Here is a 144,179-nt window from a genome sequence, read left to right as displayed (position 1 = left end):
AGCAGAAAATTCTGCAAAACTGAAGATGTAAGACACTCGATTCTCCAAGACTTTTTTCAAGTGAATTTAACACTCATAAAATAATAGTAATGAGCAACATCTTGCACTTCACCTCTGAAGATTAACATCAAGGTCAGACCCACCAGTTCCTGTGAGCCCAGATGCAAAAAGAGCCACCTCTGACCTAAGAGGTTTGGCTACAGCTCTAGGCTTCAACTGAGGCTGTCAGATTTGGGGCTAGCAAAGGTCATGGAGTTTGTAGTGTCAACATCCATCCACGTGGAAATGAACATCTTTCTTACAGAAGTCAAAATCCAAGCATTGTCTTGTGCCAGTTTTAAGTATTTCTAACAAGAACTGAGTGTGAAACGGTTATTGAGGGATAAAAGGTTTATTATATACATATCTAAATGTTTCAAGTGAAATAAAAATGCTTGTCTGATCTCTACCCTCTTTTGCCTGTCTTGAATTTCTCACATGGTGGTGTTGAAACAGAAAATTGCTGTCAATCCTTGTTAGAAGACTGCACCAGCTGGTACAAGGCAGACATAGTTTTCCAAAGGAGCACACTGGCTTCAACTCTTTCTCTGCAACCAGATTGCTAATGGACTTACTGCTTATCCAGTTACAGGGCTCTGCATGGAAAGCTGGGGAGGTGTTTATGACTCCAAGGGCTCATAAAGGAAAACAGTAAAATTATTCCTGCTGACCACACAGCAGGGAATTGAGAATACAACTAGCTCTAATACTACTGTCCAGACACTTCATGCTTCCAAATTAAAGGGCAAACTACCTAATTGCAACAATACACATGTCCAAGATAAAGCATAACATCCCTTACAGAGGATTTTCCAGTGCCTTGTGTACTCTGCAAGAAGCAATTTACATGCACTCATAATTTTACTATATTGGGTTTTTTTAAGCTGATTGCTGCTCTTTTAACAGCTTTAGTTCTGCTTGATGGTGTCATCTTTACTGTCCCAATTACAGTTTTTAGGAGAATGTGAGAGGATCTTTTGCTTGTTAAATTCCCCATGACTTTTAACTTTTCTGAAATGGAATGCACAATGGATCAAATTTGAATGAAAGCAACTTCCCTGACTGAGGGGTTTGCAAATCTGCTGACATAACCATACTGGTCATTTTGTCTTTAAAATTTAGGATTCTCATATTGAGCAATGATCCTGACTTAGACTATGTTTTCTTGAAGGAAGACAAATACAGTAGTAGTGTGGAAATGAAAACCACTCCCATTATACACTTCCAGAGATTGGAGGCCATTGACTGAAAATCATGCAGAGTTGATTAACATTTCACACCAGTGCAGCTGCTGCAATGTCAAAATAATCACCATATTTTTCAAACCTTTCTGTAGCTAAACAAAATCCATTACATTCTGAGGCAGCAAAATGTATTTAATACTCTAAACTGCCTAACACTTATTTATAACTACTCAAGGTTGGCATTAAATGATTCAGAAGGATGCCCAGAAGCCTCTGAATCACAAAAATCATAGAATAGTTTGGGTTGGACAGGAACTGTAAAAACCATTTAGTTCAACCCCTCTCTAATAAGCAGGGACATCTTCCACTAGAACAGGCTGTTCAGAGCCCAATTCAACCTGATCTGGAATGTTTCCAAGGATAGGATATCCACTTCCTCTCTGGGCAACCTGTTCCAGTATTTTAAGTACTTTAAGTAATGAAGGCTGCAATGAGGTTTTCCTGGAACCTTCTCCAGGGTGGACAGCTCCAGTTCTCTCAGACTTTCTTCCTAGGAGAGGTATTCCATCCCTGTAATCATTTTTGTGGCACTCTGGATCCACCCCAACAGGTCCATGTCTTTCCTGTACTGCGGATTCCAGGGCTGGACACAGTACTGCAGGTATGGCCTGACCAGAGCAGAGGGGCAAAATTCCCTCCCTCAACCTGCTGCCCATGCTGCTTTTGACGTAGCCTAGGATGCTGTTGGCTCATGTCCAGCTTTTCATCCACCAGTACTCCCAGGTCCTTCTCCTCAGGGCTTCTCTCAATCCCTTCATCCTCCAACCAGCATTGATACTGTGGATTGCTCTGATCTAAGTACAAGACCTTGCACTTGGCCTTTTTGAACCTCATAAGGTTCACATGGGCTCACTTCTCGAGCTTGTCCAGGTCCCTCTGGATGGCATCCCATCCCTCAGGTGTGTCAACTGCACCATTCAGCTTGGTGTCATCTACAAACTCGTTGAAGGTGCACTCAATCCCCCTATGACATTGATCAAGACATTAAACAGTGCTGGTCCCAATACTGTCCTCCTGCAGAACACAACTTGTCACAGACCTTCATCTGGACATTGAGCTGTTGTCCACTACCTTCTGGATGTGACCATCCAACCAATTCCATCATGTTAGTTTTCTCCATTAAGAAGTCCTTCAAACTGTTCCTCATGGAAGAGGTGATTCTGTACAGTCCCTCTTTAGCCCATTAACAAACCAGGTGATAGCTAGGAGCATGAGAGTACATTTGATGGGGAGGGAGTGAACAGAGTTATTTACTGTTTTTTTCTTTTTTTTAACATATCCTGTAATTTTGCAGTTGGCATTGAGATCTTTCACTTTGATGTTGCATTAATGTTGCCAAGGTCATGCTGACAATAAATTCAGTGGCTAGAGAGGATTCATATCTGCATGACTACTTCCATTGAAGGAAAACTGATTTCAGTCTGACTAATGAACTGTAATGTATTGTACATGTATGCATTGTGTATATATAATGATTTTAAAAGTCAGTTCTACTGCACCTAACATGTGGAACAGGGCTCAGGGCCCACCGATTCAGCTCAGTTCTTCATCCAGAGTGAAGTGACACATGAAACGTCCTGAAGAGACCCATTTACACAATGTTAGCCACCAAATAAAGAAATTTGAATAAAGGCTTTTTGCACTCTAAGCCTTTTTAAGAGCGTTAGAGACACTGGACTAACTCCCTGTTTCCCCAAGCAACTTGGGCAAAACTTTCAACTCCTGCATTCCAGGTCACATGACAGCACCTCAAGGACTTCCCTCAGTGCTTCATTCATCAATAGTATGCCTCAAAAATTTTGCTTTAGGACAGTCATATTTTCATGGCTTCAGAATGTGTAAAAGATTTGGGTTTTTTTCTCAGATCACAGAAGGATATTTTAATATAATAAATTAACTTCTGTTTCTAATCCTTTGCTGTAGTTAAAATACATGATATACACTCATATATAATATGTATATCATATATTTTAACTCTGCTGGAGTTAAAATATATGATATACACTGCTGGGCTTGACTGCTGTCACTGACTGTTGAATCATTTCCCTTGAAATTATCATTTTCACTTGACGTTACATGTAAAAGATTAACCAAATCCAGCTGTTACTGAATTACTTGCAATTAAAAAGAAACTCGGTAAAAGAATGATTGACATAACAACTGACGTAAAAGCAGCTGTGTACTGAAGACTTCTTACCTGTCTTTTGTATCTCATCCTTTGAGATGATCCTCCTAATCCAGTAAAGAATAACGCTGTCATGGTTTAATCCCAGCCAGCAATCAAGCATCACGCAGTCACTCACTCACTCCTTCCCCTCCTAGTAGGAAGGAGGAAGGAGAATAAAAAAAAAGGAAAACTCATGAGTTGAGGTGAGAATGGTTTAATAACAAAAATAATATAAAATACAATGATAATAACATTGCTGTCATTTATAATAATGATAATAATAAGAATTGTAATGAAAAGGAAGATAATACAGAGAAATAATTCCCCCTAAAAATGACAAGTGATGCTCCATGTAGTTGCTCATCACCCTCTGACAGATGCTCCAGCAGTGATAGACCCTCCTGATCACTTCCCCCCAGTTTATATACTAGGCATCATGTTCCCTAGCATGGAATAGCCTTTTGGCTAGTTTGAATCAATTGTCCTAGCCATGCTCCTTCCCACCTCCTTGTGCACTTTGTTGTTGGCAGAATATGCGAAAATGAAAAATCTTTAATTTAGGATAAGAGCTACTTAGTAACAACTAAAACATCAGTGTACTAGCAACATTATCATCACACTAAATCCAAAACACAGCACTGTACCAGCTACTAGGAAGAAAATTAACTCTGTCCCAAAAACCAGGAAAAATGCAAAAATAACACAAGGCTGCAAGTGTTCTCCTCACCACTGAGTCCTTCTTTTTTCCATTTCAGGTACCATGACACATGAACTCTTTACTACCCTGCTGAGATCTACATCTGCTCTTTTATACCATGGATGAGCATTAGGCACCATCTCACAGAGCTACCTTCTCTCCCTTGTTTAAACTTCATAAGGACAGAAAGACAATTATCCAGAAGACTAAGAAATTACAAGAACATTGCATATTAGCTACTTAAAAGCATCAATTTGCCAGGCTGACAAAGAAACCCAGCCCATTTATTCCTCCTCAAAACAAAAATGGAAAATATTAAGTCAAATATAAACAAGAAAGGAATAAGTGTATTAATGAAGCCAGAGATATCCCAGTACCCAGAGCAGGCGAAAACAAGGTGAAACTGTGGAACTGTTGAAGAGGAGGATTACATTTCCCACCAGAATAAGAGTATCAATTGGATGGGCATCTGCTTTTTGGAGAAACTACAGAGGACAGCTATGCTGGATCTGCTGTCCTCTGCAATAGCCCCAGCCAGTCCAGACCTAAAAGAGCATTTCCATCTGACTTCTGCTAGTTTCCTACACCAAGTACGCAGTAAAAAAGCATGTAGGTTCCAACAATTGCAGGTAGATTTAGACTCTCCATTCAAATTTCAGAGGAAATTTGTTTGCAAATCTGCTCTGCCAGATGCATCAAAAGTCTTTTGAGGTTTTTGATACTTAAAGTTATGCATTGAAAACAACCTGGAAATGTTTGCAGACACAGTCAAAGTGAGGCCTTTCATGTAACTTCCAGCAGTCCAGGAGCTGCTCGGAGCTGGGGACTTTGGAAGCTCTCCATTGGGGTGGTGGGGCAGGACCAGGCAGTCCAGACATGTTCCACCATCAAAGCCAGAGAGTAAGGCAGCTGGGGCTGTCTGAGATCCAGGCCATCAAACACCTCACTGGGGACAGAGAAGGGCACAGGCTAACACATCCTCCAGCAACATTTCGGAAGTTACCTCCAGACCAGTGGGGTTTGTGGGCTCAACCTTTACCCTTTCTTACCCTCTATTTATTTCTAAATAGTCAGGCCTGAGCTTGACTGCTGTTTCTCAAGCTGGGAAACTATGGGTTAGGGAATACTGCAGGAAATCCTTTGGATGAGAGGAGACAAGCAGGAAAACATCATTTAGTGTGTTCTACTATTAAGTCCCGCTTTCTCAGCATCTTCAGGCAGCTGAATCACTAAGGAGCAGCAGCTCACAGCCAGACTGGAAAAAATCCCAGAGGAATCCAGACAGGCAATGAGCCCTTCACAAAGCTGCTTTTTATGGACCTAACCTGAGGAGAGAGTGGAGTGAATGTCTAAAGTGCAGTAATGTGGGATCACAGAATCTTAAGGGTTGGAAGGGATCTCAAAAGATCATCTAGTCCAGTCCCCCTGCCAGATGCTCAGTGGTGAAGAGGAAAAATGCTAAATGGCTTATTTAAAAAATATTTCCTCTTGACTCACAAATGCTACTAACATTTGGGCATGTGTGGTATATTTCCCTAGTTCCCTTCAACTATGTTTGCTTTCTATGCCTTCATAAACAAATATTCTGCAACTAACAAGAACTAGAAGGGGAGTGATCTGCCTGTGCAGGGCACTGCTCCATGATTTGGGGTTAGACCCTGTTCGTCCACTTCTGAAGAGCTGTCTTGGATGTTTTAAACTTGACCCTTTTTGCTGTTATTGATTACCTGGTAGAGTTTACAATTATCCTAGCATATTTACCCTGGACAGGTTTGTTCCTGGGCACTCTGTAAGCTCTGGTGATTGAGTATTCAAAAAAAGCATCAAAGACATTAATTGATTTTTCTGTGGAGCTGTTCCAGTCTTTCCCTCTGCACTTAGATCAGCAGTAGTAAAACAAAGATCTGTTACAGACATAATAAGAATTTTTGTAGGCAGTCTTACTGAATCCTTTAAGGAAAGACAGAGTGGCAGAAGACAATTGAATGGCCTGATTAACCTCAGCATAGTACTATCAATTGGCAATATAGAAGGCAAATGCTAGAAGTTCCCCTTGTAAGAAAATCATTCAGTCTTCAATCTGGCATCAATACCCACATTTTAGAGATGATCAAAACTGTGATGTGGGCATCTCTTATCATCACTGTGGTTTAGGTGCCAATTTATGGAGTTTTTTCTGGCAAAATAACAGCTTCAGAAATAGTGCAATTTTAAAACTAACCCTTGGTCTAGGAGAAGTTTGACTTTTGGATATAAATAGCAGCAACACCTGCCTAACCTAAATGCTCATTTTACTTTAAACTAATTTAAGCAATAGAAGTTACACTCACTTTTAATGGGCAGCAGCTGTTCATTAAATTTATAATGACATTTAGATACCCTGGTGATAGACATTCAGAAATACATAGAGAGAAATTCATTAGTAGCACTACTGAGATGGAAGTTCACTTGGAAGTGAAATTAACTTAAAAAGAAACACTTGTTTCAGCTCTGCCTGCAGTTTGAAAATCCAAGCTGTTTTCTAAGGCATCAAAGGGCCCTGCAGAGTAGTATTAGCCAGAGCCCATCCTTCGAAAGTCTTGAGAATTTTCCTTGCACACATACACACTCTTAGACATTTTCTACTAAATGACCACAGTACTATTACCACTGAAATATATATTGTTTTCACTTTCACTTATATACAGAGACACGGAGATATACAAATATAGAACAGAGATGTATATTTTTTTCCACAGAGGCAGCAGTGAATGAGTTACTGCACACAACAGTATATACATGTCAGAGGAGCTGTTCACTTCTAATGTGCCCTGGCTGTGTCCTTCTAATGCCAGAAGGACATCGTTTTTATCAACCTCAATAGACAAAAGGTTTGACCCACACATGAGGGACTAATACAGAAAATAATTACAGAACTCTGGTAACTAAATGGCCTTAATCTTTTTTTTTTATTATGAATGCAGTCTCCTAGTCCATTAATTGTACATTAATATCCATCTCCAGCCTCTTAGCTTGGGCCTCTCCCATATGCCCATTTCTCTACTCTAAAAGCAGTCCTGCTAGGATCTACTTGTACCATCTTATCTAAGCAAGTAAGGTACATGTTTTACAGTGTGGAGAACTCAGTATGGGATTAGGACTAAGAATGTTATTCTTACTTGCATGTCACCAGTATTAATAAGGTAGCCAAGGTCAAACAAGCTCACTGTGTAAGAAGCCCGTGACATTTCAAGCAGTCCGAAGCGACACTTTTGTAGCCTTTTTTACTTCAATGGGATTGCCAGGTGTTACTCTTTGCCTTTCATTAAAGCAAATCTGTTGATTAAACATAACTAAATATTAGAACATGACTGGATTAGAAGAAAACATGTGAAGTGAGACACAAGAACAAACAGCAGCTTGCTAGCTTGGTTGAGCAAGGGTAGAAGCCATGCATCGTCATTTCCTTTAGTAGATATGGCCCTGGTGATATAGCCTACATCTATATAATCTAATAGTGTGAATCAATAGGAGCAGATCTATAAAGTGACAGAGCCGGAGAACCCGACGTACACACGTCACCCATCCCAGGGTTTTGTTTTGCCTTTTTCTTCAGAACAGCTCCAGTTCACTCCCACAGACTGAAGATATGTTTGTGGCTGCAGCGAGTTAGCTTCACTACTAGAAAGTAAATTCCTCTTCAGTTGCATGCAAAAGGAATCCAGTGCATGTCTTCAAAAACCATTCCATGATGGCAATCAGAGCACAGTAAGCATGAGTAAAGACATTTGTTTCAAAACATGCTTCTGATCAAAAATAAAGCCCTAAAGTAGATAAAACCATATAAAGCAGATTCCTTATGTACAAAGGACACAGCTTCACAACAGAGCTGCTCAGAGAAGGACTGCATTTTAATAGTTCTGATGAGTTAGAAGCATCCCGTCCTCACACCATTCTCTCTCATTTTTCTCTGTTGCGTAAGTCCTATTGTAGCAGGGCACTAGCAAGTTTTTTGCTGAAAGTAATGCTTATGTAAGTTAAAACAAACACCTTTTCAGAAAAATGGTTTGATTACTTTGCTGTTAATTAACTGTACACTTTGGTAACTGCATAGTAAATTCTCTTTTGAAGACAACCATGAAAAACTATACACAGCTGTAATTTTTGAGAATCTAGTGTTCTGTGAACTTTTAATTACCTCTAACAAATATTTTACATTTGTTTACATCAGATCCCCATTTAAACTCTATAGCACACACTTGCAGGAGGACTGGCAGTTTGAGGACCTTTCAAGAAAACTATCATTGCAGAGCCATAAGAAATCATCTTGTTGATAGAAAGTGGCCAGAGTTGTATGTCATGTCACTCAGAATCAGAGCTAGAGAACAAGCGCTTCCATAGAGAACATATGGGAATCACTTTTTCCAGTAGGTCAACTGGGATGCTTACTGTGATGAATCTTAATCTGGATCATGCTTGCTTAGCATCTGATGTCAATGCAACTCCAGAATTTTGACTCTACTTCCTTTAATGACATACGTCTTTTGCTGACCTTTATCAGAACACCTAGCCAGGTTGACTACCACACTGGAGATAACCTTCTTTTTATCCTATTAAAAAAAGGGGTTTACTGCAAGGAAAAAAGCAGCAAATGAGTGGCTCTACATGTTTTCCCATGGAAAAAAAGAATTTAAAAATATTTAAATGAGAGACTTCTATGTTTCATCTCTGTAGTCCTCCATTTTAAGAAGTATTGTGGTGAAGATATCATCAGTGTTTCGACTACATATACTAGCTACAAGTGCTGTATCACTTACAGCAAAAATAGCTGTACTAGTAGCAACATTAAGACAAGTTGGTACTAGGCAGTTAACATAAGCTGGTACTAGATGGAGCATTCTTCACTGCAGTGCAGCCATATATTGTCACAAGAAGGTCTTGTTCATTCACCTATTGTGTCTAAGGTGAAAATTAGAATTTTCTAATTGCAATGTTTCTAAAGAGCATTATGATACTTAGAACAAGAGCATTTCTATAAATATGAGTGGGTGCATTCTCATTTTCTCCATAGTTTGCCACCTGCTTAAGTTTTCAGTAGTTTACACAGAATATGGTTTTCCTTTCGCTTGGTTTCAGCTAAGCCTGGTCTGCTCAAAACAACCTGCTCACAAGTTTCACTCGGCTGCTGAAAAAAGATTGACTATGGTGACTTACCAGTTAATAATTGATGAAAAGACAATGGCTCTTCCTCCCATAGACCTCCTCACTTTGCCAATCTCTAACATCAGATAAGTGGGAGCTGCAGTGGTCACCTATCACTGCTTCTATTCTGGAGCAAAGAGGGCAGTGAGCACCAACCAGCAAAACGACATCAGAAACACAGCATGGTATTAACAGCTCTTGCCCATTAGGGAGAACAAAGAACTATATTTCAGGGTAACAGCACAACGTCTGCCAAAAGTCTGCACAGAGCAGTTATAAACACAAATGAGTACTTTGTGTGCACATGCAGGTAATGGCAAACTTCAATCAAATAACTCGAGTGAGTAGGTAGCTTTCTAAACACCTCCCTGGCTTTCATCCCAAGGCATATTGATGTGAACAAATCAAGCAGCTCAATAGCATTACCCTATGGAAATGTGTCCCCAGAGTCCAATGTTCCTTATTCTTTCTGCAGTACCTCCCAAAATTACTCCTGTTAAAACCACAACTTGTTACAGAGATAAAAAGAGCTTGAGGAGTGTTGTCCTTAAATCTTCACTAATTAAGAGGGAAAAAATTTAAAGGCACGTTGCATGGAGAAAGTCAATAGGAAAATCTTGGAGCTCTGTAAAACATTTCTTCCTGCCTTGCTGTTAAATCAAATTAAATATTTGTTTGGGGTTTTTTTTGCTATAGATGGACAAGATTTGAACATCTTCAGTCCTCTGATCTACAGCCCTGGGGAGGGAGCTTGTCTGGCTTACACAGGCTGGAAAAAGTTCCACATTTCTGAAAGAGACATGCAAAAACTGATACTCCAGGGAAAAGGCACCTAAGACAGCAAAGCAAAAAGTACCCCAAAACAGATGTCTTAAGATTCTCCCTATTTACAACTCTTAGCTCAAAATATCTTTCTATACTGAGAAGCACTGAGGTCTGCAGGGAAATGAAGGTGTCCTTTCAGGCATCTGTGCTGTACCAGGCAATGTTCTTCTGACTCCAGATATTTCACTGAACGCTGATTAATGCTGAGCTGGTGACACAATATTCCTGAACCTTGCTCCAAGTTTGTTTCTTTCCTAAACTGATCATGAAACAACCCTTTCACTGAAAGTTCCAATGGCAATCTGCTTCCCTTGTTGGTGTCTATAGCTATCTGAGATGTAGAGATCCACTTTTAGCTCCTGCTTTTATCCTAATGGGGTTGAACTCTCAGTATGAGCAGGTCCTGTCTATTCATCTATAGGCTCTTTTGTGAGCTGCAAAAAAGATATCTCCTCTTGGTCTTTAAAGCCATTCATTCCTGCATGGAAGAAGGAGACAAACACTTTCTCTGGCTAGTGGTTGAGGATGCACATCTAAGAGAGAAGACACCTGAGTGCTACTGAATATGTGGTTTATATCAAGTAATTTTTAATAAAAGAATACCACAGATAATTTGAGTAGTAGATGTTTATAACCATTTAGGAACTAAAATGGGTTGACGAAAGGGTTTCACATTTAGTGGCCACTGCAAATGAAACCACTTTGTCTCAGCAGAGATATGTCAGTGCAACACTCTACATTGGCTGGTATAGCTGGCCTGGCCTCTGTGGTCCCTGCCAGAGCAGCCAAACCTGTTCAGGTTTCTCCCTATGGCACTGAACTCTGTGGCACTGACACGTCTGTTACTTCTGCATAAAGGGGACTTGCTCTGAAGGGTTTTGTTTCCCACCTAAGCCATCTTGCTGACACTAAAGAAGTCCTACCATCTGACATCCTGTGGCCTTACAATTGAAAGCGGATGCACTTCTGCAGGAGTAGGACCTAAACTCAAACTGTTTTTCTTCTGGGCAAATATTGCAGGAATAGTCATAAGTATTTTAACTCTGCAGCCTGCATTTGGACAAGTAACTCCATTACCTTGAATGCATAAAATAATTTCCAGGAGAATGTAGTACAGTTTTCCAGTTGCTGCATAGTTTTGAAAACAGCATAACACACTTTCAAATCAGGTTTCTTGCAGCTTTTCATATACCAGTCAGACCTAGCTTAGGATGTCATTGATAAACAAGATGGACTTTTAACAAAAAAAGCCTTGTCAACCCTTCCCATTTTCCCACTACTTTTCTTTATAGCATTTGAAAGAGATTGGCCTTTTTTTCTTTTGTAATGGTCTTCTATTCTTACCATATTGCACAACTGAAAGACTTGACATCCTTAGCTTCTAAGATATTCATTTTCACCAAGCTACTCTAAGAAAGAAAATTCATGAGTGGGAAACTGAAGCACCAGAGCTCCAAAGAGCTCCCAGAGCCATTCAGGAAGTCAGTTCAGGGAGCACTGAGCCCAGACCTCCTAAGTCTAACAGCAAGACTCCAGCTATTCAATCATCCTTCTTTTCAATGGCACTACTTTACCTGTCAGGAGATCACTTTCACTATTTTTAATAGCAAAAATACTTGTATTCAGTGGATGTTAATTCATAACAAGAAAACCAGAATATTTTTACTGAATTATGTTCATTCTGTATTGGGTATTTATGAATACCAGAGCTGTAACTCCGTATTCAATAAAACAGATGTATATTCATTTGAACTAATGCAAATAAGGACCATTGATTCCTTTGACCCCTTGAATTCATTAGCCAGGCAGATTAGTTTTTTAGATAAAGCCAACGGGAAAAAATACACCCAAGGTGAATTTTGAAACAACTGTGTCAAACTGAAACTGATCCTGGACTGATCCTTATCAGCAAACTACGGGATATTTGTTCCATTGAACGTCAGAAGGATACAATCAGTCTAAAGTCTCATGTTAGCGATTGGCAGTCAGTTAAGAGCATTGCACCTGAGAACAGGCTTTACTTTATTGACCATAAAAGTAAACAATGTGTCTTATCATTCTGCTACTCAGGTAAATTTCTAATTTTTCCAGAATAAAATTTTTAATGGGCTAGTACTTTACTTAAAAACAGTCCTCAGTGCAGACCTTGTAAAAGCCAGCCATTACATCAGTAATTATTGTGGCTATGTATTCTGACCTTTGCTTCCAGAATTGGGAACTGCCCGAAAGGCAGGGACATGAGGTTCTTAACAACTGTAGTGGAAATTTTCCATGTGCTCAGTCTGGTGGGGACTACCCTGGTCCCAAGGGCTGTATATCACAGCCTCTAAAGGCTGGCTGTACAGTAAAACAATGGGGCACTTTAAAGTATTTCTCCTTGGAATATGTATGGCTCCTTTGGCAATATAAAGAAAACTTAAGAATGGGGCAACCACAGAACTGAGTTTTTCAAATACGCCTACAAATTTTGTCAAGGGTTGTTGTAACACAAGGCAAGTCAGACACTTGACTCCAGAAAAATGGAAGCTCCCACACACTGGTCATTAGCCATCACCTTGTGTAAAGTGTTCACTGGGGTGTGGGAGCTGGGATGACACTCTCCTGCTCTGCCCACAGGATTTGAATCCATGGTGCCTTGTACTTTTCAGGGGAGGAAAGCTCTCACTTTCAGGTTATCACGTATTATTGGGGATAGCAGGGAGGAAGAAAGCCTACTTGCAGTTTTTCCTATTGCAGCTGCTCAGTTTCTATAGGACAATTAAATATTCATTGTCCAGAAGATAAACTACTCTCTAGATGCTCCTTTGAGCAAGTGGACACCTGTGTTTCAGTCCTGCCTCCAGTTACTACCTGAACAGCACTGGAGTGGGGGCAGGACGGCAGGTCTCTTCTCCTGCTCTCTCCTCTCACTCTAATGAGTGCCTGACCACTGGGCCCATGCTCCTTCTTTTCAGCCACAGGAACATGCGGCTAAACAATGCAGCGTCAAATGGTGGCAGGAAGATTATGGAAGAGAGTCCCAGCCTGCAGGACTCACTGCCTTCTGCTAGAACACTCCTGCAACTGAGTACATGGGCAGAAAGGAGAGGACAAAGCTGTTATTTCCACTTTCAGAGATGCAGAAAGAGCACAGGTAAAGGTACAAATCCAGAACTAAGACAGATACTTTTCCAGGGCCCACAGCAATTGGACTTCACTGGAGTCCCTGAGCAACTGGAGCTTTTCTGGGAATTGTTCTCCTCTCCCCAGCTCAATGTACCCTTCACTAAACAAGAGAGACTTGAGGTAGACAGAAATAAGGAACACTGGCACTGGGCTGCACTAGTAGGTTTGCTGAGCCTGAGAGAGGCAGCACTAGGGTCTGAGATCTAGCATTCAGTAGAAGGCCTGACAGTCTCTGGAGACAGGGCAGAGGACCCATGCCCCAGCTTGATGATTGCCTTATGGTCCACTCTAAACATCAATAAAAAAATAGCTTTTCTTTCCTGGTTATTTAGCTCTGAATCACCCATGAAAATGGGAAAATATTCCTTGAAAAGTTTACCTGTGCTCTTTATAATCTTATTTTCAAATGTGAGTCATAGACCTCAGTGACTTCTAGATTCTTTGCTTATGTAGAAGAAATGAAAGACAAGAGATTCCTTTGGATAAAAAGAATTTGTCATATCTATGGCATAGCCAGCCATCACCCTGCAAGCTCTGGTAACTGGGTTATGAGCAGGCATAATCAGCATAGAAAGAGCTCCGGTGTCCTTCATCAGATGCAGATCACCAGCAAGAAGCCAAATTTAATTTGACTCTGTGTTAAACAAATATACTGCAACTATTTCTACCTGCTATGTAAATCATGAACTTTATATCATGTATCATAGAAGACTGTTTATTCCGTTCCTTTCATATTATCCAGGTGTATTAAGTATGGAATAGTGTTTAGGATGGCTTTATGAGATACATTTGGAAACACTGTGACAAAGCTGCAAACTACCATCTTCCATACAAATGTGTTTCAGGCTTTACTCAAAACCATCTGGAGAAAAGAGGAGTCTTTCCTTCCAGATCAGACTCTTGCTCTACGAGCAATATTTGTACTGACACATTTAGAAAAAAGTCTTTCCAAGTTCTGCCTACATACAAACAAGGAAACATGGAGTTTGTGGGAAAAAAAAAGACTGCATGTACTAATTTTGGAGTCGTATTTACCACATGTCAGAATCTTGAATAATGATCCTTCAGGTCTTGGATCTGTAAATATCAGGAAGTTACAAATAATAGCAATTAATGTACAAGTGATTCCCACTTATTTTTATTTCTAAATTCCTTTCCTTTATTAGATTATTACCTTTGCTCTGCCGGACCAATTCTCCCCTCTAAGATCCAGATTTTTTTAGTGCTGGTGGGAGCAAGAAACTGGCCAACCCAGTCATAAATGAGTTGGTCACTAACTCAACAGCAAACATGGACTACCATGCAATAAACAAATCTAGATTTCAAGGTATCAACACGAAAGTATAGCTTTAAGTTAGAGACCACCTGCTGCTGATTGCAACTTTAATGAGGGGCACTTGGGTGGCTTTTTTGTCTCCCTGACCTTCCTAGCCATGCCTCCCCACCTCAGCCCCCAAAATTGTCCTAGCAGTCATTCGAACTTCTGACAGATTTCTTTAATTACAGAAAGTCATTTCCTTCAGTCACCTTGATCCACAGAGGTACTATGGAAGTTGTCAAATTGATTTTGCTCAGGCCATGGATGTTCCCCAGATGGGGACCATCTGGCACCCAGTTAAGCTGTCTTTAGGGCTGCTTTATGTGGATGATTCAGAGCCAAGCTGGGGAAGTGTTAGAGCAATGGTATTTGGGACTCCCTCCAGTGGTGTGAGATTTCTTGGAACTGGTGACCTGGTACTGGCCACAAGTTGCCTTACTGAGGCAAGGCTGCAGGAGCTGAAAGAAGGGTATTTCCACTCCTTACCCTCCTCCTAATTAACAGTCTGAGCAAAAGCAAAATCCAGGGAGCAATTAATTTTCTGTTTTTCTGAAAACCACAGAATCAAGTTTTTTGTTGATTTTTATTTTGCTTTCACAAAGTAAAAAAAAAAAAAAAAAAAAAAAAAAAGTCTTCTTCCATATCCAGAATATTCTAAATTATACACAAATGTTTGCTTAGAAAAGGACCCAGGTCAAAAGTGAAATGAAAAAACCCACAAAACACCAAACCAGAAAAAAGCTGATAATGGATGTTGAAGCAGAGGTACATCTCCCTGACTAGCACTCCCTGGCAGCTAACAGCATTCCCCAATTGATGATTTAACTCATGTTTTTATAAATGCCACATATTTGAAGGCATTAGAAAGACTTTGGCATTGTCAAGGGGTGCTGCTGAAACAGTTGCACCAAATTCCCTTTGATGGTTTCAAATAGTTTTATTTACCAATGTAAAATATTAATAAGTGATCACACTCTAACTGCTCTGTCTCTGCTTTACTGCACTTGACTGTATAAAACCTTGTGTGCTACCAAGGGAAGGAATGAGAAATTTTACCTGGTAAGGATAACACCTGCCAACTAAAATAGAAACCTATATTTAGGTTCTGTTACTTCAATCCTGGTTAATCTGGAGAGCACGTCCGGGAGAGCAACTGGTGTTAACCAGTCTGATAGTAGGATGCCTGCAGCAATAAAAACTTGTTAATCTTAAAATAGATCTTCACAAGTAATTCAAGTTAACTACGTCTGATCTGACTAGTTTTATGTTAGACTATTCATTTCATCTACTCTCTTTTGGTGCTGGGAAAATTTGACCCAGTTTCTTATAACGTCTTGATCTTTGGGTAGCCTGCATTGAATTGCAGAGACAGGGGATTTGTAGATTTTCCAAAGTAATAGCTTGAGTTCAGTAGATTTAGATGAAGCATCAGACCACTACATTTAAAGACCCTTCAGGCCCACCTACGTGCATGTTTTGGTGGATTTTGCAGTTATAATCATATATTAGCTATGGTTGTGATCAAAAAAAAGTTTTATTCTACTCAGGAGGTTAGGAAGTTCACCTTCTCCCAACTTGAGCTACAGTACACTCCACAAACCATCCTAAAACTGATGATAATCTTTTCTGCCTGCAGGAAAAAGCCTTCAAGCAGTGATAGTGAATATCTGCAGCTTCCATTTCTTTAATAGGATTTGTGTGCACTTCAGTTTTGGAAAGGCATACAGTGTGTTCATAGGTACCTAGATAAAGACTTGGGAGTCTGATATACATCTCTAAATTGGAGAGTATTAGGTAATCTGACAAAACATAGATACTATTCTTTTGGCAGACTTAGGTGAAATAAAGACCCACTTAAAAAACCAAACTGCAAAGCAGTTCATTTTTACTTGTTTTCTAGCATTTTTAACACCTTCAGTATAAAGCCCAGAAGATCACATTGGGCAGTCGTTTAGCTTACATTGTTAATAAACTTACTCAGCCTCAGCAGACCCTCAAAGATTTCTATATCATGTCAGGACTCAGAAGCCCAAAACTTTTCCCCTGTAAAAAGTTTAAAACACCAAAGAGATGAGGTTTTATGTTTGCTGGAGTTTAAGCAGAAAACATAGCTCATCTGGATACAGTCTTAAGATAGTTCTTTATTAAACAAACAAGCTTTGACCCTTTTCTTCTTTAAAGAAGTTTTTAAAAATTAAATTCCATTCATTTTAATTTTTCTCAGGAGAGATGTTCCCAGTAGTGACCCTTCTCACTGGGATGAGAGGAAGTGGACATTATTTGGTTGGTTCATCTCCAGCTACCAGTGGCCCAGACAGCTCCTCCCCAGTACAGGACACAAATGGCCATGTGTAGGTTCCTGCACGCACCACTGGTGTGGGCTGCCTGTGTGTAAAACCAGCAAGCAGACCAGTTTTGCCAAATTGTCAATTTGTCATTTGGCCATCATATTGTTTCTCAAAAGCATGTTTTTTCCTTTTTTCACGTACAAAGTTTGTGAGCATTGTATCAGGGCAAGGATGAATAAGATTACAGGATTTATTGGTTTAGGCACATTACAAACATATTATTTAATGAAAAGACCTTTTATCAAGGTTTAAAGATTATGCATCATTCAACACTGACTGTAGACCCCTAGCAGATTGAAGCAGCTTTTTCCTATGAAAAAGCACTAAGCAGGGTTTTTACACTAAGGATAAGTGCAAAAACCCTGCTTGAACTTGGGGTCCTCTGCTGTGGTCACTTCTGGTGGGATTTCCTTGGCCACGTCTTCCACATGCAAGTCCCGGATACTTTCTGGTTGCTAACACTTTAGGATCACGCTGTTGCTGTTTGCTTGTACTTTACTGTCTTTTTAATACACAGAGAGGGGTCGTGAATCGTCATTACCAGTGATCTCCTCTCGAAGTCACCGTTAAGGAAGCTTCCGTCAACTTTGTGCCTAAAGAATCCAGCCTGCCCACCATGCCATCCTGTGAAATCAAAGCCTCCTCCCACTTTCTTGAATAGTATCTGCTTTGTAAATTAGTTTTGAGAACAGACGACCCTGAAGATTTATGGGTAGCAAAACGGAAGAATATGAGTCCTGTGTGAGAAACCAGAGAAGCCCTTTGTACTACAGCATTTATACTGAGTAAAGCATCAACAATCCAGACATAAATACATCCATTGTCACTCTGAGTTAAAAGAAGTCATGCCCTGGCATCTAGGGAAGAAATGTGGCTTGCAATATTTAACATTTAATTTTCAGTTTACCTGAAACATTAATTGTAAAGATTAAAGATTAATCCCACTCTACAAACTTGGCTTGTCAATGGAAAATGCAGAGGGAAAAAGATTGTAGTCAGTCATTAGAAAACTACCAGAAAGGGTTGCTGAAGTTAGGAAACTTTTCTCAAAGGTAAAGGCTCTAAATGTTTCAAAAACTTAAGTGCAGACATGTAAAACACTTCTACTTCCTCCACTTATCTGTTCTCCAGTTAATATCACAGAGAATAGAGGAAGAGTCAGCCCAAAAGGCTTGTAGGATATTCCTGAAATAAAGAGAATTATGCAATTTTGTAATGGAAAATCAGAATGAGTCTGGTCTAAAGTATGTGGGCTACCCACAGAGCAAGCCTGTGGTTAGTCACGCATAAGCTTCACAGGGCAAATGCAGGACTTGAATGGAGCTCAGTGCCAGCACAGATATTTACTTTCTCATATGTCTGTCCTTCAGTCTGCAGAATGACTTCAAGAGCAGTTAGTGGAGCTCTATTTGCACCAAAATGAGAGTAGTTTGTCTTTGTATGTATGGCTGGTGAAAGTCACCTCCATACAGATGGAGGGAGAAGGTTCATATCTCCCTGGGGCCTCTCTCCGGTCTAACACAGCCTCTGTCAGACTACAGTGTTCCTAGTGTTAAGCTTACACATTATCTCTCACTTGTCTTTTCAGTCCTTTTGTGGCTTCCTGGGAGATTTTCATCCTCACATTCTAGACACAAATTCACACATTGTTTCAGGCTGCAGAGGACCTCATTTTGAGGGAATGGGTTTTATCTGTCACTTTTGCCTTCCATGTTTTTCATGGCACAGAGCCAAGTTCTTCCTTACCCTCCTCCATGTTGTGGGAAGAATAGGGATGTGATGAGAAGCAGAGGGATAGACATTTCAAAACAGTCATGCTGAAACTGACTGACTGAATGTAGCCAGTGAGGCATTGCTGAGAAGTTGTGGGAAACCTCTGACTATTATTCCCAGCAAATCTGGGATAGGTTCACTGCAGACAAACCAGCACCCAAGAGTAGGCCCAGGCACTTGAATATGTGGGATTTTCATGCTCCAGGTGAAGAGCCTTGCAGCAGCTAATGGTGGATCAGAAGGAAAACCTGGGCAAAAACCTTGCTGGTGAGAGTATGGAAGACAAGAGGCTTTCTGGGAGTGCCCCTATGCTTCTCTCACAGACGGGGGACTAGAAACCTGGAGCTGAGGTCAGTCTTGTGTTGCAGTTAGGTGAGACTGAGAGAAAACCATCTGAGCAAGTAAGTTTATGCCCTAACAGGACAGAGGTCATTTGAAGTATTCATGACATATTTTTCCTGTATGGTTGAGTGTAAAACCTGACCGGTTGGTATGTCTGCAACATGTACTTTTTCGTGTCATTGTTTGCTTAGTTCATAGCTATTTAAATATAGTATGACTTATATTGCTTCCATTCTCTCAAATTGGTAGCCATGCTGGTGGCCACTTCTAGTCCTCAGCTGAGAAGAGAATGCAGGCTCCCCAAAATGTTTTCATGGCAGGTACTAAACGCTGTCACTCACTGATGAGAAAGAATGCAGCAGGTTGGACTCCACAGCCTTTCAGTTTCTCCTTGCTCCCACGTTTCTGGTATCACATGAGGCACAGTGAGAATAGCCTTGCAATCCAGGTCAATCTCAATTGAGAAGTAACAAAGAACTTTATGAGTTCGGAAAGAGGGCTGTGAGGCTCAAGTGGTAAACTGATAACAGGTTGGACACACTGCACTGTTGTGTTGTGAAAGCCTAATGTTTAGACTCTGTTTGCTTTAACTTGCAAACATTTTCCACTCTCTGGTTGTTGTAAATGTCACTTCTTTCCACGATCATGAGGCCAGGCCCTGATCTTTTCTCAGAAAAGGGTCCAGATCTTATATCAAACCTGCTCAACATAATTTTACTGCAAACCTCGGACAATTTTGATAAGTGGTTCTGTTGTGAATTGTTGGAAGGAAAGTTTCTAATCTTGAACACTAGTACAGGCAGGTAAAATGGATCGAAGTTCAAAATAAAACAAAATAAATGCTTTTTAATGTATCATTTACAAGCTTCCAAGAAGCTACTGTTCTTATCAGGTGATGAAATCATTTCCAGGAGCTACTTAGAGGTAGCTGTCAATTCTCTTCAGAAGTGATACGCCTTGGAGAATTAATACAGAGATTCCTTACTAAATTTCTCTTTTCTGATCTTGAACTCATCCACAAAGTAAATTATTTAAATTTTTAAAGAACATTAAACTTTTTTTTAATAGATCAGAGGATGGAAAATATGGTTAGCAAGTCTGCCTCCCCAGTGTGATGTCCTATCGTCTTTATAAAACTGCATTTCTTTTTTAATCTGGGGATAAGAAAGGAGATAAGCTGGTGGAAATATGGAAAGTTAAAAAAATAAGCAGAAAAACACAGCAGTCTATGTAAATAGAGCTCATACCATTTAAGACATATGGAAGAGTCTTTCTCCCTTCGATATGAAAGTTTACCAGCTACCGATCTTCAGTGAGAGACACATATAAGAATAGACCTTACAGCTGAGATACAGTTGTTGGTATTTTGCATAGAAAAAGTAAATAGATTTACATGTCTGCTTCTGTAGACTTCCAGTCACAGTGATCACCGATCACTCTGTCCATACCAAGAACTCACATTGCTGTGCAGCAGCACGGAATCACAGAATCATTTATGTTGGAAAAGACCTTCAAGATCATTGAGTCCAACTATAAACCTAACAGTGCCAAGCCCACCACTAAACCATGTCCCTAAGTGCAGTGACTGAGATCTTTATTACAACAGTATTAACGTCATTTTTGCTGAGCTAGTTTTGAGTTCAGCAGAGTTGAAAGATGAACCTGTTCACCTTATACTATTGTTTGCTTTATTTATTGTTTTTTCCATATTACACTTTGAGACTCTCCCCATGCAATTTTATGGCTTTGAAGTTGTGTGGGTTGACCTGTAAGTGTAATAAAAGAATTTGAAATGAGATAACACAAGTTTTTTCCATTGTTTACAAAAGGTTGAGGCTACTTATTAAACACCTTCATATTCCATAACTTCGCTAAAATGAACACTTTTTCAAGCAGCTATTATGTTGTGGTAGACCCTGGCGGCATACAGATTGGACAAGACAGGGCCATGCTGTGAGTTCAAACAGGAAAAACCTTCAGTGTAAATTTTTAATTCAGCCTTTCTGAACAATATAGCATATCCTAGTTACAAATTAACAGCATGTTTTTATCCCGTGTAACTCCTTCAGGACATAGGTTGCATTTCTTGTGATTGATGTTATTCTTAAAGAGCACTAGTGTAAGTTAAGGGAAAACATGATGGAAAAGTATGGGGAAGAGAGGGGATCGTTTTGCTCCCATTATGTTTGCAGAGACTGACACCTGACACTACTTCACTTGGATTCAGTCACGTCTAACATACCCCAAAACTGCACCTCCAAGTTTTGGTCACACAGTCAGTTTTTTCTCCAAGCAGAATAATGCCCCATGGAAGTTCCTGGGATGCAGAGCAGGCATGTCACAGGGTGCACCCTGGCCCCTCACTCACTTGGACTACAGCACCTGTGGGCGTACTCTGAAGTTTCCTTTCAGCTGTCAGCTCAAGATTCTTTCCAAAAAAAGTCAGTGCTCAGGAAGCGAGGGCTCTGGGAACACTGACCATTGACATATACACAGCTCTGCTCCTGTTGTGGAGCTAATGCTCAGCCAAAGCATGCATGCTGCCCTGTAAGCTACACAGAGTCTGAGTGGGTAGGATAAAGTGTCCTCAATACTCAAAAGCAACTGGAAAATCCTCCAAAGAGACCAACAGTTCTCCTCAATCAGGATCCTAAATTTCCAGCAGTCTTCCAGATCTTACAAGATGAGTCTCTGAAGGCTTTGGTAATCAACAACCAACACCATCAGGAGTACTAGCATTCCAGTTAACTTCTTGCTAGACTATTACACTGGGCTGAATTTGCTTGGAATTACATGCAAATAGACATTATTCAAACAGTAAAAAGACAATAAGAAGCTGGTCTGCCATGTATCAACATAAACCACTATAAATCTCACTGAAACTCACTGGAAAATAAGGACAAACACTGGTTTTGTCAAATACTGGATCCGACTCTTACAGAAAGCTGAAGTTCATCCTCACTCAGTCTGTGCCATGCAGAGAGCTCAGGGCAATAGCTGAAGATTTCCTCATGCCACTGATAGCTTTGATGGTAATGGAAATTGCACAGTGCCCCACATCCCACCAATGTGAAAGTATTGCAGGATCATGGCAGGTGGATGAGAGGAGTTGCTTTCTCCTGGCATGAGTTAGGTCATCCCCAAGCTGTTTTCTTCTAGTATGAATTAGGTCACCCCTTATAAGAGGCTCTTATAAATCTCATAGTTAGGCAGGTATTTGCCTGCAAAATACCTGAAAATAAAAAGACTGTTGAATATTATCTTGCAAAAGATGGAAATAAATACAAGAACGCTGCATGATTTCACTTTCTTTCTCCTTTCTCCTAGTTGATCTATAGTACTGTAGAGCATCAAACAGCTCCCATCAGCTTCAGGCACTTTCCTGGTGACACTGACACATCTCTCCAGTGCAGCCCTTCATGCATCTTGCACGCAAGCATGTTGTTCACAGAAATACAGAATCATTACAGTTGGAGAAGACATTTAACATCATCAAGTCCAACCACTAACCTAACACTGCCAGGCCCATCACTAAACTAAATCATATCCCTCAACAACTCATCTGAGTGTCTTTTGAATATCTCTAGGAATGTCGCATTCCTTCAGATAACAAAGCCATTGCCCCATGTCTGGAACCACAAGCTCTCATGCTCTTTGCCCTTGGCAATTGCTGGGCCGAAGGGAAGTGAAAGGGCAACACCACCCATGAGGCCTATGGTGAACATCTATGTGGTCTTTGAAGGAAGGGAGCTGCAATGTGAAATGCTCTGATGGCTCCAGAGATCATACAGGTAGGAAGATGTGGCCAAACATGGTTGCAGGGACTTCGGGACCAAGGAGTCTTGTTAAGCATTGACTTGTCATCCACATGCTGTTCCTTGGAAAGCTAAATATGAGACTGTAAGAGTACAAAATAGGTAAAACAAGGATGAATTAGGCCCTGGCTTCACCTGTCCAATTAAGGTTTGGTCTGTGCTGCAATCTGAATTTATGAGTGGCTAACCAATTTGTAGTTTTTTATTAAAATACATCTCAAGCTCTTAAAATTATTTTGGATAATTCTGTCTGGTATATGAAAGGTATATTTCTATATAATGTTGTCTTTCAAAAATAGTGAATGATCACGAAAATCACTGTTTACATAATGTATTTCCTGTGCAAATAGTGGTTTGTCATAACAACTATATCAGCCTAGGACAGCTTAAGATAGAGCAGGCACCTCAGTGCTACATTTTCTTTTTCATTTTTAAAGATGACAAATACTGAAAGGATTGTAGATAAGTGAAAAAAAAAACAAAAAAAAAACAACCCAGCAGCAGTTGCATGCAACTTGAAGCTGCCTTCTGGAGTTCAGTGCTACCTCTGCAAATCCTGCCACAGCCAAAACCAAGTACCAATAGTTCCAGTTTTTAAAACCTTAGCCTCCTTCCAGTTATGATGTTTCTCAGACACATGCTTAAATGTGAGAGCGTATAAAAGTGTAAGAGATACTTTTTCCATATCATAGAATTATAAAAAGGTTATCATCAAAATCTAGGGAATCACTTCTTTCAAAATGCTTCTTACTGTGATGGTTCTCTACAGGAAGGTAGGATTGTAGCAAGAAATAACAGACAAGGATCAGAACTTGCTTCTACATCTTTCAAGACTGACTGTGCTGCTAATCATCACTAAAGGCCAAGTGGGAAAGAACTTGATAAGGAAATCCAGCCACACCTCAAGATCACACATGAAATTGTCCTTTCAGAAGAGAGGTGACACAATGGTCCCTGTCTTTTACATATCTTCTGATGATGGAATAAGAATTACTGAGTAAATAACTTTTGTCCCTGCAGACCATTTATGCTATTCAAGTTTCTCATTTGAAAGTTCTTACATTTGGGTCTCTTTAGATCTCTTCTCATTGAAATCCAAGTTTGTGATGCATCACATGCTGAAATACTGGTGCTTTCTGAATGAGAATTACTTAGCTTGTTGTTTCTTGCTTTTATTTGAGGGATATTTAAAGTTGGATTGCTATTATTATTAGCATATTTGTTTTCCATGTATCTTGAGAAACTCTTGGGATGTTACAGCTAGACGCTCTCCAGAGACTGAAGACAGAAGTCTGGTATTCAGAACCAGGAAGTCTTAGAAAACCAATATACAAAAAAAATATTTGTGAAAAGCATTTGAAGAACAGCTATGAGCAACAAATATTTTCAAAGAAAATCACAGTCACTTACATTCTGGGTCAAGCTCCCAGCTGCCTTCAGTCTAGCATTTCTGACTTCTGCCAGATTTGAATCCTGCTCATTTTTTTTTTTTTTGCAAGGAGAATTTCAAGTAATTCTGAAATGAATGACAGACTTAGGCTTCTCAGTGAAGTAATTCATTAATCAATGTGTATATATGCACGTCACTATACATACATTTTCAGAAAATATGTCCTTGTGTTTAAAGCTCTCTAGAGTCACTGGAAAAATTTGCATGGACTTCATCGAATTATGGATCACATCCTATATATATCTGCATTTTGAAATCTTTTCTAGTGTTTCCTTTTTCAATGGAAACTAATAGCTTCTTGGAATGGAAATGACCAGTCTCCGAATTAGTTTTGCATAAGAAGCAGAGTCCACTGGGATTAAATATGAATGGTGGCTTAGTAATTCATTAATCATGAAAATATGGTGTGTTATTAGTTATGTAAGTGATTATTTCTGTATGGAAATGCCTGCTACTTTTATGCCCATGCAGGATCACTTCAAGTGCAGCAGCAAGAACACACAAACCCATTCACCTCAATACACCGTTTTACAAAGAATGCACAAAGATACGTAAGTGCACTGTAGACAATACTGATACTGTGGATGTTAGTATAATGAGAGGTCAGTGTGTCCAAATATGTTACCTGCACATGATCTGGGGAGAAGTAGCTTATTTTAAAGTTGCCTGTGAGACTCTCTTCAGGCCCTTCTGGCCACATATGACCTATGTAAAATATTTTATCCTGAGAACTTTTGAAAATGTAAAAATTACAGCTCCTGTTCATTTAAAAGTCAGAGCAGCCAGATGGGCAAAGTTGGGCTGGCCCCAGACAATGCTGAATTCTTCTCTGCCATTCAGCTACAGATTTTTGGGTCAGAGAAAAGTAACAAGTCCAAAACTTGATGTGTCATTGTAAAATGGTACCTAGCAAGAATCAAATCCATGTAAGGTGCAAGTCAGAGAACTGTTGAAATAGGTTCAGTGCTCAGTTTCCATTCCTGCAGGCTTGCTGGAGGCTGAAATTCTGCACTGAAAGGAGTAATTCAATATGCTTGGCAAATATAAGAACTTGCCTCACTGGCACAGACCTCTTCTATCTAAAAATGATGGAAATGCCAGTTCCACCTTTGTATCCTTCCAGTGCCCTTGCGTCACTGGCACCCCCTTGTCTTTTCCAAGCACAAAGGATAATCCTAGGCTCGTCTCACTGTGCTTTCACTTGTCAAGGCCAGAATTCTGCCATGTCCTTGTAAAAAGAACCCTCACGAATCCTCTCTTTTCTTGTCATCATTGCTACTTTATGGAAATGCATTAGTTTCAGATTTTTATTTTCAAGACAAGATGTAGGCAGCTTAAAGAAGTTTTGGGATCTGGCTATAACTGAAGTCTATTGCTCTGAGACATTCATGCCCAAAAACAGTTTCTAGATGGGAAATTAACCCAGACATGACTTATTAATTTATTTTTTTTCACAGCAAAACACAAAGCTTGATTGTAAGGAAATACTTTAAATTTCTTCACTCCTTTTGCAAGTGTATAATGTAATTTGTGCCTGTAAAACTATTCTGAATATTTTTCACTCTACAAATATTTGTAAGGGGTTATTGATCAGATTCTTGTGTCTTTTATTTTCGTTGCTGCTTTGTTCATCAGCCCACAAAACACAGACCAACATGATGTATCTCATGAACTCACAGACAAACAGCAACAGCAGAATGAAAGAAAGCTGCACATAACAGGTGGAGAAACAGGAGAATGGAAAAATGGGAGGGAATCAAGTATAAGGTCTCATGATTACTTAATCGCTATGCCCACATCATGTTCCATAATGCATACAAGATTTCAGCCACCCAATCTATTGAAATCCCTCTCAGGACACGTCAGCCTTTAACTAAGCATCCACCTCTCATCCTGTTGGGTTATCCATCCCCCTTGACATTCTGTGGTCTTCTGTTCTGGTGTCTTCTCATGCTATATGTGAGCCTTAACATGCTATTGTCTTACCGTTGTGCATCTCAATCACTTAACACATGGAGATTCCTGGATTTCCCAGCTGTTCTCATCTTCCATCCTTACTATACCACCTACTGTATTTATCAATCTCCTGTCAGACGATCATCTTGGCCATCAAACCATGATAACTCAGTGGAGCATTTGAGGCATAACACTGGAAGGAGAAAGGCAGCTTCCCTGCTTCACAGTACCCAGGTAATCCTATGAGTAAAAGGAGTCACCCCAAAAGGCTCTTAATCATTATTGCTAGTACAGTACCATATCACTCTGTGACAGAAGGAGGATATTTGGTAAGCTGCTCTGTCTCGTCAGCACCCCACTGCTATAGGAGGGCAAGTCTCTAAAGCTGGTCTAACAAAAAGCATTCCTTCCTAGTCCACAGTGACTGTGGTAGCATCCCTCACACCACACTAGGAAAGAAAGATCCTACAAATGAATTTTTACATATATACATACACAGATACACACACTTGGGATGAAACTACCTGCTAGGGCAGGCAGTATATTTACATTTATCATGCTTGTTCTCATGCTATCTCAACGTTCATATCTCAACTTCCCATGACATTTCGGTGTTAATATCAGTTGAAAGGGCTGAAGCACGTCAAAGATTAAGTCTGCGTGGAGCTATCTGCAGGTTTGCTTTGGGGATGGAACAGTGAAAAATGGCATAACTGACACTGATTCCTTCCACCCTACACAGCGTCCCACATGGCTTTTGTGTACTGGGACATCCTGCCTTGCTACCAGCCATGCTCAGACATCCAGGTCTCTTTCCCAGGTGGAAACGTGATGGCTAAACCGAGAGACCGCGCTCACTCTCTGTCCTCCCCATCTCATGGGCCCACCCTCCTGCAGCGTGGAACCCATCATAACTCTTAGGTCACCCAGCTCTTCTCCCTTTGCTGGGGGCCCTTCCACCCAGCACCAGCAGACCCCTAGCTCCAACCCACATGTAGAGGTGGCTGTCCCCAGAGGCCTCCGCCACAGAGGCCGCCGAGGGTGCCGCCGGGCTGGCCTCCGTGCCTGCCTCGGCTCCGCCGGCGGGCGACCCCGGCCCCTGCCGTGCAGGGCGGGGAGGCCGCGCCGGGGCCCGCGGAGAGGGAGGGCAGCACCGGGGGGAGTGGCCGGGCCGGGCCGGGCCCATAAATAGCCCTCGGCGGGGCGGCGGCGGGAGGAGCTGTCGCCGCAGTCGCCGCCGCTGTTGCCGCCGCCGTCGCCGGCCGCGGGCAGAGTCAGCACCGCGGACAGCACCTGCCGCGCCCCGGCCTCCGTACCCCTCGAGCCCCCCGCGCCCCCGGCCCCACCATGACGGCGGAGACCCACCTGCAGGGCGTGGAGATCTCGGCCACCCAGTTCTTCGAGATCTGGCATCACTACGACTCCGACGGTGACTCCTTCTCCCCCGGGGCGGCGGGGGTGCGGGGGGTGGGGGGGCAGATCCGCGGGAGGCCGGGGAGGGGACCCCACCGCTGCCCGCCCGACAGAAGCCCCGACCCCGGCCCTGCTCCGCGCCCGCCGCCCCGGAGCCGTCGGTCTGGGTTCGGGCAGGGAGCCGCTCCTCGCCGGAGGGAGCCGGGGGCTCCGAGACGTCCCTGCCGGCGCCGAAGAGCGGAGAGAGTTCGGAGGAAGCGGTGACCGCAACCGTAACTCTTTCTGTTGTAGGCAACGGGTACATGGATGGGAAGGAGCTACAAAACTTCATCCAGGAGCTGCAGCAGGCGCGGAAGAAGGCGGGATTGGTAGGTTAACATTTTGCCCCACTTTTCCGTCTTCTCCGGGAAAGAAGAGTTTTCTCGAGCAAACTCCTGTGCCCCGGTGCCTTCTCTCCTGCCGTCACGCGGTTCATACACTTTCCCCCATCAGGCAAAGGGAAGTAGCTCGGTTAGAAACCAGCAGGTCGCAAATTAAATAAATCGGCTGCTTTGGAAAGGTGAGGCCAGGGCCCACCTCCCTGGAGAGCGGGTCTTGCTCATATCTTATCAGGCTACGAGTTCATACTTCCGCCAGTGCAGAAAGGACAAGAAATGCATGGATGTTATCTTTTTGTCTTGGATGGGACCTTATCCCATTGCAATTACTTTTACCTGATCCAGATATGCACTGATACTAAAAACAACAAAACAAAAAAAGAAAGAAAAAGCACCACTTCAGTGTAGCCGGACTGTTTTAATTTCGTACTCGACGGGCAGTATGGGTTGAAATGCATTTCTGCCCCTTGGTGGTCAGTAAATAGATCTGCAGATGATCACTAACATCTTTTTGCCCTTCACCAGTGTTTTACAGCAGGAGAACAAATACTAAATTCTGGTAATTTAAGTTGCCCAAAGACAGTAAATTTTTTGACAATGTCATCAAAACAATTTAGTGTATGAGTTATGAAAGCACTAATTAGAGATTTCCTCCAAACTATACTTCCACGGGGAAAAAAAAACTGAGACAGAAAGAAATAAATTATGGGAAAAAAAAGAAATAAATGAAAGTTTCCATGTAAAAATTTCAATTCAAATAGAAATTAACTTTTTTAACAAATAATTTGCCTTTAAAATAATCGGTTTCAAAACCAGGCCACTTAGCATCAGACTCCAATATATAACCTAATGGAATCAATTTCAATGAAACCATGCTAAAAGACATCTGGAGTAATAGGAAGTAAAATCGTATTTAACTGAGTGACATGTGTGTATTAATACTGAATACATTAACTGAATGTGTGAAAACTTCACACATCTGCAAATCTATCTCCCAGCAATGCCTTTAATGTTACTGCAGTCCAGGTACCAGTTCATGCTTCTGAGAGACTTTGGTGTAGCCACTAATTTTCATGAATGTAAGTGTAAATTAGTTTTTTTAAAAAACCCCAAGACAACACAGAAAATTTGGAAAGGAATGTAGTTTTTAGAGGGGAAAAAGTCTAATTAAAAGATTAAACACAACTTCAATACCTTTCAAGTATTGCAACAGAGCAAATCTCTTTTCTATATCGAGGTGTAGGAAACTTAAGTATGTCCATTAGAGGGAAGATATTAAAAGTTGTGTACTTTTCATATGACTGGCATTCTTAGTAGAAATGTTGACATACAATTCAATAGTTAAAAAATTAATTAGAAGATCAAGTAAAATATGTCATTTTAAGATTAGATTCTTTTCTCTCCCATAGCAAGTGTGCAATTAAAAAAAAAAAGCCTGCTCAAAGTGACGTTTGCAGGATTATTCTTATCTGCTACAAATGTCATAGTTTATGGGTTTTTTTAAAGAATAACCTCTGGTTGTATCTCATACTATGTTTTTAAATGCACAAGTGTTTAATTAAGTTTTCCTTTCCCATTTGTGTGATTCGAATCTATCTTTGGAGTTTTCTGCTGAAAAGAGTAATCTCCAGTAGCAACATCAAATTCAGTCCTTGGTCTATTTGCTTTGGAGTATGGATATATGTTATCTCAGGTTTCAAATCTAAGCCAATTCTTGGATTCGAAGACTCATTTTCCAAACAAGCATCTCATAAGTTAGTGTCTTGTCTCACAGGATACTAATTCAGTAGCTTTGAATTTTTGTTCTTTTGCCAGAAGGGACACATTGAGAAACTAGTGTAGGTTATATGTCATTTCCTCATCTGTCCTTCTTTTAACATCCCAAAGGTTCTTTGTCATCATTAACTTCTGCATTTCAGGTCATTCTACTGCTCACTATTTTTGAAATATTCAATTATGCATTCTTCATAGTTGGATTTTACATCAGTCATGCCACATGCATTAAAGAATCACATTGATTCTGTCATTGAATAGGACGGTTTAACGTTTCCCAATATTCTTCCAACTACAGAACTGTTCTAATTATGTTCTAAATTCTAATCCTTTTATTAATCCACTCAGTAAGCCCGTACTTTCACAGTTGCTTTCTCTCAGATGGAGCAGTAGCACGCAGCCTGATTCATCCTAGCCCCAAAGGGTGAATGTGTACTTAGAGGTTTTAGGGCTTGGGCTTTTCTTTGGTAAGGCTCAGTCTTTTTTGCTTCATGCATTAGAGTAGGTAGTGAATCGATACTTTCAGACACATTGAAAGAACTGTCTCTTTTTTCAAGATAAAAGCTATATAAGCAGAGCTTGCATTTATTGTACCCCACATTTATGCAATATGTTCTCTATTCAGCTATGCCAATTGCCAAAAGAAACTGTGGGGTGTTAGTGACTAACATAGACACTACTAAAGGGTCAACAGGTGGATCTCAGCAGAGCTATTCCACATCTCTTTTTCACTTTCTCTGTGTATGTAGATGACAATATTTCTCCACAGAAGTATGTGATATAATAGACATTTATGAATACAGTTATAGTAGTGTTTCTGTAGTGACATCTTTCCTTATACTTTTTAATAATATTTTTTTAAATATTTTTTTGTTTCAGCTCCACTTAGTTGGATAATTGTCACAAGTTTTAAAATGGGAGACTGAAGTGTGAAGGAGCAGTTTCTTAATTTCAAATATTGAACACTGCATCTATATCAAGTTTAGGCCTAGATTCAGTTACAAATAGGCAAGTTTTTTTTTGACTGAAAACATTTATTTGAATAACATAACTTTAATAGCTCCTCAGGCATCTCAAAAGCAGGTGGAAGAATACCAAAAATAAAATTAAAAAAAACCTTGCTAAATAACATATTAGAGGACAAGCATCCCAATTTATTTAATCTATACTCAGCTGTACCTCCTCCAATGGCTGGAAACTGTCTGGCATTGTGGAGCTGCTATTTGAAAGATTAGTAAAATATTTAACCAGGACTAATTAAAATCCAGGTGTCTAAATTCTCCATTATATCTGCTAAGCAAACTTGTCCTCACTTTGGGATCATTAAATGAAAGGTGACATTGAAGTGCATTGTATTAATAACCACATCTCTAATTAAAGCATGGAAAATTACTAACCTGCCTTGTATGACTTTGACAGAAATAGGATACTAGGCCATGATTGTATTAGCTACGAGGAACTGACATTTTAGTTAGCTTTGGTAGTTAAAATTTGGGACAAACTATGACAGACTTTGTACAGCTGCGATTCACCGTGTCTCCTGTGAGAGAATCACTTAAGTTCTGTGTAATCAAATTTATTATAGCAACTAAACTTTCATTTTCCAAAAACTGTTGTATCTTCATCTATAACCACAGAATTGACAATTGTTTTAATATAACTATAGGCCTGATTCTTGATGCATGGTACTAGCTCACACTTAGAAGGAATACGAAGAAAGTTAAAAGTTTAATCCATATTGAAGGTTGATGGCAGCTCATACCATAGCAGGGCAAGTCAAATTGAAGTATGAAACCGAATATTTAGATATTCACCTCAAGGCTGACAACTTTCCCATAGCCTAGAGTGAGAATAGCCTTTAGAAAACAGATATATGGAGTGGACCATAATTGATACGAAGAGAAAATATTCTGGCTTTACTCTGTTGGATTTAAGGTACTGCTCAAAGTTTTCTCCTTCCTAAATCTGCCTCTCTACATTTCAGTAGTGACCCTTCAACCCTGTTTCTATGAAAACCAAATGCTAAGCAGCAAAAAATATGATATCATGATGACTTCTTTTAGGGCAGAAATAGCATCCATTGTTCAGGAAAAATCCACTCAAAGATGTGGAAAGGCTTTAGTGTTTTAGTGTTCAGATTTATTATACTGAAATTTTTCTTATTTTGTAAGATTTTGAACTGCCTTCAAGTTACTAATTTAAAAATGAAAATTGAGAAAATTGACTAATAATTGCCTGTGAACTTCACTCCTCACTGCCTGTGAATGCTCTTTAAACAAAGGAGCTGTTGTATGCATCCTCCAACACATCTGTCTTTATATTTTTTACATTCTGTAAACTAAAATAGAAGTTCTAAGTATTTAGATGCCAATCATTCCCACTGACTATAATATGATTCTTTAGGAAGTAAAATTTATGACAGTTTTCAGTGTGAAAATATACTAAATTTCATTTCCACTTGAGGAATCCTGCTACAATAAGTGTGAGTACTTCAAGTATATTATTTGGCAACTAATATAATATTAAAGTGAGTTTACATATGTTTCTCTATATCTTAAAGTAATGATTCTCTCAATGTAACTTTATAGGATTTAACACCAGAAATGAAAGCTTTTGTGGACCAATATGGGAAGACTACTGATGGAAAAATAGGAATAGTTGAGGTAAGACAAAAAGACTGATGTGTGTACATGTAGAAAATATATTTAGCACAGAATAATGTGAGCATAATATGTAAATATTATTTACTTTTAGTTACACAGAAAATGCCTTCCTCTGTCATAAGATCTTTAGGATTTTTTTCACTGATTAATTTTTTTTCATTAACAAAACGTAAGGTGTTCATCACTCCTCTCTAGACATTTCATTTAACTTTTCACTCTTTATTCAGTACAAATAAGCATCAGTGGCAATGTGGTTTTCCTGCAAAGTAGATAAGAGCTCTATTTTAGAAATTTAAATTGTGAAAGGTAATGTGATTTATTTCTACCTATGATTTTGAACCATTGTTATGTCACCTCCCTGTGAAGAAGATAACACATAAATTAATGCAATTGGGCAACCATTGTATGTATTCTATTCTAAAAAATGTATATACGGTAAGAAAGCACATTAATCCTGTTAAACGAAATTTTAATAGTAAATGTGATCTAGCTTGTGAAACGTGCACAGCTGCTCAGCAACTGTATAGACAACTTGCAAGGGGGGGAACCATTGTATTTTCCCTCTCTTGCAATGCTGCAGGTCAAAAAGGAGACTCGGCTGGGTTCATAAGTCACTTTTTCAAGCCTAAGTCTATGACTCATTTATGTTACCCTGAGTGCAGTGAGACTGCAGTTTTATTATTAAATGTAATATATTAATTTTTTTCATGATAATAAGAAATCTGACCTATAGAGCTAATTAAGAAACAGCTGGAAACAAGCCAGGCCTGCGAAATTTCTACAGTGACCAACTTTGGGTCAGTAGCTAATTTTAAAATAGAAGACTGAATAGAATCTGTAGAAGTCAATAGGAAGTATCACTGCTGAGAAAACAGATTATTTCAGGGTATCTTTTCTCCTCTGTCATGTGTCTGAATTGCATATACTTGTTTAAATTCATATGTAATTATGACTAAACTATTATGGAAATATGAGCAACTTGTTTTACTTACAGCTATAATTGATTTTTTTTAAAAGCATCTTTCAACAATACTTTGCATTAATCAAATAGTTCTGCATCTAAAAAGAGATGGTATTTATTTGGACTAATCAATTTTTTGGGTTTGGACCAAGAGACACTTATTAATTTGGTAGTGAAGAATTCTATTTCATTTTTGAATATGTGTAATAGCAAACACTGGATGCAAGTAGAATGTGTAGACAGTGCCTGAAAAGACTGTGTTTCCTCACTTAGGAAAGATAATTTAAAGTTTTATCTTTCAAATTCTATTTCTGATTCTGCTGTTGACTTAATGGATAAAAGTGAGCAAAGCTGATAGGGCCTGATATGGTGCCATGCTCACCACCTTCAGTGAAGTGCCAAGCATGCTCAGCATCCACAGAAGCCATTGAATAGTGACAGCACTCAGTTCAGTGACTGAAGGGACTTACTTCCTTAATATAGCAGTTTCCTAGCCCAATAGCTATATTTTGTTTCACTTCATCAGCATGAAGCTTGATTTGGAAAGTGCTGATGAGACTCAGAAGAAATGTGTCGTACATACAGAGCGGTACCATATTAAAGTTGGTGTTTGGCCTTCATTCTCCTTCCATATAAACAAAAATGTCCAGTAATTAAAGATTGCTCCCATTTACATAGTACATCAAATAGTTTTTTGTGAAAAAAGTGTATGAATGTTAAAAAAAAATGTTATATGAAGCCATTCAGACTCTGAGCCATCATACTGAATATCCCAATGCCCAATGGAGAGCATCCTAGCAGATAATTAATTTTTTAAAAAAATGTCTGTTGACTGAGATAAGGAGGACGCCTGGGTGGCTTCACAAAGGAAGGAGTGGGTTTTCAGCTCAGATTAAGTGTCGATGCTGTCTTTGCAAGCATGCAGCACTTAGTTCACTAGCTTTTATCCAGTGCCCTCCTGCTAAAGGCATAGTCTGACCTGTCCACTTGCTTGTCATTGTGTAAGGGACCTTTAATTCACCTTTCATGTTCATTCAGACCAACACTTTCACTAAACTGTGGATGTGAAACCCAAGGTTTTGAAATCCAGGACTGCAGCAATTTCACATTCAAATTATTTGAAGCTTACTGCTGCCATAAAAATAACTACTTATTAGCCTAAAATATTCTTTGTACTCCCATTCACTATTATAGGATTTTAAAAAGCAATTGAGTGAAAGGAATTTTAAATAGCATTATATATCAACATAATTTATTTAGATAATGATTTCTTGAAAATAGTTCTGATATTGTTTTCAGTACTGGGAGTGCTTTTTCTGCTGGGTAACCTATAAAGATGTATGTCAACCTGCAGCTGAGTAGAGAGGAGTCAAACCAGTCTCAGGCTTTGTGGTTGTCCTCTGTCACTCACGAAGCAGAAATAGCTAACATTCTCCACAGAAATGCTCGCTAAACTGCTATTGCTGCCTGACACAAACTCGTAGGGGTCTGCACTCTCAAACATGTTCACAGAGTCCCCCTATGCTTACCCTCACAAAGAAGTTTCATCAGGAATAGCACTAGGTTTACATCTTTCCTCTCTGTAGTGGTGTAAGTGGGACTGTGAAGATGAGCCAGTTTCCACATGATCTCCTCATCCCTTAATAATGCAGAGTTTTCCACAAAAAGCAATTTAATGCTATTTGGTGTGTGAGCTTAGAGAACTGGATTTCTCTTAAGCCTTGTTGTCTCTATTACACTAAAAGGGTACACAAGAAAGAAAAAGCCAAAAGACACTTTTTGGCAGAAGCCTGAGCTAATATCGTTATTGAGCTGCTATATATTTGTAACATAAGAGCCTGTGCTTTCCCCTAAGACTTACAAAGGGTGAGAATTATGGCTTTAAATAAGGTAATTTTCTTCCAGATGTAATATATTCTGTAATTCAAATACAGTTTGGTACTGCTGGTAAGCTGCTAATGAGTCTTTGGAAAGCTACTGGTTGCACCTTGTAATATTCGTAGTACCCTTGCAAAATTGACCAGAGTTAACCACAGAGTTGCTACGAATGACATCTTACTTATGATTTCCACCATGTAAACACTTTCCCATTGTCATAATCAGACTCTTCCCCCAAAATCTCCTTATTATTATAATCGTCTTTTACATTAAATGTTTGTTATTGAGTAGGAATGTCGATTTACTCTAAAGAACAAAGCTCCCCTATCATGGGAGAAATAAATAATTTTTTTCCCTGTATCAGTACAAAGTTACACACATTTAGCTATTGTGTACATATGAACATGTACTTTTCCACATGTGTATATGCTACTTATAATGGAACAGGCTTCAAATGCTGATGACAAAAACAAATTAAGTTGCTTGGGTCTAGTGTTCAGCCATTTAGCAAATGCTCTCAGAAAGCTCTGATGGGCCTGACAGCCTGTCATCAGCTGCACCATTTCTGTAAGCAGAGTGTTCTGATGTGTCTTTTCAGTTGTACCAACACATAAAGAATATATCTGATTCCTTGCAGATAATTTTAGAGAAACTAGAGATTTTTATCCATACTCTTCTGCCTGTATGGTGAGAGGGAGAGCTGAACTCACACTGGTGCTGCTGCAACACAACAAAAAAGCCTGAGCAATTAGACAATAGCACTGAAACAGACAGAACAAGGGATTTGAGGGCATGAAATAAATGCAGAAAAACAAAAATTTGAATCAAAATTTTGGGACGAGGCTCATGGAAATCTGCAGATGTAATGTGTCATAAAAGAATGCAGCTAAGAAATCTATCTTTCTACATTTTCTCTTCCTAGTAAGCACAGCTGGTCTATTCTTCAAGTAAAAAGTTTTCTGTAATCAAAATACATTTAATACATTTTGAGGACAGAAAAAATATTGGGCTTTTGTTAAAAACAAATCATGATTTTACATTAAATTATACAACATACTTTACATCTTCTACATTTGTCACTTGCCAAAATTGAGTTATACTAAATGAACATTTTCAATAATCACTACAATAATGTCTGATTTTTTAAAAAAGCCTTTTGTAGAGCAGAGGCATTGGAAAAACCAGCCCTGATTTTGCAGGGCTAAAAGCCTTTTTGTTTTCTTTCTGGTATTTATAGCTTCTTGAACACATCTCCGTGCTTGAAAATGATCACTGGTTGCCATCTCCTTACCCTCCATGCTTTTTTTTTCCTGTTTTTTTTGTCCATTTTTCTGTTTATCTTGCACACGTGCTTTTCATGTCAGTGTTCCTCCTCTCTCTTCTTCCTCAATATCTGTGAGTAGTCTATTCTCCCCATTTTCGTAATTCATATTTCTTCACAGTTATGCTCTAAACATCTTCGCATTATGCTTTCCCTTTGTGCCAATGCCAAAGCTTTCACCACAGATCCTAACTCTGTATGTATGAGTTATTTCCCTCGTCTCCCCAATTACCCCTTTCTTAAATTCTGTTACAGCTTGCTCAGATATTGCCAACAGAAGAGAATTTCCTGTTGTTCTTCAGATGCCAGCAGCTAAAGTCAAGTGAAGACTTCATGCAGGTACAGTACGAGAAACTGCCTTTTGCCAAATCATCCAAGACCTGCTTGCCATAAATGTATCATTAACGCTTTCGTGTTCTGATTGCAGACATGGAGAAAATATGACAGCGACCACAGTGGCTTCATTGATTCTGAGGAACTTAAGGTAAACCAATATCTGCTAGTTTACACATTACGAGAACAGGCATTGGATTACAGCTTGTGCTATCTCTTTCTCCAAATAACCACACATGCATGTTTTTGCATTTCAAACACGACTGAAAAGCAAAATGACTAGCTGATGTTTTTACTGCCAGTACATTATTTCAAGAGAAACTAATCTGACCAATGTTTTTTAAAGTGTGTTTTAGTTCAGATCAATGTTTGTCTCAAATGATTGTGGGTACTGTAGCTTAGAAATGAGAATGGTAAAGAAAGCAAGATAGGCATCTGGAAGCTATGTTGTTTTTTAGTGTGCTAGGGAGGAGGGCTGTTTCATTGGGTTTTTTCCTAATAAAGGCATCACTGCCATTAATTACTATACTGCTAGACAGATCACGCTGTCAAGTATCATGTAACCCTAGTTTCCACTGTAATCCTGTTAGGCTAACAGAACTGGAATTGCGTTGTCCCTGCTTGGTTAATTTGGTGGGATTTTGGTATCAGCTTTAATATGTGCAAATAAGAGTGGAATCAAGATTATTCCATTAGCCATCTCAGCCTTGCAGAGCTAACAAACCTTAAAACTAGAGTCATAAAACTAACAGAAATTTGGAGTTGTTGAATCACAGAGTCACAGAGTGGTTGTCAGGGACCTCTGGAGTGCATCTAGTTCAATCCCTGTGCTCAAGCAGGGCAACTGAGAGACAGTTGCACAGGAATAAATCTCCAAGGATTAAGGTTCCATAACATTTCTGGGCAACCTGTGCCAATGCTTAGGCATTCTCACAGTGAAACAGTGTTTCTTGATGTTCAGAGAGAACCTGTGTTCCAGTTTGTGCCCATTACCTCTTTTCTTGTGACTGGGCACCATCCTGGCTCCATCCTCTTTGCATCCTCCCTTGAAGTATTTATATACATTAATGAGGTCACTCCAAACTTTCTCCTCTCCAGGATGAACAGAATGCTTATATACAACAGTACAGGAAGGTGCCATTTCCACAGTTCAATTGCACATGATACCTTATTTTAGCTTTAAATTCAAAAGGGTCAAAACAGTTCACAGCAAGAGAAAGGCCTAGCAGTGCTTATCCATCTGATTTGGACTATGTTGGCCATATGTGGTATTCTAAAGAAGAATATAAGCTTTATTAACTAAAGCAATGAAACATTAAACTGTCTTACAGCTCTTCTGTTTAGAAGCGGAATCCACATTAGACAGTTCACATCTTTTTTCCTTTTGTTTTCCTCTTTGAGTTTGGTATCTGTGTGACGTTTGCAAAAGATCCTACAACCACCTCAGGCAGATAAGCCTGTTCTGCTGGCTGGTGCAGTAGGCTGGTAGTTGGTAGAATCAGGAGGCCACATATGTAGCACTTGAGAACTCTCCAGCTGTTAGAGAATGCCCTAAGGACTATTGCTGGCTGCTATAATTTAAAACAGACTTTAAAAGGTAGGGCTGATTGAAGACCAGCTGAAGAATGAAGACATTTTAACTGGGTCCCTAATAGTCTCATCTCTTCTGCTGTGAGGTTTTGCCTGCCTCAGAGAAACAGGACATTTTAACATGTTGAAAATAAGACATAGTGACCAGTTTTATTTTTAGGTAAGTATTTATTGACAAGCCCAAACATTTTAAGTATTTGTTATGTGAGGAGCACGCCCGCTTCAAGAGAAGTTTAAGCTGGAAATGAGGATAACTTTCTAACAGCAGTAGAATACATTGTCTAAGCAGGAAGCAGACTCTCCATCGCTGCCTGTATTTAGGAAAGGGCAGCCTTTCAATGTCCTTTCCAGTTCTATTTTCCATCAAAGCACACAAGATAAAACATGTCTCCATAATGTCCATTTACAGCCTTTCAGACGTGTTCTTTGTATACAAGCTACCAGGAAAGCCTTCCAGCATGGAGGGGTTCAGACTGGAATAACTATAGAAGATATTAGTCATACAACTATTGACATCGTTGCATTCAAGTTCAAGAATATCATCTATGTACAAATAAATTTTGTTATGAGCTACTCCACTTTCTATCTTGAAATGTGGACCAGATTTTTGTGAAGATAATGACATTTCAACTGATGACAGTAATGAGGGACTTCACGGAGCATTGACAGGCATACAGACATCTCAGACCATGTAATGCTCTCATCTGAAGGGAAAGATACCAATTTATTTGATGTCACAGATCCAGTACAGAAATTTAAATCACTAAATGGGTGGAAACAATCTTATATTTCAAAGTTAAAGTGTCTGATGTTTAAAGCCACGTGATACTGTATCATATTCTTATTTAAAAAAATGCAATGAAACTGGGTACACGCATTTAGAATACAAGGTAGGAAGGAGCAACACAGGTGAACATTCACTTCTAGCACCAGGTACTGCCATAGGCAAGGAGAAAGCTTGATTAATCATTGATCTTTCCTGCTAAATTGTTCCTATGTTGCAAGGAGTGATAAGGCATCCAAGTTTTCAAGGAGACTCAAGGTTAATTAGTTTAGTTTACTGATAGAGCTGATTAAGAAGCGGTATACTTGCAAGCCAACTATTTTTTCCAAATTCACAATACATCAAATGGCATACAATGCAGAAAGTTTCATGAGTCACTTTTTCCAAATAAAATTGTACAGTGTACTTGAATTGATCAAAATAAACTGTTATGTTCTTAGCTGTTAATTACTACTTCTTTTCATACTTATCTGGAACTTCAGCAGTAAATACTAAAGGAGGGTTAAACAGTATTTCCCGTTACTTTAATTTGAACATAGCAAGTAAAGCATTTCATACTGTAGGTAAAAATTCACCTATTACTCTTCCATTTATTTTAACAGAGTTTCTTGAAAGATTTATTACAGAAAGCAAATAAGCAGATTGAAGACTCAAAACTAACAGAATACACAGAAATAATGGTAAGATTTTTTTTACAGGCATATTTTGTCAAGATTAATGCAAACTCTGTTTGGTCATGGAAGGCTCTAACAACTTGGAGCCCTAGCAGGTCCTAATCAGGCTAATTATGTCACTGCCACACAGAAAAGACTATGGCATCTAGCACTGCAAGTATTTCTGCTACTACAGATCTCTGATGGGCCTTTTTCAGTTCTGCTTAGAAAAAAACCCCTCAGGAATTTTGAATATTTTTGGTATTTTGGTAATATTAGACCATACCATAGTATTTTCCCCTATTATGCTTCCCTGTGTCATCAACTGTAAAACTGAAGTCTTCACAGTTAATAGGAGAAAAATTTTACCTGTCATAATGACATGTTTAGATAAAATTCATTTGGGGTTACTTTCTATGTTTTGCCTTCTTACAGTGCTTCAGTGTTTGTTTCATCTTAAAAGCCATCACTGCACGTTGGCTCCTTATTGGATTTACAGATATCTCATTTTTAATTCTCCTCCTTTCCAAAAAAAAAAGAAACTGATGTTTTAGATAAACACCAGGAAAAAATCATTGCTTCTCTGACCTCAAATCAACCCATCCTTGGGGCACTCTTTCTATCCCACCATGATAGTGCTCCCTGGTAAGCACCAGTAAAAAAGACTGAATTATTTCCTTCAGGAAACCTATAATGTTACATTTTTTTGTTTTACTAGTTTGGTTTCATCCTAAAATATTTTTTTTGCATTGAGAAATGTGCTAGGTAAACACACTAGCCCTCACACTGGCCTGAGAATAGCTGATCAAAACTTATGATTCTCCTAGAAAAAGTCTGCTGATTTGCTGCACCGGTATAAACCACTTACCTAGAATTATCACTGCTTATTCACTGGTGAAGATAGTACATATCCTTTTCATCCAGGCAGCTTTTTGACCTTCATTTTAAAGTATGCTCTAAGTTCTGGCCTCTGCAGAGAGACACAATGGTAAAGAATTAACAGCAATAAGAAAAAAGCCCATAAAGTCATCTCTCCCGTCGTCTCTTTGGAAACTAGAAAAAGTTAATAGAAAACACACGATCCTGAGCATCTGCAGGCAGGCACAGATAGCCACTAGCAACCCATCAACATACAAAATATGTTGACTTTACAGCGGTAATCACCTCCCTGAAACGCAAACCTCCTTTCATGGGAAATGCATGCAAGGCAGATGCTCTTATACAAGGAAAGGAAATGTTAAAAGGAACCAGGGTGTTAGGTAGAAATAAATGTTTATAGAACTAGTCTCTCCTTTGGCATTTATTCTGTATTAGCCAAATGAAATTAGGTTTTTTCTCAAGGCATTAATTCTTTCCTTAAAAGGATATATACTCATCTCAGAACAGATAGCACTTTTCCTCTTATCTAAAAATTACACCTGAAATTACTGTGATTGAAAGTGATGGGATGGAGTATGGGTGGTGGTGTTTTCAGTACAAAGTCTAACAGTGTTTTGTACAGTTTGCTGCTTTTGTGACTCTTTAATGTGGAAAAGGCAAAACAACACTTGAAAGTAAAAACTTGAACTATACAGATATAAAAACTGGAAGTCCTGCACAGTTGCAATGTCTCCATCTGCTTCTAATAATGAATATAAGCTGTTTGTGCCTCTCAAGCAGTAGGAGCTCATCCTTTCAAGGCCTCAAACACTTTAATACAACAGGGTGAATAAAAACTATTAGCAATAGTATTCACTTATTTTGCCAAATTACATTATAATTCAATTCTAGCATCTGTTCACTCTTTTCTGAAATATATCTCCGAAACAGAATGTGATCTTTACTTAAATATTTAGACCTAGCAGCCAACTGAATGAAATGTCTAATATTTTCTGGCTAGAGAAATCAAACGCCTTGGATTCTATTGAACTTTACCTGACTTTTGTTTCACCTTTATGAATACAGAATAATGATGCTTTTATCAGATCATGACACAAATTGAAAAGTAAAATGTTACAATGTTAACAATCCTCTCGTTTATAAATAATTACATGTGTGTTTCTCATATGGGACATTCACTGCTGTAGGCAGGTTAAGACATACCTTATAGAAGGTAAATCAGAATTGTATCAGGATTTTGCAGCAGAATTCATTACTATAAATTATTTCCTCCGTATTTTAAATATTACACAGCAAATGTGACAGATTAAAACCATCCTTTCAGCATGAAATAAAGGCTAAATTTCATTCAATTTAAGTTTTCCCAAGAAGTTTTTTCTTCATTATGGTGATTAATTTTGACTAGTAATCTAAAATTACATATTCTTTCAGCTCAGGATGTTTGATGCAAACAATGATGGAAAGTTGGAGCTTACTGAGCTGGCCAGGTATGTCTTCTGTCACTTTTCTCAACAAATATCATGTACTAATTGCTATTATGGAAGCAGTTAAATACTTTGACCTTTGTTTTTTCTCTTCAAAGACTACTCCCCGTACAGGAAAATTTTCTTATCAAATTTCAGGTATGAATATTCACATTCTTAAGGTAGCCTGTTACCACCACACAGATGTGATGTCATTAATGGATATATTTTTTTTCCTTTTGGGCATTTAGGGTGTCAAAATGTGTGCAAAAGAATTCAATAAAGCCTTTGAGATGTATGATCAAGTAAGTCTTCAAAAAACCTTTTTATTAATTGCTTAGCTTGATGGCTTACTTTCTGAATTTATGGAAAATAATTCATAACCTCTGAAATGAAAATTAAATATTTTAAATGGTCTTTAATGTTATTTTGTAGGATGGCAATGGCTATATAGATGAAAATGAACTTGATGCACTACTGAAGGATCTCTGTGAAAAGAACAAAAAGGTAATCCTAGAGGACTTCTTTCCCCCATAGAGGGCTGTTTTTTTCTTTTTTTGCCCCTTAGAGATTAATTTGGATTATAAGGATATTTTAATAGAGCTTCTAAGTTGTAATTCCTGAAGTCAAGTTATAACTAAAAATCTTGGCAGAAGTCATAGCAGTGTAAAACCTGAAATAGGGTAGCTGTGACTACATAGTGAAACTGTCAAAAGATCGCTTCTGAGACATCAGCTACCAACAGTCTAACATATGGCTACAATACCGATAACACAGAAACAGATGAACAACATTTGCAATGTGTTGCTGTTGGACAGGCTGAGAATACTTCCTTCTTTTTTTTTTTTTTTCTCATTTTCTGCCAGTGGAAGCAAACTTGTTCATGCTGGTAACTAAACAGGATTATAAAGCATTATTTGTTCTTTAAATAGGAATTAGACATTAACAACCTCGCAACATACAAGAAAAGCATCATGGCCTTGTCTGATGGAGGAAAGCTTTACCGAGCAGAACTGGCTCTCATTCTCTGTGCTGAGGAAAACTAGAACTCTTCTATCATGTCCACTTAACTAGTGATGTACTCTATCTACACAATAACTGTGCACTATAAGGGAGTAGGCTGTATTTTTAAATTGCATATAGAAAATTAGCCAGGATGTGTGGCACATTCCTTTCTGTTTGTTTCTATACTGTTTGTAATGTACAGTTTTTGTAACAATAAGATTGATAAAGAGAATGTCTATGTTTGGGCCAGTCTGTATATTCAAAAAGAAACTAACATATATTGGGGTTGGTTTTGTTGGGTTATTTTTGCTTTCATAAACACAGCTGCAAAAACAATTTCCACCTGCTGACATTGCTGTGGTCATCATATGCTTTGACACTTGTAACATTTCTTGTAGAATTTCATAACAGAAAGGTCTAGAGATATTTTCCCCCATTACAACTAAATGTGTTTTTTAAATGCAAAACATGGATTCAGGTTAATATGATCTAGGTCTGAAGTAGCATGTTTGATTTCCGAAGTTTAACAAGGCACTAAAAAATAGTTCAGTTGTCAAACCACCCACTTACAAGTCTGTTCTCTGCAGTTTTTCAATTATTCTTCTCAATATGAACTCATAGCACATAGATAAAGCATTTATCTGGAATAGATCTCCATGCAGTAGTTGACAAAAATATAGTGTTTTTAATCTAGCTGTTTAACTTTACTGAATTTAAACATAGGCACTTCAGAAATAAATGCCTTTATCTGTCTTGGAATCCTGGCTAAATGACAGGTAGTATAGTTAATACACAGATTAACGTATGATATTGTAAGTGTACCTTTCATGACTATTGCTGTGTCAGAGAATATGACAATCCATTTTCTAAACTATTTTCACATTTTGCAGGTTATAATTATTCTAGTAAATTGCTGTTTTTACATCATATTCTGTGTAATCTATAATTAAATTTAATATCCTAAGATTGTTGGTGTCTAGTTTGTCTGTCTCCTGAATTCTTTTTCCTGTTCCATATAAACAACATTTTTTTTTAAAATGTGCCTCCTTGAATCTTACACTGAATTACTAACCTATAATAGTATTAAAATTTAACACTAAATGAAGCAAAAAAGCCTGGTAGAAATTTTATACCAATCTAGTAATTTAGTTTCCCTGGTTAGCTCTGCTTTTATTACGCTAGAGAGGTATTTTTTAAACGGGAAGTATACTATGGAAACAGCCCTGTCTTCTTGCAGCCTTAATTTTTTCGCCTGGCTCCCTTTTTACTTTACACCACTTTTATGTCAGACAACTCCATGAATGTCCAGGCCATTCATTGCTCCCAACGTGTACTGGTGTATGAAAGAAGTTGTGCTGTGTCTTAAAGCCAATAAACCTATGTTGCCTCTGTGTACAACTGCTTCCAAAGCAATTCCACTTTAGCTATATACAACTTCTCAGATGCATCTGTGTGTCGTATTTAACAAGCAGAAGAAAATGCATTTTATCAGAAATGTGTCTCAATCAATGAGGCTCAGATCTTGCAAGATTTTGGTCAGTGAACACCCACTGAAATAAATCCTCAAATTCCTTAGATGAACTCAGGCAATCAAATAACATTTCAGGAATGGTTTAATGGCCTTGGGGTCTCTCCAGTTTGAGCCTTGGAAAGGTAAGGAGTAGGTAGTACCGCACAAGGTCTTGCTGAAAGATTAAAACCACACACACAAAAAAGTAAGATTAAGCAAGCATATTCTCACTGCTTTACTCCCACTCCATGCACAGTGATTTAACTTCTCACCTGCTTGTTCTCTTTTCTCTATGCAATGTGAAATACAATTGTGTATGTTAAGTGAAGGAACAGTGAATCTGCCTATCAGTGCAATAAACGATTGATAATGTTCATACTGTGCAATTGAAACCCTGGACTCTGCCTTATTTTAACATTTTTAAAAGTGTAATGAAAAAAATCCACAAACTTGTATGTAAAAGTGTAATTCAATTGTTTGCTAAAAACATTACCATGTCTTGACAAAAAGTCATCACAGAAACTGGAATCAGTCTTCCCGACTGTGAGTAAAGTTACCTGTCACAAATCTGTTCTGAAGCCACCCTTCTACTGTCCACCATCTGGCTCTGCTGCAAAGCAGGACACAGAAAGCACGTCTCAGTCACCCACAGGCAGAATGTCTCCTGCAGTAATTTCTCATAAGGAAAACTTGGATTAAAATCCAGCAATTTAAAACCCCAGTTCTAGTGAGAGTGTCTACTATGTCAGTACAAAGCAAAGTGTAGAAAATATGGGTAAGTCAGTCAAAACTGCTGTAAAAAAAAAAATTCATCTTTTAAAACACTTCTAAAAATGTCAGGGTTGGGGCCAGAATGAAGCTTGGAATAATAAGAGAATAACAATGGGGAAGACAGCAAGCTTCTTTCTTCTGGTGACCAAAAAAAGACTGAAGTAAAATCATAGCACACACAGAAATTAGTTACATAAGGTATGCCATATTCCTTCTAAACAGAGAAACTGACTGACACATGGCTACCTTGGATCCACTTTACCAAAGCTACTAACCATTTTACTGTCTAAAAAGCTGTATTTTATTAGAATAAATATTCAAATAATCACTCAGGCTAATACTCAAAAACACCGTCCTACAAATTACAAAGTATGGTGTAAAAAATTTTATCCCATTCTAGTTTAAATATATACAGATTAAAATATAACACAGTGCTTGGTATTCAAATCAAAGAATTTGATCATCTATTAAAGTACAAAACAGCAAACTTTTATTAATACTGAAAGACAGAAAAAAGAGCAGTAACTAATAGGCCCTTAAAAACCTTTGGCACCATAAATGCAGTGCAGACATAAAGCTTAACAGTACTAGGTGAGGCAGAGCGAGTGCTTGCTTCAAACTGTGCCTATGGCAGTCCACTGGTGCACCTCAGGGGCCTCATCTGCATCAAAAGCAGAGTGGGCAGCAGGTCAAAGGAGGGGATTCTCCTCCTCTACTCCACTCATGAGACCCCCCCTAGAGTACTCCCGGGGTCCCCAACATAAGGACACGAAGCTGTTGGACACAAGGATTATTGGAGGGATGTAACCCCTGTCCTATGAGGACAGGTTGAGAGAGTTGAGGTTGTTCAGCCTGGAGAAGAGAAGGCTGTGGGGAGATCTTATAGCAGCTTTCCAGTGCCTTACAGGGGCCTAAGAGAAAGATAGAAAGGGACTTTATCCAAGGGCATGCAGCGAAAGAAAATATGGTTAATGGCTTTAAAATTAAAGAGGGTATATTTAGATTAGGTATTAGGAAGAAACTCTTCACCGTGACGGTGGTGAACAAGTTGCTCAGAGAGGTGGTGGATGCCCTACCCCTGGAGTGTTCAAAGCCAGGTGGGATGGGGCTTTGAGCAACTTGGTGTAGGGGAAAGCATCCCTGCCCGTAGCAGTGGAGTTGGAATTAGGTGGTCTTTAACCTCCCTTCCAACCCAAACCATTCTATGCTTGTATGATAATTTTCACCAATGACTTAATCAGGATTGAACACTGGCCTTGAAGCAGGTGACTTGGCTTTCATTCACCGCTGCATTGTTCTATCCTGAACAGTTCCTGCGTAGTATCATCGCACCACTCTAATCCTCCCTGGTTACAATTTAGCTGTGCATCTTTGAAAAGATTACCTACACAAGCTTATGAAATTTCTCAATGGCATATTCCATGTGCAAATGTCAAAGACAGATCAGGATGCTGACAATCAGCAGCGCTTTTACGTAAAATGAACGTTGCCTCACAAAACACGCACACACTGCTGCTCAACTCCACTTAAACTGGGATTACATCTTTGTTTCATTAGACAATGTTTGCTTTTTCTGATTAATTTCCATTTGGTATCTTGTGCATTTATACTAAGCTCTCATTGTAATCATGGTTATAATCACTGGCTGTGGGGGCATACTGAAATCCTTACCTTCTTCTTGTGCCTGTAAGGAAGCTCAGAATCCATATTCAGGCACCCAAATATGCATGGCCCCAAATCCCTCTGAAATCAACAGTTGTTCTGTACCAATTAAAAGCAAGCCAATGCACAAAAATCATAAAGATCATTTTATTTTACTGTGTATTAAGTGTGTTTAGCAGCTACTACAGATGTTCCATGGAGTTCGATAAAGACACAAATTCCTTTGCAATTCAGTGTCTTTACTTACTTGTTATCAGCACATGGAAAAAAAATGAAAGATAAATAGACAGTTCATGTGTCAATGAACTTGGAAGACAGTGTATAGCAATAGGAAACCACAGTTCCCTCAAACAGTCTCATCTTCTGGGTGTAAAGCAGATTCCCAATTTGGTAGATAATAGCAATACTCTTAAAGAGTAGTTGAAACAGTCAAGAGAAGGGAATTCCCAAAAACAAGAGAATCAAAGACTGACAGAAGTTCTCATATCATAGTGTAGAGGTAGTACAACTAATTTCTTTCATTTGCAATCTTAAATGATTTTTATCATTTGTTTATAAGCCTCTACTATAATACAATACCACTTTTACAGCATAGAATTATCTAAGAAATTTTAACAGACAGGTGACAGCAAATCATTAAGTGAAATTAAAAGGATAATTACAAGATTTAATCAAGCAGACAGGATGTACTTTTCAGTTGGAAACAGACAATGAATCCTCCTCTGTGTGTGTGTCTGTCAGATGAGTTCATGGAAGCGTTAACACCTTTGAGTGACAGGTCATGCCAAAGTCATTTTTAAAAAGATATTTAGACCCCATGAAGTTTTCCTTGTGATCTATGAAACTTATTCTGAAACCCTACTGACTCCTTTTATGATCTCCAATGTATACCATCGCTTTCTCTCATTCCTTCACTCCCTTGTCCCTCCAACTTGATAAAACTACTGTGCAACAAAGCAATACTATTTTTATGTCCACCTTTACCTTGTGCCTCTCTGCAAGATGAAGCAGGGTCAGGAAGGTAACAACTTCATGCAAATATGTCAGCATATGAGAACATGCCTGGTGCAGATGCTGTCTCCTACCACTTTTGCCATGTTTGGAATAAAGTAACTGTGAGGACCATGCTTTGTGTCAGCCTGTGGTATGTGTGTACAATACATAGCTGCAGAGCAAGCTTATGGATGGGGCACCACTTGGGATTCAGGGATATTTTATATCTCATTCAGGACAGTCTTACTCTTGTGGGTATTTACAACAAGTTCTCTGGGAATTGCTAAGCCAAGCTGGACACTGCCTGGGTGGCTACTTTCTCTTGTCCTTTTCCCAAGTTTGAAGTGGATGTCATTGGTGCATGTAAGACAAAACAGACTCCATTCTTATTAGAGATGCTAATTAAAAATGTGCTTCTTGGTTCTATTGTTGAATCATATATGTTTTTAAAATGTTTTATTGCCACTTTACAATTAATAATTAATTTAGCTATGGACCAGAAACAGGTAGAATACACTTCAGAAGCAATATCTGTTTCTGCAAGCGATACATGTTCTGTTCCTGAATAAATACCCAGTGTCTATTTACAAGACAAGACTTGAGAGGCCTCCCTTCAATATTCTGACCTTATCAAATAAAGCAAAAAACAATCCCACCCGTAAAGGACATGTTCCAATAACTCTGACAGTTCAGAAAATATCTTCAGTTCATGGAAGGTTCACAATGAATTAAAGTTTTTCCTAGATGCCTCAATCTCTCTGATGAGTAAAGTAATGAAGGAAAACCAAGGATCATTCCCTGTTTTCATTTTAAATCAAGAGAAATATTCATTTTAAACTTCAAAAGAACTTGAAATTCTTTAAGTACTTTGTCATTTGCTATGGAAGAGAAACATGCCTGAACTGAGCTCTGAAAAGTTTACTGTCTAAACAAAAGACATACGTAAGCAAAGTAGTATTATAGTGGTGATTGTGAAAAACAACAGCAGGTCTGCTTAAAGCCACATAATGGATTTCTGCCATTTACTATGTCAGCAGGCATTACATCTAAGCACCATGATACCTATTACTGAAATACTTCATAAAATCACAGAATCATAGAATGGTAGGGGTTGGAAGGGATCTTTAGAGGTCATCTAGTCCAACTCCCCTGCCAAAGCAGGGCCACCTAGATCAGGTCACACAGGAGGGCATACAGGTGGGTTTTGAAGACCTCCAAGGAAGGAGGCTCCACAACCTCCTCAGGCAGCCTGTGCCAGGGCTCTGTCACCCTTACAGTAAAATAGTTTCTCCTTCTGTTTAAAATGAACTTTTTGTGTTTCAGCTTATTCCCATTACCCCTTGGCTTGTCACTGGACAAAACAGAAAATAGATGCCTCAACCTCCTGACACCCACCATTTAGATATTTGTAAATATTAATGCAATCCCCACTCAGTCTCCTCTTCTCTAGACTAAACAGCCCCAGTTCCCGCAGCCTTTCCTCAGAAGGAAGACGCTCCAGTTCCCTTGGTGGCCCTGCACCAGGCCCTCTCCAGAAGTTCCCTGGGCTGGAGAGTGCAAAACTGGGCTTTTCCCCTACCTTTTCTCCTCTGCCCTTCCTTTTCCATCTCGTCATACTCCCACCAAAAAAAAAAAAAAAGCCTCTGCTTTCAGTATCTACGAAATACAATAGTACTTAGGGTTATTTTAAAAACGATGCAAGATTAAAACCAAAAATTATCGTTGGTATTACTATATAAGCAGGTAAGAGCAACAGATTAGAGTCTGCAGCACTCGAGTGCTTGCTAGCACCCAAAGCCAAGTACAGACTTGAACCTAACTAGGAGGCCTTTTCTTGATCTTTTCCACTGGTGTTCAACGAGGATATTCACTTTCTATCAGTCTGTCTGCTTCAGATGACCAGATCCTGAGAGAATGCTGCAAAGTGCACCTACAGAAGTAACTTAAAGCCACAGAAAGTTTGTGACAATGCTGGTAGCTGAACGTGGTTATCTTCAAGTCTCAGTCCAGTATTTCAACATGACAAACTACTCTATAGTAGACGTCTTACACACCCATAGCCCTACAGTTTTTCTGGACAGTTCATCTCCTACTAAATAACTACAGAGAAATTCTTGATTGTGCCACAGCTCACAAACATACCTTTTTTTCCTGAAATGGTGTGTTTTTCAAGTGTTTAAAGGCTTTTTCCAAGTGTTTTTTTCCAAGCCTTATATGCAATTGTCTCATACAGTTGAAAATGTAAGTATATGCAAAGGACAACAAACAAGAACAGTATACATGGGCCCAACTTCTCATATCACTTTTTAGGGAAAAGACATGGATACGATGTCAGAATTTTATCTTGACAGTAGACCTATCAAACACCAAGATGTTTTAAAAAAGCTTTACATTATGTTCATGAGACATCTTGAAGGCTCCTATGATAAACCCATTTGGTTTTTTTTATCAGAAGCACAGATGTTATTCAGTGCCCTAGAGAACCATCACTCTCACGAGAAAGTTGAAAGCGCAAAGAAGTCTGCATTAGTATAGTCTACTCTTTCAGCAGAATACTATGGGCCTGCTTCAGCTTAGTATTAAGACAACCAAATGATTTCAGACTCAGATGTTGACATACATAAGTATGGCCTAAAGTGTAGGAAAAGTGACAAGAATGCTGCCAGGATTTGAAAGAAGGTATTATTTAACTGCTTCTACATTCTTGACTCTTCAATCACTGTATCCATTTCCTAGCACAAACAGCTATGCTCATGCTTGTATGTGTGGAAAGTCTGGAGCTCAGGTTGAACAACTGAAAAAAAAAAAAGGCATGGATTTCAGGCTGTAAAGGCCAGAGCCTGTTAATTTCTTTGAAGAATTCCATCCATTGGTTTGCAGCCCAGAAGATATCTATTGTTTGCAGCACAGGGGTGCAGGGGTTCTTCTTCATTCTGGGGCCAGTCTTGTTCAACATCTTCATCAATGACCTGGATGAGGGGACAGAGTGTACCCTCAGCAAGTTCGCTCATGACACCAAACTGGGAGGACTGGCTGATTCCCCAGAAGGATGTGCTGCCATTCAGCAGGAACTTGACTGGCTTGAGAGTTGGGCAGAGAGGAACCTCATGAGGTTCAACAAGGACAAGTGCAGAGTCCTACATCTGGGAAGAACTCCACACACCAGTACAGGCTGGGGGTTGAACTGCTGGAGAGCAGCTCTGCAGAGAGAGACCTGGGAGTCCTGATTGATAATAAACTAAGCATGAGCCAGCAATATGCCCTCGTGGCCAAGAAGGCCAATGGCATCCTGGGGTGCATCAAGAAGAGTGTGGCCAGCAGGTCAAGGGAGGTTCTTCTCCCCCTCTACTTTGCCCTGGTGAGGCCTCATCTGGAGTCCTGTGTCCAGTTCTGGGCTCCTCAGCTCAAGAGGGACAGGGAACTTCTGGAGAGAGTCCAGTACAGGGCCACCAAGATGATCAGGGGAATGGAACATCTTTCATATGAGCAAAGGCTGCAGGAAATGGGGCTGTTTAGTCTGGAGGAGACTGAGAGATCTTATTAACATTTATAAATATCTAAAGGGTGGGTGTCAGGAGGGTAGGACATCCCTTTTTTCTATAGCAGCTAGCAACAGGACAAGGGGTAATGGGATGAAGCTGGAACACAAAAAGTTCCACTTACCTTACATTTTACTTAACTTTATACTATTGTTAGTTACATATGTTACACTTGTTAGTCACATACATGTGATCACACAATGCTTAATTGAATGCTCTATTCTGTCTTCTAACAATGCTTAGTTTAATGCTCTATCCTGTCTTCTTGCTTTGACCTTGTCTGTTAGAGTCTGTAGTTTCGGTTTCCTCCTTTCTCAAGCTTGCTGTCACGTAGGTATTATTTTCTGTTCTTTTTCAGCTGCCGAGGGCGATTCAAAGATGAACTGCTAACTTTCCTCATCTTTGTCTGACTCCATAACGTTCATTATAGCCCAGGCCCCAACACAGGGGGACAATCAACTGGCAACTCCCTGCTCTGAAAAATATAATACTACTAAAAAGGAAGCAGCAATAAACATTGTTTGGTTTTGATTGTGGGGTTTTTTTTAATCTGTGGTGAATAAAGTGACTAAATTCAGAGATAACACCCACCTTAAAAGTTTCTTTAGTACCAGTCCATGAATGCAAATGAAACCTAGGGATTTCCATGAACCTCAACTGATGAGGTCTCAATTTACCAATGTCCTCTACTAGTTTTAAGTAAACTATTTTTTATGGACAGATTCCCCTAGTCACACACATTGATAGCAAATGACTTCCTGTTCCTCATTTTCAAGAGCGTTAACTTAATCATGACAAAGAGCAAGCTCCTTAGAAAGCTATTGCTAGTCCTTAAATGCCATTCTAAAAGTTCAGCATAATTAACAGACTGGAAATGTCAGCAAAAGATGAGATCAAAATAGTTATTTATTCCAAGATTTTGTAAGTAACCATAGCAGTTACCTCTTATCTCAATGTTTGCAGTTCTGCTTAGTAACTTGAAATGGTGTTATTTGCAAGTTTAGGACTTGATTACTCAAGTGGGAAGATTAGGACTTAGTTTCTTAGTTTTTCCTCAGATTAACAATTATATTCAGTTCTGACAATCCTGAAATGCTACTGGAATTACAATCCTGAGACACTTACATATCTCTGAGAAACAAAAAATTCCTTGCAATAACTGTAGACCACAGCATGGCTGTAAAAGGCATAATCTAAAAAGAACAATAAAATTTCAGTGAGCAATTGTGCTCACTATTGGCAACAGATTAGACCGTAGGTGGGAAAAATACATGCTATATGGCAATTTCAAAACATTTTATTGAAATTAGCATACAAAAGATCTTGAAGGCTATGTCACAATTGGTTATTACTAAATATTCATGAAAAAGTAGGGGTTCACTTCCAAAAACCTCCACCATAAAGTTACATACTTTTAAGAGCCTTTTGTTTTTCTAATCATTGCTTCCATCACATCCCACTGATCCTTGGTAACCTAATAAAAGAAAAGAGTGTTTTATTGAAACTCCATGTAATGAATGTCCATCAAAGTATTTTTTTCATGTAAAATAGCAGGTAAGGAATTGAATACCTTCTTCAAATCATTGAATTCTCCTGCCATAGAAACGTATTCTCCACCGTCCATTCTAATAACCTAGAAAAAGCATAAGCAGTGTATTTGATAATAGTGGGTTTTCTGTAGCATTCCCTTGTTAATAACTGTTAATTTTTATTGATTTAGACCAGAAAAACCCACGCTCAAAATTAAGTCAATAACTTTCAGGTTCTTTTTAAAGGTATTAACTGCAATGCATTACAATTAAAAGGTTAGTAATGCTTGTAAAGAATTTCAAAGTAGCAGGTTTTGCTTCATTTCTGAAACCACAGCTTTAAAACACATCAGCAAAACTCAGACCATCAACAGGCTAACTGTATAAACAGTATCAATCAAAACTCACTGCTCCATTAATCCAGCTTGCATAGTCACTGCACAGATAGGCAGCAAGGTTTGCAATTTCTTCTACAGTTCCCAGGCGACCACAGGGAATCCTCTCAATCATTTTCTTCTCAAATGAGCCTGTTGGATCAAGGCGGCTAAAAGCACCCTGAGAATTAAGAGAATCATTTTTTAAAACTAAATAACTACACCAGAAATAAAGGTTGAAGGAAATTTGTCTCTTCATAATCAATACAGAATTTGACATTAGTGAGCAAACTGTCTACACTCTCTTTGTCAGCAGGATGAAAAGCAAGCAGGAAGCAGAAAACAACTTATCCAAGTTGCACTGATAAGCATCTGCTGAGGGTCACAAGCCAGAATTTAACATGCTTGGGATAGTCACCCGCCATGTATGGATGAAAAATAAAAGGGGTTAAGAATCTTTTGTTTCCCAAAAACTATTGATAAATACTTGAGGAAATAATTGCTGCTTGGACAAACAAGAGGAACAAGGGGAGAAGAGGAGAAGGAAAATTACAGAAATTAGTATTTGAATAGTTTACATTGGTGTGAGAAATAGAGCTTTTTTGAACCTCCTGGCTCCTCCACAAGGAAGCAACTTCCTCAGGCAAAACTAGTTCTGTGTTTATTGCACTGATGTTAAGTTACTGAGGTTCTGATTTAAAGCACACTGTAATTGACATAATTATGGCTGTACTCATACCATCTAAGTCTATTGCCATGTTTTTAAATGGCAGTTTAAGCACTTATCAGTATTGCAGATGCTTTTTTCTCTTCCTATGATGACTTACAACAGTGTTTTTTAAAGACCTGGATGTAGCCCCTAAGGCAGAAAGCCTCAATTTTGCAATGTGCTTTTTGAAGTAAAGCTAGTCTGCCTTTTTATGCTTTCATGGAAATTTTAACTTTGAACCAGTATGACAAACGGAGTACATAGTATCTCAAACGGAATATACACTATTAGTTTAAATCAGAAGCACTAATGGAAGGTAGCAATATTGAAATTAAAAGCATTTAACTTGCCAAAAAGTGATCTTGCCATGTGACACAGTGGATGCCAAAAGTTTATATGGATTCAAAACAGAACAGGACAAACTATTAGAAGATAAAATCCATCAGGATGAGTACAATATGAAGAGATACCAACTGTATCAAACAGGGGCCACAGACTGCCAGAGGATGGAGACATAAAGAAGAAATGTCATTAAATGTTCTTCTTCTACACTGGCCTAAAAATCCACCAGATACAACGTCTGCAAGACTTTTGGTCTGATCCTGTAATGTTGTTTCAACATTCTTGTGATCCTGCTTATACTGCCACTTAACTTATAGTCAAACAGAGTAGAACTGACCTGTCCAGTGTAGCATCTAATATTGACACAAGTTAAAAAAAGGAGAAAACAAAAAGCAACACCTGCACCTCTACTCCCCCCCCAAAATGCAAATCCAGTGTGAAGCATTTTCCGTGTAGTAGTAATATTACTGTTAGCTGTTACTGCTCATAATTGTACTATTTTGAGTCCATGTGAAACAGATCCTCCTCTCTCCTCTTGCAGGACTGCTTTATTTTTTCTTCTCATTCCAGCTGGTCTGGATAACTTCCTTCAAACCCTCCAGTCTTGCTTTCACTCATATCAAAGCTTCACATTTCCTTGCTGACTTAGTTTTCCTCTTTCTAGTTCTGTGATTTTCAAAAAAACTAATGAGATCCTGTTCTCACATATCTAAAAGAGATTCTGTCATTTTGGAACTTATGAGTTGTTTTCCTTAAAAATTAGGAGTTAGATACTTTTACTCCACCAAGTGTAAGAACTCCCTTCACTTAACAAACAAACTAGGTATGTACAGTTGATAAGAATGCACATTAAGGATTTTGTTAGTTCCTTTGAAACACTTTTTTTTAAAGTTTCATTTATATTAGTGCAGTAGGAGCAGTGGTAGGTTTCAAAAGTTCAAGACATTCTATTTTATAAAAGAATTGAGAGGTAGTCTTTTCAGTATCCCAGCACAGTATTGAATACCAAGGAAATCATACTTGAATTTAACAGTATAGAAAACATTAGACTATCTTTAAGTCTGCACTATCAAGCACATTTAAGGCTGTGTTTTATTTCATGCTATGTACCTTTGTTTTTATTGGACCTGGTTGAATCACATTGAATCTCATGCCATATCTACCCCATTCAGCAGCAAGAGACCTAAAAATTCATTAACAAAATGCATCAATATTTTAAACCCAGTATTTGAATAATGCTATTCAGCAAAACAAAATATTTAAAACTGAATCAAATGAGTAAATACTAGAATTTTCCTGAAACAGGCATTTCTACTTAAGGGGTTTTTTGTTCTTAAGAAATATTTCTGAGAAGAAAAAAAAATTACAAACAGGTATATTGATTTAATAGATGTATCATAAATAAAGTAATATTAAGGAGTAATTCTTTCTCCCTCATTAATCAAACAGATCATTTTGGCACCTAAACTCCTTAACAAACAATTGTTAGGCCACCATCTTTCTTTGGTGATTTAAGACTATCCCACATGTATACATTTCTAACATTTCCAACACAGCTCTCACATTAGATGTTTTGAAATAACACAAAACAGAGGTTACATTCTAAAATGGGACCAGTGGAATAATTTTGCTTTACGGCAACATTCTGTCTGTTTATGCAATACTTCAGATAGATCATCATCTACTTCTGCAAATGAATTAGCTGGGTCTGAAAAGGACACACTTCAGGTACTGTTCTACAGGACAGAAATCAAGACCATCACTCATTCCCTTAATTTTTTTCTAGACAACAAATACTAGCTACCAAAAAGCTGTCACAACTACTAAATTACTCCTACCAAATTGCATCAGAGCATCTATTTGCTATGAAGGGCTGTCCTATGCTTGTAATGATAGAAATCCTTTTCATTGGTGAGCAACATGGATACATCACACAATGCTGTTCAGAATTAAGTACAATTGCAGACCTTAATTTAAAATCGTAATGGGAAACACATTTATTTATGGAACGACATTGGTGAGGCAACAGTATATGCCACCTGAATACAAACACATCTTTTCCTGAGACAAAAGAAAGTGGAAAGCACTACAGCCCTCAAAGAAATCCCCTAATAACTGTCTTTGAGAGCTGGTTTGCCTAGGACCTAGAATCTGATTTGTTAAACTCTGTAATTGAAACTTCAGAACTTGCTACTGTCAAAAGAAGCAGTTCCACTTGTCCTTATCTTGTCCTTGTGATAAAAATCATCATAACAATAGCTGCTAATACTTCCTTCTGTAAAAAGCTGTCAGCATATTATTTTCTCGCTAGGATACTGGAGGCTGGAAGATTCTCTTACAATACAATGGACCCGGAGGACTATACAAACAAGCTCCGTTTTAATAGACACTATTTTAATAGACACATATTTTGCTGAATTACTCACTTGCTCATTGCTTCTACACCAGCTTTGGCAGAGGCACTTGGCAACACAAATCCTGAACCACTCTCTGCATAAATTGTTGTAATAGACAGGAATGCTGCTCCTGGAAGTTTTAAAACATTTAAGAAAAAATCCCACACCAACCAAACAAGAAATGCATGAAGATCAAACTCTGAAATGAAGGTAAAAGTAATCTCAGTGACATAGAAGTCTGCAGCTCAAGTGTTAGGGGTACCATTTCATGCTGTGTTGTAAATGTATTTTTTTAAAATCTCGTCTTGGAAGCCTTTCTTCTAAGCCTTTTTATTTCAATTCCCTGTTTTCCATGAATGTTTTAAGTTATTCCATATAAGTGTAAATATTTATTGATTGAGCTCCAAAAGTGTAAATTATGAGACTTCTACTGATAATAAATTTACCCATGCAAAGCCTAAGATCTCAGTATCGTCTCAGAAACTACCCTAGCCTAGTAGGGGCTAAACAGGTAATTTGCCTTAATTTCATCAATTCCTCTCTGAAAAGAATCCCAAAACAAAACCCCCCAAAAACCCCCAGCATTAACAATTACTCAAGTTTAGGGCTGGAGTTAAAGTTTATGCAGGAAAAAAAAGGTTCAAGTAATTTTCAGAAGCTTTTTCTGCAGTAGAGCTTATGACAAAGTTAACCTGCACAATTTTTTCCCATTATTAGCAAAAGAATATGCCTTATAAAAAGATCACTTTATTTTATATGTACTATTTTATAACATTTAGCAAAAACTAATGGAAACTGCAATTGCTTATTTAGTATTTCTTTTATATAAGCCTGCAAATTCTAATTGTCTGATCAATGACTAGTATGAACTTACTGTGAGAAATGGAGGACACGGGTGACAATTCACTTATGCCACAGTAACTAAAATAACTGTTCTACTTTCTGCATTTTAAAAATAATTTAATTAGAATATCTACTAGAGGGTACTTCTAAAACAATGTTACTCACAGAATGTATATGACAATGCAGTAGAGACTCGGTTAAAAAAAATACAGCAATGTTACACAAGAGAAACTAAAGAGAATCACAAACAAACAAAAAAACAGACTACAGTGAAAGATTTTGCAAAGAAAAATCAACATAGGCAAAAAACACACAACAACTTTGAAGTTATCTAGAGCTGATTGTTAGCTATACATTTTGCAGAATTAAACTGTAGGACACCTTAAAAAGAGGTTAAATAAAGGGAAGCTGGGTGAACCTAAGAAGCAAAAATTACTGATAAATTCACAGCTCTGAAGTTTGAAGTGCACTTCCTTTTATATATGATTGTTTATTTCTAAAGCCTACATAAGGGACAATACTTAACCAATTAACTCCTCACATTTTGTAAAACTTTAGTGCACAAATAAATAATGCATTAGCAGATTACAAATCCCTTTTACATACTAGTACAAACTTAGGAGTCTAAAAGCAGATAATTGTTATTATTTACTAAATTACGTTTCATGTAGGCCATGCTGCAGACTTAAAGGATGTACCAGTATTCTATCTGTCAGATGTATAGCATCCTCACAGTGTTCTAAAATACTTGCTTGGGTAGCAGCTCCATTATTTCAGAAACTAATGTCTTATTCAAACATTAAAAACCAAGCACGTTCAAAGAAAAAGGTGGAGAATGAGAGGACAAACAGGTACACCTGATTTTCTTTCAAAAACATGTCTTAAAGAAAGCCTTAAATATAAAATGTCACTTACAAATGGAATCCCCTAGAAAGAAGGTGTGTAAGCAACAGCAAAAGGAATTCACAGATTTTGGAAGCATAAAAGCAAAAGGAAGAAAGACAACATGAAGGTGAACGGCTTCTGGATTTTGCAGAATTTGAGGGTGGAACCAAGGGAAATAGTTTTTCATTCAACAGCAGCAGAGATAAAGGTATTTTAAAGCCATATTTCACATTACTATAGGGAGACACCACATTTACCTGCAAGGCCACAAAGCAAACTATTACAACAGTTTGCAATAATGATTTAGTGGGGCTGCGTTTTTAATGTGGGAATGCCAGGAGCAGAATGATGGAAATTATTTTGTCATGTGCTACTAAAATGTATGTGAGAAACACTTTGTCAACTGATCAAAACTGCTAGAGGCTTACTGAAACAACATTAACTTTGTGTCGTTACCATTAAATAGTATAAATCCACTGAATATGTTTTGGAGAGGAGTTTTGAAGCAATTCAACTAATTCAGGAGTACAGAAAAATACAATGCAAATACAAAAGGATTATTTCAACACAGAAAACAAGATTCAGAAGTGAGGGCACAGGGAAAACCCTAATATACTTCATTGCTTTGAAATGCTACTTGAAACAATGCTACTCTGATAAAAAAGCTCAGTATTTTTCAAGTCATATCTAGAAGACAATATAAAATGAAAGCAGTTGTTTGTGTATATAATCTATGCTATAACATGGAAGGGTATACATTATCTTTCCCTTAAAGACAATAATCTGGTTGAGTAAATCTTTGGCTAAATTGTGTATCAAAGAACTATCACATTTTTCAGGTAAATCCAAAATACTGGATTAAAATCCTACATAGTCTAGAACTAAGAGTTACACCTAGGGGATAAAACTCAACCTGACACTGATTTTAATTTTTAATTTCTTTTTCAAATTGCCTCAAAGGTAATTTAATCTAGTGCTATTAGTCAAATGGCACAACTGTGAGTCTTATTTATTTAAGTGTAGGAGGAAAATTCAAAGCGATATCCTGACTTGTTGTTCATCAAACTAAATGTCATATGTTCAGTTGGTCAGTGAAACCAACAGAGATGTAGAAGACTCAAAACAAGCAGCAGCATCCATTTTAAGTAAACCCTTATTTAAAACAGAAAAAAAATAAAAGCCTTTTACAACCAGTACAAATCCTCTAATCACATTTTTATATCAAATCTTGTGGCCTCTGGGTCCAACTTTAAGGGTAGATTCTAAAATGAAGTAATTGCTATCTAGTTCTACTGTGTAGTATTTAAATACAGTTTCATTGAAAATGAAGTTTCTTTCTAGCAAAGATGTAGAATATTAAAAAGTGTTTCTTTTCAAACTCTCAAAGATAGCTATAATAATAGTAAGGCAAGGAAAGCAAGTGATAACACATCTCAATGCTTAGTTACCATTTATCTTAAGATACCTTTTTGTACTTTGATGAGCTCCTTTCCAACTTCCAGAGTTACAAAAGCAGTACCGTTAAGCACAATATCAGTTATTGTTTTCCAAGCATTAGCAGAAAGCCTTTCAGAAGGGGAAATAAAGTTTCCAGCTGCATTGTTTATCACAACCTGAAATACATGAAGGAAAACATATGAGTTAACTAAAAATAATTCTTCCTGAGATAAAAGCAAAGAATTTACAAGGAACTTCTTAATGTTTCCAGGTAGAAAAGTAAATACATGCTCATCAGATATTGGAGGGGATGGGGAGAAGAGAGAAAATAATCCATCAGAAATGTTGATATCTGCAGCATGTATCACTAACAGAAAACAAGCTGTATTTCTAAACTGCTGTTGTAACTGGTCTAGTATTGAATAAGCCTAAATGTAGATGGTGACTTAAGCTACTACTTTCATAGTGTCTCAAGTGCTTTGTAACAGAAAAGTTTGTCCCCACCAAGTTCCAAGGTCATATATCATATTTAATGTAATGGATACATGGGAATAAAAGCAAAAGAAGTTCAGGTAACCTGATGACTAAAGTCTGGATTAGCTGACTGTTATAGGAAATCTAATCAGCTGGGACAGAGAACATTAGGATTCAGTGAACTGCAAGCAACTAGTACAAAATGTTTTTTGAATAGATATATATCCATCACTTATTGCCTTTCTAAAACAATAATTAGGCAGAGGACACCTTTGATAAACCATCTGCTCAGCCTTCAAGCTAGCAAGTCAGATATATTTTTTAAGGGGAATAAACATCACATAAGTATTTTTAAAATCAAAATTTATGTGGCCAGATCACCTGTACTTAATAATAACTTAATGTGCTGAAGCAATAAAATGGTGCATTACTTATGGAATGGCACTTAGATTCACATAGGTCTGCACATAAACCAAAGTTTTTGTCCTGAAGCAAATTAAGGCATTAGAACTTCCGGTAACAAAACAAAACACAGCACACACTGCATTAACATAAAACAACAGATGTAACTGATACATATATACGGCAAACTGAAGGGAAAAAAACAATCAACATCTCAAGATAACTGAGGAGGTTACTTGAATCACTGAAAAAATACAGTGAAGAACTAAGGATGGCATGATACAGTCTTTGAGGTATGCAGATCTATGTGACTACCAAAATAATCCATGTGTCAAAAGAATGATTGCTTTCCAACTGGGAGTAATACTCTTGGGATGGAATGAACAAAACAAAAGCTACAAGGAATATGATTTTGCCATTAACTTCTGTCTTTGAAATCTCACCTCACATGCACAGTGGCAGTGATACCCATGCTTGCAGTATTCATAAACTTATACGCCACATCTGTCACTAAGAGAAAAACCAGACAAAAAGAACTGAATAGTCAACTTACTCTGCAGTAAACACAAAAATACGTGAGATTAGAAGAAAGAAAATGTTTGTACAGAACAAGTCACGGGAAGTATTTATTCAGAACATTACTGACGTACTACAAACGTAATACATAGGAAGAAGTCTCCTCCCTCTCTCCACACCTTTCAAACTTGTCAATTGTGATGTGCTTTGGTCAAAAACTGTAGTAATCAGAAATCAAAATAATATCCAGAGTATCTTGTCTACAAATCAGCAGTGAGCTGTCTTATTTTACAGCAGTGTTACAGCATACAGCTGCGAGAAACAGTTTATCCACTTTTTGACACGTTTCAAATTCAGTAGGTTCTCTCCCATTACTATAAGAAGCTATTGCTGAATGCAGTGTCTACCATACACAGATGACAGTTTTAAATCTGAACAGTTTAAATCCCACTATCCTTTACATCAGTATTAACACCCTCAGCACACTTTCTGTCAGCTAGCAGAATCTGAGTTGTTTGTCTCACGACAGATCAAAGTTTGGTGCCTATCACTGTGCAGACTCCACCAGACCACCCTTCTCAAAGCAGCAGTTAGATGCAAAGAGCTCTGTATTTTGTGCCAAACTATTAAAAACCAAATTCTTAGCATGACTGAAGATTTCCTTCTTGATTTTCTAAGAACTTGGTTTTCAAGTTGGAATCTTTTTTGTGTATTTTAATAAGCTAAGCAAGGGCCAAAGAAGAGATTTATGATTACTTCCATTTCTAATTTGTAAAACACTCTGTCAATATGCGACCAGTCTAATTTGGTACCAACACAAGTAAGTCATCTCTTCAGGAGGACTGAAGGGCAATACTCTGTTTGCTCAATTAATTAAAAGTATCCTATTATAATTGTCACACCATTTATGTAGAAACTGTTAGAGTAAGGACAACAATGTTTTGTCTATTTGGCCACAAAGTATTTTAAGAACTACAGGAATATAGTGACCAATCTGAACTGAGAACATTAAGCTTTATCTTGAAGTGGAGCCTCTTTTTGTCTGGTATTTCTTCAGATTCCATTTTCTATTGTACTAATTTTCTTCATATCTACTACGCAGGGTACTTTCAGTAATGAAGACTGAAGTTCTTTCCTCTGGCTAGAACACTTACATCAGGATGTCCTGCCACTTGGAGTACTTCAGCAACAGCATTCTTAACTGAAACTGGATCTCTCACATCACACTGGATGGTATGAACCTATATAGTAATGGAAAGGCAGCTGTAAGACTTCAAAACTGTATCACTCATAAATTAAATAAACTCACAGAACTACATAAACACACCAAAATCCTATAAATATTTGAAATATAAGTAACTTGTTCACAATTCTGTAAAAATTTACCTTATTCCCTGTTTTAGAAGAAATTTCTTCTGCCGTTCCTTTCAAAACATCAAGTTTCCTAAAAGTAGTTATAAAATGTCAATAACTTTAAATTAAATGCACATAGAATTAAATTAATAAAATCCAGTGATTTTTTTTTTTCTGAGCAAATATGAGCTAAACCTTAAAATACCATTTAATAGGTCTTGCTGATTTTCGTGAAAATTGAGATTTAAGATAAAAACTGTATTTACTCACTAAGTTTCTGGAAGAAAACTATTTAAATCTAAGCAATTTCTGGTTACTGGTTCTTCAAAACAACTCAGCAGTGACTACAATAAGAGACTATGTTAAACTAATGAAAGACAAGAAGCTAGAAAAACTATTTTCATTCTGAACACATAACCATAACAAACTTCAGCTTTGGCTACTACTCTAGTAATATTTTAGAAGAAACACGCATATTCAGATTTAAAACTAAATTATCTAAAACACTATTTGGATAAATACCACAACATTTTTATTTATTCTGATTAAAAAACAGATTGTTTTTCTAGCCTTTACTGTAGTGCTACTTAAGACATCTGTATAAGGAACTTTGTTAAAGGAAAAACAGGATTGTTTTTTCAATCACAAGAATTAAGAGGAATGGCTTTACTGCGACTCAAATCAGTATCAAGAACACCTGCAATAATACTCAAAATGTTCAACAACAGCCATTTCAATTTTGTGTTCTCTGTAGCTGAATTTACATCTAGTACTCTGAGTTGTTCATTTTGCTGCCACATTTCATGGAAACACATTTTAGCTCATTTCTCACTACCACTGGTTACACCATTAGACACTTCTTGATGGATCAGGTATTTATAATATGACATTATAATTTAAAAGTGTACTCAGAGTAAGTGTATCAATTTTATGAAGAAGAAAACAAGATCCATTATGATGAAGAAAACAGATCTATTCAGCTTTCAACACTAAATGAAAAGTCTAAAATGTCTTCATTAGTATTTACCGGCTTGCTATAACACACTTGGCACCTAGACTGGACAAAGCTGTTGTCATCGCTTTACCAATCCCAGTACCTCCACCAGTTACAAAGGCCACTTTCCCTTGAAAGCTATTTGGCGGCAACATCACTTTCTGCAGAGGTGAAAAGAAGGCAGCTTGTGGTGCACTGCTGTCTTGATGTAGCACATTTGGCCCACGGCTGAAAAACTGAAAGAAAAGAAAGAGGAAAGTTAATTTTTTCTATTACACAAGATCAGATAGTCTTATGACAGTGGAGGTAACAATCCTAACTGCCTTATTATAAGCTGAACTTTAGAATTGTTAAATTGTATTATACAAAATACACAGACCTTCACGTAAATGCTAATACTGGACCAGGAGAGCGCCTGGGTTAAGACATCGACTCCAACTAGAGATCTACTGTAAAAACATTATAATCACAATTTGTGTTCTTCTGAAAGTTAGTTATTCTTATGTCTGTCACAATTACTAAGGTGTGTGGAAAAAACTGTTATCAACTACATGCAGACTCCCAGCAAGATCTGGGTTTCAAGTTTGTGCATGTACTGTACTTCATGCAAAAGGAGCTTAGCCCTAACAAATTCATATGATTTTGAGACTATATGTGTATATATCTACAAATTCAAAAGCTTCAGGACTAACTTCAAGGCTTTGATCCTTTACTACTGTAGCCAACAGAACATTCTCCCGTACCGGAGAATGGGGTAGAATCAAACTCCAGGAGACCTTTCCCAAACATTACTAGAGCTGCTAAGCAAGCCAATGCCATCTACCAGACAAAACTGTGCAAAATGTGGTTACTGGTACTACACTGTCACAGTAGAAATACCAGTTACAATAAATTAGTCCTTGGTGAGCTGGTCCTTGTAAAAAGACGCATGGTTGCTGCACATTTAAAAACACATATGAAAACAGAAGAAAATTCACTATTAAATGTCAATAAGATCCCATTAATACAATGAGGATGTCACCAAGAAACTCACAGAAGAAATAGACAAAGGGATATTCCTAGCATCCTAAAATACTAAACTAACTGAAGCCCCAACCTAAATAAATAGTGAATAAAATGCACCATTACACAGTAGCGTTACAGTAATACTTCAGAAATTGTCAAATTATTTAGAATACAAAAGTTACCATAATCTGAAGCTGCAAAAACTTTTAAGCATGAAAAAAATAGATTCTCTTTATTTTTTGTGAGGGAAAAAAGAGAAGAATGTAAGTCATCTATATTTTCTTTAATAGTAAATAATACTTGAGCCTTTAATGTGCTTATTTGAATACAAAAAATCTAGTCTAACTTTAGGGAAGAAGGCTGAATGGTCCTGTACGGTGGCATTAACATACAACTATTAAACATATTGGCATGAAAAAGAAAGGTTATTTTGAAATAATGAAAATCTTAGAACTTGTTGTTCTATTTGCTAACTCACATTTTTAACACTAAAATTAAGAGACAGCATTTTTAGTGGTAGATGAATAATCTACAGATGCCATAGCTATAATGGACAGAGACTGGGGTTTCACAGAGCTTAAAAGTCGGCCTGAGAAAGTGTGTACGTGAATCTTCTGTGGGATAATACATTTGCATGTAAGTAACATAGGTGAGAGAATAATCACGGGAGTTACACTGCCAACTGAACAGAGCTCATGTTCCAGAGAAACGATGAAACAAAAACTCTGCAAAGAGTGGAGATGTTAAGTACAAAACTGAAAAAAGTATATATCAAACTAAAGCTAGAATGATCACATCAGAAAGAAAGTAACACAGGGCAGCAGGTGCTACAGCATTTATATTAAATGCATTAATTCAGGGATTCTTTCTGGAACTTGGGGCTCCTCAGCTAAGTGCAATGGTTTCTCACAAAAGAAAAAATAACACAAAGATAGTTCTAAAGAGCACAAACAGACCAAATAGAAAATACAAAGAATGCCACAAAACCTTCCTGAAATAATTAAATGCTACAGACCCAATCTGCCACCAAATGTCTGTAAAATATTGATGATTCTAAAAAATTTTCAATTCTGAAAAAAACAGTATACTTTCATGGAGCACCAGAACACTATTAAGCCTCCAGGAAAGGAGACTGTGAAGAGTCTCTTTCCAGTCTTTTTTAGCAGTCCCCGACTTATTTCATCTCTCTTCAAATATGCAGGGAGAGAACAGCTCCCTCTGGAGAACTTCAACTCATGGCAGAGATTATAAGTCAAGACAACATTTGGATTCTCTCTTCCTCCTATATAAGGAGACAGAGATAATCCTTACACAGTGCTGAGTCTTCCTGATCAGGTGCTCTGTTACTGACAGACACAGCCCACACTTCTTGCTCTCCACTACATAAACCATGCAAGTAGCTTTGCTCCTGCTTAGGGTAGTAAGATGAGGAAGCAGGCTAGAGCAGGCAGAAAGACTACACCAAGACTAATCACAGAATCTCAAGGGCTGGAAGGGACCTCAAAAGATCACCCAGTGCAATCCCCCTGCTAGAGTAGGACCACCTATAGTAGGTAACACAGGAACTTGTCCAGGTGGGTTTTGAATGTCCCTAGAGGAGACTCCACAACCCATCTGGGCAGCCTGTTCCAGTGCTCCATCACCACCACAGTTAAGAAATTCTTCCTTGTATTTCTTTGTAACCTCTTATGTTCCAGCTTATATCCATTGCCCCTTGTCCTATCATTGAGAACATCATTGAGCTCCACCCTCCTGACACCCAGTAAAGTTGGTGTAACTCAGCAGGTTTTTTTCATGAGACTGTACTGGTTTTGTCTGGGACAGGTTTTGGTAGCTGGGGGGCTGCAGGGGTGGCTTCTCTAAACAAATATCTGCCAGAAGCTTCCCCTGTAACTGACAGAGCCATTACCAGTCAATTCTAAGATGGACCAAAGCTGAGTCAATTAGTGATTGAGGTAACACCTCTGTGAATAACATATTTCGGAAGGTGAAGAAGTTGCTGCACAGTTGCTAAACTGCAGCAGCAACAGGGAGTGAGAATGTGAAAACACCTCCAGTAACATCAAGGTCGGTGGATAAAGAGGGGGAGGAGGAGCTTAGGCCCTGGAAGAGAGACTCCCCTGTGACCTGTGGTGAGGACCATGGTGAGGTAGCTGTGCCCCTGCAGTCCACAGAGGCCACCAGGGAGCAGAGATCCACTCGCAGCCCGTGGAGGACCCTATGCCGGAGCAGGTGCATGCCTGAAGGAAGCTGTGACACCCTGCAGCAAGTTCCTTGCAGAACCTGGGAGCCTGTGAGGAGGGAGGAGCCCTTGCCAGAGCAGGTTTGCTGTCAGGACTTGTGATACTGTGAAGGTCACACTGGAGCAGTCTGTCCCTGAAGGACTGTTCTCCTGGTGGATGACCCATGCTGGGGCAGGGTGTAAAGAGCTACTCCTGTGGGAGGCCCTATGCCAGAGTGGTTGGTGAGGAACTGTAGCCCATAGGAAGGAGCCACGCTGGAGAAGTTCATGGAAGACTATCTACTGTGGAAGGGACCCCACAGCGTAGCAGTGGGATGGATGAGGAGGCCTCTCCCTGAGAAGCAGAAGTGGCAAAGTCACTGAAGTAATGAACTGACCGTAACCCTCATCCCCCACCCTCTGCACCCCTGGGGGAGAAGGAAGGAGAGTCCTAGGAAGATGGGGTGATTGAGGGAGACGTTTTAAGATTTGGTTTTATTTCTCATTTCCCTGCTCTGATTGTTTTAAGTCAAACCTTTTCTCCCCAAGCTGAGTTCGTTTTGCCCGTGATGCTAATTGCTGAGTGATGTCCCTGCCCTTATCTCGACTCAGAAATCTCTCATAATATTTCTCTCTCCCCTGTCCTGTTTTGGCTAGGGAGTGATAGAACAACTCTGTGGGCATCTGGCACCACACCACTATTGCCTCATTACTAGCTTGCACAAGATGATTCATTTCATTTAATCATTCCACTATGTAAGCTCAAGTTTTTAAATTAAACCTCAGGTGTAATTAAAAAAAAAAAACCAACTAAATAAACACAAAATCAAACAAAAAACATGGACAAACCAAGAAACAACCCCCTCCCAGAGAATGGAAGTCAAATCAAGAAATTACTGCATAAGTCCCTCTCAGTAGCACAGAGGCAGTCACTGGGAAGCAGCACTGTTCCTGGGCATAACTCGCTAGAAATGGCCTTCAGCAACACCTACACGAATCAGCCATAGCACTGCCTGGACGGCAACACTGAAGCCCTTTCACCTAAATAGCAATGCCTAACTCTGCTATCGGGATCAAAAGGCGATACCCATGCCTCCACAGGCTGTGCTGAAATAGGGAGAAGCGGGCACTGCCCTGCGGAGGGCCAGGGGAACATGTCCCGCGGAGCACTGGCCGCACATCTGTGAGGGCCCCACCGCGGGTCCGCCGGGAGGTGAGAACTGGGGGCCGTCCCCACCCTCAGGGGACGCCTTGGCCGCTTCCCCGAACCGCAGCAGCCGCAGCCCCACTGCTCAAGCCTACGTCGCCTCTCGACACCGCATCGGCGACAGCGAGAGGGCTTTTCCAGCAGCTGCGGAGAGGACCCCGTGAGACGGGCGGGCGGCCCCGTCCGCACAATCCTGCCGTGCCTTCTGACGGAACATGGGCGCCCGCACAGCCCCGGTGGAGCGCGGGCCGCGGAGCACCGCCGAGGCGCCATCCGACTGCCCTCGGCCCCGCCTGCGCGGACAGCGCCTTACCCGCCCGGTACCAGAGAAGTAGGCCACGGCACCGCCGCGGACTCTGCGCTGCCCCAGCCGCACGACCGCCGCCATCTTCCCCCGCTGCGGGCGGCGAGGCCGGGCAGCGCGCCTGATCCGGGGCCGGGGCCAGCGCCCGCCCCGCGGCGGGAGGCGGTACGGCTGTTGGACTACGCCGCGGTCCGCAGGCGGGCGGGCAGGTAGGCTGCACTGCGGGTCGCCGTCCTGTCGCTGCACCAGAAAATGAGGGCTCCGTCAGCCTCAGGGGCGCGGCCCTGCCGGCTGCCCCCGCCTCAGGGCCGCCTCGCCAGCCACCGCTACCACCCCGGGTACTCGAGTTCCAAGTTACAGAACTTGGCGTGAAAGACAACAAATCTATTGATGGGTCTATACCATCAACTTTTAAATTAAGAATTGAGGGGAAGCCGAGTACACACAGCTATGGGAGTTCAGAGGCAATAGAATTAAAATCCTACGGCTTAGTCACTTAGTTTAAGAATAGCTTAACTGAACTAGTAAAGCATCTAATCTCTGCATTCAAGTAAGTCATCAGGTTTAAAGCTCAGAAAATACGGGATTTTTTAAAAGAAAAATCTAGGTAACATGAGAAATTGTAACAGCTGTAGAGGTGACGCTAGGTTCCTGTATTTCCAGGGATTCCTAGAGACCCCTCCTCATTTAATACTGTTCTTCACATAAGCATGATTTGGACTTTGAGTGATCGATGATGAGAAAATCACAAGAAAAGGGTTAAAGGTATACCTGCTTGTGTGTTGCACAGACACCTGTGAATGGGAGCCATGAAAAGTAGCCAAGGGAAGGAGCCTTAAAAGTGGCATAAACCGTGAGACTGAGCAAACAGCAAGTGCCCAAAGTGAGATAATTGCTTAATTAACCACGAAATTAGTCTTAGAGTTAACACTCCTTTTGACACCCCTAAATATGATAATGAGTTAAAAGGAGGGCATGCTGAATATACATGACTATGTCCCTCAACTCTCCACCCAAATCCCGTTGAATGTCCCCTTGCACTGCATGCGTAACAGTGAGCTGGGTAGTTTTATTTTCCTGTAAAGTACATCAGGAGTGTTCCTTCATCCCCCATGCACCCGGCTCCGAATAAAGTCACACTGCTTTCTGATACTAAAGTAAGCGTTAGAGAGTTTCTTCTGAACTGGTTTTCGGTAACAGTTTCTGGTGACCCAGATGGGACCCTGCAGCTGATGTTCCATGGATTCACAAGAGGGCTTCAGCGTCCACTGAAGGTTCTTTTCTGGGAGAACCTCCAGTTCCTTGATCAGGTGAGTGCTGAGCACAATCCCCAGGATTTATTAGGGCATTACTGCATTACTAAAAGTGAGCTAACTCACATGAGATTGTGCACACTCACCTCCCTCATTTTTTTTTCCACCTCTTCTCTCTCTTTCTCATAACAGTGACTGATTTGGTTGTGTAAAATGTATATTTTGTGATGAGTTCTGGTCAATCATCCGAGCAGGGCTTTTAAGGGGATCACCTTTAGGGCGTATTCTGAGGCACTGGAAGGAGTTCGGAGGTTCAAGAGGCTCACTCAAAAGCAATTAGTTGAATATGGTAATAATTGGTGGCCACTGTGTAACTTGAGTGATCAAGAAAAGTGAATTACTGGTATGTAATGTATGTAATTGGAAATGGTCGAGAGCAAATATGAAAACTTTGAGCAGGAATTTTAGCTGCAGCAATTGTGAGTAATTTAACTGAAGGTGCCTACAGAGCCCATCTCTGCACCCTCCCTTCTGCTATCCTCACTGTTTTTGATACCCAGTGTGTGTGAGTGTGAAAGGTTGTACCCTCCCCTCTAGTGTTATATGTGTGAGGAAATCCCAAGTTAAGGAAAAATGTGGGTAGTGCATGTCATTATTTTCTAATATTTGTTCAAGATATAATTTTGAGTTGATATTAACATGTCATTGAGAGTTGTTCCATTCAGAGAGACAAAGAAGATAATTGACAGGATGTGGAATTAACCTTATAGACAGAAAAAGTACTAGTCTGGCCTCAAGTTAACTTTAATTTGGATTATAATAAATAGGTACACATAATTTGTCAAAAAAAAAAATGACTAGAAATCTGATACATGTGATTAAAGTTTGCAAAGAGATAAGAGTAAATTGAACTAAAGAACAGGAATGTAGACAGGGGAAGAAGTAATTAAACACCCTAACACGTAGAAATGCATGATCTGAGAGCATCTATCACAAGTCTTCTGCAAAGATAATTATGTCTCCATTATCTCTTACAGAAATGCCCAAGAGGTAATAAATATATAAGAACTGACAGGAATAATTTAGACTTTCAAAGGTTTGGCCAGGTTGCATAATACAGAGGTCAACAAAAACGCAAGGCCTCATTGTAAGCTTGCATGCCAATGCTGTTTCTGCCACTCAGACTACCTTGTTAAAAGAAACACATAGCACCTGATGAAAAAGTTTATAATTAGTCCAAGAGGCTTTTGACACAAAAGGCTATTCAGAAAAAAAAAAAAGTCTTAATTCAGGGGTAAAATATCAACATGGACATAACATCGGCCTACATTTCTGTTAAGGGCAAAAATTTAATGATTGAGCACCTTAACATTCTGTTCTGATACTGTTAGTCTACTGTGGTACTGTTTCACCAGTTACATGCAAGTTAAGCCTGCAGTTCATACAAATATCTGAAATGCCTCATAGTCTCTGAGTTTTGGACTCTGTTGAACCATTTATTTATGAAGTGAAAAAAGGAACCAGTAGAAAACCAACAAATATTAGAGGACAGTTCAGTCAATTAGGATCTGAGAGCAGCAAGAATTCTAGAAAGGTAAATGAATGGGAAAAATATGGAACCACAAAGTAAAATAAAATTGGACAAATGCAAGGAAATTGGAAGTATAAGCATTATAAAGGGCTTTACAGGATTCTTAGTTTCTCATGATGATTTGTTGTATGAGGTTGTAATCACAAAAGTCAAGACACTAGGATAAAAAAGACTTAGGATAATCACAACAATGCAGAGAGCATTTAAGTGCAGTTATATGAAGCTGACACTCATTTATGATACCCTCTAAATTTCAAAATTATGAGACTAAAAAAACCCAAAGAAGATGAAAAGTTGCAAGAAAAGATATTATGGAGACTGGGATAATTTGTTAGAAGGCCAGGAGGGAAAATATAAAAAGGTATCCAAGTGAAAAGTTGTAACATATAGATTAGACAGGTTATGATTCTACAAAACCACATCTCTGATTGATGCTCATAGTTACATTTCTATATGTTTTAGTCTTCTCCCATTAGGAAAATGTTATACTGAGTTCCCCCATTGCAGTTCAGCTTCATGGGGTTTCTGATACCAAAACTTAACTAACCGTGGACATACCTCCAAAAGCTTTTGCTGTTTTCAAAGATAAAGGGAAAACAATTACCAATATTCATCACCTGAGAAGCCAGCTGATTGCCCTGTAGGAAGTATTTTCTGTCTAACTGCTGGCTGTTATGATTATGGACATCAGGAATTTTGACACCCTGCCCCTTGTGAGCTGCATACCACAAAGAGAAATGGGTATTTTGAGCTGACCTCTGCTGTTCCTTTCCAGAGAATTTAGTTTATCAAGTAGCAAGTCTTTGGTAATCTACCAGATGGCCTTCAAACTTCAAGGCATTTTTCTTTTACTTACGATTCTACTGATTTTATTTCTCCTTTTTAATCAAAAGTTGTTTTCAGCTAAGAGAGTAATTCCTGTAGTATTTCCTGTTCACACGCTATGCAAGTCGTTAGGGATACTGGCGCAGAATGGAGGGTTGGACTTGAGGCACAGGGCTGTCGGGATGCGGGGCTCTCCTCTGACCGTGCCAGCCCTGACCAGCCGCTCCTGGGGCCTCCACCTGCATCGTGCTCCCAGGCCATCAGAAGGCACCTGGAACTCTGCGGACTGAACCGCGATCCCAGATCCCGAACAGCGCAACCGAGCAGTCGTTAAAAGGGACTAGGGACACACTAGGAGCCTCCCCCACGCCGGTCCGGGTCGGTGGGCCCGCCCTTCCTGCCACGCATGCGTGCCGCGGCTGCACCGGTTACCGCCCTCTCGGCGCTTTCCTGCCCGCCACTTTTCCTTCGTGCGTGGCCTTGGTCAGGGGTTCGCAGGGTCCCGCCAGTCCCGGCGGCAGCAGCGAGCGAAGAGTTTTCCCTCCCCGACCCGGGCTTGCTGGGGCCAGCTAGGGCGCGCTGGGCGGAGCCGCCCCCCTGCGCCGAGGCGGCCGCCGCCGCACTCCAGAATGTGGAAGCTGGTACCCGCCGCAGGAAAAGGTGAGGGGACGCCAGCCCCGCTGCCGCCCCGGTAGAAAGGGCGCGAGCAACAGTGGGCTGGGCACCTGTAGCGGTGGCCCTTCCCCGCCCCTGTCCGCGTCTGCGCGGATCCCCAGGGCCGGCACCACGGCTGGCCTCGGGCTCACGGACCTGCGGACGCTGAAATGCAGTCGCTCCGGCAGTTGGCATTTCGGCATCCCCTGGGGCTCCAGTCTGACCTGCTTGTCCATGCCCCTTGGGCAAAGCAGCACTGGGCTCGTGTGGACCAGTGGTGACAGAAGTCCTCGTCGCTCTGAGTGCTAGTCCACGGCCGAGCCTCCGTTTTCCTCGTGAGCACTGCAGATCATAGTGCCTGTAAATTTAATAGGGCTTTTCACTCTGCGAACCCATGTAGGAAGTCTTCAAGTGCCGCTGCAGCTAGCGAAGCTTTAAAATACTGCTTTAAAATACCTAAGGATTTGAGATCTGAGGTAGAGGTCAACTTCAGGATTCTCTCCTTTCAGAAAAGATGTCTAAATAAATACCGTATTGATGTTTCAGGGGCTGAGTGTCGAATTTAAAACATATTGTTTCTTGGATGCAGTCTCAAAAATGAATTATGACTGCATCTTTCCTCATCAATTCCCTTATTTATAGGGACTTTGATACATTGATGACTTTGATAATAAGTATCCTTCAATATACAAATTTATCCTTGACTTCAGTATTTTCTGTATAACAGGCAGTTTTGTCATACCTCATTTGCTTTTTATACACTAATGAATCAAGAGTGAGTTTTGGATGTTTGGTGTATCTCTTAAGTGGCAACAGTACCTAGTATTGAAATGATCTGAGTTATTTCTTGCTTTGTGGAAGACTCTTGAACAAGAGCCAAAACACTGGTAATGTCTTTGTATCCAAGTTATTGTATTTCTGCGCAGTTCATGTGTGGAAATTTACTTGTGCAGAGTAGATAACTAGAATTTAAACTGTAGTTATTAATTTTCATAAAGAAATATTTATGACTATTGAACAGCAGGTAACACCTTTTGGATATAGCCAAGCCATTCACTAAAAAGCCACTGTATGGTCTAGATGACAGATACCAAGAATGAGCATAGGTCAGAGACTGAATTTATGAAGTATTGGTTTGATTTACATTGCAGATCTTCTTAGATTCATTAGGAGGACATTTTCCTCTGAACCTCCAAAGAAGTTATGTAAATTAATTATGTACTCTCAAGAAATTATGTACCCTTAAAACTTGGCTGTCTTACATTGTTATGTTTTTTTCATTCTATATGTAACATTACATCATCGAGAATTAATATGAGAGACAAATTAAGAAGCAAAGTATTTGTAAAAATGTATTGTCCTTGGAAAAAAAAAGTGTGCTGTCACTTTTGTAACTGCTTTGTTTTATCATAAAATATATCTTCTTATTGCTACAAAGCAAGGCCGGGGGGAAGAAAGAGAATTTTTTCTGTAAACTAAATTGATGATTTTTGGTCAGTCTAATAAATGATACATGGCAAAGTTCAGTTTTGCATATACTCCAAACTTCTGAGTGCTTTGTAAGTGCTTTGGATATTTGAGAAGCTTTATTGTAAATTCATATTTTTCTATCTGCTGTTTATTTTCAGGAGAGCCATATCGACTTTTAAGTGGTACAGAGTACGTTGTTGGACGCAAAAACTGTCCAATTCTAATTCAGGATGATCAGTCCATCAGTCGAAGTCATGCTGTTCTGACAGTCAGCTGTCCTGACACAGCTTCTGTAAGTAGCCATCATTTTACTGCATTACCAATGTGCTGTGTAGGTAATTCAGTCTGGCATGACCAGATGTACTCTCATTTTGCTCTCGCTGATGTTTTGTGCTTGGGGTGGAGCCTTTGATCACCTCTCTGTTCTTAATCTTGATTTTTTTTTTTTTTTAAATTTTATCTTTTTGTCTTAGGGTTGCTTGCCTGTGTTGAGAAATTTAGTGGCATAATTCTACTGGTCCAAGCTCTCTTTGTATCCTAGAGTGAAGATGCACTAGGAATTTGTATTAAAGTAATCATACCATGAATTTTATGCAATTAAACTTCATTACATAGACAAGTTTTAGGTCTTGGTTCTGGAAAGTGCATCTGTTGTCTCACTGCAGGCTTGTTTCATTACAGGTCATTTACTGTGTATTTGCTTAGGGAACTGAAAATAGAAATGTCCCAAGGAGAATTAGCAAGCAGCAATTTACCATCACTTACATGATAGCAGGAATTTAGTTTATATAACTGTGTCTAGTGTTGGAAATGAAATGCATATACTTTATTTGTCCTTTTAATATTGCAAATAGTGTATAGCTACATGGCAAAATGTATCAAAAGCAATCTGAAAAGCATTCTTGTTGGGTTCTCATTTGGGAAATACAAGTGTCAAACTCAAGGCATGCTGGTGTTACTGTGCCCTGCAACTTGTGGAAAACTAGTAGTGCTTGTGGAAGGAAGTGAGGGCTGAATGGTAGGCAAAAGCATCAATAATAAATCTCAGAGCCCTGCTAAATCACAGTAGCAGAGTTTTGGACCAGTGAAGGATTGTCTTGCACAGGCTTCAGAAATGCTGAGTATAAGAAGCACAGAAGTTCTGAAGCAAAAAGTATGAATGTTTTCTCTCATTCTTTCACAGTGCAAAACAGAAGATGAATGACTACACATAGCCAGCCTCATTTTCCAATGTCTTTGGGTGGTATTTTATGGCCTTTTTCTCACTTATCTACTGCTTTGATCTGTAATGGTAGTAACCTGTTTCTGATAAAACTGTCTCATTTTTATAAACTGTAATGGATTGTTTATGTTTATTTTCAGAGCCAGTCTCTCTCAGTCCCTGTACTAACAGTAAGAGATACATCTAAGTATGGTACCTTTGTTAATGGATCCAAACTCAATGGCACTACAGTGTCTTTGCAGTCTGGTGACAGAATCAACTTTGGAGTCTTTGAGAGCAAGTTTAGGTAGGTGCTTTGATTATTTCAAGTAGAAAACTGTAATTTTGGAAGAGTCACATCATATAACTTGTCAAGTGATACAGCAATGACTTAGAAAACAAAAAATAAAGCAAAAGAGATAACTAGTATTTTGCCACTGCTCCATGCCTGCTTCTACCATAGTTTTCCATTACATGTTTTTATAATATAACGTATTTTGATGCTCAGAGATGAAACAGTAAAGCATAGACATTTTACTTGTGTCATGTACAATGAGTGTTTTCAGGCTCTAAAGAAGGGAGTAAAGTTTAGGGTAGGGAGAGAGCTTTTCTGAGCCCGTGTTAGCTGTTAATAATGTAATGAGAAAAGAACTGACATAGCTGGAGGATGCTTTGTGCAGCAATGCTCATTGCTGTGGTATATTTTTGTATACTCTTTAGTGAACCCAACTTGCTAACTTTTCAAATTTAACACAGTAGCCAGTGCTTTCTCCTTGAATATATGAAGTACTCCTTGAAGTAAAGTGGCAGGTAAACAGAACAAATTCTAATGACCTTTAAAAATCATCATTAAAGCAAGCAGAAGTTGGTGTTGTTCCTTAAAATTTCACTGAGTTTTGTCACTGTTGCTAGAACTATTTGATTTTATAAAAGGAATTATCTTTCATTATTGCAATGAATTTTTTTTGACATTTTAGATAAACATACCTGAAAAGTGGTACAGGAATCATTCCGTGAGACCAGGTACATGGACTGTTGTACCAAAAAGATTATTTAAATTAATTTAATTTAAATAAAATTAAATGAATTTCTGCTTTGTAGACTAAGCCAAATCAAATAATGGAATTTGATATACTGTAATTCCATAGAGATGTACAAACATAAACAAGCTTACGGTCATGGGTAACAGCAGCGTTAGGAAGAAGTTACTTTAACTTGTGTTCTCTGACATTTTTAATATACTGTTTGTGAATTGTTCTTACTTTTGGCTTTGGAGATGCACAAGAATACTGCAGTATTCTTGAAGCACTAATTCTGCGATGTCTGAAAGACTTAGGAGTACTTAAATATTGCAGAAATCAGGTAAAAATGTTAATTTTTTTGAATAAAAATCAGTACTTACTTTCTTCAGAAAATTTTAAAGCACAGTCCTTGATTTAGATAAGAGTATGTTGTTTGGGGTTTTTTTTCCTTCAGATTTTCCTGAGACACAAATATGACAGAGAAGTTGGCTTTGTTCATCATAATGATTGGCTGAAATAATGAAAGCAATTTTCTTCTACTTGTTCTTGGCAGAGTAGAATACGAACCTTTGGTTGTTTGCTCCTCATGTTTGGATGTAGCTCAGAAAGCTGCTTTAAATGAAGCCATCCAGCAGCTTGGAGGCCTTGTAGTGAGTGAATGGACAAAAGAGTGTACTCATCTTGTAATGGTATCAGTAAAAGTTACCGTTAAGGTATGTTGAACTTTTGCATATTGATGATGTTGCTTTGCAGTTTTCCCTAAACTTTGAATGAAATTCTAGACCTTCTCAAGATTTTCTTCTACAAAGCTATGAAGCTAACTTTTCGAAGTTCAGAAAGAGGTGTATGTTGATGGGACATTGTAGGGAAAGAAAATGGAAAAAAAAGCCAACTTTGAAGACTTACTGATTTTTATCAATTGCCTTGAACGTTTTCGTAACTATAGTCAAGGTGGCAATTAAAAGCTATGCTTCTAGAAACAAAACTATCTTGTTTTTAAGTAGCAAATTTCAGTTTTGTTCTGTTTATTTGTGTGATGATTTCCATGTCTAAGATCTTAAAAAGCAAATGGCAGCAGAACCATACTCTGACTGAATTTTTTCCATACAGTAAATATATGTATTTTCTGTCTCTTCAGACTATATGTGCTTTGATTTGTGGTCGGCCAATTATAAAACCAGAGTTTTTTGTTGAATTAGTCAAAGCTATTCAGTCCAGGCAACAGTTGCCAAATCATGGGAGGTAAGTATCATGTTTCCAATGTCATGGAAATAAATTTATGAGAATTAGATTACCAAATAACTACACATTTATCTGATTGTATTTGACAGAATATGTAATTTACAGTAAGTTTATTTGTGGAAGAATGCTTAATATGACACATTCTTTAATATTCAATCAGTGTTGTTGCTTTCATCCCTAGAGTCAATGAAATGAGGTCTTGGAATTACTTAGAGATGTTACTAGCTCTAAATAGGAACTTGTTTTGTTGATATGTTTGAAGCAACATTTAAACTCTTTTGGGAGCTGATACATTGAAATAAAGAAAATGGTATTTTTATACAATTTATACAATATAAAAGAGATTACATCAAGATGATGACTTTCCCAGTATGCAGTTAGTTACTGAATTCACAGTGAACTTTGGTCAAACAGAATTAGTCTGACTATTGAATTCCTTAAGTAGTGGGGGTTTTTAATTACCTGTTAAGAGATGAAGTGAGACTAATGCACATTAGTCTTCACTATATGTTTATTTTCATGGTTAAATTAGCTTGAAAAGGGAACCCTTACTTTGGAATAAGTGCTGCAGAATACCTGTTTTAGTTATTTTCTCTATGTAGAAAAGTATAACATAGTCCAGTTACTGTATGCACGAGTTTCACCTGAGCCTGGATTGCTACTGTTTTTATCTTGAAAAGGGAGGCAGTTGTGTTTTGTTTGGTTTTTGTATGAACATGTGATATATGCAGATCAGAATTTTCCTTTGTGCATTTTTAAAACGTAAACTGTGTGAGTACTTCTGGGTTTTTATCACTTATATTCCTTCCATGCTTTGGAAGATACTGTGAAATGAAATACACAGTGAATGGAATTTGTACCAGTACTTGGCATTTGAAAAGTGACGTGTTGAACTTTTTTATGTCAAGTAACAGGGAGAAAAAGTTGTGGAATTACTTTAAATGCATTCAAGATGTGATTTTTCTGGATGTATTGTTTTAACCAGGTGTATGCTGAACAGCAGACATTTCAGTTGGGGGAAATAAAGGGTGAAGAAGAATAGAAGTCACAGTTGGTTTTACATAGGTATAGATATACATACATACATCTGTGTTAGAACATAGCAAATTCACAGAATCGTAAGGGTTAGAAAGGACCTTGAAAGATCATCTAGTCCAAGCCCAATGTAATTTCTTTTCTTTACGGGATCTGCTGATAGCTATTAAAGAAGGGGGCTGGGGAGGGAGCTGGGGAAAGGGCAGGTAAACAAACCTCAGTGGTACAAAAATGGTAATGGATACAAAACTGCAGAGGATTCAAAATAAGCTGCACTTGCTATATGGTAAAATATCTTTCACATAATATGACAGTACCTTGTTAGAACGATACAGGTGCCAATCTGGGGCAATTGGTAGCAAATACTCTGTAGTTTCTGGAGGGTATTTTAGTTTGCAGAGGTTTGTGTAATATGTCAAGTCAATCATCTGTGAGTGGTTTAAAGCTCATTTAGTCTTCAGTTTAAGAAGAAATGGAGAATCTTCATGAATTGTAACTTTTCCATGTACTTCTACATTGCTCTGTAAGGACCTGAGAAAACTAGACAAACCATTTAGAGACCTCTCTGAAACACTGGATGTAAGATTTGCTGTAAAGTGTGGGCTTTTATTTGTTCTTTTTGTATGTGTGGGTAGTCCAAGCCATGAAGAGCTAGCAATTATGCCAACCTAGTATTTGCTTGGTCTAATGTTACCTAGCTGTAAGGTTGCTGTTACCGTTTGCTACAGCAATAAGCAAATAGTGGCTTGGGTTCTTGAAAGCAATGTTGTCTGTTCCTTTAATATGGGAGTGAAAGTATAATTGAGCTGTAAAGTGCCCTCTAAAATAGAACCAGATGGATATGTTCCCCCTTCTTAAATATTTTTGCTAACTATTAAGACCCTCAGAGGAATTGAGCTGACTAAATATCAGTGACACTAACAGTATATCCATTATGTAGCTTTGAAAGACAGAGTTCTGCATCACACTAAATAAGACAACTGGTGTGATACGCAGATCTATATTTAAGATAATTACAGTATTTTACATAGGTGGTATTTTTAAGATGTACCTTGTGGGAAGATATTGAAAATTTACTTAGTAGCTGTTTGCGTTCTGCTTCCAAAAATACGTGTAACTTTCACAGAGAATCTCTATGTTGTGCATTGTAGCTAGAGCTGACCTGAGCTGGTACATCCACAAGACACTAAACACCTTGGGGCAATACTAGTTTGGATATGAAATAAGAATAGTATATTCATATGGTAATACAAGGTGATACTATTAATTAAATCTTGATTGACACTGTAGATCTGATCTCAAAAAATATTGGGGAAATAAAATCTTAGTTCAAAAGAATTAAAAGTTCTTTCAATTTGCAGCTAATACTTCACAGAATTGCAAACCTGCAGTTTACCTGTGGATGTGTTGCTTTTTAAGGTGAAGTATGTAACCTATGCAAGGAAGAACAATAGCTAAAGGTTTTACTAATGGCTACATAGGTGCAGCCCTGTATTAAAAAAAAAATTGTTTATTACAGCAGGAAGTATAAATAGTGCAGGGTTTTGAAAATGTAGGAAAGTAACTGAGCCTTTAACAGAAACTTCTCCAGAATTAAAACGTGTTTATTCAAACTGTTCAAGGGTCTTTTCTGGATAATGGTGTTAGTGTTTAAAGCTTATGGGGACAGAGTACAAGAACCACTTAAGAATCCTAAGACAGGAAAAAACTATGCTACTTTTTTGAGGCTAGATCAGCATTGGGCAAGAGTTTCAAAGGAAAATCAAAGATTTCTTTGGGGACATGGTGATCAGTGTAAGTGTCCTGTGAAATAAAAAAAACCAAAGGTTTGAAAAGTATTTATAAAGAAAGTATAGTCCATTTTTTTTTCTCCCTTTAAAGATTACTTTGTCCCTTGTATTTTTATTAGTTTAATAACCGTCTCTATGGGAGTCAATTTTGGAAATCTTCTGACCTGATAACTAAATTTGAGTTGCTTTACTTGTACACTTAGTAGACTTTATTGTATCTTTCTCAATTTCAGTACAATAGTATTTTGTAAACAGACTTGAGCAGATTGCTGAAACTTGCCAAATAATCATTTTCAAAACCTGATGGTTTCAGGTTGATTAATTGACATTTCATAGATAAACATTTTAGCATTTCTTAGCATCTGTGTGTTGCTTAGAATGTGCTGATCTTTGCATAAATTGGAAAAAAAAGACATACCTGTGTGTGTACATGTAGGTATGTTATTTATTGTGCTATTAAACTAGATTTTGGGAGTATGTTTCAGCGTCTTTTTCTTGCATAGTAGTATGAGAAGTATGTATAATCACCACTCAGAATAAAGATAAGTAGTTCTATGATCAGTCAGAGTATGTACATGAACTGGTGTTCCAGTACAAATGTAGTATAGTATGATTGAAATTAGTCTATTGTTTCCTTTCTTTCTTGCATGTAGTAGTGAATATGTGTGCTCAGAGATCCTGTAAATACTATCCTGAAATTATCAGTTAGATACTTGTCTTAACTCTCCAGGCTTTTCATAGTGTGGACGTGCTATCAGTAACTGAAAGTAAGATCACACAGCTTGTGATGAAGATGAGAGCTTCAGGGTAGAATTTCCCTTCTGCCTAAGCTGTTTCCCAGCTGAACTCGCAGTCACTTTTCTTCTGTTGGACAAAATTGTGAAACTGCAGGGTGGATCAGTCCAGTTCTCCGTCCCACAAGCAAGAAAAGTGTACTTGTTTCCTGACACATTAGTAGGCTGTCGTCTAACATGACAGTACACAATGTCGTGATCCAGTAGAAGGAAGGGGGGAGGTGGGTGGGCAGGCCATTATCTCTGAAGGATAGGGGAAGCAAGATGACTAATTTTGTGTGGAATTTTAAACTAAGCTAGAGTAAATGCAGAATGAGGTTGCAGTCTCACTTGTCAGTATTGGTAGTTGAGAATGTGGATGTGTGTGTACAGCAGATGCTTAACTTTCCTAAAAGTGTTGTCCTCTTAGCTGCTGAGGTAGAAAGTCTTGGTGTTAGCTTAGATGTTGAGAAATTAGAGGCTCTGTTTCTCTTAATCTGTTAAAAAATATTTATATAAATAGTTGCAACAGAACAATGCAGTATTTTACCTTTATTCTAAACAAGAAAGGACTGTGAGTCAGTACTGATAGATGAATTTGAAATTTTTTATTTCAATTTCCTATTCTTCCAGCTTTTCTCCTCCAGTTGATGAGCCTTCCATTGGCACTGAAAAACTGGATTTATCAGAGCGTCATGAAAGGAAAAAAATATTCAGTGGAAAAACTTTTCTATTTCTAACGGCCAAGCAGGTAATCAGGCTTTACATTGCAAATATGTTGCAGGGGTAGCTAAGCACAGATTTTGTTCTGTGAATCCGTATTCATTCTGGGTTCTGTGTATTTATCTTCTTACAATACAGTATCCCCTAAACAGGATGAAATACAGGTGTAGAAACAGAATACATCACATTTGCATTAGTGTGTCAGTACTAAGCATTATGCTGACAGTTTGTTATGCTGATACTTTTAAACTGTGTTTTAAGATTATTTTTTTTCTTCTTCTTTATTTGCGTTCTCTTTTTAGCACAAGAAATTGAGTCCAGCAGTTACTCTTGGAGGAGGGGAAGCAAAGTTGATGACAGAAGGAAGAAAAGAAACATCTTCACTGATTTCTCCTGGAGTTTGTGTTGTTGATGTGGGGTTGACAAACTCTCAGATCCTGGGATCTGACTCCATGAGAAACTGGACCGATTCCATTCTGACTGTCTTGCAAAGGTGCAGCATTGTTCTCTTGTACAGTGGTAGGGTAATTTCAGAATTTATGTAGAGATTTAGTCATGAGTCTGCTTACATATTTAAGCAATAGGGTGCTTGTAAAGAGATTATTTTCTTCATTGCTCTAAGTATTCAACATAGCAACCAAAATTTCCTGAAGTAGGAAAGAAGGAACTTGTCAGTTCTAGGAGGATTTGATGGGGGTTCTGCTTTCTTTTGAGGGCTACAGTTCTACAAAAATTCATTATAATGAAGCTAATTTGAAGTTAACAGACAGCAAGTGCTTTTCCTTCTACTATTGAAAAGAATTAAAAATTAATATTTACTAAGAATGGAAAATAGATCATCTGTCAGTTTTTGATAAATATATATGTATTTATTTTCTGGAAAACAGATGAGATGGCACCTGGAGGTCATATGGTTTATTACTCTCAGTTATTTGATTATAGTGTTTCTGAAGAGCAACTTCTGTTTAATACAGAACAGATTTTGTTTTGGTGGTAGGTTGTGTTTGAGAGGGCCAGCTGCGTATTTTATAGATGTTAGGATTCTCATTAAGCCATTATATTGAAATAATGAAAGAAAATAAATTCTCAATCCTTAACCTAATACATAAACCTAGTTCCCTTGAGTTCTGCTAAATAGAGAAAATTGTACTCAGACTCTTCTCATGGCTGTGGTACAGAAGAGACTGGGATGTGCTTGACTTGTACGAAGTGCTCACTTCTTTCAAGTCACACACTTCTTTCAATCAGAAGTAAAGCACAGTTGGCTAAATGGCCAGAAATCAGTTAGATGTACTGCCCGGATTACTGGGACTAGACAGTGGCTACAGCAGCTGGAAAAGTGTAAGTTCATATGTACAGATCAGGGTTAAAATGATGGATAATTATGGTGACTTATTGTATTGTGAAAAATTGTAACGTGGCTGGTGTTTTTTGAAAGGAGGAACAGAACACTTTGTACTTGCTCATGTCTGTGCCCATTTGTCTATTCATCTTTGAGCCTGTACTTTTTTTGTCTTTATTTTATTTGTGTAACAACAGCAAGGATCTCAGGGCTATTCCCGAGGCAGAAATTGGATTGGCAGTAATCTTCATGAGTACAGAGAAGTACTGCAACCCCCAAAAGCAGCCCGGTAACAAAGGTAATTGGAAGAAGGGTAGCAGTAAGTTAACAGCATTAAAGAGGCAGTGTTTCTTTTTATACAGGACCATCAGCTGCTGATGTTCAAGTTCCTTTCTTTTGCAAGACCACTAAAATAGAATGACACTATGAAAAATGTATAGAAGTCTGAAGAAGTAATTGTTTTTTAATGATCTTGCAGTAAACTGCGATTAAAATTATATGACACTTAGATTCAAATAAAAAAGTAGCAGATCTAAAATTAGTGTAGAAAGCAGACACATAATATATTGATCTTCAAAGGACAGGTACTTGAAAACTCTTCTGCAGCTCATGTTTCTAGTGGCCACTGAATAAATGTCTGTGATAGTTTGAATTTCATACTATTATTTTATGAAAAGATTGGAGTAATAGAAAATAGATGAATGTTAGAAACTGAGAGAATAAGGATGGAATTAATTTGTAAAGACTTCCCTTCCTAAAAGAATTTGCTTTAAGGAAATTCAACCATCCTCCACCTAGTTCAAAACCAAACATAATCTTGACATAAGAAGTAAAACCGATGAGAAATGGTTGGCATATTTGCCAATAATAGTTTAAAAGTGGACATTTGAACTCTCAACTTGAAACTTTAACTTGTATTTGTTAATACAGTAGTAATAAAAATCTTTGAGAGACAGTTTCATGCCTCTTCCCAAACTGCTAGTCTGTTTTTGGTTTCTATAAAGTTATTGGTTACGTGTATAATTGTAGGTTCTATTCTGGTCCACAAAGGGTTGTATTGGGTAGAAAATCTTAGCCTTTTTACAAAATCAAAACTCTAATATGTTTGTCTTTGTAAGTACATCAGTTATTCAAAAATGTATTTTGAAGAGAGAAAGATAGATGTGCAGTACTGGCAGAGCTCTTAATTTTGATGGACTGGTGTTCTTGTGTTAATAACTTGTATATACTCTGTTTTCTATCCTTCTAGTTTAGAAAACAGTACAAAATCAATTTGTGGATTAAATTTGAAGATCCTGATGCTGCAGACATCTGAATACATCAGAAATGCTAATTCTTATTTCCAGTCTGAATGATTCAATTGGATAAAAATTAAGTTGTCTGATTGAATTGAATATACAGACTTTATATCAGCCTTTAAAAGGCAGCTATATTTACCATTTATTTGCTAAAAGGGAACAAGTGTTATTGTTTGGGAGTTCTAAAAAACTTCCTTCTGTGTGTTGCAAAACAAAGCAATTGTAAACAGGACTTATGTCAGAACGATGAGCAACAACATATGTAGTTGCTCAAGGAGGAGACCTGTGTCTACAGGTTACAGTGGTGGGAAAAAAATATTGAATGTTTAAAGAATGAGCTATCTGAAAAGAGAATACTGTCATCATAGTCTCAATATGAATGAGATGCAGAAAGAATGTAAAAGGATGAGAGATGAGTAATAATTAAAAAAAATGTATCTAGAAGCACAGGTGTTAAAACAGTAAATGTTAGTATCTTTTTTTCTTGGATAAGACGTAAATATATGAAGACAAGGACAAGTGAAAGGGCAGAGAAAAAGAAAAATATTGTAAGTGTTCTTCCTTCTGTTTTTACAAAGTAATAATGCAAGTAACTAACTAGAATGATGCAAATTATATTTTAAGGCAGTCCTCTATGGAGATTATTAGAAATTGGCTGTATAAGACATTTATTCAAAGGCTTTTTGATAGTAAATATTGGTTCCATATTAGTAGAAATAATCTCAAATACAGTAATCACATGTTATAGAAATTTTGTAATCTGACAGTTTTGCATGAAATGTATATTGAATGATTTATTGATTATGTTACACCTGTGATTCTGTGATTATACTTTGTTTTATTTAAGCAAAGTTACATTACCTCATTCAGTGGGATATTTAATTAAAACTGGATCCCAGAATACAATCCTTTAGAATTTTCTATTTCAGGGGTTTTTTTCATTAGTAAATCTACTTAGTTTTTGGATTAAAATTGCTTTAAAGCCATTTTACAAAAATCTCACCTGGTCATTTACCAGTGCATGATAATATAAAATCTATGTTTCTTTGCCTGTATTAACATTTGACTTCTTCTCTTTTGTTGACCTTGCAGCTGTAACTAAAAGTACTCCTGCTTCAGCTTTTGTAGGGCGAGCCATTTCTCAGAGTTTGGCTGTGGATGAAACCATAATGCCAGCTGCTGCAGATGATAGCACAGTATATGTAGCTGATACAGAAATACAAGAGCTGACATGGTAAGGTATTCATAGGAATGGTTTCTAAGCCAATTTTATTTGCAAATAAAGCAGTCTTTTGTGGCAGAGGAACTGTGTCATTGCCATGGACAAAGATATTACAGTGTTAGAAATGGCACTTACTGAATTGTTGACACTTGTCTACAGTGAGATAATTTCTGCTTTTGAGTGGTAGATAACAGAAAACATCAATAGGGCTTGTCATATGTGAGTCATGTGACTCAGATACAAATGTAGATGCTACATATCTGATTTGACTGTCTTTATTATAAATTTTTATATAAATATAAAAATGTGTATCAGATCTTAGAAACCTTTTTAGCACACCTACGTTTGTTTATAAATATGTTCATAGTACTCATACAGCTTTTTAAAAATGTTAGTCTACAATGTGTCTCCATGGTAATTGCTTGGCTATTCACTTATATATTTTTACTCTCTAATGTAGTATGGAGATAGAGAATACTCCTCAGATAGAGAGAGGAGGGAAGATGCCTGTCCAGGATATAACCTCTGTGAAGAGCAACCCTAGCACAAGTGGCAGTGTAAATTCAGGAACGTCAACATCTAGAGTGAGCAGAACATCAAGGTTAAGTCATCCCAACTTGCCATCTAAAATTTCAGAAGCTGGTAAACCTAGTGAGCGTGCTTCATGTCACCAGTCTAACTTAATTAAAAATTACTTCCAGCTTGCTAGAAAAAGGTATGTTGAAGTGTTCTTGATATGACTTCCCTTATTCTGGAAAATAATTTTAACTCAGGGCTGTATGTTTAATTTAAAACATACTTTAAAAGGTAGCTTTTAAATCAGCTTCCTAGAACGGCAAGTTTTTCCTCAAGGGTACTTACTTTCAGATTTCATGATATGTTCACTAAAACCCTACGAAGTTGTTCTGTTGCAGATGCAGTTAGTCATATTCAAAAACGGGTCTGTGATTTATTTCTTCTGTAATTGCTTTCTGACTAAGGGAAAGAGATGAAGATGGAGAAGAAACATCTGTACCCAAACTAACAAAACTAGAGGAAAGGTCACTGCCTGTTTCCAAGTGCACCGAACCCACAGCTTCATCAGTGTGCAACAGTAAAGCAGAACAGCATCAAAAAGAAAATAATATCCTGGACTCAAACCCAAATTTTGCATTAGACAAAACAGATAGAGAACTTATGAGGGAAAGTGGCAAACTAGCAAGTGCTGCTAAAACAGACACTAAAACTACTTCTAGTGAAAAGCATGCACCAAAGAAGAGAAAGGAATTAGATGATTTACCTGAAGATAAAGAGACACTAGAAATTGTGTTTGGAAGCGAAGACCTGGATTGGGAAGATCAAATGGCAGATCACAACCAGGAAGCTCATGGAAATAAACACAAAAGAAGGTGTTTAGAAGCCAAAGGAAGCAGGATTCAAGACATAAATGTAAAGCAGAGAGAGGAAAACAAAATATTGGTAAGTTACTTTCTTCTCACGTGCCTAATCTTGAAACTTACATCAGTGTTAGAACGATACAGATAGATCCTTTTAGGATGAGGTTGCCTGCCTATAGAAATTGGTTTGGTAAAGTTTGTTTAAACCTCTGAAATCACTCTGAAATAAAAATTGATGTGTTATTTATTATGTTGCAGTGTTACACATATCTAAATCTCATTTCATTCTTTAGGACATTGTTTCTTTGTAAATTTGAAAGCTCTTTATATTCTAAAAGTTTTCGTCTCTATTTGTTTGAAGTACTATAGGGAGAACAGCAGAATATCCCTGATCCAAGAAAAGCTTTTCACATTGTATGTTCTTGTGCTAATCATAATGTTGTTATTCATACTGAAATAATACTCACATTATGTAATGAATTTTCTGAAGAAACCTTCGTTTAATCTTTTCTGTTGAATACTACAATAGCGTCTGACATCTTTCAAGTCAGAATCTCTAGATCATGTGAAAGATTATTAAAGGCATGAGGCAATTGAAATCACTAATACCCTCTTAAGTGGGGAAAAAACCCACGACAAAACAATTAAAATAAAAAACCAAAACACAGCTGTGATTAGCTTTCTTGATTATTTCTCTGGTTTTGTTTTTGAGAATAAGGCAATTTTCAAAGAGCAATGGAGAAAACAATGGGTTTTGAGTTAACAGTAGCCACTTCATTCATTCAAAAAAAAAGCAGTGTTGTAGAGGAAAGCATGAGAGCTCTAGCAAAGAGCTATTAAAAATGCAGAGGGGAACAAGATAGAAGGAATAGGTTTAATTTTTGTTACTTTGAAAATACATTTTGTTAAAGCTGACAGTTTTTGTACAGTGTAGGCAGCATTTAAATGCTGTAATAATAAAGTTTGAATGTATGATTGAGTAACTGGAACGTGCAAGATACTTCATATCAGATGAGAATATGTAACTGTGGACTCTTAGCTCAGAGCAACTTCACACTGTTTTCTCTTGATTCTTTACTGGAGCTTGTTTTCAGGCACAGCGTGAATTTTGAACCTCATTGTAATGCTTTTTTTGCATGTGTGTTACTAACAGGCAAATTTTAAAAGACAAGGCTTATGATTGTAGAGCATCTTTGTTTCTTTCTGTTTAGTGTTGTAACAGATGAGGTACTTTCTTTAAGGTCAGACCACACCGAGAGACTGAAATGGCTGCTTGGAATAGTCTTTTGAATTTTGTTATGCCCTTGGAAGTTTTTCTAGTCTTAACTTCATGTCAGGATCATGATGAAAAACAGATTCTTACATATAACTAAACTTATTTTATGAGATATGCACTTAAGGATTTTCGATGTCAAAGTGTCTTCTAATAGCTTAATTGATAATGACCTGTTTTATTCATGTAAATTATTGAATAGGAAGGAAAGTTTCTGATAAAGCTCCATGGGCATATTTGTTACCTATTTCTTTAAGCGTAGATGAACCTTGTCTATCTGACAAGACACAAAGTAACTGACTTAAAATCTACAGGTTGCATAAAGCTGATCTGATTTTTTTTTTTTTTTTTTCAACCACTGAAAATAATTGCTGAAAGACAAATCTGGTTTTATACTGTGAGGGCAACAACCTGCAGAATACTTTCCTATCATAGTGATGATATATCCTTTCTGCACACATAAAATGTGAAACTGAAAGTGCTTCTTTCTGTATTCAAAAGCTTTTCAGTATTTTCCAGAACCTGTCAGGACTGTGAAGGTTGTACGCATGGACAAAACCTACTACTGGTATCATTTTAAACAAAGAGTGATAAAATAAGAGTGAAGTTTTTTTACTAGAAAAACCTGCAACAATTGTTACAGTGCACATAAGTTCATACAAATTAAACAGTACAGTGCAGTTTATTTTCTGTGTAAATATTTAATTTGAAAATGCTTAATCCACTGTAAAGAGAAGAAAACAATTGTCTGTAAATTTGCATTTAATTACATTAAAGGCTACATGTGTTACATTCTAAATAATTTTTAATTGAACAGAAAGAAGGGGAACTTGGATCAGATCTAACTTCAGAAATGAAAAGTGAGATCAAGCAAGAATCAGTCTCGGTAAGAAACCAGTTAATTTTAAGTTTGAACAACAAACTTTGAAGAGCATTAAGAACATTAATCAAGATTTTACTTTTAAGATCATAGTGTTTGCAGATCTTATTTCAGAGTAAAGGAGATCTGAAGATTTTACTTCTTAAAGTAATCACATGTAAATTTGAGTAGTATAGTCCAGCCTACTGACTGTGAGAAGATATGTAGCAAGCTATGTAATCTAATGAAAAGTGGTTCATTTACATGCTTTAGTAATGGCATTTGGATGGACACTGAAGATGACTGAAATGATGGAAATCTAATGCATTTTTGTTAACTTTTCAATGTGATTAATACTTTTACTGATGGATTTTTTTAAGTTACTGCTTAAAGACCAGACAAGAATGTAACCTCCTTGTCTGAACTAAGGAGATCACAATTAGGATGGAAGAGGTAGACCATTGGGAAAATAAATGGGTTGTATACTGATAGTGAATAGTGGTGCTGACTTTTGTTATAGGTGAGGTGAATGAAGGAAGGAGGAGAGAAATGCTGGGAGTGGTGGTGAGGCAAAGGAAAAAGGAGACTGGGGTAAACAAAACTGAAACGGAAAGCTTCTGAAGAGATAAGGAAGTGTAAACAGTTAAGGGCAGAATAAAACCTTTCCACATGTACACAGAAAAGAGAAGAGGGAATGCTAAGCAGGTACATGGAAGTACAGGGTCAGCTTAGATTAAGGGACCTGTAGTTTATACTTTGCTATGAAAGAACTGCACTGCATCTGGGCTGGAGCTGTCCATGAGGATGCCGTAACATTACTTGTGAACTGGTCCTGCACTCGGACTTCCTTTTTAATCCACAAAGATCTGTCCCTAGGCAGCAAAGTGTGCATACTAAGAAGTAGTTCTTAGATATTAAACTGGAAAGAAAAATCTTACTTGAAGTTTTATCTTGAAGTAAAAACTTAGTGGAATGGGGTACACTGACTTCATTGTTAGTACTGTAGTTCTTAGTGATTCTGTCTTTTCAACAATTGGAAGTATGGGAGGAATTTACTGAGCTCCCAGCTCTACAGGAGTATATAGGAGGCTGAAAAGTGACATCAGTCTTTTTGTCTTCTACCATTGCTGCTGCTTCTCCTTGCCTTGTGTAATCCAAACTTTTGCCTCAGCTGTAGTCATGATAGATTTTTTTTTCTCCAAAGTTTATGCTCTTAGATATGTTGTATGTTGAAGTACTCTCTCCTTTTTCTTCCCACATGAGAACGACAATAAACTGCAAGATGACTCCAGCAATCTTCCCAGCAGACTTCTGTTGAGTGAGTTTAGGTCGCTGGTTGTCAGCCACCCGGGACAGAATGGTCGGCCTCCTGCAAGTACCAGCTACGGGGGAAAGAAAAACTTCAAAACCTTCAAAAAGGTAAGTGTGTGTTTGAAATAGGCACCAGGTGGCACTGTTTAAAAATACTAAAAAACATTGCCCTGGGATCGTAGAAGTATGTTCCAAAAGTTTGGGTTTTTTTTTAAATTGATGATAACTACAGAAAGGAACAATTTAAGTACATCAAGATCCTGTTAACAAGTATTTTTCTAACTGACTGAAGTACAAGGCTGACAAAGGCTTATCTTGTGCTAGATTATGTAGGAACTTTTTATTCCAAGTTATTACGTGGAATAAGTCATTAAATGATGCCTACAATAACTCCTGCTTGTACCTCCAAAAGCTAATAATTTAACTTTTCCAAAGACCTACATATAAAGCTCGTGCTGATTATCTTAAGTAATCTTGGATTTCTAATTGGAACTAAATCTAGTATCTTAGAAAAGTAAGATTGCTTGCTTGTGTCCTGATGATAATTTCAAGAAGATTCTTAGTCTGCAATGAGAAAGTACTACTTGATCTCTCATAAAAACTAATTTATTATAGAAATGTGTAAGATAACTAAAACTGCATTTCAGTAAAATGTTATGTAGAGAGAGTGAGGCGCATAATACAGCGTCCAGCTTTCTGGGAGTATGGTCCCATTTTCAGATGACATTTTAAATTTCTGGTAGACTTTTCCACTATTTTATTGTAGATGCTTCTGCATTCTGGTGATAAAGAGCTTATCAGTAAAAAACAGTTTATAATGTTTTCAAACTTTATATAATGTACTGTCAGATGGATTAAGCATATGTAACTTTTCAGCTATTTTTTGTTTCTTTCTTTCTTTTGGTAAAAGGAGGGAGTTAAAAAGCATTTACAGAAAGCTGTTTCAATTCAGTCCCATTTAAGTAGATTCTCTGATAAATGTTATTAAAAGGAAGACTGACTGCTCTTATTCAGATATCACAAAAGAGACTTTCTGGATTTGTTAAAGCAGACTTTTTACTTGCAGTGTGCTTGCTTTTTATTGTAATTGTAAGGATTTATTGTCCAACAGGTCACTTACCCAGGGGCAGGACAACTTCCATACATTATTGGAGGATCAGATTTGATTGCTCACCATGCTAAAAAGAATTCGGAGCTGGAAGATTGGTTAAGGCAGGAAATGGAGGTAAGGAATTCTTTCTTAAAAATGATCATGTAAGTGGTCATACCAACATGTGGTCATTACTGAATCATAGAATCATAGAATGGTGGGGTTGGAAGGGATCTTTAGAGATCATCTAGTCCAACTCCCCTGCCAAAGCAGGGCCATCTAGATCAGGTCACAAAGGAATACGTCCAGGTGGGTCTTGAAGACCTCCAAGGAAGGAGACTCCACACCCTCCCTGGGCAGCATGTGCCAGGGCTCCGTCACCCTCACAGAGTTTTATTTTTGAAGTAAACCCTCAGTCAATTAGCTGTCCACACATGCTCATAGGAACACAGACATTAGAGAAGTTACTGGAAGTCAGAGGTCAGTGGTAAGGCGTTGTTTGCATGCAACATTCACATAATCATAAATATTAATTTTGCTTTAAATCAATAACCTGAAAGAGAATGGTATTTTTTTTTATAAGCCCAGTATTTATTATGGAAACTTGTGACTTCTAAAAAAGTGATAGGGAGCTAGGAGTAACTTCTATATAACAATTTCAACACAGCCAACCGTGCAGTACAATTGATATTCTGCTCTTGAGCAGAAAGTACCTAAGTGAAATTCTATTGGAGTATACTGAAGAAATACAGTGAGAGTAAATGTCACTTTTTTTTTGTGTAAACATTTTCACCTTTTTGTGTAAAAGTTTTTTAAAAGACAGTATTTTATCCTAGCAGTTCTCTGCCACTTTCATTTTTCAGTAGTTTCTTTGAAAACACTTGCTGATGAGTCATATTCTGTTTCCACAGCCTGAATGACATCCTGTGATATCAACACCTTTTGGTTGTCTCGTGTTTTAAAAATTCCTGCGTATAGATAACCCTTAACTGAAATTCGATTTATATATCAAAAATCAGATTTTTTTAAAATCCCTATTTCTCTAATGATGCTCTAACAATGAAACCTCATATTTTTCACCAAAATTGGTATCTTGCACAAACTAGCCCATTCCATTAGTTGGTAGCAGTGGTCGAACTTAAGTAATGTTTGACGCTGGGGGTCAAACTGCTGAAGAGCAGCTCTGCAGAGAGACACCTGGGAGTCCTGATTGATAATAAGCTAAATATAAGCCAGCAATGTGCCCTCGTGGCCAAGAAGGCCAATGGCATCCTGGGATGCATCAAGAAGAGTGTGGCCAGCAGGTCAAAGGAGGTTCTTCTCCCTCTCTACTCTGCCCTGGTAAGGCTTCATCTGGAGTCCTGTGTCCAGTTCTGGGCTCCTCAGCTCAAGAAGGACAGGGGACTGCTGGACAGAGTCCAGCGCAGGGCCACCAAGATGATCAGGGGACTGGAACGTCTTTCATATGAGGAAAGGCTGTGGGAACTGGTGCTGTTTAGTCTGGAGAAGAGGAGATTGAGGGGAGATATTATTTATAAATATCTAAAGGGTGGGTGTCAGGAGGTTGGGACATCCCTTTTTTCTATAGTAGCTAGCAACAGGACAAGGGGTAATGGGATGAAGCTGGAACACAAAAAGTTCCACTTAAACATAAGAAAAAACTATTTCACTGTTCAGGTGATGGAGCAGTGGAACAGGCTGCCCAGAGGTGTTGTGGAGTCTCCTTCCTTGGAGGTCTTGAAGACCCACCTGGACATGTTCCTATCTGACCTGATCCAGGTGAACCTGTTTCTGCAGGGGGGTTGGACTAGATGATCTCTAAAGGTCCCTTCCAACCCCTACCATTCTATGATTCTATGATTGTCTAAAGTGAATGTGAACTGAATGGATTACTTAGAGAAAACTTAGTTCTTCAGGGAATCTATGTTGGTGCAGCAATATATTGTTCTTCTGTATTGCTCATTAACTTCGTCTCTTACATCAGATATTTAATAAATTCATTTCCCCAGGAGCAGAACCGACATGCAAGAGAAGAGTCGCTCGCTGATGATCTCTTTAGGTGAGAGTTTTATATTTGCACTTAAAGCTGTATTTTTTATCACTTTTTTTGGACAAATTCCAATTTTGTAAAAGACCATGCTGATTATTCCTTTCAAAACTCCATATAGTCTCATTTTGGAATATACCCAAAATGATACAATAACTTCTCAAAAATTTTTTATGCCTTAAATGTTCAGACTTGCTACAGTTTTTAATAAGAATATTCTTAAACAAAAATGTTGCTATTTCCTGGCTCCTATATACAAATTTGATTGTTCAAAAAGACTGGAAGAGATTCTGGGGTCAGACTTTCCACCACTAGTGTTTGCTAGATCCTAATGAAGTGTTTTGGTCTTACAATTAAGTCAGTCACCTGAACTGTGAAGAAGTAGTGATGGGGTCTGCCACTTTTTCATTGTGGCCATGACACTTGTTTGACCTTGTGCCAAGGCACTTGTGAGAGCTGAAGCAACAGAATAGTAGTTCTGTGAAAAAGTGATTGGCAGGACTGCTTTCTTTTTTTGAACTTGAAATTAATGATTCTCAGAATTTAAAACAAAAGAACTTTTAAAAGTAAATCCTCCAGTATGGTCCCTCTATGTCCTTTGAGACCTTATGTTGCTTATGTTCAGACCCATTCACAAATTGTTGGAAACTCCCTCAGTGACTTGCCATCTTTCCAGTTTTCAGAGAAAGAGGAGACGTTTTGACACCAATTATTCTGTGCTCTTGACAGTGTAGTGGAGTCATTAATTGTGACTTAATCAGTGTCTTAATCAGTGCTTATGTCATAGGAGTTTGAGACATTTCTTTGGTAGGTCCCAGTTTGCCTTGATTGCCATTGCTTTTTGCCATTACTCATTACATTTGCCCCTAAAACATAGTCTGTTGCAGCAATTGTCTTTCAGTAACCCTTGCTTCAGTTGTATACTGCTTTCTCTAATCTCTCTTTTGAAAAAGAGAATCACCCTATTCAGTTGATTTCCTCTCCAGTTACTTTTAACTGTAATCCTAATTTAATGATTTAGTAACCACTTTCTAATGAATGTGGTTAAGGAAAGTTCTAAGTCAAGTTTGCTACTTTATCCAGTGTTTAGATCTGCAGTATGGCCTGTAACTATATGTCAGTTTTGAAGATATTTGTAAAAAGATAGTGCATCTTGATCACTGTTTCAAAATATGTTGATTAACTTTAGCCTTTTAAAACACAGCAGTAGAAACTTGGATAATTCTCATGTTTTATTTCAACTCAAATTCATTTAGAACGGCTGTACTTACGGAAGTTTCCACAATCAAAGATATCTAAACACACAATTTAATATTCATCAGTTCATAACCTACTTCTAATATTATCCTTAATCCTGACTAAAATGGCTTGTCATGGTGCTAATAGTAACAGCTGCAATTTCCTGTGAAAATTTCATTTGAAGATGCCGTTAGAGTCGTGTAGCCCCCTAAGGTAAAGATGAGCTATAGAAAGAAAAGCTGTGCCCTCACCTGTTGCTGAGCACATACTTAGAGGAGGAAGGGAAGACATATCTGTCTGCTAAGACTACAGATAACCAGATTATGTTCAGTAATAGCCCTTTGTATCCTTCACGCCCTGTTCCCAGCAAGCTCTTTTGTTTCTTTGTTCATTCCCTCACAGTAGTGGAATCTCTATTGTCCTTTGTCCCTTTCATGCCACATGCACTGTACAGTTTCCTTTCTCTGATGTTTGATTTCTTTTTGTGTGGAAAGCAACATCAAGGCTTCATTTACCATGGAAAATGGCTGGAGGTGAGGTGGGGGAGATTACATAAAAAGATGTTCATGGCTGTCAGTGTCAGCATCTCCACAGACAGTCACAGACAGGATTGAAGCTGTTGGCATCCTGATTGACAGGACATCATCTATCATCTCCTTTTCCTGTCTGCTTTCCCCCGCTTTCTTCCATCCCCACCCCAAAATTAGGATTTGGTGTCCAGGACATACTTAAATAGTACAGCTAATGTGTTACAATTCTATAGCAATAAGTTCAAAGAAATGCTTTGAGATTTAACTTAAGGATCTCATTTTGTTTATCAAAGATTTCATTATGTTTTTAGAGTTTTTTGTGAAGAAACAGGCAACCAGTCTGACTTCTCATCTGCCATGCATTTGACTAACACTAAAGGTTGTGCATTTAGATAGAAAAATACATATGGTGAAGAAGGATAATTTTGTACAAATCACTATCAAAGAAACATGATACTGCACATAAAGCCGTTCAGAAAATCTTACTGCATTAACAGCTTGCTCTGTTAATTGTTGGTATAAGAGCATTCATTTCAAAGGGTGCACATTTCATTTTTGTCAGAAGTCTGAGTTGTACAGTGACTGCAGAGACTTCTAATGCCTTTCTAGTTCTGTGGTGATGTAATTTGGCTCACAAGTTGTCACATTTTCCTGTCTAAGCAAAAACAGTCTTGAATGAGAGCAGAATTAGTGTAAAGTGCCTGATCATTCAGTTGTGTCCATAAGTTATTCATGCGTGAAGGCAAAACATGTCAGAATTTCAAAGAAGTGACACAGGATTTTGGGAGATGAAGCACAAAGGGAGAGAGAGTGAAGGCCAAGAGATGGCAGTGTCAAGCCAGAGGCAAACTATAACTATATTGCAGTAAATCAGGTAACTGGTATGTCCAGAAAGTAATCTAAGTTACTAAAAAGCAAGGAACTGCTTTATATGGGAGCAGGAAGAAACAGAGGGTATTATCTGAGTTGTGGCCACATGTTGTACATTGCTGTGAATATGCAGCTTCACTTTCATAGAATCATAGAATGGTAGGGTTGGAAGGGACCTTTAGAGATCATCTAGTCTATAACCCCCACTTTCCCCTCTATCCCGTTTTGAGTTCTTGGTTGCTTGTTGGTTTTGATTTGTTTGTGGTTTTTTTTTTTTTTTTAGTAAGGAACCTAATGTTGGGACATTAAAGGCTTGAAGAAACTTATTCATGTACCAGATTTAAAGATTTTAAGTAGCTTGGAAGTCGGTGAAAATTTTAGTAAAAGTTGTCTCCAGTTCATGCCCAGGTTCTAGCTCATGCATCTTTCAGACAAGTCCTAGCAGCTGTAGTTAGTGTAGAAGTGCAGTCAGCCAACGGACTGAACACTGGCCAGTCTCATAAATATACGATAAAAAATATAATGAAAATATTTACATTATTACCTTTGAATGTTATTAACTTTACTGAATTGTGACACATTTTCTTTTTTGCTGCAGATATGATCCTACTGTGAAAAGGAGAAGATAAGTAGCATCCTGAATTTACAGCGATGCTCTAGCCAAATCTGCTTTCTGTTCCTTACGTTTGCTGGTTACAGTGTGTAATATATACCCACAAATGACCATTTGAGCTGTCTGTTATTGTGAGACTTGTTTTTAAGTCCTCCTGTTATTAAAAAAAAGAAAAGTTTTCTTTCACTGCTTGGCACTTGTGGATTGCATATTTTCATTTTACCGTTTTTGCTTCAGAGTAATGCTCAGTGAAATACCATGGATACTTAGGATTTCATTTTAGGCTGTTTAATATTTGTTTATCAGTACTATTTTGGAGGAAAGAAGGAAGTCAGCATCAGGCATTTTTCACTTCAGAAAGGCTTTGTGAGTTAGATTTTTATATGTTGACAATTTGTGTCTTGAGGTGGAGGGTTTCAAATAATTCCTAAATAAATTAGCCCAAACTTTGAATTTGTATCTGAGTAAACAAGAAGTGTTTCATACTGATAAAGTTAAGCACCTTCCCATTTTTTTAAGTTGGTGACATCAAATTACTTTTGGCCAGCCACTAGTTTTCTGTGATGGCAGGTTTGAAACAAATGTTAAATTTTAAAATTCTGTGGGTTTTGGGCTGTTAGGTCTTCAGTATTTGTTTGAAGAGCCTACAGTTAGACTAGAAGCACTTCATTAATAAACTCAGAAGAAGATTCCAAAAAAAATGCAGCAGCGACAAGCACTTTAATTTTGCTTTCTTGGGAAGGGAGACAGACACAAGTGCAGTTTCTTTCTCTGTATATTTCCTTTCCTTTGCACAGCTTTATTTGTCTAAGAACAAAAGATATGTACAGAAAGCCCAAAAGCTGCATGATGAGATCCATTAGATTGAGTCTTTGTACCTTTCCGTAGTATTGAATGGGAAATAACCTTGTACATTCCTGAGAAGTACATTCTTATATAATGGTGAGTCTTATTCTATAACTGTTTATTTATAATAAGACTCAAGTTAGAGGTGAGGAAGATTGAATTTTATAGTTTCTAGAAGTCAAGTGCAGGGACAGATGACCCCATCCCCAAAATAAGTCTTGAAAAACACCCACAAACCTGGATGGGGTGTGGAGAAAGTTTTTCTGGAGGAAAAAAAACCAAAACACCCAACTTGAAAGCTCTAGATCTAGTGTCAGAGCAGCCAAATGAATCCCCTTGCTGTTGGAGATACTGTCTGTTGTCCAGTTATGAAGATTGAGGCCCAGAGAAACAAGAGTTTTCTTCTGAAAGGGAGAAAAGATAGTTAAATGAGCTTCTTCAGCATGTTTTCATAAGTATTGTCTTAAGAATTGGGATTATTGAGAAGCACTTAAATGCAGCTGATACTTGATCTTGGCAGACATTTCTGTGGTTCACTATGCAGAGTAAATGCTATGTAACAATAGCATTGTTACTGTTACAGAAGATCTTGGAGATGGAAAAAAAAACAGCTTCTTTTTTTTTATATTGCTTAAACTTATTTTTATTTGCAACTTTAAACCAATTTGTTTGAATTCTCCCAAGCCAGAGACGGTCTTAAATCCCAAAGTAGAATGCAATAGCTCTTTTAAATTATTTGACTCACTTCTTCCTCTCATGCCTTTACTTTTTGCAATCACTGTGTAAAGATCTGCCCTTCAAAGTAATTCCATCATCTGTATCAACAGTGAAAGCTATTAACAATTTGGGTTAGGAGAGCTTATCTAATGATCTGATAATTTGGAATTTGAGGCACTCCTCTGGAAGTACAGTGAGAAAAGCCTTACAGCTGAGCAGAAAGTCTGGATCAAGCAATCATGTACTGATGAAGATGGAAAGTAGCTCCATTGCATCCTGTTTCAAGAGGCAAGGTGCTCAGAGTTCCTTCCTCATGCAAGGAAGTAACCTGGTTGATATAATGGAATTTATGTATTCATTAACAAAACTGCTCTCTCTGGTGAGAGCTCAGAACATGCAAGCAAGAGGAACTGAGCTGTCTCATCTGCTCTGTCTTGTATCAGGTGGGAATAGCATTGTGAGATCAGTGTATATATATAGATATATAGAGAGATATACAGATATGTATCTGTAGCAGATATGCTGAAGTCCGAATGGTTGCATTGTCGCAGAAAATATTTGGTCTTCAAAAACAGTGTTTCCTCAGGTTTGTCTGAACATCCCTGACCAAGAAGGTGCCAAGAACAACACACAAAGTGCAAGGTCGGTACTTCTGAGTTCAGCAGTAGTTGAGAGTGGTTTGGTTTATAGGCGAAGCAAAAGCCCTGAGCACAGGCAAGGGCAATCACCTTTGCAGTCGCTGCATGCTCTGTTTTCATTGTGTGGGGCTTGTGTCCTGGGGTTTCAATATTCAGTTCACCTGTTTTCTGAGAGAACTTGCATTGCTTATCTATAGGTTAAGAAAAGTACAGTGGCACAGATGCCATCTGAGGTTTCTCTTACCTGCCTCAGACCACAATCTACAAGCATACTCACCTTTTTGACAGAATGATAAAAGAAAATCTGAGCAAATGCTTATCTTCAGATCTTGTTTCTTGCATTTTTCTGTGTAACACAGTTCAGATTGCTTTTTTTTTTATAGCATACGTATTCTTTGTTCATGCTGCTCCCAGGAAAGAGATGCACACAATACATAAACTAAATATACTTTTTATTAGCAAGGCTTTCAAAATACAGGCTTGCATTCAGCAGCTTAGCTGAACACAGTTTAAAGCGCATTGAATCACCCCACGCACCACTAAAATAGAGGATGAGTGCTGTGGCCCTGTAGGAACCACTGCTTGATTTTCACTTCAACCCATACCAGTTTCATCTAACTTTCTGTCCTTCCTACATCAGCTGTGGAAGCCACTGCCTTTCTTGGCAAGACTACCATGATATTCTCACTTGAATTTTGTTTTCTGCTTCTGGTTGGCTGCTCCTGTGTCATTGCACCAGTTCCTGGATACCCGAAGTGTGGCTGCAACCAGCTCTCATTTCCTTCATCCGCAGACCTCCCAATCAACTTCCTGCAGAGTGCAAAGTCCCCTTCCTAACCTCCATTCCTGACATCTCCCAGAGTCTCTATTCCATGTGTTTACCACACTGGTTTATAACTGGGCAACTGAAGTCTCTGCTGTAGACCTACCCCTCCCTCCCCCCCACAGCTCTCCTATTACCAATCTTTTTTTCACAGGTAGTTTCTCCCTCTTGTTCTTACTCTGTCTTTTCACCACTCCTATAAAACTAGTTCTGTTCTTGCTGGGTTTCCTTTCATGAATCTATCCTCAGTCATGTTTGGCCACAGCTGCTGTTTGATTAGCAAATTCTGATTGTCCTCTGGTTCTGGTATTGCCTTAGAACCTGAGCCAAACATGGCAAAACCCGAACTGTCTGCCTTAATGTTACTCCTCATTCTTCCTCTTAAAGTGTTCCAATAACCACCAGTGAGAATTACAAAAACACTACACAAAATCATATCTTTTCTCATTAGCAGCTTCCCCTGCCACTTGCTTTAGCGCTCTGTCCACACTGTGCTGCCCCGGCTTTGACTATCAGAGTGTCAGGCATTGGCTACAGCACCAGGTCCATGCAAACCAACACTGTTCCCTTCTTTCTGAACACTACAGCTTTCTGAATGCCTCTTCTTCCCCAGCTGTGGGGTTATTTTTTCCTTTGACTTAAGAGTTCCCCCCCTTCTTCAAACCAAAATAAGTAGCTTCTAGGTGAAACTTTAAATATTGCTTCTTTAGCAGGCTTAGTGAGCACACCTCAGCCAGCTTTGTCATCGAGTCAAAGCTGAGGTTCTCCTCACAAACTGCTTGCAGCTCCAAAGAATAGATGTCAGCTAACAGCAGATAATCTGTACATATTTACATTGTTCATCAAAAAAAGCAAGACATGACCCAACCATACTCCAGCAAAAGCAAAAAATCTGAGGCAAGACACACAGAAAGGATGTTTCCATAGGATCTACCAGTCCAGGGCTATCGTGTGTGAACATGTAGGTAGGTGAATGTAAGCCTTTATCTCATTTAGAATTGGATTTGCACATGCAGCATACCAGACCTAACTGAAAAACAGGCAGAATCACAGTATTGACTGTGCAAATTGTGCCAGCTAGATGTAAGGTAGCAGGATCAGTTCTTTAACAGCAATAATCCCTGGGTTTATACAGAAGCTTGTCCTAGAATCCAAACAGATGAAAAATGAACCCCTTCCCTCTCATCAGAGTATCCCCTGGAACTCAAAATGTATCTCCTTGGATTTCTCTTCCTATTTGTGGACAACTATTTTTTCTTTATGCATCTAGTTAAATAAGAACCTTAAAAATGCCAGGGTTCCTTAATATTGTGTCAATACATAACAAACCTAGTCGTTATTTTTTTTTATGCTGGTAAGTAAGTCAACAGAGGGTGTCCAGGAATGTGAAGCTGAATTTTGGTTTGTTGAAGCATCCACTGTAGGCAGTATAGGCTGATACTTAAGATGTTGCCAGTGATCTCAGATTAAAGAGACAGGGAAGGAAAGTGCAAACTAGATTAACTTAGTCTCCAGAACAAATTGTTTCAAAGGGACAGGAGAGCTAAGAATATCAAGTTTGTTTTTTTCCCTGGGTTTGATGACTACTGATGATCATTAGGTTTTAAGGGTCAGTTTAATATTCTTTTAAGTACAAAACTACTTTTATTAGAAAATCAGCTAGCACACAGACAAGTGTAACATGCACTCAGGCTCAGGGTTTGCTTGAGCTGAAGTGTTCTAGTGTCTGCAAAGACAAAACCATCTTTGAAACACTGCTTAGCTTCACTATAATTAGTGAACTATACAATAAAGGGTCTTCTTCCCCATAATCCTTGTTCCTTACGCCAAAATCATCCTTAACCTCACAATTTTTTGAGCAATTCAAGATTAAAAAGTTACCTAAATTGAAGGGTCTTGAGAAAAAAAAGCTCTATGTAATTCAACATCCTTGCTTCAAATTCATACCCCTAATGCCACCAAAACCTTCCTTTCTCTGTCAGAGTGTTTCAGTTCCCATTTTTTCTGCTAAATAGAACGAGGTATTACTGTCATTTCAAACAAAGGGTGGCTTTTCCTTCAGGTTGGGCAAGAGGAAAAGGGGGAAGTAAATGTCCAAAAAGCTCTCACATCAGTTGAGGTGCTCCCATCTTGCTCTTACCTCAAAAAATAATCCAAAATGACAGAACATTGTTCTTTTACGGTTCTACCACCTTACTGATCCAGTCTTCTTTTCAGAGTTCCTGAGCTGTGAGAGAAAGAACCATAGCTACCTCCTTCTACAAACTAAGTATTTTTTCAATACACAACCATCACTCTATGAAATCAATCATTGAAAAAAGGTGCCTACACTCAGCAGGCCAGAAGGAAAACACAGTATATCCCAACAATTCCCCTAAGTACTGAGGAGCAGGGACCTGCAGCTGTAGGACGCACTTTGGTTTCCCTTAATGTGTTGGCACTGGTTTTGGGAGCTGTACTCTCTCTGTGCATTCACTGGCAAGCCTGAGCTGCTGGCCCAGCCCAAGGCACTGCACGTTCCTCAGAGAGAAGAATCTGATGTTCCTGTCACAACTCTCTCTTCATTGCTCGCAGGAAGGATTTCGGCATTTACTCAGTAGAGTAAAACTCAGCCTTACTCTCTTGTGGCAAATGTTTTAAGTATAAGTCAATCACCTACTGGAAATCAAGAAACAGCTGTGCTGGTTCCAGCCACTCTGACAGGTGCCTGCCTTAGCAGCACCGACTGCTGAATCATCACACACGGGGAAGACTGTTCAGGAAATCTGCCCCAGTTTAACGGCTGGATACTACTTAAAATAATCTCAGCAGCAGTTTAGCTCAGAGATACATTAAGAACCAAAGGTGAACGTAAGAGACATTTCTGTACTAGCCTCTTAGAAAATACATAGTATGATTAACACACCTTTACAAATTCTAGAAATTCAAATTAAATTCCTTTAGCTATTTTTTTTCCTTCCTGTCTTCATTCTTCTAATGAAGTTTAAGTAGTAAACATCTTTTTTTTACATCCGTAAAGTTTAAAAGCTTACCTTTCTGACTCAAAGAAGAGATGAAAGATGCATAGTTCCCTCCAGGGGACTATTAGAACATAAAAGGAAATTCAAATTTTTATTTTTTAAACCTAAGAAACAAAATTATTTCCCCAAAAGACAACTATTAAGTGTCAATATCTAATTCACAATAAATGCCGAAAGTATGCTTTAGGTAAAACTATCCTAAGGCAAAGCATGACTTTTCACATCTCCTCTCAAAATACTAAAGAGGAGAGAAACATCAATTTCTCTTAGAATCAGAAACCCACTTTCTCACCCAGTGAGAAAGTCCACTTACAACTTTAAACCTAGCAACTACTAGAAAAAAGATAAGACAGGACGATTTTTTTTAGGAAAGCTCTGGCTAAAAACAATATTTCTATACTGGCTTAATAAACATGATAAATTAGAAAAATGGGGTCTCGCACACAAATTTTTATCGCAAAAATACAGCCAAGTTTGATTTAAAAAGTTAAACTTCAATGTGCTGTAACACTGCAGTGAAGTGTAATAACAGGACAACAATGCCTGCTACAAATTTGTCACTGCAACACACAGAGTTTGTAAGCAGCTGCAGCAGCCAGGGCTAGAGATTTACCTATCTGAAGCTTTTTTTCCTCTTTTTGCAAAATAACTATTTAAGTAAATTGCTGCTTTTGTTTAGTTGGCATTTTAAATGTCTCTCATGACAAATGAGAAAGGAGCAACATGCCAGGATAAGTTGAATTCAGGCATTTATATTGACACAAAACTGAAGGAACTGAATCACAGCGCAGATACATTTTCAATATATTAACCCCAATAAAGTCTGTAATCAAGTATTTAGCACTTGTAACACTGGGTGTCAGTTAAAATTATTAAGTATCACAAGTTGAAGATGGGTTTATATTTACACAGTTTCTGCCAAAGAAAGCAAAATATAGAATCTCAATTCAGTTATGAAGAAAATCAGCCTAGAATTCAGCATTATGAAAACCAGCTCAAGTATTAGTATAAAAAGTGTCTTTAGTATTGGCAATGGATGGTTAAATCCAACCATGTAGGCTATGCAGAAGTCAATGTGCTCTATATCATGTGTGTTAATGCATCATTTCATAAACTACTTTGGACGCCCATTGAAAAGAGAGTCATTTTAATCCTTGCATACTTCACCTTTTCAACTTCTATGTTCGAAGTCTGAGTAACTCACTGGCATGCATGAAGCCCTGCAGCAGCCACACAACCCCATCACATTCAGTAGGCACAGAAAACAGGCGTTTATTGCATATAGGTATCTACAAATTGTGAAAGTTAGACAGCTGGGAAACTAGCAAGCACTAGCAGGTTTACAAACTCTAAGCCTCATTTCCTTTTAAAAATCTGTCCAAGATGTAATATGGAGATTCTAATCATGCAAATACAATACCTTAAACTAACAGGATGTTCTTCACCACATAAAGGCCCCAAACAAACAAAAAAATAAATAACATCTATTCCATCACATTGGACCTGAATTCAAATGTTTGGTCATAAATCTGCTAAAACCAAGCACTTTTGTTTATTGAGAATTCTGGAAGATAACTCGAGTCTTCTAACAAGCCGTTGCTTACCTCACTGTGGTGAATAACCCTTGAGTGTATTTAGGTAAACTAAACTTCACTGTGAAACCCAGCAAATGAAATCTAGGTCTTACATTATGGAGCAGAAAGGTGAAACTTCAGTACAGAGGTAGGTATAAGTTAAGTCTTTGTTAATAAGCTTTTAAGAGTTACAGGAACTATGGCATGTTTGGTTTAGGTTTGGCAACTTTTTTAGCTGGCTGTGAGATATAACCCTTTTTCAAGTTTCAAAAACTGCAGGCTAAAATAGTTTTACTGTTCTGTGTTGCTTTAGCAATAAAAAAAAAAGATAAATAATCAATATGTGGTCAAATGGGAGATGAGAGAATCTATCACCCGCCTTCACCAGTCCAGTGATCCCATTCAGTCTTCCTGAGCTAGGAAGCAAAAAACTTCAAGTTTTCTCACACACTTAACTCTTCAGTAGCACACTAGATATTCACTATATTGACACTGTAGTAAGAGCACTTATATCTGCACTTTATTGTTTACGTTACTGAGAATTCTCAGAAATGCACATGTCACTGTAAGGGAACATCCCACGTGAGTCTTTCTGCACTTGCCCAACTGAAGGCATAATGTGAAAAAACATTAAGAGATTGTGTCAAATCATGCATTCAAGATTAGCTGGGAATGCTTATTCTTTTATTCCACTGATCAAATGTGATAGTTTCTAACTTTTGAGGATTACTTCTTGTGTACAAAATTCCTTCCCACAGTAAAAAACATTTTACCAAGTGCTCATTCCAAGTATTACTATGGCTAAGAAACAAAATCCTTGTTTAAAGCAGAAGGCTCCAAATTTGCTTTGGGACCAAGTAACACTTTGTACTAAGCAAGCTTTCTGCTTTTAGAAGTTATTTTAATTTCATGGTATGAATATTTCGTCACATTTGACACTAAAATGAAAAGCCACTCTGGTAGGCATTGCTTTTCCCAGAGGAAGTCTGCTCTTTCAGCTGAGCAAGAGATGACAGGCAGGTCAATATTAAGTTAGTTTCATTTTCTGTTTATCTGGAAGTAATTCCAGTTGAGCAGAGATCAGTTGTAATAGCAGATCGATTGTTTGCATTTTGGAAAGGTGAATTATCATAGTACCAGCATCCTTCACCAAGCAATACAAGCGCAGGTTACTTGTACACAACAGAAATGTGACTGCTATCAACTTTCACGGTCAGTGAGTGTTCTGTTAAGACTACATCTGTAATCCTGTGTGTGAAAGCTTCTAAGGTCTCACTTATGGTACCCCATCACCTCCTCCATCCCCACTTTCAATCAATTCATGTTTCTTCTTTTGCCTTATTGCCAAGCATCGCGCGATGCCCAGTGCACCTCCTTTTAAAAACCGCACAAAGTTGTCTCCCACCAGAGGCCCTAAAGCAAAGAGGTTGGCTTCTTTAGTGCACTCGTAAGTGTACGGGTCGATCTCTATGGGATTCCCCTTGCACGTGATAGGCTGATTAGAGTGATGGCCTATGCTATGTCCTTGGTCCTTTAGAAAGAACAGATTTGGGTGAGAACCTATCAGGACTAAGGCTACAGAAAACTTCACAATTTTCTTCAGTCCGGAGGCACTCTGAAGAACACATTTCATTTCTGGCTTGAAGGAAAGTACATTGTGTTCAGGGAAACTAGTGTAGGCAGAATGTAGATTAGAGACCATGGTATGGGATTGAGTACACATCATATGATAAACCTTATGGTATTCGGGGTAGAGCTTTTTAGGTAACTGTTGGAAAATCAGGCTCGTGTCAGTAACTCTTCTCCGAAACACGTGTATCACTGGGATGTTGTTGTTGTAGGCACACAGCACCGCATCAGCTGCTGTCAGTCCAGCGCCCACAATTAACACAGGGTCTGCCTTCCCACGTAACTTCCCTTTGCTGATGGCAGCTCCAAAGTCAGACATGGAATGGAGTACAAAAGGAAAGTCTTCTCCTTCAACTTGCAGCCGGCCAGGAGAATCAAAGGTTCCTGTGGCAAGAGCCACGTTCTCAGCAAAAAGGCAGAAGGGCACATGAGAACCATCTGTTGCTCGCTGATAACCTCTCACTTCCCAGTTTCTCTTTATTAGTGATTTCTGTCCGTCTTCCATTTCCAACTGCTGTGTTGAAATATCTTCATGTAGTTGACCTCTATCTTCCTCATCCTTTCCCCGGTAAAGCCTGGATACCGATGTTATGTAAACGTTGTCTCTGAAATTCTTTTGGAGGCCCATGACGTTAACATAGTGTTTGTAATAGCAAGCTATTTCCTCTGGCATCACTCGATTGCTCTTTATGTTCCTAAAACAAAATTCAATGATTCCAGTTAATATTGAGACCTTACTGGCAATGTGAATATCATCTATGACACACCACCTGACTGTCAAATTTAAGAGGATTGGATCTGTTCAGGGTAACTGACATTGAGTTTGCTATCTTGAAACGGGTTAAATTTGCTTTGTTTGGTCTCTTGATTCTTGATATACAAGAGGAGGTAACTTCTTTAAAGAGTTGTGAATCTTTCTGATGTAAAGCACTACAGTGGTTAACAAACTCAGCCTAAGAGACCTCTGCAGGAACATGAAGGACTGCATGGAAGTGTTTCACAAAGGCAGTTTGGTGTCACAACTGCCAACAGTATGATTCTGGCTAACCTTGTACTCAGTGAGAGTACACTCACTTATAGAATCATAGAATGGTAGGGGTTGGAAGGGACCTCTAGAGATCATCTAGTCCAACCCCCCTGCAGAAGCAGGGTCACCTAGATCAGGTTGCATAGGAACATGTCCAGGCAGGTCTTGAAGACTTCCAAGGAAGGAGACTCCACAACCCCTCTGGGCAGCCTGTGCCACTGCTCCGTCACTCTCACAGTAAAATAGTTCCACCTAGGATGGAAGTAAGTAATTAAATATCATAGTAATTGTTAAATTTCAATTTTGAAACTTCAGGTTCAACATATCACTTGAGTCAAGTGTTCTTCACCATGCTCTGCCAAAGACCTCTCCCCTGGGTAAAGGTAATGTCAGCAGGCATTCCATACCACAGGAACGAACAAAGCAAGTATGGCACGGAACCTTAATGCAACTGTGTAAATGGGGTTAGGATGTTGTCATGGTTTTGTGTGGAGCCACTTCTGGTAATCGGGAAGGGGCTGTAAAATGGCTCCTGTAAGAAGTTGCTTGAAACTCTCCTCAGCTCTGAACCAGATCCACTTCTGGGGCTGAGCCAATTAGATGCCTCCACAATCACTTTTTAAGAAGAAGAAGCCAGAAGAGGAGGGTTCTTCCTGTTTATTCCTTCTTCTGTCCCTCTTTTCCGGCTGGTGGTGGTACAAGGAGTGGGAAGAGAGAGAGAAGCAACCATGCAGACCCTAAGGTCAATGAAGGAAGAGAGGAGGAGGTGTGCTGGAGCAGAGACTCTCCTGCATCCTGTGGAGAGGAGTGGTGAAGCAGAGATTTGTTTGCAGTTTGTAAAAGACCCCATGCTAGGGGTAGTGACCATGCCCAGAGGAGTCTGTATCCCGTGTGAGGAACCCTGTATTCACAGAAGTTGTAACTTCTGTGGAAGTTTGGTGTGGGAAGAACCCACACTAAAGAAGTTTGTTAAGGACTGTGTCTTGTGGGAGGGACCCCGTATCAGAGTAGTGGAAGAATACAGGGAGTCATCCTCCTCTGAAAAGAGAGAAGTGGCAGAGACTATTTGTGAGGGTGGGAGTGGTTGGGGGGTAATAAGCAAGAGACTGTTGTGGTGCTTCACTGCTGGCCGGGCAAAACCACGACAGATGTCCAAGTGTCCAATGAAAAAAACATTTTTGCACTGCAATCCTAGTATTACATCTGCTCTTTTCTCATGTTTAGTGCATTCTCATCTACTGAAAAATTAAACTAGTAATATAATGATTTTGAACAGACGCATGAATTTAGCTGCTTCTAGGTAAGCTCTAGGATGAAGGCAAAAGAAACAGTACTGAACATCAGGATTGACACTGAATTACACTTAAAAGCCTATTTACAAGAAATCAGGCTATTCATTCTCATAGATTAACGAGGTAATAGGATATGTACTTTTAAATGTTCAGGCTACTACTGTGAAAATCCTGGTGAGATATATATTGAAAAAGACAATGCAACAGTGTGACACCTGTTCAATGAAACTTAGGAAACTATTTTACATGACTGTAAGCTTTCATTATCATCAATACTTTTAAATAGGCTTAATTGTAGTACAATGGGTCAGCACTTCTGTTTTTAGTATTGTTGAAAACTATAATATAAACAAATTAGCTTCAGATAATAAGCAGCTTATGGGATTTCAGTTAATAAGGAGGCAAGATTACTGTGGTTATCTAAGATAGCGACTGAAGAACAAAGGTACAGTTTCTTCACTATAAGTGTCGTCTTGAAGCGTGTAACAGTCTGCCTTTAAAGACGTATACCCAAGTAATTCTACTACTTCTTTTGCCAGGAGTGGTACAAGAACAAGTTTCTTTAATTTTGCTATAACAAAGCCAGGAAAATTAAAATTTCAGACAAAGCTTCTGCAGAGTGTTCCTGCATTCATCTGCCAGCAGACATCATTATGAACTAATGGTAGAATCGGAGTGAAAACAGTAAGCTTGTACAAGACAGTAATTTTTCTTCTCTAAAATTTTTCCAAGAAACTTACTACTAGAACATTGGGAAATACTGAATTATGCTCTTAGTATTCATTTATAACAACATTTCAGATGCTGCAGCTTTGCCTGTAAAAGCAAGTACTAAAATTGACAACTTCCTGATTTACAGAAAAGCTTAATTTGCATCCCTGTTGAAAGAGGAACTTCCTCAACAGTGCTGTAGATTTTAATTTCCTCCCTCAATCTTCCCTCAGCTCTGACCAAAACAGTAACAGTTCTTCTTTGTGAAAGGCTGATGAAAGACACCACTGCTAGTATGTATGCTTTCAATGTGCTCAAAGCAATTACTGCAGCTGACCATTGCCCCTTTTTTTTCCATCAGGCAATTTAACAAACAAAACAAGAAGCCCTCCTGTGCACAATGAAGTCTGAATGTTTTCCAGCTCTTAAAAAAAATGTTACCTGGATTCTTACAGCAACTAAGTTTCCCAGATACACTGTGCAATATCTTTACCTGCGTTTGCTAGCTGCCCACTCCTTAAAGCTGAGGCCAGGCAATTCCATCCAGTCTCCAAAACTGATTGTTAGCATAGAGCCTTCCATAGACTATGGAGAAAAAAACCCGAACAGATGTGTGACCAGTTAGTTACATTCCAAATGGATACATTTATGTAAAACATGGTGAAATTCTTCTCACTGAACTCATTTAGAGCAATAAAATACTGGAATGTAATACCAGGACATTATGTGGAGTGTTGATGAACGGTTTTTGTGTTACAGTTAGAAACTATTTTAATTAGCAACCACATAATCTAACAAATCAGAAGATGAAGAGAGGATAAGTGAATAGGAGACTAAAAACAAGCTATTTACAGCACAAGACAGGAAAAGAAAGTGAAACCAACAGCATATAAACACATTAAGACTTAAGAGTTTGTATAAAAGCTCCTGGAAACAATGCAGACAAGAGAAAAAAGTCACAGAAAATGGCCTTCATTGCAATCCATTACATTTAAACTAATTTAAAAAATAAGTAAGACAGGAGTTACAGTCACAAATCCCCAAAGGGCAACCTTTTCCTTCCTTTCTCATCTCCCAAACTTATTTGTGCCTTGATAGTCGAGCAGTTGAAATTGTAATTGCCATTACTACATAAAACACCTATAGATAATAAGAAAAATCCCAAACTACATACCTATCAAGCTACCCTAGAAGCGATATGAAATTTTTACTCACATGCCAAGCCCCACCAGGCGGTCCTTTACCAAGTACTAGATGTGGAATATAATTATGTTGTTCTAGCTTCCAGTGCAGAACTGTCGGGTAGTCGTACCCAAAGTCAGCATCAGGGTGAAGCAACGTGTCAAAAAGCACAGCAACTGGGTTCGAAGAGCGCCCTTCAAGGCCTTCAGACAGGTACTCCAGATCCTAAAGTGTACGAAAAAGTGACATGTCCATGCAACTTTTACTAGCACAGCAACACCGTGCTTTTCTCATGTACACAGGTTGAATTTCAATAGAAAACGCAAATAGTTCAAGTTGCATTGTAAGCAGAGAGAAGTATGCAACACAGATATTTGAGCTGAACAGTTTTTAGAAATAACTGCTGTGATTCAGTTCTTCTGTAACTCCGAATAATACATTTCACTCATTTAAAAATTACATGTTAATCACACAGTAATACCGGGGTGGGTCAGTATTTGAAATTCCTTGTAGAAAAAGAAATACATATGAGACAACTACTCAAGAGATCAGAGTAAGCTTGCAACATTTCTATTTACAAATTGCAGACTGCTTCTAGCAAAGAATTGCTAGTATTTCTAGGAGACACATTGTGATAAAGCAAAAATTGGAATCTAAAAGGATTAATTTTTAAAGATCAAGTAGAAAAGCTCTTTTGACAGCTCTTCGGGAGTTCCAACACTAATTTTATTACATTTTCAAATAATGGATGAAGTACATGAAAGCCTATGTAGCCAAAAGCTTTGCAGCTTACTCTCCTGCCAAAAAAAACCCCAACCTTGAGACTTAAGGTCAACATTATATGCAAAACAGCAGAGCACTAAATCAACCAAACAAAACCAACCCAAAACCCAAAGCAAAATAACCCCTCCTTCCTCAGTATAAACACATATATATGTTTCTACTTCAAACAAATTAGTCACACAAGCAATACAGTTAGTGATAACATTCTGAATAAGGAGTACAGCGAGGTGAGCAGAAAACAGTACCATGGCAAACAAAGGGAGACAAAAATGATAGTGAAGATCTAATTAATGAAATCAGACAGAAAAACTGGATGTATACAAGAATAACAAATACAGCACAAGAGCAACTCTGAGTGCAACACAAATATTTAAGGATGCATCATGTTCAGAAAGGAAAAATGGGTTTTGTTTATAGAGGATATATGTCCCTAATGTTGCTAAAAATTAAGACTTACTGAGAACTGTAATACTTAAGAAGATTTTAACTTGAAGTATGTTAGCAGCATTTGTTCTTTGATGATAGTGCCCAAACATCCTAGGATATGAGTGCTGGAATTCTTGCATCAGCTCCTTATTAAGTGGTGCTTTAGACACTTTTGGTAAGTAGTAAGAACACGACAAAGGGCAGATAGTAAAACCAAAGAACACCACAAAGAAAAAGCCCTCAAGAACCACAAAAACCACCACACGTCCCAGGACTAGATCTAACGGTCATTCATTGATTCCATTTAAATTAACAGAATAACCTGGTAATGCATTAAAAATACAACTAGGTAAGTAGGTTGGTTCTTCACAATGCAATCTGCAGATTTTTTTTTTGGACAATCGGTTCTTAAAATGCATTCCTTTTCATCTGAAATACCCAATGTATAATTTGTCAGAGACCCCTGAATAAGGCATACACTGCTGTTCATTACAGGTAGGAAAAAGAGAGGCCAAGAGATAGTGCTAGTTACTTGAGGCCTAGTTACTGAGCTTTACTTCGGCCTAATTCTTCGTGAAGTGAGAATTTTGAGCCTTTTCTTGTCTATGGCACTATTTATGTAACTCCAAAAGCATTTTAAACAGGATCATTAGAGAAAGCCCACTGTTTCACAAATCACCCTGTAGTAGGAAAAGAGCTAGACAAGATGGCAACCAAAGCTTACTTGATCAACAATGGAAAGATGCCGAGCTCCTTCTAATTTGGTATGCAGAATGGGGTTTGGGTGTATAGCTTCAGGAGATAAATATGGTCTGTACCCAGACAGCAGGTAAGAAAGACAAATTCCGGAAGGTCCATTTCCTATTACAGAAAGAAGTTACTGCTTTAGTAAAAATATCAGTAATTTGAAGTTTGTAAATCATTAAATAAGCAGCACTGAAATCACACTGAAGTAGCATAATGTGGTGTCCTGATTTGAAGCCGCTTATACACGTCACAGTAAAGCAAAGTTTAACACAGGAACTGCCTCCAAATAAACCGAGAAAAGTCTTTTTCAGATAACAAGAAACATATGTGTGACCATTTACATCATGAAACAAAATGCACATAAAGGAGTTTCATATTTCAGTATGTCAAATTCACTGTTGTGTGAAAATGGTCCAATGGATAAGATCTGGTCTGCCTGCCAATTACAGTGATATTTCAGTATTAGTGCCCTCTTACACCTCCGCGTTCCCATTTACACTGGGTCCTGTAAAATGCAGACCAGAAAGACAATCTAGAGCATACGCTCTTCAGGACTGCCCATAAAATAAAAGGAAGAGACAAGCAGAAATCTGAAGACTGCAAGTCAGATGAGAAGTTAGAAATGGTTCAGCAGCAACACCACCAATTCAAATATCTTTCTATGTCCTTCTTGTAGCATTTTATAATTCATATAAGTGCATTACTGCAATTTTAATAAGCCAACTTATTTTCAAAATGTTATGAAAGGTGTGAAATGGATGAGACTAAAACATTACCATAAGGTAATTATTTCTATTTACTTGACCATTATTAAACAAAGTAGGGGACCAAACTTATCAACATGCAAATACAGAAGTAATGTTCATGTTGCAAAGCCAAGATACCACAAGCTAGGGGAAGCTAAAGTCAGAAAAGTATGTGCTGTGATAGAGTATTTAAACACATGACTATGTACTGTTATTGCTATAGCTCCTCTTCCCCATTAACTGAATGAAAGGCACAGTGTTCTCCTAATGAGACACTATTTGGTATTCTGTCTTTGTTATCCATCTAGAGTAGCACACGGTTATTAACCTCAAGATCTTCAAGACAGCTAAATCAGAAGTCTGAAATAAAAGGTTTAAATATTGATAGTCATGCTTATATTATTTCCCAAACCACTTCCACTTCCATTTTGTCATTTAAAAAAATAAAGAATATGAAGAATCCAGTCCAGTCCAGTTCTGGGCTCCTCAGCTCAAGAGGGAGAGAGAATTAACTTCCAGAGAGAGTCCAGCACAGGGCCACCAAGATGATCAGGGGACTGGAGCATCCTCCTTATGAGGAAAGGCTGCAGGAACTGGGGCTGTTTAGTCTAGAGAAGAGGAGACTAGGGGGGGAATCTCATTAATATTTACATATATCTAAATGGTGGATGTCAGGAGGCTGGGGTATCATTTTTTTCTGTTGTATCTGGTGACAGGCCAAGGGGTAACGGGATGAAGTTGGAACACAAAAAGTTCCATTTAAACATAAGGAAAAACTATTTTACTGTGAGAGTGAGAGAGCCCTGGCACAGGCTGCCCAGGGAGGTTGTGGAGTCCCCTTCTCTGGAGGTTTTCAAAAGCTGCCTGGATGAGCTCCTGTGTGATCTGATCTAGGTGGACCTGCTTTAGCAGGGAGGTTGGACTAGATGATTCTTTGAAGGTCTCTTCCAACCCTACCATTCTATGATTCTGTAAATCTTCCACACAATGAAAACACTCTTCATTGCTGTCACATCATTCTACTCTCCACTATCAGCATGAAATAGCTGGCTATGCTTCAGTCCAAGAATCTAAAGCTTAAAACAGATGGCAAGCTACCCCTGTCACCCACTTGCTACATGAGATGGTTGCAAGAGAGAACCTCAGCAAATACACTGAAACCATTCATAGCAAAACCATATGAAGTTAACACCCTAATCATCGCTACAGTTCACAAGCATTCCCATGGCTGAGTAAATTCTTAACTCTGTTTTAGAATTATATCTTGTGCACAATAAAGAATTTTGTTTCTTGAGTACATAGCTAGATTTTTTTCCTACTGGGTTGTAAAGGAAGCTAGTCTACAATGGAAAGAGAAAAACATGTGTCATGTCCAGGGATGCCACGCTAAGGATTCTTCCTACTGGATAAGACTAAAAAGAACCAAATGGATAACAAAAGTTACCAAAAAAGAGGCTGGCAAAGGCCAAGGAAATTACTGATGATGGGATTATATTAAGTTGAATTACTGTCACTGAACTGCCTAGCTGTCCAGAGAGATGATCCAAATTCAGTTCCCATTCTCTGAGCAGACTGACTCCAAAGGAAAGAAATTCCCATGTTGATATGCTCTCCAGAACACACAAGACAAAGGTTCAGTTGCAAGGCCTGCAGTTAGATTTGTTGTGATTTTCTCAGAAAATCCTAAAGGGGAAAAAAAAATCTTTTTGAAATGAGGAATTTATACCAGAGGAGTTTGCCCTATTTTTTTTACACACAATGCCTCCAATAAATGGCTCTGATCATAAGTGAGAGGTCATAGAATCATAGAATCACAGAATGGTAGGGGTTGGAAGGGACCTTTAGAGCTTATCTAGTCCAACCCCCCTGCTCAAGCAGGTTCACCTAGACCAGGTCGCATAGGAACATGTCAAGGTGGGTCTTGAAGACCTCCAAGGAAGGAGACTCCACAACCCCTCTGGTTGTGGGCCCCTCACAGTGAAATAGTATTTTCTTATGTTTAAGTGGAACTTTTTGTGTTCCAGCTTCATCCCATTACCCCTTGTCCTGTTGCTAGGTACCATAGGAAAAAGGGATGTCCCAACCTCCTGACACCCACCATTTAGATATTTGTAAATGTTAATAAGATCTCCCCTCAATCTCCTCCAGACTAAACAGCCCCAGTTCCCACAGCCTTTCCTCGTATGAAAGATGTTCCAGTCCCCTGATCATCTTGGTGGCCCTGCACTGGACTCTGTCCAGCAGTCCCCTGTCCTTCTTGAGCTGAGGAGCCCAGAACAGGACACAGGACTCCAGATGAGGCCTCACCAGGGCCGAGTAGAGGGGGAGAAGAACCTCCCTTGACCTGCTGGCCACACTCTTCTTGATGCATCCCAGGATGCCATTGGCCTTCTTAGTCACAAGGGCACATTGCTGGCTCATATTTAGTTTATTATCAATCAGGACTCCCAGATACAGGATCAATGTATCACAAAAACCTCATGACCCTGTTCATTTAGGAAGCAGATACTATTATTTTAATAGTAGAAGCAGAAGCTTCTCTTGATCAGCAGTAAACTACAGTACAATCATCTTCACATTCTTGGTCTAAACTTAAAGCAAATAATCAACTTAAAATATTATAACAGCCTTTTTACTTATACAAAAATCTTAGAACATTGTGTTTACACAGTAATGGTCACAGCTAGCGCAGAAGATGAAAGTGTTTAGCACAGACCATCCCCTTGACTTAGAGCTCCAGCACTAAATTCTTCAATCCAAACTCAATGAAACAGAATGTATCCATTTCTTCCCAACTTCTTGAAGACAGGTACATCACAGAAGTGATTTAATATTATCACAGTACCTTAATACTCCATGCAGAACTGCAGTATGATATGCAGCACAAGCTTAGAATCAAATCTTTACTTGGGCATCATACAGGGAAAAATGGTGACGGTGAAGTTAAAGAAAGGGGAATATGTGTTATTGCTCCATCATTAATTTAACTGCTTACACATGTGCCCTCTTTTCATTTTGGATTAATAAAATGGTGCAATAAGTAGTGGCCACACGAGGAAGCTGAAAATACACTTAACTACAGCTACACAGAAATCACACGGAGATTAAACTTGCAGTATGCTGACACAGGAGGAGGATGACTGTTTTTGTATTCTTCTACTAGATTATTAAATATTTTAGATCCCTTTTAAGGCTCTTCAGACAGCCACTGAATTAGCCATAATAGGCTGCCAATAGAGATCAGCTTGCAAAGTGTCTTAAACATACCTGTGAGAAAATCATTTGGGTAACATGTTTGTTTTTCAAGGAGAAAGCCTCATGGCAGCTGTGTCCAGTGTCAGCACATAGCAAAGGCGCTTTAGACAAAGTAAGTACTGAGGAGAGGTATTTGCATAACACATATTTGCAAAACTGAACAGTGAAAACTGAGTCGTTGACCATATGGCAAACCTATACTAAGGTTGACAAAATGACAAGAGAACTGTTGCTCTTCAACTATGACGCAGAACTCAGCAAGTGATTCATGTCCGTCACATCCATGTAAGTCTATTACATGAGTGCTATTTTAAAGTGTCATGAAGAGAGCTTTGAGAAGAGTCACTGAACAAACACCACTCCAACAAAGTTGCGGAGACTCACTGTGAGCACACTATATTGAAACATTCCTTCAAATCTCTGCAGGTACAGTTAAAGCTGTTGGGTTTGCTGTAGTACCAACAGCTTTGGACTAGATTACTGAAAACCTCCTTTACTCCAGATCTTTTCTTTATCCCCTCATCAAGTCATGGCAGTAAGAAGCTGTGACCAGCTGTTGCTGAAAAACCTTGGCCCAACAGGCACCATCCTGGTGCTCTGAATTAAGCTGTGTACCTAAGGAACATGCTCTCTCTGCTGTCCTGTCATTCAGCAAGATTTTTCAAGCCAGTAACTATACAATCAAAACTAAAATTTATCAGTTTATACTATGCTGAATTGACTTGAATTCATGTTGGAAAAGATGAGACAATATTCAGACACTAGTGATGGAGGCAACAAAGGCAATTTAAGAGAGAGGTTAGCATCTAACCAATATATGGCACACATTTTACTTTATGCTTTTCGCTGTCCCATCTGACCCCATAGATGGCTGCTGCCGCACCACCAACAGCCTCCAGCCAACATGAAGCAGATATACCATGTTAATGAAACTCTCTGTGATCAACACTAGAATCAAAACAGTTCTTCATTTAAGACTCACGTTATCTGCTGCCAAATAATGCAGCTCATTTTGTCAAAGCACAATTTCAATTAAAATGTACTCCAATAGCAAATCCCTCGACATATTTTTGTGCTACTGTTGCTAACCATAACAACTGTATTACTCTAATAAACATCTTCACTGCTTTAGGATGCTAAGCATTAGCTATTTGATGACAACTTTATACAGCAGGTCTAGGAAGGTCTCTGTCAATGATGGAGAATCTTTAAAACAGTGAAAAAACTCACCTATTATTACTACAGGAAGAGTAAGAAGGGAGTCTCCAGGCAGAACAGTTTCTTCAATTAAAGGCATTCTTTTAATCTTCCTCCCAAGGCTGTCACCGAAATACTGGACGAAGGAATTCAAAAGCTGTCCTTCGCTTTCAGGGCTGCTGTAACTTCTAATTAAGAAGGACAGATGGGAGAAAACTAAAATCAAAGAGTTGAACTATCATCAGAACAGTCTTTCCAAAAATAAAGTCGCTTTTGATGCTGTACTTTAAGAGCTATGGAATTGGCAAAACCGAGACTGAAACAGACATGCTTCTTCCGGTATACAAAATTTTACTCTTTGGCACAGCTTTTATAACAGAAGATTTTTTAAAAGTCCACTTTCTCCTAGAAACTCTAGAGAAGAATAATAAGAAGGCACAGATGGCTCTGCAGAGATGCAGGTTTCTAATTTCAGTTTATAAAAAGCCAAAGTATAACCAACAAGCATTATTTTGATCCTCTGCACAGTAGAACTCATTCCTCGTTATCCTTATCAGAAGAGGAGAGATACACACTGCTTAGCCAATTAACAACACTAAGGCCTGCCAAAGGCTAACAGAGCAGCTGAGGTACAACAGCAGCAGTTCACAGCCATTTGTCTGGATTTCTCAGATCTTTCTCTGCAACATCTACTCCGGTTCCTCCACAGTCTAAACATGCTTGTAGTATCCAGTGACTTGTTTTATATTGTTTACTGTTTAATTATTTAGGAACCCTTTCTAAAGCCTTCCCAGGTCATTGAAGAAGCATGCACAATCAGTTTAGCTAGAAAGGAAGGGGTGAAGTAAAAATAGTCTGCCATTGGCAGTTGGCTTATTAAGTTTGAAAGATTTCACAACTTTTCAATTAAAATGCCCCAATCAACCAAACAGAATGTTTTTCTCTTTACAAACACAGTTTTCATTATTAACTTAATAAATAAATGTGCTCTTATTTATTTCATAAGAATCTGTGTATCTTAAAGCTATCCTAGTATTTCCAGAACTGTTTTCTACTCAGGCCCAAAAGCATAAATCACTGATCCAATTCCCATGTTCTTCGGGCAGCCACATACACTACACGCTGCCTCAACTCCCACAACACTGAAAGTTCACTGTCTGATTACAGCTGCTCGTGAACTCTTTGTGCTCATGGAGACAACATACTAACAGCATGACATAGATGAAGACAAGCAGAAGGCAAAGAGAGGGTATCTAATTATTACACTGCTTTATTCACCTCCGCTTTTAGATAGGTAAAGGTAGACTATTATTTTCCAGTCTTTGCTCAAAGCTGAGGCAACACTAATCTGTGCTTTTCAAGACAGGCATGCATGCTTTAGTGTGCTTTAAATATACTTGCTGTGCTAAAGTGAAGATAAAAAACAAAAGAAACATTCCAAAACCTCTTCTACAGGATATACGCAGAGTGCTGTACGCTACAGAAGAATCTTTCAACAATAGAAATGCTGTTTCTGTGTACCTCAGATAGTGCCACACAAAGTATTCAAAACCTTTAAATATAGCACAGAGTCTAATTTTGCATAGAAACATTCATGTACAACATGCAGTTTCTCAGCTATTGTGCATATGAAGCAGATGAAGGATTGCTGTCAGGAGCATGTTTCTCATATGCAAAGACATTGTACAAAAACTCAGCAAGATCTTAAGTTAGGGGCCACTATCTTCCTTGCCTCAGAATAACACTGAAAGCCACCAAGTACCAGAAGTTTTTGTCTTGATAAAATCTCATGGCAGACAACAGCTCTGCAGTGGTGAGGATTTGGCAATATCTGTGGCTTTAGTCCTGCAGAGATGCAAGTAGGCTCAAAGATGAGTCAGTTCCAAAGCTAGTGCTTAGTTTATGTTATGCCAGCCATACCAAGCAACCTTAGAGAATCACATTCTGCCAAACACCTAGATTCTAAACATGTTCAGGTTTGGTAGGGGGTTTTTTTTGCTTTTTAGTGCTTTTCTGTGAATTGCTTTTATTTTTAGTTGGTGTGGAAAACCCATTAAGAGGAAAGGCACAGCATGTAAGTAAAACATTTTTCTCCCTTTGAAAAAGATAATAATAATTCTTTCATAATAACTGTCTTAATTTGCTGCAAGTTGTTCAAATGAGAGGTGTCTTTTTCAGGTAGTGGTTTTGAAAGATCCTAGAATTCCCTAGATACTTTTAGTAAACCAAATAATTAAGTAAACTGACTGTAGTGGGTGATTAACAGAAACTCCGTTATATAAAAGGAATTTAGATTTGCTCTCAAGTTGGCACTTTGGGAAGCAAATTTAACGTTGTCAGATTGCTGGTTGTTTTTAAGCAACTGAGAAGTGCGATACCCAGCAGGGCCCGGATCGCCGACGGGGCAGCGACGAACCCTGAAGCGACACCGAGCATCCGCAGGCACCGCTCTGCCCCACGCGCGGGCCGCGCTCCGGCGCCGCACAAGGTCACCGCGCGCCTCCGCCTCCTGCCGCCCACCGCCGCTGTCCGCCGGCTCAGCCGCGGGCCGTGCGGGGCCGCGGGGCGTAAGAGGCCGTGGGACGTGCGGGGCCGCCAAGCAGCGGCCCCGCGGAGGCCGCAGTACCGGAGCAGCGGCGGCCGCGGATGCGCTCCCTGTCTGCCGCTGTCCCTGTCCTCCTCGGCGCCGCCCGCCCCCCTTCTCCTCCTCCCTCGACCACTCAGCCCACTCGCCCGGCGGCCCGGCTCCAGCGCCCGGGGAGGAGGGCGGCGGGCAGCCCCCATGACCCACCGGCCGCTTTTCCCCCGCCGCCTCACCTGACGTGACCGGCCAAGGAGCAGCGGCAGCACCACACGGGCATGGGGAGTGCCGGCGGGCTCGGGGCGCCGGCGGGGCCCAGCGATGAGGCTGCCGGGGTACGCGGCGCCGCGGCTCCCGCGCCTCCTCCTGCCGCCACCACCGCCACACTGGGGCCCGCGCAGCGCTGTGCCTCCTCCCCGCTCACATGCGGCGGCGGCTTACGGGCAGGAGGAGGAGCCGCCGCCAGCACCGGCGGGAGGAACGGAGAAACAGAGGCGGGGGAGGGGGAAGGAGGCCACCGCTTCCTCCTCTCAGCCCCGCCGCCTTCTCGTGCCCGCTCCCCGCAGAAGGCTGCGGCGTGCGCCGCTCCTTTCCCGGGGAAGGCTGAGAGGGAAGCCCCGGCCTGGCACCAGCACGGGGGAAGGAGGAGCGGGGAGGCAGTGCAGCGCCGGGGAGACACCTTCTTGGGCCGGGGCGAAGCAGCAGGAGGGGCCGCCCGGGGCTGCCGCGGCCTCCGCACACAGCCACCCCCGAGGAAGGCAGGGCCGCTCTCCGCCGCGGCCCCCGCAGCTTACCTCAGGCGCGAGGCCTCCCCGCACAGGCCGCTCCGCTCGCCGCCGCGGAGCACATCCACGGCCTCGCCTCGCCTCCGCTCGGGTGGCGACTCGGGCGCAGGTTACTGAGGTAAATGACACCGGGTTGCGATGCCAAGGTGCGGTACTCACCCTGCTGCCCGCCCGGACCGGAGGTTCCTCCTGTGCCCTGACAGGTTTCACGTGTGAAATGTGCATGGGGAAATTAACCGATATCAAAACAGATTAAAAAGTTTTGAGGCACTGTTTGACGAATAGACACTTTTTTTGGGGGGAACTGTATTTCATATATGTTCTGTTAGTTGCTTTAAATTGTGTCTTATTGTCAGTGTTTTGCAGGTGTGCTTATTTGGGAGAAATAATTTCTTATCTAGTCTTTCCCAAGTGCCAGAGTGGCTGAGTCTGGCAGGAGGTCAGCCAGTCCAAACCTCAGCTCAAGCAAGGTCACCTAGAGCAGGCAAGTTGCATTTTGAGTATCTCCAAGGATGGAGATTTTATGACCTCTCTGAGCAACCTGCTTGGGTGTTTGGCCACCCTCAATTTAAATGTACTTCCTTATGCTCAAATGGAATTGCCTAGTTCCCGTTGCCTCTTGTCCTGTCCCAGGGAACCACTGAGAGGAACCTGGTTTTGTCTTCATTCTCTCTCGTGAAGTATTTATGCACCTGAATAAGATCCCTCCATCCCCCCTTGTCCACTAGCTGAACAGTCGTAGCTTGTTCAGCCTATACTCATAGTAGTCAGTCTGTTGTCTGAGACACCCATGTCTTTCACTGTTTTTGTCTCTCAAGGTCTACTAAGCATAAGGGAGAAGTGCTAATAAAACCTATGACTGTTTATTAAATAGCTCTACCCTTTCACGCAGAGTTAAACTTAATAATTCAAAATGTCTTCTCTGTGAATCTGTTCCATGAATCCCCAATACCAAGATGTTACAGGGCTGTGGAGTCACTGTGTGAAGTGGCTATTGGCAGCTGACAGTCAGTTCACCTCTAGATTCTTCATTCAACAAACTCTCATGACTAGAGTCAGCAAATAATTACTGTTTAATAGCATTGGGCTGGTTACCACTAGAAAGGATGGCTATATATTTCTTAGATACGTCCTCTATAAAAACTCAAGGTAAAAGAACACAGTAGTCAAGTCATACCACTGAGGAAATACAGAATAAAAATATAAAGTCTATTTAGCAAGGGCAAAACTCATCCAGTTAAACACGTTAATCTTCAAGTATACTCAGCACTGACTGTAATATGTCTTTAGACCAGAATTAACAACCTGAAGCCACATTTAGCTTGCTCTGTCCCCCAGAATTTTGCCTTTAGTTCAGGAAACTAGCTGAATGATTTGTATGTTGACCATACAACTCATGACACTTTGTAGTGGTTTTACCTGGGCCAGGATTTTTGGTACCAGGGGGGCTACAGGGGTGGCTTCTTTAAACAAAAAAAGTTGTCAGAAGCTTCCTCTGTAGCTGACATAGTTAAAGCCAGCCAATTCTAAGCTGGACCCTGCACCTGACCCAGGCCTGGCCAATTAGTGATGGAGGTAATGCCTCTGTGAATAATGTTTGAGAAGGAGAAGAAGTCATTGCACAGTTGCAAAACTGCAGCAGCAACAGGGAGGGAGAATGTGAAAACATCTCTGCAGACACCAAGGTCAGTGGAGAAGGAAGGGGAGGAGGGTGCTTAGGCACTGAAAAGGCTCCCCTGTGATATGTGATGAGGACCATGTTGAAGCAGGTTGTCCCCCTGCAGTCCATGAAAGCCACCAGGAAGCAGAGACCCATGGAGAAGCCCACGCCAGAGCAGGTGGATGCCTGAAGGAGGCTGTGACTCTCTAAGTTCATGCTGGAGCAAGTTCCTGGCAGGACCTGATAGTCCGTGGGGGAGGTGCCCACGCCAGACCAGGTTTGCTGTCAGGACTTGTGATCCCGTGAGGGACCCAGACTGGAGAAATCTGTCCCTGAAGGACTGTTCTCCCGGTGGATGACCCATGCTGGGGCAGTGTGTGAGGAGCTGCCCCTGTGGGAGGCCCCATACTGGAGCAGTTGGTGAGGAGCTGCAGCCCATGGGAAGGACCCACGCTGGAGAAGTTGGTGAGGGGCTGTCTCCTGTGGGAGGGACCCCACAGTGTAGCAGTGGGAAGTCTGATGAGGCCTCCCTCTGGGAAGAAGCAGCGGCAAAGTCCATCCATAACAAACTGACCACAACTCCCATCCCCTGTGCTGCTAGGGAGGAGGGAAGGAAAGTCCTGAGAAGAGGAGGGGTGGGGGAAGGTGTCTTTAAGACGGTTTTATTTCTCATCTCCCTGCTCTTACTGTTTCTTTAGTAAATTAAACCTTTTTCTCCCTATGTTGAGTCTGTTTTGCCCATGACGCTAATTGCTGAGTGATCATCCTTATCTCAACTCACAAGCCATTTGTTATATTTCTCTCTCTCTCCTGTCCAGTTTAGGAGGGGGGGTGATTTTATGACTGGGTAGACATCGGGCTAAACCACCACACACTTGTATATTCATACTGTTTTAATAAAATTCTATTCTCCTTTACAACAAGTTATAGAAAAGTACAACACAAACTGAAAGGCAACTTTAAGTTTTTTTTACACAGTGTTTTGCTCATAGTCAGCTCTTGGGCTCCTCCCAGATACAGGACATCCTCCCTGTCTGCAGGACATCATACTTCAAGGAAACTAGCTGTACCCAAGCAAAAGTTTTCCAGGCTTCACTAGCTATTTGATGGCTAGGTCAGCTGACACTGACTTAAAAATCAGGATATTAAGGTCATACTTGGCTTTAAGTACCACTTCTGTTTCCTTCCATCAGCAAATCTGGTTATCCAGACTATAATACAGAACCTCAGCTATACTGGTACTATTAATAGCTTGTGTCCTTATCTTTGTGGACATCATCTTGAGTGGAAGAGAAGAACAACCACACTTGTGTCCACAAGTATGATCAGGACATGTCTTTCCCCAGCAGACTTTTACGTTTAAAAATAAAAAAAGAGTTGTAGAGGACCTTAAAGCTCCCCTGGGAGTATCCAAGAAGGGGACTGCTGTCTCAAGGAATGATACAGAGCATGGGAAAAAAAAGCTTCACCCTCTTCCGTAGAATTGGCACAGTCAGTGGGTAACTGAAGAATGACAAAAACTGTGTGCTAAATGCAGCCTGCAATGTTACAATACAGCATGGGAAACAAGGAAAATGACTGCAACAGATTGGTAAGATAGATTCCCATGCTTCTGCCTACTGCAATATGAGATTAAAGTGCAAATTTAGTAGAAAATAGACTTGCAAGGCTTCAAATGTCACTGCAGGAGTATAATCAACTCTGGATAAATGATGCAGTATCTCAGTACTGAAGGTTACCCAGGACAGATGCATCACCAATAACAAACTTGTTCCCTGTAACATTAAATGCCTCTGAAGGATGTAGGAGCTGCAAGGCCCAGCAAGCAACAGTGTAGTGAAACATCTTCTGAGATGAGCAAACAGAAAGTTTGACACAAGCCCATGGCACAGCCTCAAGTATGAGGTGCTGAAGAAAGGCCAAGGGAGATGAGGAAGGTTTGAGGTTATTTACTCTGAGTACTGTTAAGCAAGATCACAACTAGGAAATCTAGCTACAGAACAATTTTCTGCCTGGCCCGGGAAAAAGAAAAAATACAGAGGAATCTCAGTCAAGAAGTTCTGTTGCAGATATAACAGATCCTGCCAAAAAGTCAAGATATTTGCCAAGAGGGACAAAGAAAAGACACTTAGGGAGCAAGCTTAAAGGAACAGGTCCAGCAGGTTCCTGGGATCTTTTCACTACCCATTGAATAAAACTCTCTTCAATGATTCTTTTCAAATGGGATCCATCAAGGGTGCTGAGGGGGCTGGCAGAAGTGGTCGCCGAGCCACTCTCCATCATCTACCAGTAGTCCTGGCTCACCTGGGAGGTCTCAGAGACCTGAAGGAAGGCAAATGTAACCCCCATCTACAAGAACGGTTGAAGAGAGGATCCTGGGAACAACAGGCCTGTCAGCCTAAACTCGGTGCTGGGAAAGGTTATGGATCAGATCATCCTGAGCACCATTCTGAGACACACACAGGACAATCAAAGGTTCAGGCCCAGTTAACATGGCTTTATGAAGGGCAGGTCATGTTTGACCAACCTGATCTCCTTCTATGACAAGATGACCCACTTAGTGGATGAGGGGAAGGCAGTGGATGGATGTGCTCATCCTGGACTTCAGTAAAGCCTTTGACACAGTCTCCCACAGCATCCTTCTGGAGAAACTGGCTGCTCATGGCTTGGATGGACCTACTCTGAGATGAGTGGAAAACTGGAGGGACGACCAGGCCCAGAGAGTGCTAGTGAATGGAGTTAAATCCAGTTGTTGGCTGGTCACCGGTGGTATTCCCCAGGACTCAGTACTAGAGCCTATTTTGTTTAACGTGATCTGGATGAGGGGATCAAGTACACCCTCAGTAAGTTTGCAGATGACACAAATGCATAGATCTTCCTGAGGTCAGGAAGGCTTTTCAGAGGGACCTGGACAGGCTGTATTGATGGACCAAGGCTGATTGTATGAGGTTTAACAAGGCCAAGTGTTGGCCACAACACTTGGGCCACAACAACCCCAGGCAACGCTACAGGCTTGGGACAGAGTGGCTGGAAAATTGCCCAAAGGGAAAGGACCTGGAGGTGTTTATTGACAACCAGCTGAACATGAGCCAGCAGTGTGCCCAGGTGACCAAAAAGACCATTGACATCCTGGCTTGTATCAGCAATAGTGTGGCCAGCAGGACCAGGGAAGTGATTTTCCCCCATACTCGGCACTGGTGAGGCCACACCTTGAGTAATGTGTTCAGTTCTGGGCCCCTCACTACAAGAAGGACATTGAGGTGTAGTGGTGGGAAGATAAGATGAATTCTGCAGATGCAAGGTTAAAACTCCCAGCCAGTGGTAAACTGCACAGCTCTGATAACATCATTAGCACCTGGAAGGAACCAGTACTTCATAGCAGTACACTGAATTGCTTCTACAGAGGAATAGAATCAAATTGGAGGAAGCCTGAAATATTGTGATGTGACAGATGAGTAGAGGCATGAATGATCTCTGGAAAACAGTGCACAAGGGAAAAATTAACCACTTGGAGCCTGCTGATGGTGTCAATCTTCTAAACATTTAGGATCCAGCCCTCCACAGAAGCATTTAATGTTCTTGTACATTATTGGAAGCAAGTTACTCATGGTTATCTTTTGCAAAGTAGAGGAAGAGGATTCTAAGTAGGCATTAGATAGTGGTAAGGTGTCCTGGTTTAGGCCCATCTAGGAACAAAGAACCACGATCAGCCGTAAGTACCAAGGGCCTTCAGAACCCCCTAAGGACAGGGAGGGCTCAGTTGCCACTTATGATCCCAGGCAAAACAGACAGGACTACTCAACCTGGGGAACAAAAGAGAAATTAATTTAATCCACAACCAATCAAAACTTTAAAAACTAAAACTATAGCAAAAAGAAAAACCGCAATGATGAAGATACAATGATGAAGAGTACAACCAGCCCTTTAAGACCACCTTCTCCTGGTCTCAGAGCCCTGAAAAATCAGGGGTGTCTTTTCTTCTTCCCCTTCTTAACAGCTCGGGAGGACAGGGATTGGGGATTTCAGTCAGAGTGATCTCTGGTCCGGCATTCCTCCTTCCTTCCTCCTTCTCTGACCGTGGGATCTGAATGGTTACCTCCACCTTGTACCACTCTTATACCTCCTCTTCCAGCTCAGATTTTCCTTGAGTATTAATGGTATAGGCTCCAGATCAGCCCAGCCAGGCTGGAGGTTGGTCTGTCTCAGAGCTGGGGAATGTTTCAGGAACTGCTTACCGAGAGTAACGCTGCAACTTCCTTCTCCTGTTAACAAGCAAAAAGCGGCTCCACACAAACCCGTGACACAAGGTAATTGGGGATTTTTGCTGCTTGACTTTAGAAGAAATAGAAAGAATGATGCCAAACCTTCTGGGAGTTTCTTGACTGTCAAGGAGTGTCAGAACATCATATTCCTGAGATATGAATACTGGCATGAAAACCTGCTAGTGTAGACACTTGTAAAAATCTGTTAAATTATAACAGACCTTCCAATTACAAATACCTAGAGAGAAGGATGAGTAAAAATGCAGAGAGAGCACTTCATTGTGAAGACAGCTCCAGATTTTCCATCTACAGAGAGTACAACTTTTGTTGGTTTCCTTTTGCACTTAATCAAATGGCAGCTATTGCCACCTTCTCGTGGCCACTGTCAAAATGCGCAGGAGAGCTGGCTGCAGTTGTACAGAGTGGGGATGGGCAGAAGCAGCTCCACTCAAGCCTGCCAAGTCAGACTGTGTGCTAATTTTTTTTAAAAAATGGATATTCTTTGTCATTTGAGCAAACAAGAGGCTTTGTTGTTTTGCCACAATGGGAAGCACATCTCAAGTGTGTTTGTAAGATTGCATTACTGGGAGAGAGAATAGCTAACCAGGATCTAGTTACCACTGAGCGAGACTGGATAGGGGCTAGGTGCCAGGAGGAAACAGCTTCTGGTGCTTAAAAGACTCCTGAGAAGTGGTAAGGCCAAAAGTTACAGACTGCAGGAACTGGAGTATTTGGCAGTTCAAATAAATGAGTAGAAGTCAGTATGTTGCAAGGCACCAAAAAAACTTTGTGGCATATTCCTGAGTACAGCAAAAGACATGCCTTCAAAAATGCCATAGACTTCCCTGCAAGAAAAAGTATGTGTATAGAAAGATCTGGGTAAGGAATATCCTATGGTATATACTAGACCTGTCCTGTAAACTTAATTTAATCCCTGAGGCAACTGTTTCAGCAGTAGAATGAGTGAATCTTTTCTACAGTTTGTATTTAACTTTGGGCTTGTGAACTGCTCTGGTGTTAGTGTAGAAAATTATCCACAGTAAAGTGATACGAGTAAGCATCCAGGGAAGTAAAGATTGTGTTCTACTGTAACTGTGCATACATTTGACTAGCTACAGCCTTTAATGAATATGAGGATTTGTTTAACGAATTTTCCCTTTCTGAGCAAAATTATTACGTCATCTGTAATTATAATAATAAACACACAGAGATAAAATATGCAAATGATATTGTTTGAAATATATCTAGCCTGGAAGTTCTGTTTCCTTTTGCAGTTCTGCAGTTCTCTGTTATGACCTTTGAAGGAGCTGTTAGCATCATTTGCATGTACAGAAACAACAAAAATTTAGGAAAAATACATTTGGAAAATATAGGAAAATTATTTTAAATCGCTCTGTGGAAAGATGTTGTTGGTTTGTTGGTTAATATTGTGCTTCTATTTTATTTATTTGTCCTGGACTGACTACTAAACCTAAAATATAATAAATTATCAGTTCACTCAAGTTTACCTTTGTCTTATAAATATCTCCTTTGTTTGTCTTTTTGACTTATTATGCACATTATTTTTCCTAGATATATTTCATTTATGTTTTTAAGACTTTTAATGTAAAGCCGGGCCTAGTTGACTGAAAAAGTATTAATAGAAAATATTTGCTATATGGATCATTCTCCTAATACAAGTGCAGTGTTTCTGGTAGACAATCAGACTGCTCTGAATCTTTCCTAAATGTAGCTGTTAACTTTAGTTGCCTTTAGTAATAAGCACAAGATACTCTTTGCAAGACAAAAAGTCAGTGCTAGTGCCTATATACACAGATGAACATCTGCCCTTCCAATTCTTGTATGATGTAAAGGAAAAATAACAATGACAAAACATTCCACACAGAGACATGAATTATTCAAAACCATTCTGTATGTGATCTGAAATACAAAATGCTACCGTGCAGGAGCAGATTTGAAAACAACAGAGCAGAGCAAAAAATGTTGTGGATTCCTGTTGTTTGAAACTTGGATCAGTGACCTGCTTTTAATCAGTTAGCTTTCAAACAATCTTTACAACATATTTACAACTATGTCGAAGGTGCAAACCATGCTACCGTGCTTCTAGGCCACTGCAGCAGGGTGAAGCAGGCATCTTGTGGTGACATCCCACAGATAAATTTGCAGTAGTGACCTTCAAATAGGTATTACAGAGAATATCTGTTTGCTCCTCAGTTAGCAGAGAACTCTTCATCTCTATATTTTTTTGCACAGTATGTTTTACTTTTTTCCAACAGCAACATGATACTGAATGACCATTCTGTAAAAAATACATAGTCCATAAAAACCCCAAAATACTGAGTAGATCTAACCTTCAGTGTTGTAAACTACCCTCACTGAACCAGCCAAAGCATCATGCTGGGGTCGAGTCCTTGGTGTCTTTGTGCCAATCTGTGGAGGCATTCAGTACCCAACCTAAGCAAAAGGAAAGCATACTTTGAGCCTGTGGCAAAATTCCTGTAAAAGATGTTCTCCACATACAACTAGTAGCTCTTATTTATTTAAAACGTCTTATCTGTAAAAAATCCCATTTAAATTTACTGATAATGTTAGCAACTAATAATGCTATAATGTATAACTATCCAGATGCACCTTCATTTTTGGGGAAGCAGTTCTGCAATTTTTAATTTGAAAAAGCTTCCTATTAGCTCTGAGTTTTTCCTATATAAAAACTCTAGGACATGGGGTTTTTTTAATAAATGAGTATTTTTTAGAAGAGTAGAACTCTCCCCTCCATAGTGCTGTCAGATCTTTCTCTATGCTCATTATTTTACCAAAGTCCAGCTTTTGGAAACAAATAGTTATATAGGCTGCATCTGATCCTCTGCCACCCAAAAATCTAGAGAATGCATCTCAATCATATTTATGATTGCACAAAAACACTGTGAAAGTAACTCCTTCAATCTAAATTAATTTCAACTCCATATATTTTGTAGGTCTGATTCATAATTTCTCAATTTTTTGGGGCTAGTTCTATTGTGTTGCTTTAATTTCTTTTAGATATAATGCTGTGATGCAAACACATAGCTTTATTATATAAATGTACAGCTGGTTCCTGACAGTGTTCAGTGCATGCTTCATGCTGCCTTCTCAGAGTCACCACTGCAGACTTTATAGAGGACTGAGGCTTGTCATTGGAGGTGCTGAAAACAGAGAACACGACTCTAAAGATGTCAAAATTGCAACTGAATTCACCCTGAATTCTGTGTTTCTCATTTCTTCTGTTATTAAACTCAGCTTGTTCCCAGTCACTCCCAAACCTGCCCTTTATCAAAGTCAGGTTGTATCTCTGAGGAGTGGTGACAAATCCATGGGGCAGCTTTGAGTACTTGCGTGGATGTTTGAAAAGGGTGAGGAGAGGATTGCGTTGCAAATCAAACTGTTCAAGGATGGCATATATGAAAGAAAAAGGGATTCGAAGATTAGTATAAGGAACAATAACAATAATTTTCAAAACAGGGACAAAACCACAGGGACTGAAACAGCTGAATTTTTAAGTTACGATAGGTTGCAGCACATTGTACTCCAACCTATCAACCAACACAGGAAGTTCCATGTAAACATAAGAAAAACTATTTCACTGTTCAAGTGATGGAACCCTGGCACAGGCTGCCCAAGGAGGGTGTGGAGTCTCCTTCCTTGGTAGTCTTCAAGACCCGCTTGGACACGTACCTGTGTGACCTGACCTAGGCAGAACTGTTTCTGCAGGGGGGTTGGACTAGATGATCTCTAAAGGTCCCTTCCAACCCCTGCCATTCTATGATTCTATGATTTTATTTCTGATTACAATCTTAGGGGAACAACTGGTTTTGTTGGTGTGTTTCGGTGGACACTGCTGTCCTGGAGCCTAGTTAGGCCTTTCAAATCATGCTGTAAACCAAATTTAGTGATTGAGAATAATTAAAAAAAAAAAAAAAGACTAGATTATCAAAATATGTTGGTGAAAAGTACAGTTACTGATGAATTGTCATTTCACTAATTCTTGTATCCACTGACAAAGCAGTCAATCTCGCTTTTAGGGTTGTTGAGACCATCAGTGCTTTTTTAATTCTCTTGCAAGATGATCAAGATGTTAGTTTCCTCTTTTATCCTGACACTCTCATTTCCTAAAGCTGAGTGATAATAACTAAAAGTGACAAATGTAGGAAGTTTTTGCCCTGTTGCAGCTTTATCACAGAATGGGAGATCTAATTGCTGAAAATTAAGGGAAGTAATTTTTCACAGTACCAAACACCACTGATATACTTACTTCAAATCTTCTTGCCTTTCCTTCTGTTACACACCAAAGGAAACCAGAATAAAAGCCATACAGAAGGATGTTTCCTTTTAAATGTTAGATTTCTAAATGTGAAGACCACAGTACCCACTGACAGGATGGTTAAAGCTGTACATCCGTAGCAACCACGCTTCAACCACACTTTGCAATTGTATATGACTGTGACTTATTATTTTAAGTCACACTATTTTAATTGTCACATCTGTTAACTTCTTTGCGTCTGTAAAAAGCATAAGTAGCATCTTGAATTATAAATAGCAAACTAAAAGGTGTGACCAGTTTGTAATGGAATAATTGGGTGAAAATCAGAGGCTGCAGGTTGCAGGAGAGGTAACCAAAAGGGAGTTCACATTATCTATGTGCATGTATGTGTGTTTTAACTACACACAGGTGTTCTAAAACAATGAAAGAATCCAGTCCAGAAAGCAAAACAGCCAATTAATAGATATTGCAGAAAGCTTTAGAAACTACAGGATTTTCTGTTCTGTACCAAATACATTATCAAGCTTCTCATAAGCCTACCTAATCATAACTTTCCTCACTCTTTTGTAACTCAATGTTTTGTTTTGCTTCCTGTCTTGTTTTTCAGACCATAGGAATGGCCTGCAGCTTGCACTTGGTTGTACATGTGTTTGAGGATAGAATGGGATTTGAGTTGGCTGGTGACTTGGCAAAATCTTTTTAAGCATTTGCCAGTAATTACTGTACCCATAGCTTGTTTGTTTTTCTAAAGAAAGTATGTAGTTCACTAAATTGGCATTTTTAAGGACCAATTTGAGAAAACATTTAGCTAAAGGCTTATAAATAAGTAAGTACTGACTATACGTTCTCCTATCTGAGAATAAATGGATCATTCCACAATCCACTGAGGTACAGTTTATTTATTTTTTTCTTTTTTTTAAGTCTCCCTCTGCTTCATTTCTGAGTAGAGGATTATTTATTGGAATGCGTGATTATTCCACTCTCAAATACAGTTTGCATAAGACATTCTGTATTTAGTGGATTCCAATGCATTTTTTCCTCTTTTCCTCACATTAGAGAAAATGCAGAATGTATTACATCTTCCAGGACATATTTTGAGTAAATGCAGACACCTCAGAGTGAAATGCTAAGGGCTATATTTTCTTTAATGCAGCTTTACTCCTTAGGAGCGATAATTGAAAGCAATATTTGGTTCTAAATATTGAAAGGGGTTCCCTCCTTAGATTTAGAGAATAAAATTATCTATAACAGTTTCTAAAAGAGTAGTCCTACATATTTTTTTAAGTCATGAGTACATCTGATGTGTTTTGGTATAGGTAAGTTCCCATCTCAAAGTAACATTATATAGCCTGTTAAAAACAAGTAAATAACCTGACTCAATATTGTTATCATATGTTCTTTTACCAAAAGGCATTTAATATCAAAGGTGAGGAGTGGTAAATGCAGTTAGAGAATTTGTAAAGCAAAGGAAAAATAGAATAGTAGGAAATATTACTAGTAGAAAAATACAGGCTGCCCAGAGGGGTTGTGGAGTCTCCTTCCTTAGAGGTCTTCAAGACCCGCCTGGACATGTTCCTATGCGACCTGATCTAGGTGAACCTGCTTCTGCAGGGGGGCTGGACTAGATGATCTCTAAAGGTCCCTTCCAACCCTTACCATTCTATGATTCTATGAAATATTTGCTAAGCTCACATGTTTTTGAAACAGAAGTCTGACCACTACACAAACCACCTGTAATAACTGTAATAAATTCCAAAACAAAAGCCTGGAAAGAGCTGCTCATTAGTAACATTACGGTTGGTATTACATATGGATGTTCAATCCATGAAGAACATTCCAGCCTGTCAAAATTAGCAATTTCACCACTGAAAAATCTTTTTTTCTTTCCTTGCAGGCTGTACAGCAAAGTTAAACAGTTGGATACCTCCTACTCATGTTTTGGAATGGAAACGTGTGATTTCAATAGTGTAGTTTTTATGGCTTCACAGAGTCTTCGACTGTGGAAGTGCAAACAACTCTGGAGGAAGTGGCAGAGGCATAGTAAACCCCACCCCAAATGGGCTGTTTTTTGCATTAAACCTACAAGAGTAACACAGAGATAGTGAAATTGGTTAAGAAAATAGAAACCATCAAAACCATCAAAATGTACCATGAAGCGTTACCTGCACCCAACAGTAAGACTTGCCTCACCTTAGCATATGTCTGAAGGAAAACAATAGCAATTAGTTTGATGGAAGAAGCAGGGGAATAAAATCAAATGGATATCTGGTAATAGCTTTAAAAGTGCTTAATGTGTTGTGTATTTTTATGATCTTCATCACTACATCCTCCTTTGTTTTGTCCCTTGAGTACCAAATCCCACAGACTTTGAAGGAGAAGTCATGTTTTCTTTGTTTCTTCAGCATCTAGTACTATTCTAGCCTAGGCTGGATTGTAATCATGGTAAATACTACAATATAAAGATAGATTCATCATGGTATTTTCAATGAATAAGCAACATTCTCTACCAGATAAAAGCGGATGCTGTTATATCTCCCAGACTGTATTTATTTCAGTAGTCAAATATAGTTAACTGCTGATCAGATGTACTGATTTACATCTTCAAAGAGTATTTTTTGGATGAATGCATGATGGAAATAAAGCCACCTAGTTCCTCAGAGGGATTGCATGAAATTCTATTGGGACAAGTTATGGGAACAATTGGCACATTCTTCATTTTGCATGTTCTTAAGTGGCTTAGTGTTTCTGGCACAACTTTGTTTTGGGCTTAGCCTCAGTAATATGCATCAGTCTCTGCATTTGCTTAAAAAGCCTCATGATATATTCCTGAAACAACAGATGAAAATCTCACTGATAATAGCTTTATTGGACCTTGCTGAAAATGTTAAGTCTACTAACAATAAAGGCTTAACTGTACTACATGCGGGCCAACTGGCCTTTGCATATTGCAGCAAACAATTGAAAGCATTTAGCATTTCAGCACACATACAACAGAACTACTTGGGAATGCAGGAGCTCAATACATACCCTTGATGCACCCACACACATGGTTGTAACCAATATCGGTCACCTCATCTTTGGAAAACTACGGGTTATACACATTTCAGTTTTGCTTTCACACATTCAGCTGAAACTGATGAGATTGTTTCAAATTGTCTGAAACTGCAGCAACCCTTACACAGAATTTAGACTTTCTTGGTTTTCCCTGACCTGGTAGAATAAGGAAGGTACAAGTCTTAGCAGCTTGTATAAACCACCTGGAGCTGGAAATGGGAATGATTTCCAACTGCTGCCTGCAGAGCCCAGTTAGGTTCAGCCTGCATCAATGGAGCTGGAGCTGGAGCTGGAGGTTTGCTTGCCACAGCTGTCATCTGGTTTAATGAAAAGCAGCATCTTTCCTAACGAGTGTTGCCTTATGCAGCTCTTCTGGGCAGCAAAGATGTTGGTAAATGAGCAAAGGAGTTTGATCAGATTGTGATGTAAATAGCGTAGACCCTGTTCATTTGCACTTGTGGTTGCTTTTGGTGACTGTCCTGCTCATGTTCATAAATTGTACATATAAAAGCTGTTGTAAAATAAATAAGAGACAGAAGAAGGAGAGAAGCAATGCTTTATCTGTTTTGTATTTCATCTTTGGTTTTGTTTTTTTTTTCCTGAGTCTAAATCACTAGATAAAATTATTCTTGTTGGTAATTCTTATTATGAAAAGCATATTTTTTTGGTGACGTGTAGTTGCTGGGTTGCATGGTCATTATATTTTATATAGTATTAATATTTTTATTTTCCAATAGGTGCTTTTTCTAATGTCATTTTTTTTTTCACTCTTAAGCTGTGTTCTGTATCAGAAAATAGTTTCCACTCAACCTCAGCTGTTCATTACTTTGACTTAAGTACCCAAACATATTTATGACACTTTTAATTTTAGGTATCAAATATACTCTCCTCTTCCTCCTCTGTGCTTTAAAACTGTTTATATTCATCCAATCCAATCCAATCCTTTTCTCTGACTTCTTCCCTCAGACCAGCAGCTTTGACTATCTATTATTTCCATAGTGCTTTATAGCAGCCCCGTGGATGTGAGAGGGCTGTGTTCATAACACTCCTGATATTTTCAGCCTAGCAATTCTGAAGTTATTTTAACAAGAGTTCAGTTGTGACAGAAGGATAATGTTATGCCAGTAACTAGCTTGTGTGGTTGCCTATAGAATAATTTTTTGAACGTGCAGTAACAAAACATTTTTGGAATGAGTGTCTCTTTTTTTTTTCTCCAAGTTCTGTGAATTCTCTGCTGCATATTTAGGAAACTAGTTTACGGTCTTTGGAGGTTTTTGTTTGGTTTGATTTCTTTTCCTTTTTTTTTTTTTTTGCTTTGAGAAACCCAAGAGAGCTCCTGTTACTAGCTTGTGTTGCATTTCTGCTTTAAAGCTTTCTATTATGTGAGTGAAAAAAAGTGTTGCAGATGCCCAGGCTAGATTAATCTAATCTCTTAGGGAAAAAAAATCATTCCACAGTGGTATCGCAAAGAGAAAGAATGCTTTGCTGAGGCTGGGATCACATGCTCTGTACTGACAGTGTCCTAATCCAAGGCAAACTGAAATGTTTCATTGCATCCATGAAAGACATCACGGTGCTCGCGGTGATGGGGCATCCAGCCAATACCTCTAGAATCACTTTTTCTATGGCAATCTCTTTGTGTTTGAATAAAAGCATTTATACTTTTAGAAGGATGTGGCAATATTTTCAGAATTGTCCTTGTTGGTTACTTTATGTTTAATAAATGAGCTGCAGATAGTAAGCCGACTGACAATATTCCCCTAAATGCTATATATTTGTAATGTTTGGGGGACATCCTGAATAGCTCAGCTGCATTGTCATGTCAAATGATTGGAAGGCATTTTGACATCATTTAGCCTCTGACCTTAAATTTCACTCTCAATAAGCAGAAACCAAAACACACTCCACAAAACACTGAGAAAATAGAAACTGTGACTGTGTCATTCCAAAGTGAATCCCTATCACTACACATGAGACATTTCCCGGCTTTCACACAATAGATGCTTTTATTTATTACTAGCAAGACTGGAACCAAACTGAACAGTCTCTCTTTGTATATAGATATTTCTTTTAATTTGTTAGTGGGTTGATCCTCTAAAAATTGCTAATTTGCTGATCTGTTATTAATGTGACTCAACTGGAAAATCTCATAGTCTTATGATGCTTGATTAGTTTCTTTAGCAGAAAAAAAAAAGAAAAAAAACCCAAAACATTTATTGCAAAACTAATAGATACATTTTAAACAGAGGAGCCTTTTTTCATTGTCTAATTTCTCAGGACATAGTAAGTCCTTCAGTTCCCTGATGTCATAGATATACCTTTGTTTCCAGTGTGCAGTCCTTGTTATTAAACCTAGGTTCACATTATGTATTGTCTGTAGTAGTTTGCAAATAAGTGGTAGCATCCTCTTTGGATGTTTATGCTAAAAAACTACTATCATTCCTTCTTATTTTCCTTCTCTCTCCCTCCTCTGAGGAAACAAACCAAACCATTGACCCTAATTCATTTATTAACCAGGCAGTTGGGGAGCTGTAAGAAGTCTTTCTTATCAGGAAGTCATTTTCTTGTTTCATACAAGTCAACTGAGTTCAATTTAAATTACCACATCTGTGGTTGGTAGTAACTGGTGTTAGGCAAATACTTTTTTTCCCCTGAATGTAGACCTTCTTTCAGTAGAAACAGTTGGAATCTGCTGAGTAGACCTATCAAATTGGAGCAGAGGGCAATGGAAAGAATACAACATGCAAGAGTGGCCTAGTGGTAACTTACAGCTTCATAAAAGAACTACTACCATGAGGATATAAATTCATCTGTTTAGTTCTATCAGATGACAAGCATATGTGACACAAAGTATGTGCTTAAGGTGACAAAAGTCACCGTGGTTAGGCAGATCAAGTGAAAAATATTGGCAAAACTTCATTTATTTGTGTAAAACTGAGGGATGTTATAAAAATCACAGAATCATAGAATGGTCGGGGTTGGAAGGGACCTTTAGAGATCATCCAATCCAACCCCCCTGCAGAAGCACGTTCGCCTAGATCAGGTCACATAGGAACACGTCTGGGTGGGTCTTGAAGATCTCCAAGGAAGGAGACTCCACAACCCCTCTGGGCAGCCTGTGCCACTGCTCTGTCATCCTCACCGTGAAATAGTTTTTTCTTATGTTTAAGTGGAACTTTTTGTGTTCCAGCTTCATCCCATTACCCCTTGTCCTGTTACTATCTACTATAGAAAAGAGGGATGTCCCAACCTCCTGACACCCACCCTTTAGATATTTGTAAATGTTAATAAGATCCCCCCTCAGTCTTCTCTTCTCCAAACTAAACAGCACCAGTTCCCACAGCCTTTCCTCATATGAAAGATGTTCCAGTCCCCTTGGTAGACCTATACTGGACTCTCTCTGCAAGTTAGTTCTCTGTTCGTCTTGAGCTGAGAAGCCCAGAACTGGACACAGGACTCCAGATGAAGCCTTACCAGGGTAGAGTAGAGAGGGAGAAGAACCTCCCTTGACCTGTTGGCCACACTCTTCTTGATGCATCCCAGGATGCCATTGGCCTTCTTGGCCACGAGGGCACATTGCTGGCTCATATTTAGCTTATTATCAATCAGGACTCCCAGGTGTCTCTCTGCAGAGCTACTCTTCAGCAGTTCAACCCCCAGCCTGTACTGGTGCATGAGGTTGTTCCTTCCCAGATGCAGGACTCTGCACTTGTCCTTGTTGAACCTCATGAGGTTCCTCTCTGCCCAACTCTCAAGACTATTGAGATCCCGCTGAATGGCAGCACAGCCTTCTGGGGAATCAGCCAGTGCTCCCAGTTTGGTGTCATCAGCCAACTTGCTGAGGGTACACTCTGTCCCCTCATCCAGGTCATTGATGAAGATATTGAACAAGACTGACCCCAGAACCAATCCCTGTGGAACTCCACTGGCCACAGGCATCCAACACGATTCTGTGCCATTGATCAGCACTCTCTGGGCTCTGTCATTCAGCCATTGATCCATTGATCCATCTCACTTTCCACTCATCCAAGCCACACTGCCTGAGCTTTCTGATGAGGATGTTATGGGAGACAGTTTAATTCATGAGTTTATTTGACATTTAGATGTTATTGGTTGAACATATTTCTCTGTTCTCACCTTCCTCTAGTTCTGAATTGAATTTTTTAGTTCAGATGCTTGTATATGTGTTTTGAAACCACAAATTCCCCCACCTCTTTGCTGCGGTCTGAGTTATAGCTCTGCTGGTTGGAGTACTATTTGTAGTGTTCTTTCCTTCTCTCTCTGAGCCACTAGTCTAAAATAAAAACAGATCCTGGTTTATTTTAGCTTTATGCATCACTTGTGGGAAGACAAAAATATCTACTGATTGACTGTGTCACATGAAGAGTCATGGTTGTGGTACTGTTGTTATGACAGCCTAAAGACATAATCAAGACAGATTTTGTTGGTGGAAGCAATAACTTTTATTAGACCAGTTTGTGTTACTGTCAAAATTAAACAAGTTTTTGGGCATGTGAATTCTTCTTCAGATCAGAAATAGTAGCAGGAGATTTCAAAGCTAAGTGCAAGTTGTGAGTATTGTCTTACAGTTATTACATTAGTTGTGTCTCAGAGCACCCAAGCCTTAGTTTGGAAAATGTAGGATTCCTATAATCTCAGGGCTGAGACACTCAAAATGCAGTAATTATTTTAGAAGAAATATTCCTTCTTATAGCTTGCATATGTGTATTCTTTCTGGTGCATGGTATTTGCTTAGTTTCACTTGCATAATTACCCTGAGAGCACTTGATGCAGTTTATGAAAAGTATTTTGTATCCAGAATTACAGGCATGGGATTTGATTCTTCTGTGTTTATATATTTTGCTGGTAGTGGAGAGATGTTAGCTACATTTTATACTTGGGAAGGACCTAAACATATTGAGTTTGTTTTGGCCACAGGCAGTTTGCTCCTCATAATGGGTTTAGTGAGACTGAGACCTGTGTAATTAGAAGGGTGGTTCCGAAGAGTATTTAATTTCAAAATAAGATACTGTCTTCTAATAAATCTTTCAATGATTGCATATGTGTAGGTTCCAGTAAATGAAATTGCAAGTGAGAAGGATGTGTAAGAGGTTAATGATATTCAGCTATCACTACATTATTTCAACATTTCATGTATCTGATAGTTTGTCTTGCTTTTCTACTTATGGCAGTCAGTCTGCTAAATTATTAGTGCATGCAAGCAAAAAGTATATACCCTTACCTTTTAAAAGACAAGTCTTAATGGCAAGAGGATAAATGGTGCTAACACTAGTTCTTGTACAGTCTGTGTCATTGTGTGTTGGTTATGTTGTTTGCACTGTGGTTACAACAACATTTATGCAACCGATAGAATCACTCTGCGGGGGAGGATTTGCTAATAGTGCTGCATTTAACCTATTCCCTAAATCTTCTTGTTCAGTTAGGAGCCAAAATTATGATCAGTCTATGATCATAATTAACATTGGTTAACCTCATCTACACCTTGATCTTTTTCAGATCTACTACTGATGGTCATTCTTGGTAACTATTGTCAGTGCCAATAGTTACAGTACAGTGTCTATACAGTTTAAGGGAACAGCCCACATTGTCCTGTTCACTGTGTAGAATCCAATTCGTGTCTCAATAACCCGAAAACTGTGCATAGCACTTTGATCTTTTCCAATAAACTTCTCCTCTATTCAAGAAATGATTTATAATGCAGTTCTCTTTGGTTTCTCATAAAGCTGTCCCATGATCTCTCCTCTTTCAACCAAAAGTTTTCCTCAAATCCTTGTTGCCATGATCTCTAGATGTGTGTTCTACTGTTACATGACCAAGTTCTCCACAAGAGAGAAGTCTTTAGAGTTTCATTGAGTGCATAGCACAGTGGGTAGTTTGCCTTTGTGATGCTTGTAACATCAGTGTTAAACAGTAATATTAACAATGTTGTTTAGTATTAAAACTTGGAAGTTTTACTAAAGGGGTGCCATAAGCACTTGTAATTCTTCAAGGTTTAAAGATGACAGCACTTGGTAGGAGAACTTTCACAAAGCTGTCATATATCTTAGTGGAACACAAGAAAACAGATGGTAGGGTTTTTTTCAAATGATAGTGGAACTAGTCTCACTGTCTCACATCTGAGAGAAGGATCTTGGCAGCTTCTGGTTGCTGATCCTAGGAACTTTCAGTTTGAGGCCAAGTTTGGGCAGCAGTTTTTCTGAAGGCTAGTTAGTTCAAATCTTAGAATGATAAAGACAGATGAAGTCTGAGCAGACCATGGATTTTTGGAAGATAAACATGGAACTTCTCCATGGGAAAATAAAATAATAGTAATAAAAATGTAGCATGAGGAGCTGCAGCAGGTCTTAATCTCTAGTGCTTCCTGATGAAGTCGTGTCACCCATTACTTCTCATCAGAAGTCAGCCACATCCAAATCAATTCTTATTTCCAACTGGGACAATATGTGTCCAAGGTGTCTTTTTTTTCCCTGGTATGGATCACCTGGGTAATTATATCCTACCTGATATATATATATATATATATATACACACATAAAGGTTTCATTCCAGATGACCTATATAGGGTTATAAAGTATTCAAATTTTTAATCTAGAAAAGAGATTTTTTTTTTTCCCCATCTTTAGAAAACAACAGAAAATATGTGGTTTTGTTATTAGCTGAGAGTACTATACCATCCTTCTGTGGTAAAGTAACGGCTATATAGCTATTTAACATAAAAGTAAATTTAGCAAAAAAGAGAAGCAACTTATGCAAGCACTTTCCTTTTCTTAAAAGGGGGAATTGATCATAATTCTTAATTAGAAAATGGAGTATTAATCAGCAGTGTTTAAAGAGATGTCATACATTATAACCATATGGTAATTAAAAAAGAAGGGAAGATTTCTTCACTGTTTTGTTTTTCATGTTTGCAACTGTTGACTACACATATTCAAATGTGGGTCAAACGAACAGCAAAATGTCCTTAGTGATAAGATAAAGGAGTAAGGTTTTTGCTACAGACATAAATTTACCAAATATTCTTAGACCCAGTTTAAACTTTGTTCATGAAAGAATGGGGAGGAGGTAGATGGCATGAACTGTACAGTGCTATTTCTAATATAAATAGGCATGTTCAGCTTATTTAATGGAGATACATCTATTTTGATCAACATGAATCTTAGCAGTTTTATTTAGTATATGTGGCTCAGAAAATTCTCTTTAAAGGCAGAAATCCTCAAGTGCACTGCAGAAACAGTATTGTGAACCGATTACCTGAAGAACACAAAGATGTTCAAATCTTTAAAGACATCATAAGTCAAGGAAAATTTACTTGATCTGTGTGCTTCAGGGGAAGCTGATGACTCATTGCTTGACTTCTAACAGTATTGACATACAGTCCTGTACACATCTCTGTGTAAGCGCTCCACTCTCCTTTTTTAATCAAGCAAGTCTGTATTGTCTGCACACAATGGTATTACTGCTGGGTACCTCAGGCATGGGTTTTTAGAGTGTTGTTATTTCTTGTGTGTATACAGCTTGAGGTATATTGCAACACAAAGTATTCTGGGCACTTACCCAGTCACCCTGTTTATGCTCACAAATTGCTCAGACTAATGTCAATGATTGAATAAATCAAACTATTCCCTTTTTTCTCTGACATTATTTTTCAAATACTTGTTCTTACCTTCAAATTTACAACCTGGCAAAAAATGTCAGACAGAACAAGTCTTTTGTCAAGGACGCACCACAAGAAGGTGAAGTAGCTGGGAAGAGCTATTTTCTGCTATTGAGTCCTTGTGCTTTAACACCAGGATCAGACAAATGAATGCAGGCAGAAACCTGACCTGAAAATAGCAGATTTTCAGTTATGATCGCTAATGAGGATTTTAATTAGTTGATTAAGCTTGTGTCAGTACAATCAGTAAGGCAAGCTTCATAACCTAGCAGCCTACTTCTTTCTGATGAAAACCATATTGTAGACATTTGGATATTAGGTCTTTCTCAGCCATTTTCTTTGCAGTTTATTGTCATGAGTCTGGCTTCATTAATTTGTATTTTAATCAATTTTAAGTAATGTGGCTCCTCTTAGGGTGTAGATGCATTCTGAGTGCTCTCACCTGGGTGGAGACAGACAGCCATTTCCAACCAGGGTTGGTACAGTTGTGTACCTCCCCCTTTGCAACTTTCTAGCTGAATGTGTTCTCCCCTTGTATCTGGGTTTTCCCCACCTGTCCATCTCCAGGCTGCCATCACTTGCCTGGTCTCAGCAGTGGCCCTCCCTAGGTTATGGAGGGAACTTGCTACTCTGTGCCAGTGGTTGTGGGAAAGACCCAACCTCAGCAGGACTGAAAGCTTTCTAGTTTTGGAAACTGGTTGCCCGTTAGCTAACAACAACTAAAATAAACATTTCAGTGGATCTCATGTCCCACACGTATTTTTATTATTATAGCACATTACCCATTGTGAAAGGCTTGGCAGTGAGTATTCTATTACAGCTTTAAATCAAGCTAGACAATCTAGACATATTCTGTGATGCTACAGAGTCTCTATCCTATTAAAGAATCGTAATAATCAGTGGAAACAGTTTGGTCCATTGGGATGATTTATTACTTCTGTGGTGTGAAGTCATGGTTAAAGCAACAGTCATGGATGCTTTCTAGCTGAAAGTTTGTGAATATCCAATAAAACAGGGAAATCTGGAAATTGCAAATAGATTAGGATGATTGTGTGCACTTAAACAATAGCCTTGCAACAATCAACAGCAGTCACAAGTGCAACATGTTGTGCAAGCACTTGACCAGGAGGCTTCCATATCCCACAGAGCTTATAAACAAGACTGGGTGAGAGGGAGGAAGAAGATGGAAATACGGCAGGAAAATAGCGTGATAGTTGGCAGTCATCACTACAGAAGCAAGAAGGGATCAGCAAGTGAGGAAAGCAATAGAAGGAAAAGCAGGTAAAGAAGTTTCCTTGTGGGCTTCCCAGGAAAGGAGGAGAATAGCTGTAGAGAAAAGGAAATGTGGAATTCAAAAAAATAGTACTGCTCTGCTGGACTCTGCTGGATGAGTCACAGAATGTCTCTGTTATGATCGCACTGAGAAAGCTACACTAGCCTGGGAACAAAACACATTAAATGCCCGAAAGGCTGATCTAGTGCTGGTACCAAGAACTGTTTCACCAGTAGCATTAACTCTGAGTCAAACCTGAACTAAGTAGGAGAGTCCTGCTGCTCTAAACAATGCATTGGTGAGGATTACAGGAGGCCTTTGCAGCTCTGTGTTCCTTTGGCAAGTCTGCACTTCACACGAGCCAATACAGATAGAAATATAAAATACAGACATATTCTCAGGAGTGAGAAAGTAGGGAAAAGTTGTCAGACTAGGTCTGAAAAAGAAAAAT

General features: G+C 39.0%; 4 protein-coding genes across 10 annotated transcripts; 2 read left to right on the top strand and 2 right to left on the bottom strand.

Annotated features, from left to right (window-relative positions):
* The first annotated feature begins 27,667 nt into the window (after nucleotides 1-27,667).
* CALB1 (calbindin 1) lies at nucleotides 27,668-43,454 on the top strand. The gene is made up of 11 exons (XM_061995289.1): nucleotides 27,668-27,749; nucleotides 28,025-28,101; nucleotides 32,472-32,546; nucleotides 36,962-37,045; nucleotides 37,134-37,190; nucleotides 40,016-40,093; nucleotides 42,377-42,432; nucleotides 42,528-42,567; nucleotides 42,660-42,713; nucleotides 42,844-42,915; nucleotides 43,341-43,454. The coding sequence occupies exons 1-11, from the start codon at nucleotides 27,668-27,670 to the stop codon at nucleotides 43,452-43,454; spliced, it is 789 nt and encodes a 262-aa protein (XP_061851273.1).
* On the bottom strand, nucleotides 38,817-68,997 carry DECR1 (2,4-dienoyl-CoA reductase 1). 3 transcript variants are annotated; one of them, XR_009818635.1, is made up of 13 exons: nucleotides 68,889-68,997; nucleotides 64,176-64,378; nucleotides 63,182-63,239; nucleotides 62,950-63,036; nucleotides 60,432-60,579; nucleotides 57,269-57,368; nucleotides 55,953-56,025; nucleotides 53,826-53,972; nucleotides 53,459-53,521; nucleotides 53,301-53,362; nucleotides 45,481-45,533; nucleotides 40,935-41,036; nucleotides 38,817-39,333 (listed from the first exon to the last, which is right to left on the bottom strand). XR_009818635.1 is itself a non-coding variant. In XM_061995287.1 (10 exons), the coding sequence occupies exons 1-10, from the start codon at nucleotides 68,961-68,963 to the stop codon at nucleotides 53,303-53,305; spliced, it is 1,014 nt and encodes a 337-aa protein (XP_061851271.1). In that variant the 5' UTR covers nucleotides 68,964-68,997; the 3' UTR covers nucleotides 53,170-53,302. The 3 variants fall into 3 exon arrangements, 1 of the variants encoding a protein (XP_061851271.1); XR_009818634.1 differs by lacking the exon at nucleotides 45,481-45,533; XM_061995287.1 differs by lacking the exons at nucleotides 38,817-39,333; nucleotides 40,935-41,036; nucleotides 45,481-45,533 and having other exon boundaries at nucleotides 53,170-53,362.
* Nucleotides 68,998-72,987: 3,990 nt separating this feature from the next.
* On the top strand, nucleotides 72,988-97,714 carry NBN (nibrin). 4 transcript variants are annotated; one of them, XM_061995284.1, is made up of 16 exons: nucleotides 72,988-73,208; nucleotides 74,831-74,964; nucleotides 76,035-76,180; nucleotides 77,449-77,608; nucleotides 78,034-78,137; nucleotides 82,369-82,486; nucleotides 82,761-82,951; nucleotides 83,998-84,098; nucleotides 86,218-86,332; nucleotides 86,781-87,035; nucleotides 87,301-87,778; nucleotides 89,787-89,855; nucleotides 91,092-91,247; nucleotides 92,251-92,364; nucleotides 94,239-94,288; nucleotides 97,514-97,714. In XM_061995284.1, exons 1-16 carry the CDS (start codon nucleotides 73,178-73,180, stop codon nucleotides 97,542-97,544), a joined length of 2,253 nt encoding a protein of 750 aa, XP_061851268.1. In that variant the 5' UTR covers nucleotides 72,988-73,177; the 3' UTR covers nucleotides 97,545-97,714. The 4 variants fall into 4 exon arrangements, with proteins under 4 accessions (XP_061851268.1, XP_061851267.1, XP_061851269.1 ...); XM_061995283.1 differs by having other exon boundaries at nucleotides 86,191-86,332; XM_061995285.1 differs by lacking the exon at nucleotides 72,988-73,208 and having other exon boundaries at nucleotides 74,875-74,964; nucleotides 77,454-77,608; nucleotides 86,191-86,332.
* A 2,971-nt stretch (nucleotides 97,715-100,685) lies between these two features.
* On the bottom strand, nucleotides 100,686-121,611 carry OSGIN2 (oxidative stress induced growth inhibitor family member 2). 2 transcript variants are annotated; one of them, XM_061995797.1, is made up of 6 exons: nucleotides 121,517-121,611; nucleotides 118,175-118,329; nucleotides 112,921-113,057; nucleotides 111,021-111,212; nucleotides 110,299-110,390; nucleotides 100,686-107,470 (listed from the first exon to the last, which is right to left on the bottom strand). In XM_061995797.1, the coding sequence occupies exons 2-6, from the start codon at nucleotides 118,239-118,241 to the stop codon at nucleotides 106,423-106,425; spliced, it is 1,536 nt and encodes a 511-aa protein (XP_061851781.1). In that variant the 5' UTR covers nucleotides 118,242-118,329; nucleotides 121,517-121,611; the 3' UTR covers nucleotides 100,686-106,422. The 2 variants fall into 2 exon arrangements, with proteins under 2 accessions (XP_061851781.1, XP_061851780.1); XM_061995796.1 differs by lacking the exon at nucleotides 121,517-121,611 and adding an exon at nucleotides 120,959-121,112.
* Between the last annotated feature and the right edge of the window lie 22,568 nt (nucleotides 121,612-144,179).

This window comes from Colius striatus, chromosome 4, assembly GCF_028858725.1.
Source record: "Colius striatus isolate bColStr4 chromosome 4, bColStr4.1.hap1, whole genome shotgun sequence".
NCBI lineage: Eukaryota > Metazoa > Chordata > Aves > Coliiformes > Coliidae > Colius > Colius striatus.
The sequence above is the reverse complement of the archived record's forward strand: the minus strand, read 5'-3'. Positions and strand labels throughout refer to the sequence as shown.

Coding starts and splice junctions, on each gene's coding strand:
- OSGIN2 (XM_061995796.1), bottom strand. CDS start 121,002: ATGCCCGTGTGGTGCTGCCGCTGCTCCTTGGCCGGTCACGTCAG. Junction 111,213..112,920: donor ATCTTTCCATTGTTGATCAA/GTAAGCTTTGGT, acceptor CGTACACTTTAG/GATCTGGAGTACCTGTCTGA. Junction 110,391..111,020: donor CGCCTGGTGGGGCTTGGCAT/GTGAGTAAAAAT, acceptor TTTTCTCCATAG/TCTATGGAAGGCTCTATGCT.
- NBN (XM_061995283.1), top strand. CDS start 73,178: ATGTGGAAGCTGGTACCCGCCGCAGGAAAAG. Junction 77,609..78,033: donor CAGTAAAAGTTACCGTTAAG/GTATGTTGAACT, acceptor CTGTCTCTTCAG/ACTATATGTGCTTTGATTTG. Junction 78,138..82,368: donor CAGTTGCCAAATCATGGGAG/GTAAGTATCATG, acceptor CTATTCTTCCAG/CTTTTCTCCTCCAGTTGATG.
- CALB1 (XM_061995289.1), top strand. CDS start 27,668: ATGACGGCGGAGACCCACCTGCAGGGCGTGGAGATCTCGGCCACCCAG. Junction 27,750..28,024: donor GCATCACTACGACTCCGACG/GTGACTCCTTCT, acceptor TTTCTGTTGTAG/GCAACGGGTACATGGATGGG. Junction 42,714..42,843: donor CCTTTGAGATGTATGATCAA/GTAAGTCTTCAA, acceptor GTTATTTTGTAG/GATGGCAATGGCTATATAGA.
- DECR1 (XM_061995287.1), bottom strand. CDS start 68,963: ATGGCGGCGGTCGTGCGGCTGGGGCAGCGCAGAGTCCGCGGCGGTGCC. Junction 60,580..62,949: donor AAGTGGCAGGACATCCTGAT/GTAAGTGTTCTA, acceptor CATGTATTTCAG/GTTGTGATAAACAATGCAGC. Junction 53,522..53,825: donor CAAGCTGGATTAATGGAGCA/GTGAGTTTTGAT, acceptor TGCTTTTTCTAG/GTTATTAGAATGGACGGTGG.